We start from the raw sequence: 144,179 nt of genomic DNA, 5'->3' as shown, positions 1-144,179 counted from the left end.
TGGGCTTTACAATGATAAGGAATGTTCCCACTATCCCTATTTTTTCTCGTGTTTTGAGCATGAAGGGATACTGTATTTTATGGAATGCTTTTTCTGCATCTATCGAAATAATCATGTGATTTTTAACTTTAAGTCTATTGATATGGTGAATGACATTTATTGATTTCTGGATGTTGAACAAACCTTGCATCCCTGGGATAAACCCCACTTGATCATGGTGCACTATCTTTTTAATTTAGTTTTGTATGCAATTTGCTAAAATTTTGTTGAGAATTTTTGCGTCCATGTTCATTAAGGATATTGGTCTGAAATTTTCTTTCCTCGGTGTGTCTCTGTCTGGTTTAGGTATCAGGGTGATATTCGCTTCATAGAAGGAGTTTGCGAGGTTTCCCTCCTCTTCCATTTCATGGAATACTTTGAGGAGTATTGGAATGAGCTCCTCTTTAAAGGTTTTGTAGAACTCGGCTGAGAACCCATCTGGTCCCGGACTTTTCTTTGTTGGTAGGCTTTTGATGACCCCTTCTATTTCATTGCTTGAAATTTATTTATTTAAGTTGTGTATATCCTTCTAGTTCAGTTTAGGTAATTCATATGTCTCTAGAAACTTGTTGATGTCTTCGAGGTTTTCTGCTTTATTGGAGTACAGATTTTCAAAATAGCTTCTAATTATGTTTCGTATTTCACTCTTGTCTGTTGTGATAATTCCTTGTTCATTCCGAATTTTAGTAATTTGAGTTTTCTCCCTCTTTCTCTTTGTTAGTGTGGCTAAGGGTTTATCAATTTTGTTTATTTTTTCAAAGAACCAACTCTTTATTTTGTTAATTTTTCTGATTGTTTCTTTTGTTTCAATTTCATTGATTTCGGCTCTGATTTTAACTATTTCCTGTCTTCTAGTATTTATGGTGTTGGTCTGCTCTTCTTTTTCTAAGGCTTTGAGCTGTAGTGTTAAGTCGTTTATTTGTTGATTTCCACTTCTTTTGTTGAATGCGTCCCATGAAATAAATCTTGCTCTAAGAACTGCTTTCATAGTGTCCCACAGATTTTGATATGATGTGTCTTTGTTCTCCTTACTTCTAAGAATTTTTTTATTTCCCTCCTGATGTCTTCTGTTATCCATTCATGACATAATAGTGTATCATTTAATCTCCAGGTATTGGAGAAGTTTCTGTTTTTTATGCTGTCATTTATTTCTAATTTCAATCCATTATGATCTGATAGAGTGCAAGGTAGTATCTCTATCTTCTTGTATTTGCTAACAGTAGCTTTGTGGCATAAAGTATGGTCTATTTTAGAGAAGGACCCATGTGCTGCTGAGAAGAAAATGTATTTGTTCTTTGTTGGATGATATATTCTATATATGTCAGTTAAGTCTAAATTGTTGATTGTGTTATTGAGATCTATGGATTCTTTATTCAATTTTTGTTGGAGGATCTATCCAGTGGTGAGAGAGGGTGTGTTAAAATCGCCTAGTATTATTGTGTTGTGGTCTATTTGATTTCTGGAATTAAGAAGGATTTGTTTGACATACATGGATGAGCCAATGTTCGGGGCATAGATATTTATGATTGTTATGTCTTGCTGATTTATGCTTCCCTTAAGCAGTATGTAATTCCTTCTTTATCCCTTCTGACTAGTTTTGGCTTGAAGTCCACATTATCTGAAATGAGGATGGATACCCAGCTTCTTTGCTGTGTCCTTGTGCGTGGTATGTTTTTTCCCATCCTTTCACCTTCAGTCTGTGTGTATCTCTTTCTATGAGATGAGTCTCTTGCAGGCAGAATATTGTTGGATTTTTCTTTTTAATCCAATCTGCCAGTCTATGTCTTTTGATTGATGAGTTCAGGCCATTAACATTCAGGGTTATTATTGTGATATGATTTGTATTCCCAGTCATTTGACTCATTTTTATTTTTTGACATGATTTGGTTTCTCCTTTATTTGGCTATTCCCTTAGGCCAGTTTTTCCTGTTGCTGATTTTCCTCGTTCTTTTTCATCTCTTCCTCATGGAATATTTTGCTGAGAATGTTGTGTAATGCTGGCTTTCTTTTTGTGAATTCCTTTAGCTTTTGTTTATCATGGAAGGAACTTAATTTCGTCATCAAATCTGAAAGTAAGTTTTGCTGGGTATAAGATTCTTCGTTGGCGTCCGTTTTCTTTCAGGGCTTGGTAAATGTTGTTCCAGGCCCTTCTAGCTTTTAAGGTCTGGATTGAAAAATCTGCTGATATTCTTATTGGTTTCCCCCTGAATGTAATTTGATTCTTTTCTCTCGAAGCCTTTAAAATTCTTTCTTCATGTTGTATGTTAGGTATTTCATAATAATGTGCCTTGGTGTGGGTCTGTTGTAATTTTGTATATTTGGAGTCCTATAAGCCTCTTGTACTTCATTTTCCATTTCATTCTTCAGATTTGGAAAATATTCTGATATTATTTCATTGAATAGATTGTTCATTCCTTTGGTTTGTTTCTCTAAGCCTTCCTCAATCCTAATAATTCTTAAATTTGGCCTTCATGATATCCCATAATCCTTGTAGATTCTGTTCATGATTTCTTACCATCTTCTCTGCTTGGTAAACTTTGGTTTCAAGATTAAATATTTTGTCTTCAATGTCTGAGGTTCTGTCTTCCAGGTTTTCTATCCTATTGGTTATGCTTTCTATGGAGTTTTTAACTTGGTTTATTGTTTCCTTTATTTCAAGGATATCTGTTTGTTTGGTTTTTTTCAGTATCTCTAACTCTTTATTGAAATGATCTCTTGCTTCCTGTATTTTTTCTTTTAACTGTTGATTGGTGCGATCATTGAATGTCTGTATTTGCTCTTTCATCTCTTCCTTCAATGCCTGCATTTGCTCTTTCATCTCCTCCTTCAATGCCTGCATTTGCTCTTTCATCTCCTTGTTTTCTTCCCTGATTGTTTTAATTATGTACATTCTGAACTCCCTTTCTGGCATTTCTTCTGCTGTGCTGTTATTGGGTTTTATAGATACTATAATCTAGGTTTGTTTGGGACCTTTTCTTCCCTTGTTTTCTCATATTGGTCAGATATCAGTGGGACTCTGAAATATTTCAGGTTTCCTCTTTGGCTTATAGTGTCCTTGTAGATTTCCAGTATATCACCTCCCAGCCTTCAGTAGTCTAAAGTCTTGGAGGAACTTGATAATGCTGTGCTTCAGAAGAAAGCTGCCCCTAGCCCACTACTGGTTCCAGGGCTTGGAGCTGGTTCTGTGTGGAAAGAGTCTCACTGGGCAGTCTGCTCTGAGAATCTGGCCATGAAAGGTGCCTCCCGCCGGAGGGAGCAGGGCTGCTTGGGGAACTCCCTGGCTGCCCTGTCCTGGTCCCTGAAGCTCCCTGCAGGTGGGAGCTCCCCGCAGGCTGCAGGACATGGAGCTGGTTCTGTGCAAAAAGGCTCTCACTGGGGGACCTGCTCCGAGAAGCTGGCCTTGTGGAAGGAGCCCACCACAGAAGGGAGTAAGGCTACCTGGGGAAGACTCTAGCTGCCCTGCCCTGCTCTGAAAAGCCACCCCTGTCCGGGTCTGCTGCGCAGGCCAAGCTTCACCCAGTGAGGGAGACTCACTCAGTGGCTCTATTTTAGTCTGAGTCTCTCAATGCCTCCCCTTCTTGAATCCTTTGTTCTGGAGCAACAGGAGATGCAGTCACCCTCTAGTCCGCCATCTTGGATCACCCCGGGTGTTCCATTGTTGATGAAGTAAACATTTGTTTGTCATATCCTCTTGTTAAAGTGATTTCTTTCTTATTTGACTTTATCTGCCTCTTCATAAATTTTGACTTAAACTATTTTATTTAAGCATATCTACCAATGCTTTTGGTTTGCCATTTTCTTGAAATATCATATGCCATAAATTCACTTTTAGTCCACAGATGTCCTTACAGATGGAGAGGTATTCTGTAGGCAGTATATCAGGTCTTGCTTTTATCCATTAAGCCATTCTGTCTTTTAATTGGAGAATTTGCTCCATTGACATTCAAGGGAATACTGATGAGGGCTTAGTAGTGCCCTATGTCAATGTTTTATAGCTGTTTATTAGATTTCTTTCTACTTTGCTCCTATCTTCCTTTGTATATAAGTAATTTTCTCTCATAGTATGTTGGGTCCTTGCTTTTTTTACAAAAGTGCTTCTAATATAATTTTTTGTTTTGTGGTTGTCATGAGGCTTTTGAAAAGCACCTTATAGTTATAACAAGTTATGCTGATAGAAGCTTAAGTTCGATGATTTCCCCCAAAATAATCTGCACTTTAATCCCACAACCATTTATATTTTGATTTTTTTTATTTAAAATTTACATAATTTTATATTACATTTCCTTGTCAAATTATTGTAATTTTGATTATTGTAAATAGTTTGTACTTTAACCTTCAAACTAAAGATATAAGTGATTTTAGTCCACTACCATTATGCTGAGTATTCTGAATTTGACTACATATTTTTACTTGTAATTTTTGTACTTTTATGTGTTTTCACATTACACATTAGAGTCCTTTTCTTTCAATTTGGAGCAACTCTCATTAGCATTTCTTGTAGAATAGGTCAATGATGATGCATTCTTTCAACTTTTGTTTGTCTAGGAAAGTTTGGCTCTTCCCTTGATTTCAGATGAACAGTTTTGTGGGAACAGTACAGTATTCTTGGTTGGAAATATTATTTTCTTTTTCTTTTTTTTTTTTTTGTGATGTGCCTTATTTTGTTATTCAAGCAGCTCTCAAACTCTTGGGATCAAGTGAATCTCCTGCCTCAGTCTCTGAGCAACTGGGACTACAGGTACATGCCATCAGCCTACCTCCTTCAGTACTTTAATCCTCCCACTCTCAGCTGGCCTTAACATTTCTACTGAAACTTTATACCGATATACTCAGAAATATACTATAATGATGATAATTTAAATTTCACAGTATATTTTGTATATACAATTACATTTTCTTGTTGCTTTATAGATTTAACTTTGGCTTTTTTAATGATAGGACTGTTTTTACACTTTAGATTCGACAAGTTCTGTGCCTCTATAGAGTCCTATTCAGATTCCTGCTCTAGAAGCTGGCTCTCTGGGTAGATTTTCCTTTACTTTTGTGTTGAAAATAACATTTTTCACCTTGTAAAAATTCCTCCAATATCTGTTGGGTTATGATATACATTTTTTTGATATCCTCCTCCAAAAAATTATAAATTTTGTAATGGGAGGTACATGTTTTGTTCACTGATATGTTGCCAAAACTTAGACTATTTTCTGGCACTTAATATATTAATTTGTGGAATGAATAAAAAATGAGGTAATCACATATAAGAAACTTATAGTTAATATAAAACTAGCTAAAAAAAAATTTTATAATCCATGAGTACAATTTCTTGGTTATACTGCTACATACTTTTCTAGATACATATTTTCATTTCATTATATAACTACTAATCTTGTTAAAATTCTATTATAAAAATATCTCATATGTATTTAAAAAAACAAGGAAAATTCATAATACCACATCACCATCTAGGGACAGTAGTAGCTAATAAATATTGTACTTTTGCTTAGTGCCTTACTCTGTGCTAAGCATAACATATCATTAACCTGTTCTATACTCCAGACAATTATAAGTGTAGATTATTGTCATCATTTTAGATCAAATTTGGAAATTCAAATGTATAGTAATCTATTTCTGGCTTCATTCCCCCCTTTTGCTTTAGAACTCCTACTGCTGTAACGAAAAGGGGCTGTTTCAAAGCTGGAAGGGGGCAGCGAGGGGCAAGCGGTTTGGAGTTCCTTTTTAAAAATCGGTCAATCGAGGGGTCCAAGGTAGAAGTCTGGTTGGGGAAGAGTGTGTTGTAAAGTCATCTGGGGTGGGTGCTTCTATGAGAGAACAAAAAGACATGAATACTGAAATGAGATTAGTACAGAGTAAATGTTGCAGCATCTGGAACATGCCAATGAATATCATAAAGATGACAGAAGTCAATAATTCCTCACCAGGGGGTGGAAGAACTGAGAAGTTGTTCCCATAACAAGGCCTAGCAAAGGCTGAAGAGAACAAGGCCTTTATTTGGGAACTTTAACATTGTCCAGGTTATCAGGAATGTAAACCCAACATTTAGTAGAGATCTCTATACTTCTGTCACTTAGGGCTAGATAATCATATTAGCAAACATAGATTAAGTCTACCTGTGTCTGTAGACCTTAAACTGACTAAAAACTTCTGACTCTGACAATTTCTCTTGATGGTTATCAGGCACATTTGCCCAAGAATCTTTCATTTGTAGCTTCCAGTCTTTATTCTAGTGGGTTAACACAAGTGTATATCTTAAGTTATATTATTATTTCTTTTAAATGCCCAAGAATGGCTATATTTTGGTTTAACTGTTTTGCTGGGTGTCTATGATCAAGCTGGTCAAACTGACCTGTTCCTGTCTTGTTAAAGAGTCAGCTGAGTTCCCTCAGGGGTCACTTGTAGAGAACTTTAGAGCAGTTTCTTAGCTCCACCAGTGCCATGGGCTAGGCAGGGTCTCCTCGATAAGGTGGCTTCTTTGGAAGCATCAGGGGTGTCTCCCTTTTCCATGACCCTCCTCTGCAGCAGGTGCACTGACTTTTCATCCTCTAGTGGTCTCATTAATATCCTTGATCAGGAGGTTGTGTGGCCCAGAGTTGCAAAGCTCCTTAGAGAAGTCCTCTTATTCCCTGGGTTCAGGCTGACTTTGAGGGCAAGATACTGTTTTTCTTGGCCTCTATATTTAATCTCAATCTCTAGGTTTGATCTTAACCATCAAGCAAGTCAGTCTCACCAGTCACAAAGTAAGAGTACTGGGCTTTAACTTCAAAGTCTATGACTTTACAGTTATTTACCCCTTTTATCTAATTGGGGTTTACATGATCTGTATTAGTACTGGAAGTTACCACTATCTGTTCTATAGGTGATGGCTTATTATCACAAGTTACCTAGGTTGTGTGTCCTGGAAGTAGCTACTTCTGCAAAACATTAACAGGTAACAGTTTTACAAAATGAAATTAGCAAGAGTAAAACTATATATTCAGCTTGTATAATAGTTATCTTAAATTTAGGCTGATCTATACATTATATCCCCTGTTTGAGATCACAGTAATTTAACAACAAAAACAATTTTTTGACTATAACTTTAAATAAGCTGAAGTCTGACTTACTTTGGAGCCATTCTAATATGCAGTAAGGTGAGAGGCAGAGCCTAATCTCAGGTAAGGAGTGGCTCTTTACAAATCTTAAGTGTTCTAATTCTGATGTTGATCTTTGCTTCTTTCTTAAATGTCATTTTAAGAAGTTTACATATATCGATTCCTGAGTCTATATGAACACTAGTTAACACAATTTAACATTATATCTAAAACATGAATTAAAGAAAGGCTGAGAGAGCTTTTAACTTTCCTTTTGTGTGACAAAGTGGCAAAATGCTTTTATGTTTCACAATATTAACCTTTAAACAAATCAGGCTCTAATGTTTAGAAATACATTTACATTTAAAATTCTTTATCTCAGTGTAAAAAGTAACAAATTTTACATATACCCTATTGATAACAGGTCCTATAATAGAACATCAAATGATAGAAATAAATCCCCAATAAAATTTACTCTTTATAAATTTAAAATTATCATTACAGACAATTTGTAGAATAGCAGTTTGATAAATTTCCTGTTTTAAAAACTTGTATACCTGGAAAATATGAACACATTTAATATACAAAGAGTGACCATTTCACAATTTCCTTGACACTTATCTTACCAAATTTAGTTTTTAAAGAAAAATTTAGACTCTGTAACATAGTGCAATACTTTAACAGTTGTTTAACTGTAATTGTATACCCCAATTTTTGAGACTAATTGTTCTAAAGAATAAAACTTAATAGACACAAAGTTAAGAGTAAATTAGTGTTTCTAAGAAATCCTTGTCATTTTACCATATAGATTAAACTTTGGTTTATATTAGAACATTAGTATTTCACCTTAGGAAAAACCTTAAATAGCTTTAACTATTTCACATACGTACAACCAACTTAGTTACATGCAAACTTGTTGAAATTTGCCCTTTACTTTTGTAGACTTTCTTAGCACTTACTTAGACCCTCATGTATTTCATCACACAAGCACTTTCTTACCCAGAAACATTTCCTTTTCCCTTTTACTAAATATATTTCCATACCCCGAACCTTTTGTTTTCTCTTTCCTATCTGTTGACCCTTTTTTGTTCACATTCTGAAACAACGCTTATGAATTTTCTGATTAGATGTTACCCTATTTTAATAAGATTAAATATTTTGTTATTTATAGTACTCTAATTGAAACACAGTTGAAACTTTTGGGACCCTTTGTATATAGAATTGTATTTGTTAGGACATAACTCTTAGTAAACTTGTTTTTAGTTTAGTGAGGACACAAAGTAATTGTAAACCCTTTCTATTTACCAACCTATGAAAACAATAATGTTTAAGTATTTTACCCAATGGAATTTAAGGAGTTAAAAGTACTTGATGTTATTTAACAATTAGCATTTTAACTTTGTAAATTAATCAGATGTCTCTACAAACATTTGAGTAATCCCATACATGTCAACTCTAATTCACTTATTTTGTAAAAACCAAGTTATCAGACAAGTGTCCTGAACAGTATTTGCCATCTCTTTCCTGTTGAAGAAAAGTCCTAGAAACAAAAGATATTAGACATTTTATTAACATCAATATTTTATTAGTTTGACCACCTAGAGATTTGCAAATTATTTTTGAAGGCATTTTACTTTTATTACTTTACCCAATTTAAATTGAACCTTTTAAAATCACATGAATTAAAAGTATCTGGATCCATTTTTAAATTTTAATTTTAGATGCACTCAGTTTTGATACAGACAAAACATGATATCAGCACACGACATATAAATAACACAAAATCAAAGGCCTTGTAACTTTATAGGTGAATCTCCATTGCAATGTAACAGGTGTTCAAAAACTCTAGTTGAATAAAAAATAGAACTGATCAAAACATGAGCTCAAAAAAAATGTAGAATTCAAAAAAAAACAAGAGTCCTGGAAAAATAATATGGCTGTTAATTACTTAAGTAAAGCATCATAAAATTTACTTTTGCTGGAGTTCAGGTAAGTCTCTTTTTACTCTCCCTTTTTTTAATTTATTTTTCCCCTTTGGGTTTGAGACTGGTCTCCTACTGAGTCTTCAGGTTTCCTCTATTTACATTTCAATGTAAACCTTGACGGAGCTGACAGGTTTTAGCAGAAACTGGAAGCCTAGGGCATTTTAACCCTTATTCCTGGTTAGTAATCAACTCAGGTTTGGATGCAGAAAATTGTTAAACATTATCTCCCACTACTTGTGGGGACTGGGGCTACTATATCATACTCCTTACTAGGATATGCCACTGATGGTTGGGCTGGTTACTCCCTCCACACCAGCATATGTGGGACCTCATGGCAGGAGGACTAGGTGGGCTGGACTGGGGAATGGAGGCAGAAATAGCTGAGTTGAAGTTGGAGGAGGAGGAGGGATTAATAGGGGGAGAAGAAGGAAGCGTTGGAATTTGCAGGAAGAGCATAGAAGCGCAAGAAAGAAGACTTGAAGATAAGGAATCCTTTCCATCTGCCCACTCATTTACGGAAGCTGTGTGCCAATATCTTTGGTAGCCACAATCCACCTTCCCATGGAGCGATCTTTCATCCCTGCACAGGCCAATTTGTGATAGGTAGTCATTCCTTTCCAAACTAACATTTTAGCATTTACCGGGAAGGCCATACAGGGACGGGGGAGGTTAGAGTCAGTGAGTTCTTGCCCAGTATCATAAAATGGCCTCCGGGAAGATTTCCTACCAACCGGAGGCAGCGGCTCTTTGTGGGGAAACTTGGATCCCCCTTTGGGAGGTCCTGGAGAGAAGCAGGCCTTAATGGCGGATAATGTAGGGCAGACTCCCAATGGGGGACCCTCCCCTAAATTGATTTCCCTCTTCCTAAAAAGTTGTTCTACATGATCCCATGTGGACCAGTCAAAAGATTAGCGGCAGGAAGCCAAGGGGCCACCAGAGTAAAGGTGTCCCAGGCTTTTTCCACCTGTGTATGAGACCACTCAAAGCCCCTACTCTTCAGCATGAGTCTAAGAGCTGAGAGCGCAGGGTCACCATGTGTGGTGTGTGTTTGCCCATCTTTTCAGCGATGCCTTACCCCGAAACTCACTTGGCCTGATCTGCCGGTACTTTCGGTTTCGAAGCTGCCTCTTCGCTTTGGCTGTGGATCAGCCTTGAGGGGCCTGACGTTGGGCGCCAGATGTCGGGTCTTAAGCCCCCCTGCCCTCCTCCACCAGCGGCAAGGGAAGGGGACACTCCCCAACAAGGTCAGACCGGGATAGGTAGGGCTGACTGACCGCCTGCTCCCAGCCCTCCGAGTATCAGGGAGACCAGTCACAGCAGGAACTCATTTATTGAGGAAGTCACACAGCTTTTATGTAGGGTGGGGGCTAGGCGGGAACCAATCAGCTTAAAGGTCAGCAAGGCACGGAGGACTCACACAGGTGAGAGTCCCATAGGACTATATGGCAAGCACGAGCTGATCACTTTCACAGAACTGTTGTTAACCAATCCCTGACGGTGGTCCGATTTATCGTCATTAACCTTTGAAACTGCCTTTGAGGCCTTGATCTTGCTCACTCACGGGAGTAAGGAGTCAGCCTGAGTTAGTTAACATGTCATTAGTCCCCACTAAAATATAAGAATTTTAAAAGAGAAGCACGTCTATATGTATGACTCATTATTATCAATGTGTTTTGTAGAGGTAGAAAAAGATAAAATTACTTTTAAAATGGTTTCAGTGTTTATTTACTTTGAATTTAGGAATAGAATAGTAAATCAGGTTGTACCTTTTTAATACTTTCATTAACAATATTTAGATTTTTCTACTTACATGCTATACTCACTGTATTAGAATTGAAATACTTTCAGCAGTTTAATCTCTACCTATACTTGCAATCACTTTCTTTAACATTCCTTACATGATTTTGAATATGACTTACATGATTATGAAATTTATTTTGCATTTTTTTTACCCATGGAGTACACCATGATTTAACTTTGGGGAAAAAAGTATCACCATTACACAATATCATGGTTAGGAAAGGAATTTCTGGCTTTATTTTCCTAAGTACGATGGGAAGTTATTTGCTGTTTTAGAGCAAAACACACATGTACATTCTTACAGACTTCTATTATGTTGGGAAACTCACAGGGTGATTACAAAATAACCTTAAATTGGTAAATGAGTCAAGTGGGTGGCATTATCAGTTAGTGCATATTGTCAAATTGCAACGTGTTGGACTTTTACAATTGCACTTTAATTCTGCTTAAAGGAATTTTTTTTCTCCCAATTTGTAAACCCATGGTCTCCTTGAAAAATAAAACTGCACTTGACATTTCCAGATTCCCCTTATTCCCATTTCCATTAAAGACAAGTCTGACTTTGGGAGCACTAAGAATTTGAGAGAATTGAATTCCAGAGAGAAACTCCTGCTGGAATAAAGTCTGCCTATCCAAGAACACAGAGGACAGCTTTTTCTCACCCCTGCTAATGAAGAGCTAGACTAATGTCCCCTCTTGGGGTTTGCAGTAATACTCTCCTGGAACATTCATTTGCCAAAGCTGTTGAGTTAACTCCAAAGTCCCCCTTTCCCACAGCAAGTTGTCTACAAAGACAGTAAATTTAAGGGGTCATGATAATGGTGTCTCCCCAAGACACCGAGTAAAATGTTGCAAGTTCTCACACCCCCATTTCAAACTCTCCTATGGATTGTTGATGGCAGATGTGCTCATCTTGAAGAGGTCACCTCCAAGAAGTTTTCTGCAGAGTAGTTAATGTACAGACTAGATGGTTAAAAATTAAGCACTTTTCTGAGATTTCCTTTTTTGGTACAGTTAAAATAGAATGTTTTTAACCACACATTGCAATATAGAATCAAGGGTATAAGACCTCATGTTAAAGGTGAAGACTAATGAAGAGCTCGTACTAATGGTTTCATTTAACCCATTAGTCTCATTGTCCTATACAGAGTGAAAAACTTGGCACTTAACTGGAAAGAAATTAGCTTTCCTTAATATAATAGGGGCCTCTCATGGAAAGAAGGAAGGAAGCAAGTGAGAGAGGAAAAAGGGGAGGGCGAAAGAAAGGAAAGGAACGGGGGGCCCTACATTGCAGGCAATGCAATAAAAAAAAATATACAAAATGTTTTAGCTTTATTTATGTGTATTAGGCTTTATTTTCAGTTATTTGTGAATTTTCCTGAATTTTCTCCTAATAAATGTACCATGGGGCTAAACTGTAAAGCCAGAACCTGCATATGAGAGGAAATTGAACTGAAGCAATCTCTATTGTTTGCTGTGAAGGGTTTTTTGTTATTTTTTTGTTTCCTTCCCCAACTGAGTGGCTCTGTCATCAGCAGGAGGTCAATTTACCATCTCTTTAAGATGAATAATCCAATAGTTTTTCTTTCTTTCTGTTATATTTTTTAAACCTGCCTTAGAATAGTGAGAACAAACTTAATATATGGACTTCAAGAATGATTTTCTCTAAAGAGGATGCTTTATGCCCAGAAGTGGATCTCTCACTGATATTCATTTACTGGGGGACTAGTTTTGTGACTCTAAGTAACACTAGCTCTTTTAATAAGCCACAGGAAGAATTAGTTAAAAATTGACTTTGAATGTAATTCATTTGCTACAAAGTGGTCTTTCACCCCCTGCTCACAGTCACATTTTCGTTTCTAGTCCTTTGTTAAAAAATGAACTGCACAGCAAAAGCATGTGAGGATAAGGCTTTTCTGAATACCATCAGGCGCTCCATGGTGTTCCCTGCACTTAGCCATTAATGCAGTACTGCTGTCCTGTGCTAGATGAGGGATGAGAGTGAGTTAAGAGGAACAGCTACTAAGGAAGGTCCGGGGATGAGCTCCCACAGCCACTCACCTTTCAGCATGACCAGTCTCAGCTCTTCAGCAACATACACACAACTCCCTGGGATGGGTCTTGGTGCAGGCTGTGGCACTGACTTATGCCTCATCCACAAGCATGTAAAATTGAGAGAAAATGCTTTTCTTATTGATTTGCTCAAAGTAGAAATAGTTTGAAACAAATACATTTGCAGAGCTAAGTATGAGCAGCAGTTATACTGGGCCTCACTCCGTTTAACAAGTGAAAAATCTTGACAGCTTAACTACTTCTTAAAGTCTCCACCTCTTAAGATAATTAGCAACACCTGAATTTGGGCACAGACACATTCACACCCATAGAGCATTCTACCCCTTGGTCCCCAAACTCTATATCCTTCTCACACATATGTATTCCATCCCATATCCCCAAAAGTCAACTTGATTCAGTGTCAACTTTTAAGTCTAACTCCAAGTCTCATCTAAACATCATATGGGTGAGACTCAAGACAGAGTTCATCCCTATGGCAAATTCCCCATCAGCCATGACCCTGATGTCAAACAAGTTATGCGCTTCCAAAACACAGTGCTGGAATAGGAATAGTATAGACATCCCCATTCCAGAAAGGAGGTACAGGAGAAAATGAAGAAGAAAACAGGTCCCGTGCAATTCCAAAACAAACCCAACAAGGTGAACAAGCCAAATATTGGGAGTCTAAGAATCATCCTCCACTAATTCCATGTCCCAATTCCTGGGGCAGGGGTTGATCTGTCAAGACCTCAGGGAAATTTGCCCCCATGACTTTGCTGAGCAAAACCCACACACCTCAACTTTCACAGATTAAAGTCCTGTGGCTCTCCTAGGCTGGCATTCCTTGTTGATGACACTAGAGATGTAGTGTGTTAGGGGTAGCTCTGCCTTCAATGGTTTCTGAAAGCATTGTCCTTGTCAGGGCCCTCTGGGTGGCCTTCTCCTGCAGCAAGTCTTGTCTGGGTACACAGGCTGTCCTAGATATTCTTGAATCTAGGTGGAAGTAGCCTCCTCAGCTCTTACAACTCTTTCAGCCCTACAGAAATATCACTAAGCAGATGCGGTGAAGGTTTATAGTAGGTGCGTTCCACAGTACAGTCCAAGCATCACCTGAGCCACAACTGGTGGCCCAGGTGGGCCCAGGCGATGCTTGGACTATACTGTGGAAGGCAATCTGCTGTAACAGAGTGCCACACAAGAATGTGAGGAGAGACCTGAGGCAAATTTGAGTGGTTCTCTATCGCCCTATGTCCACAGGGGTGAGGGAAAAGGTTCATATAGAAGGGATGGGCTGGCTGTGAATAAAAGCAGGGGCATGACTGAGTCCTCCACAAGAGTCTGGCTCTAACAAAGAAAGAAAACTGTGCTTGGTTATTATAGCGGTGCAGATCAAAAGGGACTGGCAGGAGCTTCTTCCATGAAAAAACAGGATAAGGGGTGCAGTTTAGCAAGCTATTTGAATCCAGGACCTGATTTGAATCCCCAGGGTGAACTAACACAGGATAATACTTGACTCAGGCAGTCTCCATCGTTATGATAACTGAGAGTTCCTAAGACCAATTTTCCTGGTTAATGGTTCAGCTACACTCAATTCACATACAGGCCATGGGCGGCTTCCCACAATTCTTCTTCACCTTCCCTGGGAACTGGTAGAAGCTCAAGACTGTGGAACTCTGAACTGTGATGGGGCGTCAGTCAGGGGTTTCCTCAAAGATCTTAGATGCCTCTGCAGTCCGTTCTCCCATTGTCTGGATAAATAGCACCTTGCTTTTCTTCTCCAGTCTAATCTCTTTATGCTAAAAGAATTGGCTTGGGGCCACGAGCACCTTTGTGTTCTCTCTAAAACATGCCTTATTTTTTAAGTGATCGGCTTAAAAATTTTCCAAGTTTCATTTCTTTGCTTCCCTTATTAAATTACAAATTCCATCTTATAATATCATTCTCTGTGTGTCTCAAGAAACCATTGTAGCACCCTGAAAAACTATGCTGCTTAGAGATTTTCTTTGGTTTAATCACTCTTAGTTCTGTCTCCCACAACTTCTGGAAATACGTGACAGAGTTCAGGCAAAGCTCTTTGCCATTTTATATCAAGGATGAACTTTTTCTTCCAGTTTCCAACACCTTACAACTCAATTTCTAATAAAGACCTCATCAGAAGGGTTGTCACTGTCCATATTTCTACCAGTCATGATCATAAAATAATTTCTAAGAAGAATGAAGTTTCCACAGCTCTCCTTCTTCTGAGCCCTCTCCAAGTTGCTCTTAATGTTCCACCACAGCAGTATAAAGTTTTTCTAGCATACTCTTCAAACTCTTCCTGCCTCTGTCCATTACCCATTTCCAAAACTATTTTTAGTATTTGTTAATGCAACACCACTATATCTCCTGTTCTAGTTCTTTTGTGCTGCTATAACACAATACCACCTACTAGGTGATTTATTTCTCTCAGTTTGAAGACTGGGAAATCTAGATCCAGATGATGGCAGGTTTGTTTGTTGGCAAAGACATCTCTCAAGATAACATCTTATTGCTGCATCTTCAGAGGGAAGGGACACCATGTCCTCAACTGGCAGAAGCTTAGAAGGGTAAATCAGTGAATGGGCCTTAATCATACTTATAAGAGTGGTCTATTCACTTCTTAAAGGTCTCACCTCTTAATATTATCATATTAGTAACAAATTTTGGAACAGACATGTTCAGACTATTGCACTAGTGACAGAATTTTATTGAGGAAAGAAATTGTAACTTCATGTTTCTGATATTTACTTAAATACGAATGTGAAATATCGTCACTGTATGTACATGTATGATTACATGAATGGTATGAATCTACATTGTGTACAACCATAGAAACAAAATGATGTATCCCATTTTTGTACAATGAATCAAAATGCAGTCTTTAAAAAGTTAAAAGCTAAATAAAAATAATAATAAAAAAAGAAAAAAATCAATAAAAGCAAAATTCTAGTAATAACCAATTTAAAAGCATGGAAATTATTTTGTATGATCTCAGTTTTGTATTTATGGAAACCTAAATTCTATTATTGACTTGTTATAGTATGCATGATTAACACCTTGTTTCATACAAAATAATCTCAAATATAACCCACCCTTCATCATGTATTAATTATCTTAATAGCTTTTAACCTACTACACGAACTCAGTAAATAAAATACATCCTTGAGCAAAAAAGAAAACTTTAACACAGATTTTACCTGCAATAAGATTAATTTGCAGCTTTAGTCTCCTTATGGTTCTTCATATCTACATTTTAATTTTCTTCTGGGTTTCATAAATCAATATTCCATGTTATTCCTAACCAAAAAATGCATTCAGATAAAATTCAGCATTTTTTTTTCAAATTACCATTTTGGTTATTGTGATATGTTGAAAGATACAATATCACATTTATGGAATGTATTTCTGTATGTGTGTTGTGTGTGTGTATGTGTGTGTGTAAACAGAGATAGAGTCTACTCTTTACATAGTCCTATTACTTTCTTTTATTTATTTATTTTTTGGTACTGGGGATTGAACCCAGAGGCGCTTTACTGCTGAGACACATCCTAATATCTTTTTTTTGAGACAAATTCTTGCTAAGTTGTTTAGGTCCTTGCTAAGTTGCTAAGGCTGACTTTGACCTTGAGATCCTACTACCTCAGCCTTCGAAACTGCTTAGATTACAGGTGTGTGCCACTGTGCCTGGCCTATACTGGCTTTTAAAACTTATACAGATCCTCAGATGGATGAGATCTGAAATGCTGGTGAATATTCAAAGTGCAATTGTTGGAATACAAGAGATGGAATGGCTAATGTTACTGCACAAACACTCAGTCTGCTTGCTATATAATGGAAACTACTTACTCAAGAGGTAAGGTGATGGTAGAGAAAGAATTTTATTATGAGCCAGGTGATCAGAAACTGGTCATACTGCGGTCCTAATGACCATGGTAGTCAAAAACTGCAAGCAAAGAGCTTATATAGGAAATTTAAGGAATTGTATTTAGCCACAGGCATCTGGGCACTAGAATAAACATTAACCCTGTAGTGGTCCATTTATTTGATACACATTCTGATATTATTGAAGGTCATTAGATGTTTTGGGTTCTGTAACTCTAAAGAGAAACACCACCATTTGGGAGGTCTCTGATGTTTCTCTTGTTCCTTTCTCCTAGAATAGCTGACTCCAGTAGTTAATATCTTAATAATAATTTAGGTGAAGTTTTCTTCCAAATTAGAATGCCGGACAAAGGTAAAGAAAACAAAAGCAGGTTCACAAAGGACAATGTGTAAAGGACACGTTAATCCATTAGATGGCTTCACTAGGACCTCATCATTGGTTATGTCATTCGTAGTTTTTAGGTTACCAAACACGAAGATTAGAGAAAAAATCCTTAGGCAAGATTTTCAGGTCACCAAAGGAGGAGGAAGAAAGCTACAGAGACATGGTGAGAATGGTTACTTACACTCATAATACATGTAAGGAGTATAACACAAAATAAATTCTTAATAAATGTTAATCATTATTATTGTATCATTATGTAAAACAACAGAATTTTTAAGAGAGAGGTTTTCTTAATATATTAATACTTTCTAAGATATGTTCCAAGCAACTGACATGTCAATCATAGCTAATAACTACAGAATGAGAAGTTACTATATGAAAGAACTTACATAATCAAACTTGTCACAAATGTCCTAAAGAAAATCACCACTTAAACAAATCACAGTTGGTATAATTGGCCACATCAAGAATTCTTTAAGAACGTGGAGGCCTTGATGCTTTATTTTAAAATGGCATCTGGTTGAAAAATTTTAAAAGACTAAATTTTGCTATCTATCAATGATACTTATTATGGCAATGTTGTAATTAGGGACAGGAACTCCTTCTGGAAAAATCTCTCAGAGAAGATTCACTGTCTGCTTTAGACGATTGAATGAACCTTCAAAATTATGCAAGTTAAAATTATGCCAATTAAAAAGACAGAAATAAAGATTATTTGGATTGTAAGTCCATTTCTCTTTGGTAATTTTCCTGTCTTTTAACTTTGTCTATTTTTTAAACGGGCATCTGTTTACTATTCAGTGAAATAATGAAACTGCCTAAATAAGTAAAAGGAATATAGATACTATATGTAGGTAAGATAGGCTTCAAAATGATGGAGTTAAATGAAAAAGGATTTCAAAATACTTTTTTTCAGAAAGTCTGGTCTGAGGATGTTCCTCAGTGATACAGCACCTGACAAGTATTCCTACACCCTTATGTTTAATCCACAGCATGGAAAAAGTTAACTTGAGCAACATTAGAATATGATAAACATGAAATACTAAAGTAAACTCAGTATTTTATGGGTATAATTAACAGAAACAAGGTAAAACTATTTTTTTCCAAATGATAGTTTTTGTTTTTTTTTTTTTGTTTTTTTTTTTTTAGCTGTTTAAGTAAGATAAAATAAGAGAGGTATGGATTTTATTTTTATTTCATGCCAAAAGTAAAATGAAAATTAATGGGTAAAATTTATAGAATGATAGATTTACCTTAACCAAAAAAAAAAAAAAACAAAAACGTAAGTGATAATGTTTCAACATGGAATTTGAATGGTATCCAATTTATGAAGTAACAGATACTGAACATGCCATCCAGTTGTAATCAACTATAATGGAAAACTCTTGATACCACTATTTTAATTTATTGATTAGAATAAGTTGCAAAGGATAAAGGAGGCCTATGAATGCTGCAACTTTCTGCTTGTGATTACTAGGCCACTGGATTATCAATGTGTTGAGTGCTGGAAAAGGAAAGCTGGAGCCCTGACAAAAGAAGCAGCTGCTCGGAGAAAATGTTTGAAACATCTGCAAAATGGTCACCATGATTCTTTGCCTGAATGTTAAGTTGCATATATACAGAACAAGTCAAGAAAGCCAGGCGAAGAATAACTTTTGAGGAAATACAACTCTCACAATATATCCACTATAAAAAAGAAAACTTTCAGAACTCTCAAAGTGTTGGAGTTTAAGTTTAACCAGAGGGGACAGACTTCATGGAACACATGGGCAAGTCAGAGAGAATCCCAACACTCTAAAGGATCATAGCTAAACTAATAATAATGAAAAACTACTCAGACCTTACCAGGGATTCGTGGGGTCCTTTCATAATTGAGAGGGCAATTATTTGGCTGGGTAAAACAATGCTGAAAGTGTACACACTAGTACTATTAAGTTCATTATAATGCAACAATAAAGAACTACAAAAAATATATAGATCTACTCAGTGACAACTAATTATCATTGATTTCTGTGATTTTTCCCTCTTTTAGTACTTTATTCATAAGAGTACTGAAATAGAAATCAATAACAAGATATTTAGAAAAGACTTAATAATAACTGAATAAAATAATTTTATACAATTTATGTACTGAAGGTGAAATGGCAAGTGAAATTAGAAAGTTTGAACTTCATAATTTTAAAAATGGGACATTTAATGGGATCCTAATTTGAATAATTATATTCCATGTATGTTTAATATGTCAAAAAACACTCTGCTGTCAGGTATATCTAAAAAGAACAAAATTTTAAATTGAGACATTAAAATCTGTGGATGTAAACCTAACAGTGTTTGTATGAAATGTATACTTCTAAATTGTCATATTAGAAAATAGAGTGGTCTATGATGTGTGACATAAGTTTTTACATTAAGAAGTTAGAATAAGGATGAATTAAACACAAAGTAAAAGAAATAAAAGTAAATATAACATTAGAAATCAGTGAAATGGAAAACAATTAAATATAGAGAAAAACATCAATGCCCAAATGATTTTCTTTGAAAGAATCTCTCAAACTAATACAACACTAGCTAGAATGAAGGGAAAAGTAGACAAGAAAATTGTAGGGTACCTGTATCAGAATCGAAAACTAGAACATTTTAGCAGAGGTTACAGATGCTGAAATGACTATAAAGGACTATTCTGAAAAAAACAATTATTCCAACTAGTTCAATAACTTCAATGGGTCATTTTAAAACCTTTAAAATTGACATAAGAGGAAATAGAAAACTTGTATTGCCTTATATGCAGCAAATGATATATAATTATAAAGTTTAAAACCTTGTCACAGACATAAATATAAGAATGAAAAGATAATCTCCAGGACCAAATTCCTTTACTAGTGAAGACTACTAATAATTTAATAAATACATTGCAACTCTTATTCAAGACTTTGGAACATACAGGAGTAGAGAATATTTCCAAATTTAGACAAATATTTACTAGAATAAAAACACCAATATTCTATATTAACACTGGTAAACCTAAACAAAATATCAGCAAATCAAACTAGCATCATATATAATTAAAATACATCATCAACACATCAGTTTTATCTCAGGTATGTGCGGTCACTTTAATACTCAAAATCCATCAATATAATCCACTATAGACTGAATGTGCTTACATTCAACATTGCAATAGAAGTTCTTCTCAGTACCATTAACAGGGACGACAGAGATTCAAAGTATACATCAAAATTTTAAATGATCTGTGAATCATATTATTGTTAGTATAGTTTGAATTTGAAATGTCCCTGAAGGTTCATGTGTTAAAGGCTCGGTCCCAGCCTGTGGTATTATTGGGAGGCGATAGAATCTTTAAAAGGAAGTGCCTAGTTAGATGAGGTCAGGCCACAGGGGATGCACCATTGAAGGGGATATTAGGATTCTCTCCTCTTCCTCTATCTCTTTGCTTTCCAGCTGCCATGAGGTATGTAGCTTTATTCTATCATGTACACCCTGCCATGATGTTCTGCCTTACCATAGGCTCAAAGCAAGAAGTCAACCAACCATGGACTGAAACTTCTGAAATCATAAGACAAAATAAGCCTGCCTTCCTTTAAGTTGTCTATCTTAGGTATTTTCTCACAACAACAGAAAGCTGACTAACAAAATTGTGTACGTTAAAATCCTAAAATCTACCAATATGTAGGAAATTAATAAGTGAAATAACAAGTTCAAATAATACAAGGTAAGCACCATACAAATAAATTTTATTTCCAAGCAAAATAATTTAAAACCTGGAAGAAAATTTAAAACCATTTTAAGACTTTGAGAATATTATACTTAGATATGAATTTAATAAGGTATGTGCAAGTTTACACATTGAAAACAACAATTCTTACTGACAGATGAAAGAGAGTCTAAATGGGTGAAATTATATATGATGTTTACTCATGGGAAAAAAAAAAACAAATTAATTAAGGTGCCAATTCTCCCTGAACTGATGGATAGAGGCAATGAAATCACAAATTCCCATCAGGGTTTTATACAGAAATTGACAAACTAATTCTTAAAAATTACATGACAATGTTAACAATCTAGTCTCGTCCAACTAATCTTGAAGAAAAGAATATGTGAAGGACTTATACTTTTCTGATTTCAATATAAACTACAGTAATTCAGAGAGTGTGGTTTAGGGCTAGGGTATAGTTCAGTGATACAACACTTGCCAAGCATTTACAAAGTCTCTGAGTTTGATTCCCAGCACCACCTCCACCCACCAACACACACACAAACTGTGTGGTTTTGACGTACAATATATGAAGATCAATGGAATACAAAATGGATTGGGCAGATATAATCACACACAGACATGACTGTTGTGTTTCAACAAATGAACAAAGAAAATTCAGTAAGAAAAGGATAACTCTTACAACAAATGATGCTGGAAGCATATGAATATCTGGTTGAAAAACAAGTAAAACTTATTCATAAAAATTACGATGGCTGATGTTCAAAATATAAGAGCTAAAAATATACTAATCCTATACAAAAACAGAGAATTAAAAATCTGTACTTTGGGGTAGAAAAAGGTTTTGCATTGTGTATTCAATCAAAGGACCATGGCCAGATGACTAATAAACTTTCAATATTAGCAAAAGTCTTCTGGCATTGGAGGTGGGGCTTTAACCAAGCATTTCCATTTCTATAATAGTATTGATGATAGTTGTCTTTCTAGATAATGATCAGAAACCACTGTTCTGTCTGACCCAAGAGATCATTTCTGATTCCTCTAGGGTTCTCCACAGCATCAGGAGGACAGCAGCCTTGTCTCCCTCCTTCAGGACAACACATTTAGTCACTGTATATCCACCTGACCTCACATCACAAGGTTTGCGTTGAAAAACATGTTCTGTATTAGTTTTTCACTACTGCTATAACAACTACCACAAATTCAGCTGCTTAAAATAGCACACATTTATTACCCATCAGTTCTGCAGTTGGGGAGTTTGTGTATAGCACAGTTCATCTGGCTTGTCTGCTTGGAATTTTACAAGGCAGAAGTGAGATGTCTTTAGGAACATACTTTCTTCTGGCCCATTCAGGTTGTTGGCAAAATCAGTTCCATGCTGTTAGGACTAAGAACCCCACTTTCTGTTGGATGTCAGCTGGGTGTTGTTCTCTACTAGAAACTCTGGGTTGCTCCTCACTTTGTAGATCCGTTCATGTCCACCAATGGCAAGTTTTCTCTGGCGTCACCTTCTGCCTCATGTCTTCTGCCACAATCTCTAATACTCTTCTTACTTTTGCTTCTAAGGGATCACGTAAATACGCTGGGCACACTCGACCTTGGGTAAGCTCACTCATTTAAAGTTAGGCGATTAGTAACTTAATTCCATCTATAAAGACTGTCATGGAAGTACCTAGATTAGTGTTATGCTGAACAATCTAACAGAGGAGTCAATTTTAGAATGTTACCTTCTGTATTTGGGTTCATGATTTTTAAACCAGTTTCAAGTGCTCTCTGATCAGTAATCATCAACATTAACAAACATTTTTTCTCACTGTTTTTGCTGATAATTTTTAAGTTTTTTATTTGTTCTAATTTGTTGTATTGACAGTAGAATATATTTATACATTTTGATAGAGCATACATAAATGGAGTGTAATTTCTCATTTTTCTGATTACTATATTGTAGGATCATATTGGTCATACATTTGACCTCAAATTTTTCCTGAAATTCTTTTAGTAGACAGTAATTACTTAAAAATATATATATATAAACTACTACAATGTAAGTTCATAATCTAAAATCTGCCCTAAGGGTATGAACAGAAAGAGGAAATAGAGTGTATTATTTTTCGTCTTAACCACTCTTAGTTCTCGACACTCACACCTTTACCCATTTTTTATGTCATAAAGTCAATTCTGTGTATGAGAGAAAAAAAAACAATAACTAAGTGCTCTGTTTGAGTGCAATTTAATGTATAAGGCTATATTCATTAGGGATACATTACATTTTCTTTTAGTTTTCTAAGATCTTCAATAACTTCTTGCCACCAGTCCCACTAAGCCTTTTTTTTTTTTTTAACACAGAAAAATAATGGTTCAAAACAGTATGAAAAATGTCAAGTTTAAAAAGTTTTTAAGGCAAAAGTTTACCAAGTATTATGTGGCTGCCACACAGATATTAATAGGGGTGGGAGGACAGTTCTCTATGGGGAAATGGGGATCTAGCAGGGTTGAGCTCAGTCAGCTATATTATGGCAGGTCTCCCCCCTTAGCATTCACAGGTGAAAGGCACCAGATCCAAACCAAATGCAACAACATCAAAAGAAGTTTCTTATTTCTCATATCCCTGCCCATTACCATTCAACCATATGAGAAAGGAAAAGAAAAAAATAAAGAAGTAGATGAATAAAAGGAAGAAAGTAAAAAATCTCAGTACAGATGGGGCATCTCAGTACAAATTGGTCTTCATCGTTTACAATCCAATTTCACTATATCCTAATGGTACAGATATTGCTTTTTATGTCACTCGATATACTATTTCTCCTTTATTACCATAAGCTGTATATTTATGTAACATGTTAAAGATCATGCCAATTATAGCATGTCCCATTGAAGTGTTCATGACTCACCTTATAGGAAAAGCTTTAATGGTTTCCTCAAATTATTAGATATAAACATAAACTGCAAAGAAATCAGTATTTACTGGTCATCTTTAAAGTGAACTCATAATTTACTTATGTATAAATATAATAAGCTATTTTTCAATAACTAGTTATGTGACTAGATTATATCTATGTACATGAATTCAGCATATGCATTTTCTTATGTTTTCAAAGACTACAGACTATCTCCTTATCATGCTCAGCATCAAGTATCTAATAGAATACAATGCCTAAAGATGTGTTCCACAAAGTTAAAAATGATGTCCTGTGGCATGACATTCAAACTCCTATTAATCCTAAAAAAGTTTGGCATAATGAACTAAGAACTTGAATTTTAAAGTTAGATGATCCTAGTCCTAATTCTATTACTCTTTAACCTTAAGATAAGGGGTTTCGTTTTGTGTTGTGTGTATCTGCATAAAGTAATTTTCCAAGGACAAGTTAATAAAATATAATGATTCTCAGTCCAACATAAAGGAGTGCAGATATGTGAAACCAACTTGAGGTAGCACAATGGGTATCCTGATAAAGTAATTCTTAAAATTTAATTGTTCATTCAAGCACTTTTTTTTTTTTTTGAAACTTCAGAACGATAAAAAATGATCATAACTGGACAAATATATAGATGAAACAAAATTAGAAATGTCTGGAGTAGAGTTAGGTACTTGTAAAACTACATAAATTGCATTTGTACTCAAAATACTCTTGTATAAATTATTGACGTTTAAAAATAAAATGTAAGTTAAAGTTAACTTCTTTTCATATTATTTCAATTGTTACTAAGTTTCTCTCAGTCAGAAACTGTAGGCAGCTGAGACACCAGTGCGTACTCTAAAAAACCCTTTAGAATAAAACTGCTTTGTAACATGTAAAATATTATCATTTCATTTTCACCATTTGGCTTGGGATTACCTATCATTTTTGAATTGTCTTTCTTGCTTCCCAAAATCTCTCTGCTTCTGACAATAAGAATGTGTGATCCCCTGGGTAAAATTCAGACAGATCATGTGGCTTGACAATGTGAACCTGCTCTTTGCCTTTCAACTTCTCCTTCCACCTCTCTCTTTTTCCTAAAATCCCCAGGGATGCACAAATTTCACCTTCAGTATGTAAAGATGTGTTTGGGGAAAAGAGGAAAAAGTACTTTTCACATACACTTGAACATGACCAAATTATACCAGTGGAACCAGATGAGAAATGTTTTTTAAAAAAAGTTAAGAGATAAATCTTACCGTTTTATCTGTAAAAAAAATATATAGGGCTATAGATACAGTATGAAGCTTCCTACTATTTATCTGAGATTATTTTAGCAGCCTTAAAAATTAGTGTAGTTGTTGCAGAGGCTGAAATATCACTGTGCAAGAAAGTATTTCTCATCATCACTTGACTAGTATTCATCCCCTTTTTCATTAGAAGCAAATATAGTTGGAGTATCAGGGTTAATATTTCTTTCTGGCTCAAATAAGAGTCAGAGAATATTTATCACATAAGGTAAATAATGGTAATTCTCTAAGGCCTAGTTTGGGACTTGAACCTACAGCAGTTGTCTGTAAGCAAGAAAAATATGAAGTAGGTTTTATTATTTATCGCCATGATCATCACCACCATCATCATCATCATCACCATCGCCATCTGAGCACAGTTTAACACATTCTTTTCATTCCAGGTGCTGTTTCCAGTGGTCTCTGCATATTCTATTCCTTCATCTCAACATTACAATGTAAGCTTCTATGTGCTTGCTGACAGTCCCATCTTTTGTTTCTCTTCTTTGGCTTTATCACACAGCCCATGGATAAACTCATGATTTCCATAAACTTTTAGATTGTGTGTTTTAAATTCTAGCCCAGATGATGTTTATGAATTGGAATATTTTTACAAACTACCAACAAACTCTATGATTCTAAATTTTCTAAACAACCCTGTCCAAGGCACCTACAATTCATAATATTTCCCCTCCCTTGTTTTTGGTGTCCTGATCGCCTGGAGAGTATATATCAAGTCACCCAAACAGGGTTTATTTTTAGTCATTCTGCATGCCTCTTTTTTACATTTAATTTGAATCATTCTTAAGAATTGTCAGTGTATCTATAATCCCAGAGGCTTAAGATGGCTGAGACAGGAGGATTGAGAGTTCAAAACCAGCCTCAGCAAGGAGGAGGCACAAATCAGTAAGACCCTGTCTCCAAACAAAAAGTATAAAATAGGGCTGGGATGTGGCTCAGTGGCTGAGGGCCCCTGAGTTCAATCCCCAGTAACCCTCCCCACAAAAAAGGAATTCAAATTAAACAGTTCAAATTAACAGTATCTCTTGTTCATCCTTGTATTTCCATTCCCATTGGAAGTTTGTAATCAAATACTATCTTATTCGCCCTAGGAGCAACATTAAGAGTTCAAACGCTAGCTTCAAGTATATAAGGTCCAAGTCTCATTTTCACTGTTTCTAGCTGTATAAACTTGAACAAATGCCTAACTCTCCAAACAGGGGTAGAATAGATGAAGGAAAAACAAGAGAATTAACTTGATAATAAACAAGAATGAGAACATTTTTAAAAACATAGAAAATTAAATGTATTTATAAAAATGCAGAGATTATGAGACTATATTTTAAAATATCCATTTATATGTTACTTATAGGAAACATACCTAGAACAAAGTGAGACAAAATAATGTGAAAAATTAAATGAACCATGAAATGTCAACCATAGGAATATATCAATGTAGATACCATTATAGAATCCTAAATCCTAAGTAGAATTTAAAGCTTTATCTTTCCTTAGTTTTTATATTATAAATTCTGTAGCAGTCGTAGATATTTAATTGAAAATATTTTGTACAAAAGTCGTTGGCATATATGCTGGAAATTTCAGTCAGAGATTTGGCTTGGAAATGACTATATTCAGGGGATTAAATGCTGGGGTCGTTTCTCCATCTTTTTGGCTATAGTATCCTCTCATGTTGCTTTAATTCAGCAGATAGATTATCTCCACATGGCAGAAAGGATATCCACTGTCAGACCCATTTGCAATCTGCCAGCTTACCAATTGTAACAGGTATAAAGGCAAGGAGACTTCTCTCTTCCCATGCCCACACAACAACCTTGGGACAAACTCTGTTAGGACTTGCCAAGGGGAAGTCTATGGATTATTTCTGCCTGGGACACATGCCCAACTGTTTGACCATAAGGAGACGAAGCACTGTGACTGAGAACCACTTGGATTATGTGCTTTGTGTAGGTGGAGCTGTTCTCCAAAATGAGGAGTACTAAGCCAGAAAAAATAACTATACTATACCACTTTTTATTGACTACAGTTTAGTAGGGCAATAACAATAAAATGTCAATCCTAGAGTGTAAGTGAGTGAAGTTCAGTAAGAAGTTCTTTTTCAAAAATATGCCACAGGTCTGTGGAATAAAAAAGTACTCCTGTGCCATACCTAGGTCCAACCGTTAGATGTGAAATTTTAATTCATTTAGTATATGTTTTAGGCAGCTTTTTTTGCTGCTGTGACTAAATGATCTAACCAGCACAATTATAGAAGAGAAGTTTATTTGAGGGCTCATGGTTTCAGAGGTCTTAGTCCATACAAGGCCAGCTCCATTCCATGGGGCTCAAGGTGAGGCTGAACATCATGGTGGAAGAGGTGGGCAGAGAGAGGCAGCTTGCAAAATCAGGAACAGAGAGAGGCTGCGCTCACCTGATACAAAATATATACTCCGAAACCACACCCCAATTCCAATCTCCTCCAGCCACGCCCTATCACTTCAACTATCCCACCAGGGATTAATTCACTGATTGGGTTAAGACTCTTACAACCCAATCATTTCTCCTCTGAACCTTCCTGCATTTGTCTCACATGTGAGCTTTTGGGGACTTTCTCACATCCAAACCATAACAGCTTATCACTTCTGTAAGAAGTTTTTAGAATGCTGTAACAACAGTAGAGAGCTGACCTCTATCTTCTTGCTATCTTCTGTAAGGATTAGTGAATAAAACATATTTATTGAAAATGCAAAAAGTGTGAATTAATGATGTTTTAATTATTTTTTTCTGGCTTACAGACATTTTTCAGTATCATACAATAAGTCTTAAAACAGTATGCCACTTTTTTAAAGATTTTTTGAAGTGAGTTGGTGTGACTCTCTCCTTTTCTTTCTTTCTTTTTTTCTTTAACATTTCCCCCACACAATGACATTTATGGGCAAATGAAATTAGTCTTCAATGCCTTAGGTTCCAGTGATCAGATTACAGGGTATTTATTAATGCTGCATTTTTATTGACTCGGGTAAACCCTTTAGGCAAAGGTCACAAAGTTCTATAACTCTTAAGTGATAACAAGGAAGCCAAGGATACCTACAGTTACAGTAAAAAATGCTAGTATTCAGGGAAAGAAAAGTGAACATGGCAGAATTTGAAAGCCATGGGGATGAAGCACAAGAATTTTAATTTGTCATACTAAATGAATAAGTGTTCTGAGGATTACTGCCGCTCCCAGCCCGGGTTGCCTCCAAGCGGCTCCCCGCCGCTTCTTGCTCTTACAGCCGTACCCGCGGGACAAAAGACAGGTACTCTTCAGAAGTTCATGAAGCAGCTTCCTGTTTATTCAGATAACACCCTCAATATATAAGCAGTCTCATGCATAAGCAATTGTAACCAGGTATGTCCATCAATCCTGTTAAAGTAAAAGCGATAACGAGCTCAAGCATACATGTAAAGTATATCTGTCCACGGCTGACTAGCAGCTGAACTGATTATCAACTACAGCCAATTGTAAACACTTCCTGCCTTTCTCCAGGCATAATCAGGATGCCATTTGCTCTCTGCAGTCGCCATCTTTAGATGCACGTGGCGTAACCCTGGGCCCGGGTCTCCCCCGCCACAGTGTTCTGATGGGAAAAAATCTAAATACTTTAAGATTCTAAAAGATATTGACATCCCTAAGATGGTTTAATTATTCTAAATATCATCATACATTGGCTATGCTCATTTATTCTACATTTTTTAAACTTTTAAAGCAGGTTGCATAGTAATAGAAACTTCCAAATAAAGTGGAAATTAATAGTATAAACTTCTAAGTGATTGATTTACTTGAGATTTTTTGTATTCATTCTAATTAGTCCTCAGACACAGTGACCACCATGACCTTTGCTAGTGAAATGATAGTCTCCAAGCTGTGCTCACAAGAACACTAGAGTTCAGTAAGAGGTGATTCAGGATTTCCCTCACATGCAGACTTTAAAATATATCTGGAAAATGGCATAACATTAAGGAATCTTAGTGTATATAACCAAGCAACAGTAATTAAAACCCCAACAGTAAAGAAAATTTGCATCACATTAAAAAATAAATAAAACGGTAATAGGAAATTTTGATCCCAGTCTATTGAATACTTAGTACAGGACTAGCCCTTGTGCCACAACACAAAGCAAAACAAAATAAAGAAGAAAAACTCCAGGGAATTAAACCATATTGTCAAACTCTCTCACAGATACTGAACAGACAGAACAGGGGCTGAAATCACTGAAGAAAGAAACAAGTGGAGCATGTGCTACAAATGTCAGGCTTTCTTAGTGCAGGCACTTTCTAGACCAAAGTGCAGAGAAGGGATTCCAGAAGAAAATCTTTCTGAGATAAGGAAGGCTGAGATGGTTAGAGTTTTCAGGATAAATTGTCCAAGACAAAAGTGACTACAGAGAAGATATATCTAGAACTCTTAAAGAGGAGAATCCCTTTAAGCTCTGACTGAATAATGAGATAAATATGCAAGCTCATTCCTATGGAGACATGTTTGAGGTCCCAAGGGTTGAAAAACACCACATTGAATATCCAGGAAATTCAATGAATATTTCAGAAATGCCATGCTTTTGAACAAGGACTAAACTAACACTCCAGATGTACTACAAAAGCATAAAAACAAGTTTCAAAACGATTAAGGTGATTGGCAAGTAAATTACTGATCTGAAGAGCAAGGCCAAATACTACAGGAAGGCAGCAGGATACATACACTGAACAATATACAAAATGTTCAGGAACCAATTAGTAAATACTAATAGGCAAAACAGCAAAAAAAAAAAAAAAAAAAAAAAAAAAGACATAATCAGGAGAAAATTCAGGTAACAGAAACAGAATCAGAAATGATAGGGATAATTCAATTAGCAAAGACTTTAAAAGAGCTAAATCAAAATGTCTAAGTATTTTATTATTATTATTATTTAAGACCTTTATTAACAGGTGCTTGCAGTTTGTTGACTTTTGTTGAAACAAATGAGTTGTAAACTTTTATTACAAAGTAAAAATGAAGTTCTTAAAAATCTCAACTTGACCAGATATGAAACAATTTAAAAACCTTTGATGGTGTATTGAGAGAAACCCGACTTTTTTAAAAAACACATTTGTCATTAACAAAAAGAGACGTCTTTAGGTAAAGATAATAAAAACCCCACGCTGCAGAGATAATGCAGAGAGTTCTAGTAATCTGGTCAATGGGCAAAAAGCAAGCACCTAAGGTCTTCAGCTCCAATCTTTTGTTCATTTCTCATTGTTGGAATTAAAAATATGGAACGCTTCATCCTTGTGCAGGGGTCATGCTAATTTTCTCTGTATCAATAGTATATGCGCTGTCGAATTGAGTACTGTTTTAAGTATTTAAACAAGAGCATGACATGGAAATGAAAGAAATGTAAATTAGAAAGACTCAAATGGACCTTATAAACTTGATCTATCTGACATGGACAGACTTTGCAGGGCATCAGTTTTTCTCAAAGACATATAACCTCAAAACATGGCAACAGAAATTATACAAAGAAAAAATAAGGAGAAAAAATTAAAAGACTGAAAAAAAATTAGCAGTCTCAATGAGCTCTGCATAAGATTGAGGAACCTACACATATTGATAAGTTGAATCTTCTAAAGATGGGAAGGAGACAGATAAATATTTGAGGAAGAAATAGGTGAAAATTGTCCAATAAAAATATCAATCATGAAACACAAAAAAGTTAATGAAACTCCAATATCATTACACAAAGATACCTCATAATCAAACTGCTGAAAGTCATCAGTAAAGGAAAGATAACAAAGGGGGAGGGGAACATTACCTATAGGGAATAAATTTATATGACCACTGATAGGTAGAATTTAAGCCAGAGGCAATAAAAGGAAATTTTTAATTTACTGGAAAGATGCCTTATAAGAATTCTATACATCATGGATACCTTTGAAAATCTTTGTCAAAATGATGTTATATAAAAATATACCAAGGTTTGAATGTTTTTCCATAAGCAAAAACTAGACCAAAATTAGGAAAAAGTAAAAAGGGGATTCCCATGAAAACAGAAGAGAGATCAGTAGAGGAAAAGATTGAGGGGATGGCAGGAGGGATAAAAAATGGATGAAGAGTGGAACAGAATTGAACAAACTATCCTATGCACATAGATGAATATACTACAGTGAATGCCATTGTTTCACATATCTATAAACCACTAAATTAAAAAAAATCTATAAATAAATAGAAAACTAGTAGAGTGAAGGAAAGGGAACAGGGAGAGGAAGGAGAGGAGGGGGAAAACAAAATAATGGTGACTGGGTAGAACAAATTGTGTTACATGCTTATATACTTGTGTCAAAATGAACCCCAATATTATATATGACCACAGCATAAGGGTATGTGACAGGTAGAACATGTGCTTAGTGTGTACAAGGCTCTCATTTCAATTTCCAGCACCAAAAGAAAAAAAAGAAACAAACAAAAGTTGAAAGTACATAGTGATAGCTTCACTGAGATGAAGAAAATTTATGTTATACAAACTAGGAAGATTTCATTAGATATGCAAATAAAAATATTTTCAACCAAAAATAGATTTAATATATTCACTGGTATTTATCATATGTAGAAGTATAATAAATAGAAGTAGTAACACAAAAGTGAAGAAAAGAAAAATATGTAATATACTGCTATGTATGTAAATGATACAATATTTGAAAACTGTAGTAAATTCAAAATATATATTTTCAACACTGCAGTAATGAAACATACAGTAAAAAATGATTTAACAAAAACATCAATAGAGAAGATAAAATGAAATAATAAAGATTTTCAAGTAATCCCAAAGAGAAAGGAAAGATTAAAATCAAAACAAGATAGATAGGACAAATAGAAAAGAAATAGCAAGGGCAAGATATAGAATGAAAAACAATATCAATAATTAAATTAAATGTGAATGGAGTAAACATTCAAACCAAAAGGGAGAAATTATCATATTTCATTAAAAAATAAAATTCAATTATTTACCACTCACCAAAAAAGCATTTAAATATAAAAGCATTCAGCAATAAAAAGGCACAATCTACTGACACATGCAACAACTTGAATGAAGCTCAGAGGTATTTTTTAATGAAATATCCATATACAACTGAGAGCATACTGTATATTTTCACTGAAATGAAATTTCAGAATAAGGAAAACCCATCAGATCAGTAACTGGCTGTGGCAAATATAAAGTATGGAATTTACTGCAAAGGAGTTTGTGGAAACATTTTACATGACAAAAATGGATACCTGGATTCAATGGTGCTTGCTGTGGAACATATAAACACATCAAAATGTACACTTAAAATGGGTGTATTTCATTTTATGTAAATTTTATTTTGATGAAGCCCATGAATAAAAAGAAAAAAATTAACAACTATAAAAACTGCTCTACAGCAAGTAAACAATTTAACTACTGAATTATTTCTCAAATTCATCAAGACAGTTAATTTGGAAATCAAAATAATTTCCAAAGTGATTTGTGGCAACTGACCTAATATCCAATGTGTTGAGATTTAAAGTAATGAGAATTGGAAACTATTTTAATGACAAGAACTAATAGTTTACTCCATGGCTAAAATGCAAGTAAGACATGTCTACTAGTCATTTATGGATTCCACACAGTCCATGTTCTTCATTATATATAGCTTCATTTCCGAATGCCAGCAAGCATGCATTTTAATGCATGGCTCTCTGATTTCTCTGCAGCTGTTGTCTTCCAGTAATTATGAAACAAGAGATTTATTGTGTAAAGTTGTGTTCATGCCAAAGCAAAAGTTTCCATTGATTTCACATTCCTAGAGGCTGAAGAGCTTTAAGTAAGAAAGGTGATTTAAAATTGTAAAAATCTACAGTTGCTTAATTTCCAAGGTCCTGTGTTTTATAACAACCAATGAAATGTCTGTTATTTAGTCCTTCATTGCAATTCATAAAATTTTAACTGAGGAAGAACTGTCACATTTACACCAGTATGTTTTGCCTAATAGGGATGTGAAGAGTGAAAATCTATAAACATGATCTAAGACAGTTGATATTTTTCTGCACAGAATTAATTTTAAGGCTTAAAAAGCTATATCATAAAAAAGATGAAATAATCAACTTTCATAGAATATTTTAAATCTTATTACAAGAATGAAAATTATTAACAAGTAGAAAAAATAATGTAACACATATGAATTAGGAAAGAATGTGCAAAAAATCCACAATGAAACCAAAAGAACATAAAGAAGTAAAATTAAAGAGAAAAATGTAGCAAAGAAGTTTTTAAAGTTCAAATAGAATTAAGAATAAGGCCTATATAGATATTTAAAGAAACCCTATGAATATAGGAAATATAAGACAGAATTGTCTGATTAATTAATGTGGGGGAAAACAGTAGTTTACAAAATGCACCAACATATATATTGACAATTAAATATTTTACAGTTCAACTCAGTGGAATAATGATAATTTTATAAGATCTTGAGTGGTATGCAAATATTAAGGCACTATTCCAATATCCCAAATAAAAACTCCGGGTCCTTTTGAAGCAAAAGACAAAGGATTTATTCTGGCCAGGGCCAGGGAAGCAAAAAGCAGAGTAGTTCTGCAGTCTCCCACATCTGCATGGGGTTCTACAGCCCCTTAAAAGCTGGAAAACCACAAAGAAAGGGGAAGAGAAAGGGTGGCAGTTACATAAAACATATTTTCTCAGAAATCATGAGTACATGTTCAGAAGGGCAAGCTTACATCCTACAAGTCAAGGATATTGTGGTCAGGGTGCAAGTGGGTGAGGGTGGAGGTGTTAGCTTCTATGTGAGTGGGCTCATGAGGAAAAGGGGGGCTCATTTCACACAGGGTGAAATGTCTGAACAAAATGGGGTCACCTTGGCTTAATTTTTAAACCAGCCCATAACACAAACTATGCATGCATGGACTAACATTCCTTTGCAAATGAAATTTTCTGAAAAAACACCTATATTCATTCATCATTCATTTATATATTGTCTGTGGTCACTTTTGCACCTCAAGGATAGAGTTAATAAGAGTTACAGCAGAGATCATAAGGCCTGCAAATCTAAAATTTACTATCTGACCAATTAAAAAGAAATCTTGCTAACCCATGGTATAGAAAGCAAAAATAGATATAACGAGAAGCATTTATTCAACAATGACAATATTAAGTAGTTCTGTTAGAATTGTGGTTGCTTTCCGTGGTAGGATTAACTTACCTTTAATTTCTGCTGTTAGTGAAAAAGTAAGCAAGCTATAAAATATTCTTTGCTAGTGTTGGGAGGGTGAGGAAGAGAAGAAAAAAGCCAGGGAAAAAGAATCCGAGAAAGAAATTCTATTATTACTAATATAAACATCGACAAAGTTGTACTACTTGTTATTAATACATGAAATCTGGAGAGTTGTATATTTCTAGAATACTCTTTGACTTCCAGCTTTAACTTTTTATTTTTATTTGAAGACCATTGGATCATCCAGTGAATCTTTGGGAACTTTCCCTGAGAAAATGCACATAATCATATACAAATTTTGTTTCCGATTTGGTTCAGTATATGAACCCTACACCACTACTTCAGGAACCCTCCTACTGATGACATGTCAAGAATTCCCGAACTAAATTAAAGCATATTCATAATCCCAGTTCATCATGGGATGAAATATATTTCAGTCTTAATTCCTTCTTCTTTTGCATATCACAAATAAAGATGTTTCTTTAAAACCACAAGTAATTGTATATTGCTAAATAAAATTAAAGGAAGAGGTGATAGATTTTTAAGAATGATTAGTGTACTTAAAATAATCAATTATTAATTATCTAAAATAATTAAATATTTCATTTAAAATTAAAATTCTTGGGCTATATCCATCTTTGAGCTTGCAAAAAATATTTGCTGTTAGCACATAACTTTCATTTTAACCAAAACTTTCCTAAATATAGTATATTATCCAGGTTATCCAGAGAAACAGAATCAAGAGGTATGTGTACTGTGTGTTTGTGTCTGTGTTTGTGTGTAGACCTAGAGAGAGAGAGAGAGAGAGAGAGAGAGAGAGAGAAAGATAGAGATTGATTTTAAAGAATTGTTCAATGAGATCGTAAAGGCTGGCAGGTCGGAAATCTACAGAGCAGATATATAGGATAGAGAACCAGGAAAGAGTTGATGTTGCAGCTGTGTCCAAAAGTAGTCAGAATTCCTGGCAGAATTCCCTCTTCTTGAGAAGTCAATCTTTTTTCTATTAAGACCTTCAACTGATTAAATAAGTCCCTTCATTCTAACTTCCAAGATTAATACTCTCCTCACATGAACAATAGACTAGGTGGTTAAATTGTTGATTCTTAAGACTGTGATTCCTTGGAGAATCTTATTTACTACATCTAAAATAGGGTTCTGGGTATTTCTTTGAAATCCCTGGGTGCTTCACATGTTCAGTCAGAATCAAGAACCATGGGGTTAAGTAAAGTTTTATGACAAAACACTTTACATACTTTGAATTGCTAAAATGCATTTTGATACAGGCTCATAAGAGGATGTGTTTCATTTGCTGAATTTGTCAAATACATTTTATCAGTGAACCTTTCTTCTTGAACAGTCTTTTACCATTTAGGGAATCAATGTTTCTTGCAGTGGATTGGGATCTGCTGCTCTAATCCAACACTCATTTACCGAAGAGAAAATGAAAGGTCAAGTGTGTTAAGGCATTGCTCAGGTCACACATTTTAATATTAGCAGAAGCCAATCGAAAACAAAATCCTCAGTTTTTCTGATGCTCTTTGACTTCTTTAAGAAATAACTTAATATTATTCCTTATAACTCTCCATTCAAGTTTCAGCTATACCCAGATCATTGCAATCAAAACCATTGTGAATTTAGTTGGAGAATTCTTCATTGCTGTGGTGGATAGGTACGGAGTTTACTTGGAATGCACTGTGACAGGGGATAATTTATCCATCTCATAACCATCCCTCTAAAATATCACTTTAGTTGCCTGAATGTCGGCTTCCTAGTCAATGTTGACTGCTGAGGCTCTGACAGAATGACAGTCCTTAACTGGTTAATCAGAGGGTGTAAATGATGTAAAGGTGACAGTCACTACTCTATTAGCGGTCCCACAAGAAAGCTAAGAACATCTACCCATAGTTTTTGAAAGAGATTTATAAGAACTAGGACAATCTTCATCATGATTTCAGAATGAAGAATTTAAATAATTTGAAAATGCTGACTCTTCGTGACCTAAATGTTCTCCTCATAGCTGCTCAAAGATACCAATTCTCATGTGAGGTATGACAACATGATTGTTGTGCTTCTTTATGGGGTATTCAAAATAAGTTTCTAATAACATTTACATTGCCAGACTTTTCAAATAAATTACTTAAAAATAAATTTCATGTGATTCAAGTGTATTACAAAATTAATTATCCCTTTTTAATATTCCATTTTGAATTACAATCATGAATTATAATAACCTGATGCAGGCTAACTTGGTAAAGAATAGAGTTACTTAGCTCTTGGTTTTGGAGGTTCGCAGGCAGGCGCTGGACTTTGGCTCAGCTCTGGTGAAGACCCCTTGGCTGCACCTCATCATGGTAGCAGTGGATGGGTGAGGAAGAGAACATTGCCAGGTGTCCTACAATCCTTTCCACGGATGTGTCCCCAACAGACCGAAGGTAGAAGAGAAGGCCCCATGCTCCTCAAGAGGTACTTTTAAAAATCTTTCTTTCTTTCTTATGCCTTTGATAGCTACAGTTACCCAAAAATCTCATGCCTGCTTGAAGACATCTGCTTTGGCTGCAGTGGTACATCCTGGATATCTGAGTCCCGCAGCAAGACCCCCTACCAATGACTAAGCATAAAGTCAGTAGTTCTCTGGCAGGACGCAACATTACACATACGTGAGCTCGCCTCTTTTCTCTCTCCGGGTTTTTTTTTTTGTTGTTGTTGTTGTTTTTATAAACAGCTTGCTTTCTTCTACCCTTATTGGCAAAGTCTGAGTATTGTTTTCCTCTCGTGTTATAGCACAGGTCTACTAAAATTTCTTTCCAATGGTCTTAATTTTGCCCATGCATGGTCTCTATCTCAAGGAGAGCAGGCTGAGCTGCTTACACTTAGAGCTGGGAACACTAAGGCTGCTGGCACTGAGAATGGCCTGCAGCTATAGCTGGTGACACTGAAAGCAGCCAGAGAATTGTGGGAAGCAGGAGAGAGTTGCCTAAGCCGCTATTCCTGGCTGCTAGAAGAGTTTCCACTTGCAGGAGAACCGCAGAGGGCCTGAGTAAGAGCAAAAGGCCGTGGACATTCGAAGCTCTGAACTGCTAACAGTCAGGAAGCTTCACTAGGCCTATTCGTGATTTCTATCCAAACGGAACAAAAGAATCTTCAGTCAGTGGTCACATAAAGACCTCCCGCTAGGCCCCACCGCTTAAAGGTTCCACACCATCTTCTACTGCCACTTGGGATACCAAGCTTCCAACACATAAACTCTTGGGAGACATTCAAATTACATCCAAACCATAGCATTCCACTGTTGACCTCCCAAAGGTCACATCTGTCTCAGAGTACAAAATGCATTCATTCCATCCTCAAGAGTCTCAGTCTTAAAAGTTTCAGCATCATCTAAAAGTTCAGTCAAAAGTCTCCTATAAAACACAGCAAAGTATTTCAGTTGTGAGTCTCCATAAAATTAATAAATAAATTAATAACACACTTCCAAAATGCATTGATGGAACAGGGATATGATAAATATTCTGAGTTCCAAAGGGAAAATGGGGAAGTAGAAAGTAATAGAGCAAGGACCAAACCAAGATTGAAAAAGCAAAACCAAAACCAGCAGGGAAGACACTGAATCCTAAAAACTCCAAGTCCAGCATCTTGTCCTTATTGCTAAAGAGATGGGCCCACAAGGTCCAAGGCAGCTCTTCCCCTACTGAAGCTACCTAAAAGGTTAAACTTGTCCTTTGCAAATTTGCTTTTTTTTCCCGCCTCATCTTTACGTGGCATTCTAAATTCAAAAGGAAAGCTGCACCTACAGAAACAAACAAAACATCAGTAACCACCTAATCTTTCCTTAGCTTACAGAACCAGGATCATCTGGTGTCCTTCAGAGAACATCAGAATGTTTGTCAAAGTAATGTACCACAGCAGGATTAATGAGTATTCTAGCACTCATTAATTGACTTCCTTAAATTTCCATATAAACTCTTCACTTGTGGTTGTTAGCTAAGATGGTCCAGTCAGCTAAGTTATTGTAATGAAGTTCTTATTCTACCACTGCCTTGGCTCTCAAGTAATTGACTTTCCTCATGTGCAGGCAAAGGGAACTTTTTTGCCCTAACACTATGGATTTGCTGGCCTATGGGTCCTCTCATTGGCTGACATGACATGCAGTTTTTTTTTTTGTTTGTTTTGTTTTTCCTGTTTGTTTGTTTTTAGATATGCATGACAGTAGGGTGTATTTTGACATATTATACATGCAAGGGGCACAACCCATAGATGAGTCATCATGTCCCTGTTTATGGTAAATTCCATTACTATGACAACAACTGCCACTGAGGACTTATTGCCATGGCAACTCCTACCACAGGTTCTGTATTCTAATTAGGTAAAAATAAAGTAATCAATGGGTCATCAATTAGGTCAATGGGAAGAGGAATGAAGTACACACAGCTCTGCATATAAGACATCAGCACTGAAGACATTTTCTTCAGACATGGAACCATGGACTGGTGTCTGTCTGTCTCTGTCTCTCTCTCTCTAATGGCCTATTCTGCTCTACTTTACAGAGGGATATTTTCACTCTCAATACCTTTTTTTTTTTCTTTTTTGCGGTGCTGGGGATTGAACCCAGGGCCTTATGCTTGACAAGCAAGCCCTCTATGAGCTGAGCTATATCCACAGCCCCACTCTCAATACGTTTATACTCTGCCTATTACTCTGTATGTCTTGCTCAATTCTTTGGGACACCAAGTGTAAGAACCCAGAAACCACTCTGGATACAAGAACTCACGTAACAGAATTTATTAAGTGGACAGAGTGTCTCCCTGCAGGGTGAGAAAGAGAGTGTGTGTAAGAGAGAAAGAGTGAAAGCCAGGAGAAGAGAGAGAGCAAATGGCAGGGGAGCTATTCTTAAGCAGTGGAATTTCGTGGGCTAATAACAATCGACCAACGGTTGGCGAGGTGGTTCGTGGGCTAACAATTTGGACCAATTACTGCTAGGAAGTCGCAGGCTAATGATCTGGATTGTAAAGTAGTGTGGGGAGCAGAATAATGGCGGCGGCAAAATAGCAGATCTGATGCCAATACCAAGAACCTGGACACCATGGACACCCCACCAATATCACTCTCACTCACACTCAGTTCGCTTCCTTGAAAGAAAGAGATAAGAGCGGAGGTACAGTCATTTTCCAGGTAAGTACATAAGAGTTTTTTACACATGTGATTATCATTTTCTATGTGTACCTCTGGCAAAAGATGAAGAACTGGTGCAGAAAGGAGGTTCTAACATTTTCTTTCATTACACATTTTTTAACTATATTTACTTGTGAATTTTTACCTATATACACAGGCCACATAATCTAAAACTATAAATTGCCACCAGAATTTCTTCATCTCTGAAATATTTGAAATGCTACCCCCACATCTCCCCTTTGGCATAGTTTGTTTGTTTGTTTTTAATGCTGAATAAATCCACAAAGAAATTGAGATGACCAAAAAAGTATCCTGGATAAAAATCTCTCTCTCTTTCTCTCCATATATACATTTATATATATATATATATACATATATATGTATATATATATATATATACACATTTACGATATGCTTTGCTGTATTTTCACTAAGAGTTTAAGAGCTCCCCAGTGGGAAAATGGTTTGGGAGATGATGCTTTAAATTCTGATTTGGAACCAAGTTTATTGTTAAAGAGAAGTTCTGTTTTTCTTTCCTTAATTTAAAATATACATATTCTTTAATCTTGACTTAAGGGAAATTAAGGTCTGAAAAAGCCTGAATTGTTCCCTCATCATATGATTTTAAGGTCATAATTAAATTTAATGTAACCCATACAATGAAGTTTCGTCACTTTCCTAAGGATCTTCATCCTAAATATTGTTGAAGTCAGAAGCTTGTAGTTTCAAAGTCAGCTTATGTCTACAAAGGTGTTGATCTAAATCAGTTTGGTTTGATATTATCTTTCTTATGATATGGTTTAACTTTTTACCATAACAGATTTGCTCCAATCTGGAATATAGCCTATGTTCATATGTTTGAAAGGAGAAAATACTGAAGAAACTACTTGCACCTACAGGCAACACCTACACATAAAACTGACTGCACAGTCAGCTTGGGTGAAATTAGAGAGAAAACTGACCAAGCATGTCAAATGTTTAAGCTTTAAGACCCTGGGAGGAATGAAACAAAAGAGGACTGGATCCAGGGGTGCTTTAGCATAATCCAGCTGGCTCATGTCGCTGAAGGCACAGCTGGGATGGAGAGCTCACTGCTGTGAGGGAACTTGTAATTGTATTCCCATCCCACAGTCACCAGTGGACACATGTAGGGTGTGTGCTCTGTGTGTGTGTGTGTGTGTGTGTGTGTGTGTGTTTTAAATTTCCCTGATATAAAAGCATAGAAAGAACAATACTATAGAGAGGAGGCTGTTTCTCATTCCTTTCTTATAAATGTGCAGTATCTTTAGTGTCTCTCTGTTCCTCACCTCCTCAGTTTCACTTTCAACAATGATACATAAGTGCATGATGCCCAGCACTTTAACATCCTTTTATTCAATGAGAAATTCTATCAGAATGTGCCAAAAGTGTACTGGTATATAGTAATAAGATACATGAAATATATTAGTTTTTATGCAGTAGACACATGAACAGTAAAAATTTTTGTTTATGTTTAGTGTCTTCAGTAGTAGAAAGAAATATCATCTGGAAATACAATGCACTAGATTTAAGCCCAGGCATTAAGAAATCATCATCCCTATCTGTTTCCCTACATTCCATGCCTCTACTGTCATGGATTTTTAGTATGTTTCCATTTGTCAATTCAGTCATTTGATAAATTGACTGATGGTGAAGTCAGACCCATGAAACTAGGGACGGATGGTGCTTTCTAGAAATGAAACCTATTAATGTTATTCAATACCCAGTAAGTGATACATCACATATCTGTTTACCAGATACATTTATTTCTATTGCAGGGACAGAATCTAGAGCTGAATAGGTAGAGGGGGCATAAAGTGTATTTTATGCCTCCTCTATTGTAGCTGAATAGGTAGAGGGGGCATAATGTGTATTTTCACTTAAAGGAAAATACACATTATCCTAACTTCCTTCTAAAATTAAGCACAAGTGGGAACTTAACAAAAAACAAACCAAATTCATGTGAATATTCCTGCGGAGTATCACTATGCTATTGGTTTACTCTAACACATTTCTAACAAAACAGTGAAACCTTTCTAACATTTGTGAAAGGAGGTTACTTCAACTACCAAAGTCAGTTAGTATGTATTAGCTACTTTAAACTATATTTATACAATTAGATGAGTACTTTTCTGTGATTTTTCTAGTACATATCAGGGATATTCCATACTCCCCTAGACATACTGATATTTTGAGTCTTTGCCCAATGTCTGATATCTAATCATTACAACATTTATATAATTTCTAGTTTCCTTAAGGTTATTTTTATAACTTTCAAATAGCCAAGTTGCCCTTGACATTCTGCATGGAAGTCTTTGCACTGGAAAGATAGGTATAACATAAATATTTGTTTATATAATAATGCTGCATCTCTAGACATGGATTCATTCTACAAGTTTTATTATTATTAACTAGATATGAATTTAAAGTCTGATTCTAGGTTAAGTAGTTAGGAGAAGTTGGCAATTTTATTGAAACTTTCAGTATTTGAGTTTGGACATTAATACATACTGCCTTCTTATTAAAGTCATCATTCATAATTGAAAAACTGCAAGCCAACAATGAAAGTGAAAGCTACTAGCACAAGTATCAACTTTGTTTATAGAAGTCATTTTTATTTAGTGCTATTATGACACTGTTATAATTATTATGAGATACCTATTCTTCCAAATAAGTATTTAATTGGTTATTTAACCTCTATTCCATAATGTTTTCAATATCTACAAAATGTCCAGGATCTGGTAACCAGATCAAGCATACGTGTATATTATTTACTAACAGAGCAATACACGTAACTTTCCAATTGCCCCCAACTTTAAAAATTAGAATCTCAAGGATTTCTTCTGTGAAGTTTTGTATTAGATTGAATGAACTAACACTTGAGTTATTTCAACCCTTACGCATATTTAAAATCAATGAACCAGTTAATTATTATATTGCAGCCAAATCTACTAAGATTTTTTTCACATGACCAATTTAATGTTTGAATTTATTAATTAAAACATAATTAGAGAAGTATTTAGTTAAAATTAAAACCTCTCATATGCATTCAGATGCCCAAACCCAAAGCAGTAGAACCTGGGGATTGAACACACAGATTTTGATACCAAACAGACCTTGTTGAAATCACTACTCCATCACTTCTAAATTGGTGATTTTGAAAAAATTTTGTCATTTGGTTTCCTCTTCTGATAAGAGGGATAATGCATGTGACAACCTCATGAACTTTCTGTGAGAATTGCTTAGGTTTTCCTAGCTCATAATAACTATTCAATAAATATTGGTAATTGTTGCTATTGTTGCATGTGTGATACTATAACATGAAGTGTGGGTGCTAGGTGGGTTCTATACTACAAATTCAAAGAATGGAATCCATGGACACAAGGGTAAGAGCAAAGTAACAGGATCTATTAGAGTAATAAAAAGAAAGTAGAGCTTCCAAAGAGGGCGCAGTCCCAAGAGAGATGTTCATGGGTGTCTGTTGTCTAAGGGTTTTCATGGGCTTGATCTGTCTCTATAGGTGATTGATGGGATATAGGATTTAAAAAGGGACCAATCAATTATATTTTGTCTTCTTCAACAAATCTTGGGAGAGTAGTTTTCGAGCCTTTATTAACAAAAGGGTTGGGGTGAGAGTTTGTTGGTACAAGAGGTGCTCTAGAGAAAATTTTGTGGTTGACTATTCTAGGGGTGGGAGAAGGGGTAAAAGGATAAATAAAGAAGAGTCATTGTGGTTGAAGCTGTTAGGGGCATTGACAGGATGTTCCCCAGGCCCGATGTCTCTTTCTAGGATGGCCTGGTCCCATTCCCTCTTTCCCTTCTCTGATGCTATTATCCTATCTTCCTATGGGTGGTCTACCTTTTGCTTCATTCTCTCAATGTATCATCTACCTAAAGTTACATGAAAATGGAGGGATTACATTTGTAAGTTTGATTTCATAAATATATGTATATATTATATTTAAAGTTATTTTTATTTTGTTATTTTATATTTGCAAATTGGCATATAATATCCTAGGTATTTTATGAACAATATGTTTTAAATATTTAAACATTGTAGAATGATTTAACTGAATAACAAGTTTTCCTTATTTTACATAGTAATTAGTTTGTGGTGAGAACTCAATATCTACTTTTTGCATTCTTCAAGAATAAAATATTCCATCTTTAACTATACTTACCATTCTGTGTAGCAGATATATGGAATTTATTTCTTCTAATAAATGTAAATAAATATTCTTTAACCAATATCCCTCCATCTCTTCCTCCCTTTAACTAGTCCAACCTCTGGCAACCACTAAACTATTATCTACTTCTATGGAATTAGTGTTTTTAGGTTCTGTGTAAGAGTGAGATCATGCAATATTTTCTTTTTGTACATGGCTTATTTCACCGAACATAATGTCCTCTAATTCATTCACTGTGTTGAAAGTGACAGAACTTTCTCATTTTATGGCTAAATAGTATCCCATCAGGTCTTTATGCCACATTTTCTTTTCCCATTCATCCACTGATGAACAGAGTTGAGTTCATATTTGGTTATTGTGGATAGTGCTGCTTCACACCTGATAGGCAGAGGTTTCTTTAACAAGCTTCTTTAATGTCATCTGGTTATTTACTCAGTACTGGGACTGCTGGATCATATGCTTCTTCTATTTTTAATTCCTTGCCTAATTTCTCTGACAAGGATTTCCAGTACTATGTTGAATAGAAGGTTGAAAGTGAACATCCTTACCTTCTTTCAGATCTTACGGGAAAAGCTTTCACCATGTCCCCATTCAATATGATGTTAGCTATGGGTTTTTGTACATGGCATTTCTTGTGTTGAGATTTTTTTTTTCTATGACAGTTTGTTGGGATTTTTGTTTATCATGAAATGATGCTGAATTTTTTATACAGTTTGCTTACATCTGTTGAAATATCATATGGTTTTTGCTCTTTCTTTCGTTAATGAGTTGTGTCACATTTATTGAGCCATCTTTGTATCCTTGAGATGAATCACACTTGATGAATCATACTTAAAGCTTTTAATGTACTGGTGAATTCTGTTTGCTGGTAATTTATTTATTTATTTATTTTTTGGTGCTGAGGATTGAACCCAGGGCCTTGTGCATGCGAGGCAGGCTCTCTATCAACTGAGCTATATTCTCAGCCCTATTTGCTGGTAAGTTTTGAGGATTTTTTTGCATCGCATTCAATAGAAATGTGACTCATGGTTTTCATTTTTTGCTGTATTCTTTCTTGGCTTTTATATTAGAGTAATGCTGACTTCATAGAATGAGTCTGAACGTATTCTTTCTCTTCAACTGTTTTTGAATAATTTGAGAAGAAATGTTTTGAGTTCTTCAGAACTTTGGTAGAATTTAGCCATGTAACTCTCAGACACCAGGGTTCTCTTTGACAGGAGACATTTTATTACTGATTCACTCTTGTTGTTCATTATTGCTCTGTTTCAGATTTTCTGTCTCTCATGGTTGAATTTTAGTAGATTGTATGTGTCCAGGAATTTTTTCCATTCCTTCTTGATTTTTCAATTTCTTGGTGCACAGCTATTTATAACAGTTTCATATAACTATTGGTTTTTGTGATTGAATATCTCTTTGCTCATCTATGATTTTATTTACTGCTTCTTAACTATTCTACCTATTTATTTTATTTATTTTGTTTATATTTTCAAAAACAATCTGTTTGTTTCATCTTTTTATTCTTTTTCTAGCCTCCTTTTCCTTTATTTCTCCTCTAATCTTTATTATTATTTTCCTCCTTCCACTAAAAGTGAGTTGAAATTTTTCTTGTTTTTGTAGTTTCTTGAGGTACAATGTTAGGTTGATTATTGGACATCTTTCTATTTTTTGGTTTTGGCATCTGTTATGATAAGCTTCCTTCTTAGAAGTACTTTTGCTATATCCCATAAGTTTAAGTATATTGTGCTTCTATTTTTGTTTGTCTTATGAATTTTTAAAAATTTCAATGTATTCATAATTTGTGAAGCTTCTCTTGTTATAGGTTTCTAGTTTTTCAGCATCGTGATTAAAAAAAAAGATTTGATACCATAACTGATGTGATTTCAATCTTTTAAAATTTGCTAAGAGTTGCTTTATATTTAACATGTGATATTTCCTAAAGAATGTCTCACGTGCAGTTGAAAAGAATATTTATTCCACTGCTAATGAATAGAATATTATGTAAATTTTTATTACATCCAGTATTGCAGTGATATTTCTTTACTGGTTTTCTGTCTAAATGACCTGTTCATTGGTAAAAATGGGTCATTGAAGTTCCATAACATTATAGAATCAGGGTACGCCTCTATATAGATCTATTGGTTGTTCCATTGGTTTTTTTTTTATGTAAACAAATGGGATACATGTTGTTTCTCTGTTTGTACATGGAGTCAAGGCATACTATTTGTGTAATCATAAATTTACATAGGGTAATGTTGTTTGATTCATTCTTTTTTTTTCCTTCCCCCCCATCCCTCTCACCCCTCTTTCACTCTACACAGTCCTTCCTTCCTCCATTCTTACCCTGCTTAACCCTAACCCTAACACCTCCCACCCCCCATTGTATGTCTTCATCCACTTATCAGCGTGATCACTCATCCTTTAGTTTTTTGAGATTGGCTTATCTCACTTAGCATGATATTCTCCAATTTCATCCATTTGCTGCAAATGCCATAAGTTTATCATTCTTTATGGCAGAGTAATATTCAATTATACATATATGCCACAGTTACTTTATCCATTCATCAACTGAAGGACATCTAGGTTGGTTCCACAATCTGGCTATGGTGAATTGAGCAGCTATGAACATTGATGTGGCTGTACCTCTGTAGTATGCTAATTTTAAGTCCTTTGAGTATAGGCCAAGTAGTGGGATAGCTGAGTCAAATGGTGGTTCCATTCCAAGCTTTCTGAGGAATCTCCGTACTGCCTTCCAGAGTGGCTGCACTAATTTGCAACCCCACCACCAATGTATGAGTGTACCTTTTTCCCCACATCCTCGCCAACACCTGTTGTTGCTTGTGTTCTTGATAATCATCATTCTAATTGGGGTGAGATGGAATCTTAGAGTAGTTTTGATTTGCATTTCTCTTATTACTAGAGATGTTGAACATTTTTTCATATAGCTGTTGATTGCTTGTACATCTTCTTCTGTGAAGTGTCTGTTCATTTCCTTAGCCCATTTGTTGATTGGATTATTTGTATTCTTGGTGTAGAGTTTCTTGAGTTCTTTATAGATTCTGGAATTTAGCGCTCTATCTGAGGTATGAGTGGCAAAGATATTCTCCCACTCTGTAGGCTCTCTCTTCACATTACTGATAGATTACTTTGCTGATAGAAAGCTTTTTACTTTGAATCTATCCCAGTTGCTGATTCTTGCTTTTATTTCTTGTACTATGCGAGTCCTGTTAAGGAAGTCTGATTCTAAGCCAACAAGTTGAAGGTTTGGACCTACTTTTTCTTCTATAAGATGCAGGGTCTCTAGTCTGATTCCGAGGTCCTTGATCCATTTTGAGTTGAGTTTTGTGCAGCGTGAGAGATAGGGGTTTAATTTCATTCTGTTGCATATGGCTTCCCAGTTTTCCCAGCACCATTTGTTGAAGAGGCTATCTTTTCTCCATTGCATATTTTTGGCCCCTTTGTCTAGTACGAGAAAATTGTATTTATTTGGGTTTGTGTCCATGTCCTCTATTCTGTACCATTGATTTACCTGTCAATTTTGGTACCAATACCATGTGGTTTGTGTTACTATTGCTTTGTAATAGAGTTGAAGATCTGGTATTGCGATACCCCCAGCATCGCTGTTTCTACTGAGGATTGCTTTAGCTATTCTGTGTTTTTTATTCTTCCAGATGAATTTCATAATTGCTTGCTCTATTTCTGTAAGGTACATCATTGGGATTTTAATTGGAATTTCATTGAATCTGTATAGCACTTTAGGTAGTATGGCCATTTTGACAATATTAATTCTGCCTATCCAAGAACATGGGAGATCTTTCCATCTTCTAAGGTTTTCTTTAACTGCTTTCTTTAGTGTCCTGTAATTCTCATTGTAGAGGTCTTTCACCTCTTTTATGATATCAATTCCCAAGTATTTTATTTTATTTTTTTTTGAGGCTATTGTGAATGGGGTAGTTCTCCTAACTTCTCTTTCTGAAGATTCATCACTTATGTATGAAAATGCATTGGATTTTTGATCATCGATCTTGTTACCTGCTACGTTACTGAACTCACTTATGAGTTCTAAAAGTTTTCTGGTGGAATTTCCAGGTTCCTCTAAATATATATTCATGTCATCAGCGAACAGAGATAGTTTGATTTCTTCTTTTCCTATTCATATCCCTTAATTTCTTTGGTTTGTCTAATTGCTCTGGCTAGAGTTTCAAGGACAATGTTGAATAGAAGTGGTGAAAGAGGGCATCCCTGCCTTGTTCCAGTTTTTAGGGGGAATGCTTTCAGTTTTTCACCATTTAGAATGATATTAGCCATGGGCTTAGAGAAGATGGGCTTTACAATGATAAGGAATGTTCCCACTATCCCTATTTTTTCTCGTGTTTTGAGCATGAAGGGATGCTGTATTTTATGGAATGCTTTTTCTGCATCTATCGAAATAATCATGTGACTTTTAACTTTAAGTCTATTGATATGGTGAATGACATTTATTGATTTCTGGATGTTGAACAAACCTTGCATCCCTGGGATAAACCCCACTTGATCATGGTGCACTATCTTTTTAATTTAGTTTTGTACGCAATTTGCTAAAATTTTGTTGAGAATTTTTGCGTCAATGTTCATTAAGGATATTGGTCTGAAATTTTCTTTCCTCGATGTGTCTCTGTCTGGTTTAGGTATCAGGGTGATATTCGCTTCATAGAAGGAGTTTGCGAGGTTTCCCTCCTCTTCCATTTCATGGAATACTTTGAGGAGTATTGGAATGAGCTCCTCTTTAAAGGTTTTGTAGAACTCGGCTGAGAACCCATCTGGTCCCGGACTTTTCTTTGTTGGTAGGCTTTTGATGACCCCTTCTATTTCATTGCTTGAAATTGATTTATTTAAGTTGTGTATATACTTCTAGTTCAGTTTAGGTAATTCATATGTCTCTAGAAACTTGTTGATGTCTTCGAGGTTTTCTGCTTTATTGGAGTACAGATTTTCAAAATAGCTTCTAATTATGTTTTGTATTTCACTCTTGTCTGTTGTGATAATTCCTTGTTCATTCCGAATTTTAGTAATTTGAGTTTTCTCCCTCTTTCTCTTTGTTAGTGTGGCTAAGGGTTTATCAATTTTGTTTATTTTTTCAAAGAACCAACTCTTTATTTTGTTAATTTTTCTGATTGTTTCTTTTGTTTCAATTTCATTGATTTCGGCTCTGATTTTAACTATTTCCTGTCTTCTAGTATTTATGGTGTTGGTCTGCTCTTCTTTTTCTAAGGCTTTGAGCTGTAGTGTTAAGTCGTTTATTTGTTGATTTCTACTTCTTTTGTTGAATGCGTCCCATGAAATAAATCTTGCTCTAAGAACTGCTTTCATAGTGTCCCACAGATTTTGATATGATGTGTCTTTGTTCTCCTTTACTTCTAAGAATTTTTTTATTTTCCTCCTGATGTCTTCTGTTATCCATTCATGACATAATAGTGTATCATTTAATCTCCAGGTATTGGAGAAGTTTCTGTTTTTTATGCTGTCATTTATTTCTAATTCCAATCCATTATGATCTGATAGAGTACAAGGTAGTATCTCTATCTTCTTGTATTTGCTAACAGTAGCTTTGTGGCATAAAGTATGGTCTGTTTTAGAGAAGGACCCATGTGCTGCTGAGAAGAAAATGTATTTGTTCTTTGTTGGATGATATATTCTATATATGTCAGTTAAGTCTAAATTGTTGATTGTGTTATTGAGATCTATGGATTCTTTATTCAATTTTTGTTTGGAGGATCTATCCAGTGGTGAGAGAGGTGTGTTAAAATCGCCTAGTATTATTGTGTTGTGGTCTATTTGATTTCTGGAATTAAGAAGGATTTGTTTGACATACATGGATGAGCCAATGTTCGGGGCATAGATATTTATGATTGTTATGTCTTGCTGATTTATGCTTCCCTTAAGCAGTATGTAATTCCTTCTTTATCCCTTCTGACTAGTTTTGGCTTGAAGTCCACATTATCTGAAATGAGGATGGATACCCAGCTTCTTTGCTGTGTCCTTGTGCATGGTATGTTTTTTCCCATCCTTTCACCTTCAGTCTGTGTGTATCTCTTTCTATGAGATGAGTCTCTTGCAGGCAGAATATTGTTGGATTTTTCTTTTTAATCCAATCTGCCAGTCTATGTCTTTTGATTGATGAGTTCAGGCCATTAACATTCAGGGTTATTATTGTGATATGATTTGTATTCCCAGTCATTTGACTCATTTTTATTTTTTGACATGATTTGGTTTCTCCTTTATTTGGCTATTCCCTTAGGCCAGTTTTTCCTGTTGCTGATTTTCCTCGTTCTTTTTCATCTCTTCCTCATGGAATATTTTGCTGAGAATGTTGTGTAATGCTGGCTTTCTTTTTGTGAATTCCTTTAGCTTTTGTTTATCATGGAAGGAACTTAATTTCATCATCAAATCTGAAAGTAAGTTTTGCTGGGTATAAGATTCTTCGTTGGCATCTGTTTTCTTTCAGGGCTTGGTAAATGTTGTTCCAGGCCCTTCTAGCTTTTAAGGTCTGGATTGAAAAATCTGCTGATATTCTTATTGGTTTCCCCCTGAAAGTAATTTGATTCTTTTCTCTCGAAGACTTTAAAATTCTTTCTTCATGTTGTATGTTAGGTATTTTCATAATAATGTGCCTTGGTGTGGGTCTGTTGTAATTTTGTATATTTGGAGTCCTATAAGCCTCTTGTACTTCATTTTCCATTTCATTCTTCAGATTTGGAAAATATTCTGATATTATTTCATTGAATAGATTGTTCATTCCTTTGGTTTGTTTCTCTAAGCCTTCCTCAATCCCAATAATTCTTAAATTTGGCCTTCATGATATCCCATAATCCTTGTAGATTCTGTTCATGATTTCTTACCATCTTCTCTGCTTGGTAAACTTTGGTTTCAAGATTAAATATTTTGTCTTCAATGTCTGAGGTTCTGTCTTCCAGGTTTTCTATCCTATTGGTTATGCTTTCTATGGAGTTTTTAACTTGGTTTATTGTTTCCTTTATTTCAAGGATATCTGTTTGTTTGGTTTTTTTCAGTATCTCTGACTCTTTATTGAAATAATCTCTTGCTTCCTGTATTTTTTCTTTTAACTGTTGATTGGTGTGATCATTTAATGTCTGTATTTGCTCTTTCATCTCTTCCTTCAATGCTTGCATTTGCTCTTTCATCTCCTTGTTTTCTTCCCTGATTGTTTTAATTATGTACATTCTGAACTCCCTTTCTGACATTTCTTCTGCTGTGCTGTTATTGGGTTTTACAGATACTATAATCTAGGTTTGTTTGGGACCTTTTCTTCCCTTGTTTTCTCATATTGGTCAGATATCAGTGGGACTCTGAAATATTTCAGGTTTCCTCTTTGGCTTATAGTGTCCTTGTAGATTTCCAGTATATCACCTCCCAGCCTTCAGTAGTCTAAAGTCTTGGAGGAACTTGATAATGCTGTGCTTCAGAAGAAAGCTGCCCCTAGCCCACTACTGGTTCCAGGGCTTGGAGCTGGTTCTGTGTGGAAAGAGTCTCACTGGGCAGTCTGCTCTGAGAATCTGGCCATGAAAGGTGCCTCCCGCTGGAGGGAGCAGGGCTGCTTGGGGAACTCCCTGGAAGCTCCCTGCAGGTGGGAGCTCCCCGCAGGCTGCAGGACATGGAGCTGGTTCTGTGCAAAAAGGCTCTCACTGGGGGACCTGCTCCGAGAAGCTGGCCTTGTGGAAGGAGCCCACCACAGAAGGGAGTAAGGCTACCTGGGGAAGACTCTAGCTGCCCTGCCCTGCTCTGAAAAGCCACCCCTGTCCGGGTCTGCCGCGCAGGCCAAGCTTCACCCAGTGAGGGAGACTCACTCAGTGGCTCTATTTTAGTCTGAGTCTCTCAATGCCTCCCCTTCTTGAATCCTTTGTTCTGGAGCAACAGGAGATGCAGTCACCCTCTAGTCCGCCATCTTGGATCACCCGGGTGTTCCATTGTTGATGAAGTAAACATTTGTTTGTCATATCCTCTTGTTAAAGTGATTTCTTTCTTATTTGACTTTATCTGCCTCTTCATAAATTTTGACTTAAACTATTTTTATTTAAGCATATCTACCAATGCTTTTGGTTTGCCATTTTCTTGAAATATCATATGCCATAAATTCACTTTTAGTCCACAGATGTCCTTACAGATGGAGAGGATATCTTGTAGGCAGTATATCAGGTCTTGCTTTTTATCCATTAAGCCATTCTGTCTTTTAATTGGAGAATTTGCTCCATTGACATTCAAGGGAACTACTGATGAGGGCTTAGTAGTGCCCTATGTCAATGTTTTATAGCTGTTTATTAGATTTCTTTCTACTTTGCTCCTATCTTCCTTTGTATATAAGTAATTTTCTCTCATAGTATGTTTGGGTCCTTGCTTTTTTTACAAAAGTGCTTCTAATATAATTTTTTGTTTTGTGGTTGTCATGAGGCTTTTGAAAAGCACCTTATAGTTATAACAAGTTATGCTGATAAAAGCTTAAGTTCGATGATTTCCCCCAAAATAAGTCTGCACTTTAATCCCACAACCATTTATATTTTGATTTTTTTATTTAAAAATTTACATAATTTTATATTACATTTCCTTGTCAAATTATTGTAATTTTGATTATTGTAAATAGTTTGTACTTTAACCTTCAAACTAAAGATATAAGTGATTTAGTCACTACCATTATGCTGAGTATTCTGAATTTGACTACATATTTTTACTTGTAATTTTTGTACTTTTATGTGTTTTCACGTTACACATTAGAGTCCTTTTCTTTCAATTTGGAGCACTCTCATTAGCATTTCTTGTAGAATAGGTCAATGATGATGCATTCTTTCAACTTTTGTTTGTCTAGGAAAGTTTGGCTCTTCCCTTGATTTCAGATGAACAGTTTTGCTGGGAACAGTACAGTATTCTTGGTTGGAAATATTATTTTCTTTTTCTTTTTTTTTTTTTGTGATGGTGCCTTATTTTGTTATTCAAGCAGCTCTCAAACTCTTGGGATCAAGTGACTCTCTTGCCTCAGTCTCTTGAGCAACTGGGACTACAGGTACGTGCCATCAGGCCTACCTCCTTCAGTACTTTAATCCTCCCACTCTCAGCTGGCCTATAACATTTCTACTGAAACTTTATACCGATATACTCAGAAATATACTATAATGATGATGTAATTTAAATTTCACAGTATATTTTGTATATACAATTACATTTTCTTGTTGCTTTATAGATTTAACTTTGGCTTTTTTAATGATAGGACTGTTTTTACACTTTAGATTCGACAAGTTCTGTGCCTCTATAGAGTCCTATTCAGATTCCTGCTCTAGAAGCTGGCTCTCTGGGTAGATTTTCCTTTACTTTTGTGTTGAAAATAACTTATTTTTCACCTTGTAAAAATTCCTCCAATATCTGTTGGGTTATGATATACATTTTTTCTGATATCCTCCTCCAAAAAATTATAAATTTTGTAATGAGAGGTACATGTTTTGTTCACTGATATGTTGCCAAAACTTAGACTATTTTCTGGCACTTAATATATTAATTTGTGGAATGAATAAAAAAATGAGGTAATCACATATAAGAAACTTATAGTTAATATAAAACTAGCTAAAAAAACAATTTTATCCATGAGTACAATTTCTTGGTTATACTGCTACATTGACTTTTCAAAAGTAGATACATATTTTATTTCATGAATACTAAAAATAAGCTTGTTAAAATTCTATTATAAAAATATCTCATATGTATTTAAAAACAAGGAAAATATTCATAATACCACATCACCATCTAGGGACAGTAGTAGCTAATAAATATTGTACTTTTGCTTAGTGCCTTACTCTGTGCTAAGCATAACATATCATTAACCTGTTCTATACTCCAGACAATTATAAGTGTAGATTATTGTCATCATTTTAGATCAAATTTGGAAATTCAAATGATATGAGTAATCTATCAAAGATACATAAAATAGGAAAGCTGAATTTCTAACCTATTATATATAAAAATCTTAGCTTTTTACCTGATCCACAGTGTTAAAATGTTCTTGACTATTTTATGCATGTTCAGAGTGTTTCATGCAATTTATTTTAGAGGATATATAGTTTCTCATATTGTTTTGTAACACTGAGCATTCTGAGTATTATCTAATGCATTATATTTTCTTCAAATTTGCATTTTAAAATTGATAAATAATATCTATTTAATTATTCCCTTTTCTCTGGACAAAGATGATTTTTATTTCTAGCACAGGCTAGTTTATCAGTGCAGTATGATTGAAGTAAGACAGTTCAGTATATTAGAAAGGTAGAAAGATTCTTAAAATCTTGATTTATATTGCAAAAATATTTCAAATATATACTTTTCTTTCCAGAACTGTTATTCATAATGCCTAATTTTAGGTGATCTTGACAGTCTTTAGTATTAACATTTCCTTTATATTCCAATTTTTAAGGTGAAAAATAATGTCTCAATATTCTAACTTTTATGTTTTACATGATTTTTACATCTTTAATTACAGTTTTCAGTTATTCTTTTGTGAATTGCCTATTTATATCTTTTCCTAAGTCTTTTCTATTCACAATGGTCACTTATTTTCAACTTAATTTATTGCTGTAATATTTCTCTATCATAAAGATTAAGATAATTTGACCTAAGCCTAATTGTACCTTTTAATCTTGTTCATTATATTGTTGATATATATGGAAGGCTTGGTTCTTTTATTGTTTAATTCATGATTCTTTTCTGTTACTTTTTAATAATATTTCAATACTTGAAAATTCTTTCTTAGGACAAAACCCATTCTACTTTTATTTAGGTCTAATATATGTAATTATTCAATCATACAAAATCTGTTTTGAATAAATGTAAAATTATTATCATTGATTAACTAGTTGTAAAATAGCATGCATTGGGTTGTACTTCTATTATCCAATGAATTTTAATGACATCTTTTTAAAATGTATTCTTTCTGGTTTTAATTGACCCATAATAATGGTGCATATTTATGTGCATGGCATTTCACTACATGTATCCATTGTGTACGGATCATATAAGCGTAATTGGTATATCCATTCTTATAATTTCCTAGTGTTGTAAACACTCAGAATTTACTCTCCTACCTAATTCAAAGTATGCAAACAATGATTATCAATCACATTTATGCTACTGTACTATAGAATATTGGAAATTATTACTCCTGTAACTGTACCCCTTCACTTTTTTTTAACTGAGTTCTCTCCATCCCTCTGTTCTGTTGTATATTTCCTAGGCTCTGATAACCACTATTCTACTCTCCACTTTTTATGATCAACTTTTCAGTTTCCATCTATAAGTGAGAAGATGCAGGATTTACTTTACTGTGCCTTACATATTTCATTTTATACAATTTCCTCCATGTTGCCAAAAATGCAATAATTTATCATAGCTGAATAATATTCTATTCTATATGCATACTATATTATTCTATTCTATATACATACATTTTCTTTATCCTTTCATCTGTCAACTAATTTACATCTAGGTTAATTCCAAATCTTGGCTGTTGTGAATAGTGCTAGTATAATCATGGGCATGGAACTAGATATCTCTTAGACATACTGATTTTATTTTACTTGAATATATATCCAGTAGTAAGATTGCTGGATCATATGGTAGTTCTATTTCAAACATTTTTAGCCACCTCCATACTGTTTTCCATAATGTCTATACTAATTCATGTGAGAGTTTCCTCTTGTCAGTTCTTTGACCAGCATGTGTTATTTTTTGTCTACTTCGTAACAGGCCATGCTAAGTAGGGTGAGGCGTTATCTCATTACCATTTGCATTTACATTTCTTTGACAATGATGATACTGAGTACTTTTTCATATATTTGTTGGCCATTTCAATATCCTCTTTTGAGAAATGTCTTATTTTTCCATTTTGAATTTGAGAATTTGTTCCTATTATTTGAGTTCTTTATATATCCTGGATATTAGGCCCTTTTCAGATAACAGTTTAAAAATATATCTACCATTCCTTAGATGGTATCTTTACTCCCTTGATTACTTAATTTGCTTTACAGAGACTTTTTGACTTGCTGTCATCCATTCGTCAATTTATGCTTTTTGCTGCCTGTACTTTTGTGAGGATATCCAAAATATCTTTTCCAGGACTAATTTCCAGAAGGACTTCCTGCATATTTTCTTCTATTTTTCACATCTTACATTTAGCTCATTGATCTTTCTCAAGTTTACATTTGCATATGGTAAAAGATAGAGATCTAGTTTCACTCTTGTGCATTAGGATATCCTGTTTTCCCAGCACCATTTATTGAAGACACTGTCTCTTCTCCAATAGGTTTTTGATGACTGAGAAAAAAATTGTTGACTGTAAATATGTGACTTTATTTCCAGGTTCTCTATTGTGTCCTACTGGCCTATGTGTCTGTTGTAATACAAGGACCATGCTGTTAGGGTTACTATGGTTTGGTAATATATTTTGAAGTCAGTTATTGTCATACTTGCAGCCTTTTTCTTTTTGCTGTGATTTGGAGTCTTTTGAAGTTCCATATGAGTTGTAGAAGACTCCTGTGTTTTCTAAGTTTTATTGTATAGTTCTTTCACTTCCTTAGTTAACTTTAGTTCTAGACATTTCATTTTTAGCTAATGTTGTAAATGGCATTGCTTTTCAAATTTCCTTTTTGATGCTACCTACTTATATATAGACATGCTAGACATGCTACTGGTTTTTGTGTATTTATCTTGTATACTAAAATTTTACTGAATGTATTTTAAGAGTTTTAAGAGTTTTCAGGTGGAGTCTAGGTTTTTATGTACATAAGATCATGTCATCAGCAAGCATGTAAAGTTTGATTTCCTTCTTTCCAATTTAGATTCTCTTTATTCCTTTCTCTGGCCCAATTATCTGTCTAATATTCATGGTACTATTTTGATAAAGTGTGGTGAAAGTGGGCATCCTTGTTTTGTTCCATATTTTAAAGGAAATGTTTTCAAATTTTTACATTAAATATGAAGTGAGCTGTGGGAATGTCATATATAGCATCAATTGTGTTTTATTCCTTTTGTAAATAAGTTTTAAGACTTCTTAGTAAGAGGGGTTATTGTATTTTGTAAAATGTTTTCTGTGTGTGTAGTGATATCATCATGTAGTTTTTGTACTAAATTATATTTTGTGATGTATCACATTTATTGATTTATACTTATTAAGCCATTCTTGTATCTCTGGAATATATCACACTGAATCATAGTGTACAATCTTTTGAAATGATTTGGATTTGGTGTACTAGTATTTTGTTGAGTTTTGCGATAGGCTGATCAGGGCTATTGACCTATACTTTTTTTACTTTGTGTTTTTGTTTTGTTTTGTGTCTTTGATTGCTTTGGTATCAAGGTGATGGTGTGTTGGGACTAATGACACGTTAACTAACTCAGGCTGACTCCTTACTCCCTGGCGGGTGAGCAAGATCAAGGCCTCAAAGGCGGTTTCAAAGGTTAATGACGATAAATCGAACCACCATCAGGGATTGGTTAACAACAGTTCCGTGAACGTGATCAGCTCGTGCTTGCCATATAGTTCTATGGGACTCTCACCTATGTTAAACCCCCATGTCTTGCTGACCTTTAAGCTGATTGGTTCCCACCTAACCTCCACCCTACATAAAAGCTGTGTGACTTCCTCAATAAACAAGTTCCTGCTGTGACTGGTCTCCCTGACCATCTGATTGTCCTCCCAGGGGCTGGGTGCGGGTGGTCAGTCGGCCCTACCTATCCTGGTCTGACCTTGTTGGGGAGTGCTCCCTTCCCTTGCTGCTGGTCGAGAAGGGCAAGGGGGCTTAAGACCCCGACAATGGTGGTCTCACAGAATGAGCTTAGAAGTATATATCCTCCCTTTGAAATTTTTTTGGAATAGTGTGAGAAGTACTGTCAGTTTCACTTTGAAAATGTGTAGATTCCCAGTTCTTGTCCTAGACAGTTCAGCCCTTGGATTTTCTTTGTTGGGAGACTTTATTTATGGTTCAATTTTATTGCTCATTATTGATCCATTCAGGTTTTCTGTTTCTTCATGATTTAATTTTTGTTGGTTATTGTGACCAGGCACTTATCCATTTATTTTAGGTTTTCCAATATGTTGTCATGTAGTTATCCATAATACTCCCTATTGATTTCTGTGGTATCAGTAGTAATGTCTTGCTTTCTGTCTCTGGCATTCTTTGAATCTTCTTTTTTTTCTTAGTCTAGATAAAGTTTTGTCAATTTTATTTTTTAACAACCATTTTCTTTAATGTCTTTATTATTATTTTTGTCTCAATTTTGTTTATTTCTTCTCTAATCTTTATTATTTATTTTATTCTACCCATTTGGGGTTTGCTTTGCTCTTGCTTCTCTAGTTCCATTAGCTGGATTTTTAGGTTGCTTATTTGAAATTTCTACTCTTTTGATGCAGGTATTTATTGCTGCAAATTTCTCTTTTAGCATTGTTTTTGTCGTAAATCCTAGATTTTGGTATTTCATTATTTCTTCTCCATTTATTTAATTTTCTTTTTTTTTTTTTTTTAGTTTATACTATATTATCTTCTTTGACCCATTGGCTGATCATAAACATGCTTAATTTTCTTGTGTTTGTGCAATTGCCACATATCTTCTTGTTGATGATTTCTAATTTTCTTCCAATGTGGTCAGAGAAGGTACATGATAGGACTCCAGATTTTTACATATTTTGAGACTTGCTTGTGGATTAACATAGGGTCCTTCCAGGAAAATGTTCCATACCCTGCTGAGAAAAATGTGAATTCTGCAGTTTTGGAATGAAATATTCTGTAAATATCTTTTATGTCTACTCAGTCTATAGTGCAGTTTAACGCTAATGTTTCTTTGTTGGTTTTCTGTCTGAATGATCTATCATTGACAAACGCAGCATGTCATAGTCCCCATCTAATTGCATAGAGTTCAGAGCTCATCTCTTCTTTTATACCTAATAATAATTGCTTTATATATATGTCTGGCCTAGTATGACATATATATATATATATATATATAATATATGTCTAGTATGACATGTGTGTATATATATATATATATATATATATACACATACACACACACACATACACTTAAAATGTTTTGTCCTTTTTCTGACCTAATCCTTTTATCATTACATCATTACTTTCTTTTTTCTTTTTACCAATTTTAGCCTAAAATCTATTTTATCTGATATGAGTGTAGCTTGTCCTACTGTCATATGGTTTCCATTTGCATGGAATATCTTTTTTAAATCTCTTTACTCTCAATTTATATTTGTCTTTACCATATGGTTTCTTCTCAGCAGCATATAATGGGGTCACATTTTTCCTTTTCAATTTGGCCAGTCTATACCTTTAAATTGGTGAATTTAATCCACTTACATTCAAGGTGATTATTGATAGAAAACAATTTACTCCTGTTGCTTAGTTATCTTTCCCTGTTTGTTTTGCACAGCCTGCATTTTTTTTCTCCTCTCATATTTACTAGTAATTAGATTGGATTATTTCCACTTTCTCATTGGTGTATCTATTCTACTAGTATATTTTCTATTTTTGAATGCTTTGATAATATTTGTTATCATTCTTTCACTTCTAGATGTAGGGCTCCCTTAAGCAATTTGAGTAAGTCTGCCTAGTTGGTGATACATTCCCTCAGTTTTTGCTTGTCTAAGAAAGATTATATTTCAGCTCTTTTTCTCCAGGATAGCTTTGCTGGCTATTGGTTTCTTGCCTGTATTTCCTTTTTTTTTTTTTCCCCATTATATACTAGCCTGAAAGTTAATAAATGTTCTCATTGTCCCAAGAGGCTTTCTTTATACGTGACTTGATATTTTCTGTGTTTAGAATTCTCTCTTCAACTTTAATAAGTTGCATATAATACAATATGGAGAGGGTCTGGTTAGATTTTTTTTTTTCTTTTGAGCCTTATGAGTCTGGATATGCATATGCCTACTGAGGCTTAGAAAATTTTTTATTTATCGTTTTGCTAAATAAGCTTTCTGTGTCTTCTCCATTGTTTTTCTCTTTGGAACTCACATGATGTAAACATTTGTTGACTAATTGGCTAAGTGGTATACCATAGAACCTGTAGTATATCTTCACATTTTAATTCTTTTCTTCCCTTTGACTGGATTAATTAAAAGTATGTGTCTTCAGGACAAAAAGTTTTTATCCTGTTTTACCTAGTCTGTTGTTGTGCTTCTAGATTAGGTTTTGCATTCCATTCATTGAAGTCTTAAGTTGAAGAAATTGTTTGACTTTTTTATGGAATTTATTTCTTTGTTGAATTTGAATTTAGATCATGAAATGTGTTTTTCCCTAATTTTCTCCCTAATGTTTTTCTTTCAATTGCTGATAATATTTTGCATTGCACTGAACTTCTTCCAGATTATTATTTTGAATTCAAGTTCATTTTCAGGCATTTTGTAACTTTTTTTCCTTTAGTATCTGTTACTGAAGATATATTTATTCACCTAGGCTTCAAGTACTGTGACTGAAGTGATTTGACATGGTTTTATTTGGGGCACAGCACTGCCTGACTGGTTGTTGGATCAAATACACGCACCTGCAGGGGCTATGTACCAGTGTTTGCATGGTGGGCTGTCCAATGAGTGGAGCTATAATCTGGCTGGCTATTGGTTTGTATTCACATGAGCTCAGAGGTTGCATACTAGCTGGCTGTGCAATGATTTTACTTAACTAATGGAGCCAACTCTTTGGATGACTGTTGGGCTAAGTGTGTTTAGGCATGAGTGATATGGGCTGGCTAACTTTGCATTAGGCCATCTGGAAGGGTAGGAACACTGCCTTGCTGGATTTTCTGCTGGTCACAGGCACACGGGAGAATTTGGGTCAGCAGGTTGTGCAGTGGTCTCACTGGGGGGTGGGTTTGAATCCTAGCCTTGTCTGTTAGCTTTTCATTGCTGTAACCAAAGTACCAGACATGAACAACTTAAAGTAGGAAAAATTCATTTGATGTTCCTTATTTCAGAGGTCTCAGTATCTGGTCTACTGATTCCACCCTTCTGAACCAAAGGTGAGTCTTGAGAACCTGTGGAAGATTGTGGCAGAAGAAAGCTGCTCAGCTAATAACAGCCAGGAAGCAGAGAGTTAGACAGAAGCAGAGACAAGATAAAGTCCAAGGGCACACCACAGTGACCTGCTTCCTCTAACCATGACCCACTTATCCACAGTTTTCACCCAGTGGTCCATTCAAATTATCAATCCATCAAATAGATGAGGTTTCAGATCCGTGATCTGATCATTGACTAAAATCCCCATCTCTGAACCTTCCTATATTAGGGATTGTGCTCTCAAATCATGATATTATTGGGAGTCATTAAAGGTCCCAACCATAACACCTATATTTATTAGGATGCCCTTTAGCAAGTTATTTACTATTTGTACTTTAATTTTGCTCACCAATAAAAGTGGCAGACTAATAAAATTTATTCATAGAATCGTGATGAGGATTAATGAAATAATACTAGTAAAAAAAGTATGAAGTATAGTTAATGTCTGAAAAAAGTTTGGATATTACATAAAATTGGGTGTTTAAAAGAAAAGCAAGAGACTGAGAAGGATACCTTTCTTTTAAATCAAAATTCGAATCACTAAGCTAAGTAAATACATGTGCAGGTAACTATCAAAAAAGATTCCCCTATAAGCATCCTTTTGCAAACAGTTTTTTAAGAACACAACATGTATTTACATCAGTATGAAAAGAGAGCATGGAGGTTTCTGTACTGAAGAGTATTTTCTATTTATCTCTTTCTGTATAGACCTTAACTATTCAATTTAAGGCAGGAAGGACCTTAAATTATCAAAGCTCCAAATGGAAATATCTATGGCCATTTGAAGATTATAACTTAAAGTAGCCAATTTTCCCAGGCTTTGTCCAATTTTATAGATGAGGAGTGAAATCCTGGAATATGATTATCTGACCTTCTTGGATATATATATATATATATATATATATATATATATATATATCCCATTAAGATAATAAACTAAAATTAAATTTAAAAATTGAACATATAGCTATTCAACTTATTTATATGCATAACCATACTAGTACAACATACAAATAAGGACATAAATGTAAATACAGTTAAATTTTTTTATTTAGATGACTTTTAAATTGTTAGGCTACATGGCATTGTTAGTTAATAACATGGTAAAATATTTAGAGTGAGGTTCATTGTTAAATATAGGGGATCTAAATGTATATTCAAATATGCTTCCTCAAATTTATAAAAGAAATTATGTAAGGTTTTCTTTTTTAGAATCAGTTATTTTCTTCTTGTTTTTGTTTTTAATTTTTTAATGTAGGTGACAAGGGATTAACACTCAAAGTAGAAGCATGTCAGTTCTGCTATTGTGTTACCCTTCTCTTGTGCTTACATGTGTGGTATTATCTAATTTCTGTGCTTGCTTGTTAAGAGTTTTCCCCAGGCATGTTATGAAATTATTATTTTAAACTAGATACTGTAACCCACAAACTTAAGTGGTGGTCAATTGCAAAATGCTAAAAATTAGCAGAATAGAGGTGCCCTGATAACCATTCCTGCCCCGATGTGAGGCATGCCTACTCTTCCCTCAGGTGCTGTATATGGTGTTTGACATGCTAGCCAAATGAGATCTCCACTGGCATATATGCTAAGTATTAGCAATGCTAAATGTTTTTCTTATTTAATTAGTTAAAAATAATTTTAGCTAATGTTTTCCTATCTTCCATCCAAATCTTAATAAATCATTGCATATCTGACAATGCTAAATATTAGCAATTGTTTATTTACATGAGGCCATTCCCCATAAAGCAAAACCTTTCATTTTTCATAACTCACATTAAAATTTACAAATTAAGAAATTCTAGCTACTGGTGACAAACTTCCACTTTAGGATTCTCTGGGTCTGATGAGTGTAGGGAATGTGTGGCAGATGGGAGCAGAGATCCCACATTCTGCCCTTCTTCCAAACTCGTTCCTCACCTCCAACTCTTCTCTATTAAAGCATATTCAAACATAATTAGTGTAACATTAACATGGAGGAAATTTTGTAATTGCCAGTTGTTTTGTAGCCATGGTTACATCAAAGATTTATAGCAAGAAACTCCCGGCTGGGCACGAACAAGCAGTTAGCAGGAACCGAGGTAAGAAAATGTTTGTGTGCATGTGCAGGTGTGCTGACGTGAATGTTTGCCAAAAAGAAAAAAAGGAAAGAAGAAGAAGGAAGGAAAAAAAAAAAAAAGAAAGAGTGAATATTCGGTGACATTTAAGGTGCTAATATCTGGAAGTCAACCTTTAATTTGACAGCTTTTAGTGCTAGTTAATTTCATTCATCCAGGCGAGGTGTAGGAAATTTGCAGCACCTTTAAATTATCACGTTTTTCCACACTGCCTCAGGCCTATGTGGAATACCTGAACCATACTTTTCTTTTTTTTTCCCCCCTACCTTTTTTTTTTTTTTTCAGGTCAGTTGAAGTAAAACTTTCATTCCCTTTCTCAGACAATTAATCTTTAGCTAATTGAAGCAGGGATGCTGCAGGATGGGTTTCAGTGGGGCCTGTAAATCTCATTTAGCAAAGTGAATTCAAGGCACATGCTGCACCTAATGATGTGACAGGTGGACTGCACTGCAAGACAGCAGCCTCAGAAAAGTTGATTCTCATTAGACCCACAGAGTCCTGCAGTCAGTTTTCTGATGGCTGAAGAACACTAATCGCATCTGTTTGCTACTGGGGTGGGGTGGGGGGAGGCAGGGAAGTTGGAAGGGGGGTTGTAGAGGGAAGAAAAGAAGAGAAAGGGGCAACATTCTCTTCTCTTTTTCCACGAGTTAATATCCTTGACTCCTGCCCAAAAACCCAGCAGGTCTACCTCCCACCAAGCGATCAGCCTCCGTTCTGCTGACTCCAACAGGGTGCACCCTTTTTCTAATTAACTAAAATGGCTACGGAAAGCAAAGGAGGCCTTGTGTTGGGTGAACCAATTATTTTGAAGGGTATTAAGTCATCAGATTTACTTTTATCTTGATTGCATTGTGGAAATCGTGCATAATTAATGGTGGGAGCTTATTAGGAAAATGATTAGGCAAATTACACAGGTGTCGGATGCATTTTTTATGATAAATTTGCTAGAACAATCCTGCAATTCCATCTGTTCAGCTCACATCATAATGTCACTCTGAAGAAATTAATGGTGCAGAGTTATACAAAGTTACCAGTGGCTTTGGTTGCAGATTTAGGTAGGCTATGTATAAATATATTAAATATATAAATAATTACCTAGCAATTTACTAATGCATATTTGATGTTACAGTTCAATAAGTTCTTTATTTAATCTAGAAAGTTAATGATACTCAGATGGAAACAAAGAAGTAGAGCAAATGTAAACCTCGTCTCATCAGTTAGATGTGTATGTAAATAAAAATAATCACTAGCTATAATAACTCTTTGCCTTGCATTATGACTGCAGATGAGCAACCAGCTACCGAGAAGCATAAATTCTTGTTTTTGTTCCAAAATATCCAATCTTACCTGCAGCCATTCTCATTTCTAGTTTCCCTTCAATTTTAAATGTAATTACATTAACAGTCACACTTTAACAGTAGCTCTCTATAAGTACTTTATATACTATATTCATATAAATTAATTATTTACTATCTAAAGAACCAACTCCCTCCTTAAATACCAGAAGTAAGCCAAAGAGGAGAACTGATAATAGATTTCATTCTACCTGTTCTTTTATCAACTCAGATCAAATCCTGTTTGTTTTCATTTATTTGTATATGATCAAGCAATGTCCTATTTTAATGTTATCCAAACTTCCTGATACTATAAGCTGAAGCAAACTTCTGAAATATGAGCAAACATGTCAGACCTAATTCTGTTGTCTTATCACAAAAAGTAGTTAATTCTTAAGTAGCATTCTCAATATTTACCTACATCAAAGACATCAGAAAATGTTTGTAGTTTTAATTATTGAAAATACTACTCAAAAATAGCTAATCACTCTTGCTGTCATACATCATCATGAAGAGAACTATTATCTTCTTATGGTCTTGGAAGGTCTTCAAATTCCAAAGGAGGCCGGAAAAACAGTTATGAAATTTGGCATTGTAAATAGCCCAGATGTATCATTCACCAAAGCAGTACTTTTAAATTACAAAGAGAAGATATGAGGTGATTCAAGGAAGTAGAAAGATCCAACTTCCATATTCCATATCTGTAGGTTTGTTTTTTTTTTTTTGTTTTGTTTTGGCATATTCTCAACCAACTGATGTACAGTTATCTGATTTTTTTCCTACAGAACTCTCAAATTCAACAAGATAAAAACAGAACTCATTATTACTTCCAAGATAATACCCACACTTATACTATATATACAGAGCTTCAGCATATGCCATTATATCTCACCTGTTAACCAGGCTTGAAATCTAAAAACTATTTTTACCTTCCAATATCTTAACTCCAATGTCCAATTTACCACAAAGTCCTGTCATTCTAGCAAACTTTTCCCTACAATCACTGATACTCAGTTCAGAATTCCTTGTTTTCCAATTGTATTAATTTGATAATCTTCAAACATATTTTCAGCTACTTAAATTATTTTCTAAAACTCTACCTTTCAATATTCCACCTGGTCTATGAGATAATTACTTTTCTTTTTTGGAATAAAGATCATTACTGATTTGATGGTTCACTTACTGTTCTAGACTTATCTTTTGCCACTCCCCTATAATCACCACCTTAACTACCTGTGATTCCTTGAAAATACCATAAAGTTTAACATTTCTTTGCTTTTGCAAGTACTACTTCCTGTGTGAGGAATGCCTTTCCCAAATGTTCTGCTGCCTGAATAGTTCCTCACTTGTCCAGTGTCAGGATGCCACATCCTATGTGAAATCATCTCCAATCCTGTATTAAGTTTTCACATTTTCTGCTGTGCTAAGACAGTGCGTCATATTTGACTTAATATTATTTTTCTTACCATATCCATCTCTTCCATTTAGGTATGAGATCCTTGAATGCAGGGATCATGTCTCTCACATTACTTCAAAGCTGCCACCAAAGACATTTTCTGGAATATAGTACATAATAAATGATTGCTGAGTGAATGAATGTGTGAAAGTATATGTGGATCGTGACATGGATGAGTAGTACCATCCCAAATTGTTCCAGCTAGAAGAGATGGATTCATGGATAAATGACTTGTTGATTAATGAAGGTAAATTATTTTGTGCCATCACTTATCTTGGAAGACGAAAACCAAGGTAAATTATAATTTTCTCTTACTTGCATTCCTTATACACACAAGTGCACAAATGTGTGCATGTGCACATGCTCATGCACACACACACACACACACACACACACACACTTACTCACTCACCACAGGGTAGCTCAGAGAAAGGTATTCTCTGATAGCAGTAACAGAGCTGTGTTGAGTGTATAGATGATCTTGCTACTAGCAATGTCTACCAAGGCCAACAAGACTGGCATTTCCTTGTTAAAAATGTAGATTTTTGAGCCATCCCCAGATCTACTGAATCAATCTATATTTTAGAATACTACCAGGTGATGTATGGCATAAAATGTTTGAGAAGCACAACATTAGAAGACATCTATTCATATTCTCTAGAGATTTATGTAAAACTAAATAAGAGCACAAAAATAATAATAGATGCAATAGATCAATAGAGGGTAAATACTAAATCTGAATTTTAATCACTATTGATTAGATACTGAGAATTGTCTATATTGACTACAGGACCTCTTATTATACAAGGGAGTTATCTCTTCTTATAATTTTGTGAAGATGGATCATCATGAAGAAAAATAGTACATTCATTTTAGAATCCAGGAGGATAGAATATAAAGATCCAGACAGGATCATGCCACGAATATTAGCTACCTCCACTTTTTAAAGCTACTTTATTCAGGTTTAATCAACATATAAAAAGTGCCAATATTTAATGCAAGCAACTTGGTGAGTACCCATGGCAGTATCACCAAAATCAATGCCATAAATATAACCAACATCTTTAAAAGTTACTTCTTTATTTATGATTATTTTATGTGTGATAAGAATAATTAACATATGATCTAACCTCTAAGTAAAATTTAACTATATAATACCAGATCTTATGTTAATTGTTAATGATAGGCACTATGACGTACAATATATCACTGGGAATTATTCACCTATATAACAAATACTTTGTACCCTTTGAGTTATACATTCCCATTTTCTCTTTTTTCAGTCCCTGGAAACCACAACTGTGTTGTCACCTCTGTGAGTTTTAGTATTTTAGAGTGGTCCTGTAAATGGTGTGATGGTTAATCTGTATTGTCAACCTGATTTGATTGATACCGAGGATTCAGGGACTTTTTCATGTGTCTATGAGGATGTTTCCAGAGTGAGTGGTAGAAGGGACATTAAACTGAATGAGAAGACCCACCTTGAGTATGGGCAGAACATTCCAATAGGCCTGAGGCTTTGATGGAACCAAAAGGTGGAAGGAGGAAACAGAGCAGATACAAGCTGGATTCTTCTTGAATGATTGCTTTTGTTGCTGTTAGAATTGCTGAGGACATAAGATGCCATCTCCTTCTCTTTTCCAAAGCAGATCTGACCAGTAATTTTACAGGGGGACTTCAGGCCTTTAGTCTTAGACCAGGGCTACATCATTGGTCTCTTGCTGTGTGACTTCATATTCTTGGACTTAGTAGCTACTGGTTCCTCTGTGTCTCCAGCCTGCAGACAGCCACTGTGCTATTACTCAAGTTCTGGTCATGGAAGCCAATCTAATAAATCCCCTTTATATAATCACACAGATAAATATATATCCTCTTGATTCAGTCCCAAAAAAGAACTCTGATTAACATAAGTAAAATCAAGTATTATCTGTCCTTCTGGTCTGACTTATTACACTTAGTGCAATGTCTTCCAGGTTTCTTCCTCTTGGCACAAAGTATAAAATTTTCTTGCTTTGTAAGGCTGAAAAGTATAGATGGTCCCTGACTTAAGGTGGTTTTACTTATGGTATTCCAACTGCACAATGATGGAAAAGCTATACCTATTCAATAAAATTCATACTCTGAATGTTGAATTTTTATCTTCTCCTGGGCTAGTGATAACAGAACCATATGATTTTCACTATCTGTATAGTACTAAACTAATTAAATGAAATTAAATGACCTAATCACTGCTTTATTATAACATAAGCTGTGTTTTAATGATTTTGTATAACTTCAGCCTAACATAAGTGTTCTGTGCATATTTGAAGTAGGATAACCTATTATGTTTAAATAGGTGTGTTAAAATACACTCTAAACAGAATATTTTTAACTTCTGAAGAGTTGATGAGGACATAATCCCATCCTAAATCTAGAAGCATTTATATTCCATTGTATGTATTCCATTGTATGTACATACTATATTTTTTAGTCAGTAGATATTTAGATTGCTTCAAAGTACTGGTTATTGCAAATGATTCCATAATGAACATGGATCTCATGTACCTCCACAAAATCCTATTTAAAATATTTTGGGTCTACCCCATAGTGGGAATGCTGGATCATAGGGTAATACTACTCTTAATTTTTTCAAGAACCTCCATATTTTTTTCTGTAATGGCTGTATCAGTTCACATTCCTACCAACAGGGTAAAAGTGATATTTTTTCTCAACATCCTTTCCAACACCATTATATTTTTTTCTTTTAGATAATAGCCATCTGTTTTAATCAACCTTCTTTGCATTGTTGTTCCCTATAAGAACAACTTAGAGGAGGAATAGTTTATTTTGACTCAGTTTTAGAGGTTTAGTTCATGATTGACCAGGTCCATTGCTACGGGCTGAAGGAGAGGAGAGGGGAAAACTGCTCGCCTGAAGGCGGCTGGGAAGCATTTAGACAAACAGGAAGGGGCATAGGGAAGAGGCACCTTCCAGGGCATGGACCCAGTGACCCACCTACCTATAGTTAACACCCATTTAGCTCATTCAAACTAGGTAAACTGATTAAGTTACAATTCTGACAGTCCAATCATTTCACCTATATATATATTCCTGCATTAACATAAAAGTCTCTTGGAGACAATTCATATTCAAACCATAGTACCATCCTAACAAGTATTAACTGATAGCTCCTTGTGGCTATATTCTGCATTTTCCTCATTAGTGATATTGAATATCTTTTCAAAAACCTATTGGAAATTAATGTTTTTTTTTTTTTTTTTGAGAAATGCATGCTTAGTTCCTTTGCCCATTTTAAAATTGAATTATTTGCATATTTTACTAGTGAGTTTTAGGAGACCCTTATATGTTTTGGATATCAGTCCTTTATCAATACATACTTTGTAAATATTTTGTTCCATACAATAGGTTTGCCTTTTTATTTTATTGATGTGCAGAAGGTTTCTTGTTTGTCATCATCCCACAAACAAACGAAATCTTGTTTATTTTCTAATTTTGCTTATACTTTTGATGTCATATTCAAGAAATAATTGCCAAGACCATTATCCAGAAACATTTTCTGTGTTTGCTTCTTGGTATTCATGTTTTTAATTTGGAATGTGTCCACCAAATTAATGTTTTTAGAAATGCATAAAGATTCAGAGGTGGGGATTTTAGTCAATGATTGGATCATGATGACTCTAACTCGTAAGTACATTAATCCAATTAATAAGTTACTAGGAGGTGTTGAGCTTGTTTGAGAAAATTTATTACTGAGGGGATGGCCTGGAAGAGTTTATCTTCTTCCTAGCTCCCTCTTCTGACTGTCTTTATCTCTCTGCTTCCACACTACCATGAGCTGTGCCCTTCTTCTCCATCATGCCCTTCCACCATAATGTTCTCCCTCACCTCTCCCAGAGCAATGAAGTCAGCTGACATTGAACTGAGACTCCTGAAACCATGAGCCAAAACAAACTTTTCCTCCTCTACATTGTTCTTGCCAGGTATTTTGGCCACAACAAAAGAAAGCTGACTAACACAAGTTTATATGTTTATAAGTTTTTAATCTATTTCAAGTTGCTTTCATGTATGGTGAAAGATAAGGCTTCACTTCCATACTATTGTATGTGGATACACTTTCCCAGTATCATTCACTGAAAAGAGTATCTCCCATGTGTATTCTTGGCACCCTTGTCAAAGATTAGTTGATCCTGTATGAGTGGATTTATTTTGTGGCCTTCTATTGTGTTCCATTGGTGTATATGTTTATGCTTATGATAGTACCATGGTGTTTTTATTACTATTGCTATGTAATGTTTTTAAATCAAGGAATTTGATGACTTCAGCTTTGTTCTTGCTCAAAATTTCTCCATTTGTGATATACTGTGGTTTCACAAAAATTTCAGAATTTTGTCCTAGTTGTATAAAAATTTCCATTGGGATTTTAATAAGAATCAGATTCTTATTAAATTGTAGACTGTTTTATATAGTAAGAGTGTTTTAATAATATTAGTTCTTTTAATCCATGAACATGGGATGTCTTTAAATTTATTTGTGTCCATTTTGATTTCTTTCATCATTAAGTTAGAATTTTCGGTACACAAGTCTTTCACCTCCTTAGAGATTATTCCTAGGTATTTTATTCTTTGTAATACAGTGGGATTGTTTTCTTAATTTCCTTCAGAGTATATGTTGTTAGCATAAAGAAGTATAACTGATTCATATATGTTAATTTTGTATTGTGAAAACTTACTAAATTTATTACTCAGATGTATTTTTGGTAGAATCTTCAGAGTTTCCTGTATATAAATCCTGTCCTTTGAATACATAGATAATTTTACTTCTTCCTTTCCAATCTGGATTATTTTCATATCTCTTTCTTGTCTAATTACTCTGACTAGAACTTCTAGTAATTTGTTAAATAAAATAGCAAGAGTGAGCATCCTTCCCTAGTTCCTCATTTCAGAGGAAAGATTGTTTTTCAGTTTTTCACTATTAAGGATAGTGTTAGCTTATTGACTTCTTATATATGACTTTCATTATGCTGAGTTAATTTACTTTTATGCTTAATTTACTAAGAGTTTTATCATGAATTTGTGTTGAATTTTCTTATCTACAATTCTGCTTCTACTGAGATAATTTTTATTGATTCCTGTATGTTGATGATCTTTGCATCCCAGGAATAAGTCTCATTTGGTCATAGTTTATTTTTCTAATATGCTCCTGTACTCAGTGTCCTAGTATTTTGTTAAATACTTTCAATAATTGTTTATTAAGGATCTTGACCTACAGTTTTCTATAGTTGTGGTGCCTCTGGTTTCGGTGTCAGGGTAATGTTGGTCTTATATGATAATTAAGAAAGTGTTTGTTTTATATTTTTAAATAATTTAATGATTTAGTGTTAATTAAAAAAAGAGTTAATTATTTAAATTTTTGGTAGTATTTTGGTTTAAAATTATGTGGTTCTGTTTGTATTTTTGTTTGGATGGGTATTCTTATTGCTGATTTTACCTACTGATTTGATATTCTTCTATTTCTACCTTCCATTTCTTCTTTATATAGTCTTATATAGGTAATCTGTAGGAATTTATTCAGTTCTTTCATATTGTCCAATTAATTGGCATATAATTGTTTACTACTTTCTTATTATAATTGTTACACTGTCTCCTCTTCCATTTCTGATTATATCAATTTGATTCCTTTTTCTTTCTTTCCCTTCATCTCGCCTAGGGTATGTCAGATATAACATTTTAGGGAAAAAAATGGCTCCAAGTTTTATCGAAGTTTTCTATAGCTTATTTTATTTATTTCTGTCCCATTTTTTTGCAGTGGGGGGTACCAGAGATTGAACTCAGGGGCACTTGACCACTGAAGCACATCCCCAGACCTATTTTATATTTTATTTAGGGATAGGGTTTTACTGAGTTGCTTAGCACCTCGCTTTTGCTGATGCTGGCATTGAACTCTTGATCCTCCTGCCTCAGCCTCCTGAGCTGCTGGGATTCCAGGTGTGCACCACCACACCCAGCTCTTCCCAATTTTTATCATTTACTTTCTTCTGCTGAATTTGAACTTAATTTGTTCTTTTTCTCATTTCCTGAGATGAAAAGTTGAGTGACTTATTTGAGATTGCTATTCCCTTGTAATGTAGACACTAATCATTGCGTAGTATGCTGTATTTTCATTTGTGCTTCCAAGATGTTTTCATATTTCCCCTTTTGACTTCTTTTTTTTTTTTTCTTTGACTTGGTTCTTATGTTGTTGTTGTTCTAATTAGTTATACATGGCATTAGAACTCATTTTGATAAATCTGGTTGGACATGATGTAGAATCATACTGGCTGTGTAATCATATATGCACATGAGGTAATTCATTCTGCTATCCTTCTTAACCCAATACCCCCTTCCCTCCCTTCACTCCCCTCTGTCTATTCCAAAATACTTATATTCTTCCCAAGACCCACTCACCTTTACTGTGATTTAGCATCTGCATATCAGAGAAAACATTTGGACTTTGGTTTTTTGGGATTGGTTTATTTCACTTAGCATGATATTCTCCAATTCCATCCATTTACCTACAAATGCCATGAAACTTTATTCTTCTTTATGGCTGAAAAATATTCCATTGTGTGTATATACCACAGTTTCTTTATCCATTCATCTATTGAAGGTCATCTAGGTTGGTTCCACAATCTAGCTGTTGTGAATTGAGCTGCTATAAATATTAATGTGCCCACATCACTATAGTATGCTGATTTTAAGTCCTTGGTGTATAAACCAAGGAGTGAGACAGCTATGTCAAATGGTGTTTCCATTCCAAGTTTTCTGAGGAATCTCCATACTGCTTTCCATAATGATTGCATGAATTTGCAATCCTACCAGCAATGTATGAGTGCACCTTTCCCCCCTCATCCTTACCAACATTTATTGTTGTTTGTATTATTGATAATTGACAGTCTGACTAAAGTGAGATGACATCCTAGAGTAGTTTTGATTTGCATTTCTCTAATTGCTGGATATTTTGAACATTTAGGAAAAGAACTCAACCTATTACTATTTGCTGATGACATGATCATATATTTAGAAGATCCAAAAAATTCTACAAGAAAACTTCTAAAACTCATAAAGAATACAGCAAAATAGCAGTATATAAAATCTACACCCATAAATTAAATGCATTCTTATATAGCAGTGATAAATCTACTAAAAGAGAACTTAGGAAAATTACCCCATTCACAATAGCCTCAAAAAATAAAATAAAATACTTGAAAATCAATCTAACAAAGGAGGTGAAAGACCTCTACAGTGAAAACTACAGAACACTAAAGAAAGAAATTGAAGACCTTAGAAGATGGAAAGATCTCACATGCTCCTGGATAGGCAGAATTAATATTGTCAAAATGGCCATACCACCAAAAGCATTATATGGTTTTAAAGCTATTCGTATTAAAATTCCAATGACATTCTTCATAGAACTAGAAAAAGCAATCATGAAATTTATTTGGAAAAATAAAAGAGATCTAGAACAGTCAAAGCAATCTTACAAGAAGAGTGAAGCAGGAAGCACCACAATACCAGACCATAGACAATACTACAGAACCATAGTAACCAAAGCAGCATGGTATTGGCACCAAAACAGACACATAAGCCAGTGGTGCAGAATAGAGGATTCAGAGACACATAAATAGTTATCTCATACTAGACAAAGGCACCTAAATCATTCACTAGAGAAAAGTTAGCCTCTTCAACAAATGGTGCTGGCAAAATTGGAAATTCACATGCAACAATGTGAAATTAAGCCCTTATGTCTCACCCTACATGAAATTCAACTCAAAGTGGATCAAAGATGTAGGCACTAGAACAGAGACCTGTACCTAACAGAAGAAAAGTAGGCCCAAATCTTCACCATGTCAGTCTAGGATCTGACTTCCTTAACAAGATTCCTAAAGTGCAAGAAGTAAAATCAAGAATCAATAAATGGGATGGACTCAAACTAAAAAGCTTCTTCTCAGCAAAGGAAATAATAATTTGGAGAGAGAGCCTACAGAATGGGAGAAAATCTTTACCACATGCACCTCATGTGCTTATCTCCAGGATATATAAAGAACTCAAAAAACACCAGGAAAACAAAGAACCCAATCAATAAATGCTAAGGAATGGAGCAGACACTTCACGGAAGATGAAATACAATCAATCAACAAATATTTGATTTTTTTCATCTAATGTTTGTTCAAAAATGTTTTACGTTTTACATACTGCCAATTTTAAATTTTCTTCTGTTTTTGATTTCCAGTTTGTTACCATCATAGTTTAAAAAAATGCTAGAGATGATTTCAATCTTCTTAAATTTGTCATGATTTTTTTGACCTAACATGTAAGCTATCCTAGAAATTGTTCTGTAAGCTTCAGAAGAATGTGTATTATTCTGCTTTTCAGATGGAATGTTCTGCCTCTATTAGGTTCACTTGGATTATAGTTCTATATAAGTCTTCTATTTTTTTTTTTTTTTACTGATTTTCTATCTCAATGATCTGCTGATTATTGGAGTATTAAAGCTCCCTATTGTGTTACTATTTCTCTTTTCATATTTGTCAGTTTGCTTTGTTTATTTATATGTTCCAATATTGGGTGAATTTCTTTTGAGAAATTTCCTTTTCATTCTTTTGACCATTTATTAATTGGGTTATTGTGTTTCTGGTATCAAGTTTTTTGAATCCTTTACATATTCTGAATATTAATCCCTGTCAGAGGAGTAGCTGGCAAAGATAATTTTTGCCATTTTGTAGGCTCTCTCTCTTCACTCTCTTAATCATTTTCTTTGCTGTGCAGAAGCCTTTTAATTTGATGACATCTCACTTATTCATTCTTGGTTTTATTTTTTGTGCTTTAGGGATCCTTTTGAGGAAATCAGTGCCTGCACCTATGTATTATGGAGTATAGACCCTGTGTTTTCTTCTAGCAGTTGCAGTTTCTTCTAGTTTCTTCTTGCTAATTCCTTGATCCTTATACTTTGCTAAACTCATTTATCACCTCTAGAAATCTTCTGGTGGAACACAGTGGAAGCAAGGTAGGCATTTAATTACAATCTCCTCACAATAAAGAAGGCAGCAAAGGAAAAACAAAATAAATGCTCTAAGACTTGGTATTACCTAGTCTGAGACCTAAACAGACAGGAAGATCAATTACCAGAGTAGGAAAAAAAAAGAAAAAGAAAAACTCGAGTACCCTAACCCCAATTTTTAATCTATGGACGAGAACAAGGTAGGGGCACCAGAGACAACAGGCAAAGAAACTACAAATTTAACCAAAGGAAAGTTCCCTGCCATGGGACCTCCTAAAAATCTGACCATAAAGTACTTACAGAAAGACCACTACTAGTCAAAAAATGCTGAAATCCCCTCTCCCTCCCCCTCACCACAAACAAAGGGAACAAATGGGCTGGTGGGAACCTGTATTAGGAAGTACACCTTGCCCCACTAGGCACAATGTCTGCTTGCTCAACTCAAAATAGAACAACTAAGCAGCTTTGGTGCAGAAGAAAGGAAAGTGAATTCATTGGGCCCCAACCACTGGGAGAAGACACTATGGGAAGCCTCTGGACAATCTCTGGGATCACAGGGCCTTACCAGAGGGAAGCTACCTTAATATCCCGTGTCACAGAGACCTAGGGGGAAATTACCAGAAAAAAGACTGATCCCAGTCTTAATAGGTTCACAGCCTGAACCCTGATTACAGCTGGCAAATGATAGGGCATTGTTTGTATACTTGTGGAACCTTGTATCAGACTTAGTAAACAGAGGGAATCAACACATGCCATTCACAACCTGGGGCAGTGGAAACTAGAATACAAGTAACCACAAAAGACCCTTCACAATCATACGTCAGAAAATGGTGACGGCCAGGGAGATACTTCTGCATCACAGAATGCCCACAGAAAACTGACAACCAGAGTTCCTGAACTCACAGATATCAGGGTCTTCGCTACCACAAAAAGGATTCTGTATATGGAGACATATACATAGTGACCCACCTCACATACAGGGCACTTCAGAGCCTTCATCCTGAACTACCACACAAATAGGAACAGCCAACAGGCAACACTGCACCTGCCAAGCAGTCAACTGCAGGCACCTGAGCAGACTAACCAGAAGCTGCTTATAGGAGGTTCAGAGCAAGTACGAAATTGACTCCCATGCCCCTGCAATTTGGGAGAGAACCACAGTCAAAGACTGATGAACATCTGCTAAATGTCTAAATCTCAATAAAATCCAAACAGATTCAACCAGAATTTTGTCCACCTTGACATGGCATACCCTAATATTAATTTTGATCATATAAATAATTCCTGAACTTGAATAATAATTGTTAACCCAATAGCTAACCTTGTATCTTAAACCCATTTGAATGCATTTCATCTAATAATTTAAAGCATTAATTGGAATAAATCTTCCTATTTTTGTTTTCCTATGTTTAGTTTAAACCTGCTTTTCTTACCTCCTAGTCATCCTCTTGCATGATCTTCTACTACCTCAAATACTATTTTTCATTAGTTTCTTCTTTCTGCCTTGGTATAAACTATCTTTTCATAGTCTTCTTTCTTTCTTTCTTTTTTCTTTCCTTCTTTCTTTCTTCCCTTTTTTCCTCTCCTATTTGCCCAATATTTCTTCCTCCCCCCGCCCCCCTTAACTCTCACTTAAGGTTATAGTAAGCGAACAAAATTTAGCAACCAATATTTTGACGTATCCCAGTACTTTGTTATATACCTTCATTTGAGGAACCACAGAGAACAATTACAGCATGTTTTTATTTCTTGTATGTTTAAATAGAATGAGGCTGGGCTCAGCATAGATCACACATTGATTTAAAATATCACTATATGAATATTCACCTAACCCAATGCTGCTAAGAAAAGAAGCTCACAAAGTAGCCCTTCATTTAAAAGAAGTCAGAACCATATTGAAAGATGGGTAGACATACAAACAATATGAATAAGCAAGAAAGAAAACCATCCCAAGCAGACTGTAATGCTTTGACAACACTCTTCATTGACACCACAGTGGAGACAGTGCCATAGAAGGACTTCAGAAATTTAATAGTTAAATTGTTCTATTAGTTAAAAGAAGATATAAGGAGTGAAATCAGAGAGAAATTACAGGAAGTGTACAATCACTTTAATAAAGATACAGAGATTCTGAAAAAGAATGAAAAAAATTATCAAAAGAATCATTAAACCACACTAAAAATTCAATGGAAAGCATCACCAATCAAGAAAATAAAGTCAACCACAGAGACAATATGTTAAGAGGACATGAACAGAATATTCAAGAAATAAGGGATAACATTAAATCCCCCAATTTAAGATTCACTGCAATAGATGAAGGCTCTGAATAACAAACTATTGGAATGTACAGTTAGAAATTTTCCTAACCTTATAAATGACAAGAAGATTCAAATACGGGAAGCATCTAGGACTCCAAATATACAAAATCATAATAGATTCACTCCAAGATACATTATGAAAATACCTAACATACCAAATAGAATAGAATTTTTAAAACTGCAAGAGAAAAACTACTGGTCACATTTGAAGTAAACCAATCCAGATTTCAACTGATTTCTGAACCCAGATCCTAAAAGACAGAGGGTTTGGAATAATATATACAAACCTCTGAAAGAAAATGGATGCCAACCAAAAATACTGCATCCATGATAAAGCTAAAAGAATTCATAACTAGAAACACTACACTACAAAACATTATCAAAAAAATTTCATGAGGAAGAAATGAAAAATAAAAATGAAAACTAGCCTAGGTAGTAATTACACTGGAAGAATAGTAAATTAGAGGAGACTCAAGTTCAATTTAAATACTAGAAATTGATCAAAATGTCAGAAATTAAAAATAATTTCTCACCTTGAATGAAAATGGTTCAAACTCTTCAAACTTAGATTTGCAGATTAGATTTTAAAAAGGTCCAACAATATGTTGTTGACAAGAGACACACTTCACAGGCAAAGACGTCCACAAACTAAAGGTGAAAGGAAAGGAAAAAAATACCATTCACAAGGATCTCAAACAAGACAGGGTTACTATTTTCATATAAGATAAAAGTGGACCTCAAGCCAAAATTAATCAGAAGAGACAAAGAAAATAATTTAATAATGTTTAAGGAAATCATACTAAAATGATCACAAATATTTATGCCCCAAACAATGAACCTAAAAACCCAGGTCAATAGTATGAATCAAGTAGGCCACAACAATAATACTGGATGACTTTAACACACTTCTCTCATCACTGTATTGATCATCCAAACAAAAACTAACTAAAGATTCTACAAAACTAATAAAATACAATTAAATATTTTCTCCATCACAACTGAATTCACTTTCTTCACAGGAGAAGAACATGGAATATTTTCTAAAATATTCCTAAAATAGCCCATATTTTAGGTCACAAAGCAAATGTTAGCAAATATAAAAAAATACAGATAATGCCTTGCATTCTATCAGATAAGAATAGAATAAAATTAGAAATCAATGCTAAGATGAAAACCAGAAACCACTCTAACAATTGGAGATTAAATAATATATTTTTGAATAATAAATGGATATCAGAAGAAATCAGGGGAGAAATAAAAAATAATTAGGAGTAAATGAGAATGGGGGAGGGAAGAATAAAAGTTCATTGGACTAGACAAAGGGAAATAAAGGGATGGGAGTAGAGATGGAATAGATAAGACAACGGAATGAATTGGACATAACTTTCCTATGTTCATATATGAATGAACTCCAAATCATGCATAAATACAAGAATGGGATCCTAATTAGAATAAGTTATACTCCAGGTATGTATAATATGTTGGAATACATTCTATTATATATATCTAAAAGCAAATAAAAAATTAGAATAGAGATACTACATATAAAAATTTCTTGAATAGTATAAAGGTAGTTCTAAGAGGTAAGTTCATAGCATTGAGCTCTTACATTAAAAGAATAGAAATATATCAAGTAAATAATCTAACAATACATCTCAAGGCCCTAGAAAAAGAAGAACAAATCAACACCAAAATCAAGACAGAAAATAATTAAAATTAGAGCTAAAATCAATGACATTGAGATAAAAATACAAAATATCAAGAAAAAAGTAGTTAGCTTGTTAAAAGTATAAATGAATTGATAAACCATTAACCAAACTAAACAATAAAAGAGGAAAAAATCCCAAATTATCAAAATCCAAGATGAAAAAGGGAATATCACAACAGACTTCTGAAATCCAGAGGGTCATCAGAAACTAATTTGAAAACTTATGTTCCAGTAAACTAGAAAATCTTAAAGATATGGGTAAATTCCTAAACACAAATGATCTACCTAAATTGAACTAGGAGGCTATAGAAAATTTAAACATCAATTTCAAGTAATGAAATTGAAGCAAAAGGTTTCAACAATGAAAAGTGCAGGACCAGGTATGTTCTCAACTGAATTCTAACAGACCTTTGAAGAAGAATTAATACCAATCTTCCTCAAATTATTTCATAAAATATAAAAGGAGGGAACTCTCTCAAATTCATTCTACAAAGCCAACATCACCTACATACCAAAACCACACAAAGACACCTCAAGGAAGAAAACTTCAGATCAATATCCTTGATGAACATAGATGCAAATATTCTTAATAAAATATTGGCAAACCATATTCAGAGACACATTAAAAAAATAGTACACCATGTTCAAGTGAGTTTCATTCCAAGGATACAAAGTTGGTTCAACATATGGAAAACAATAAATGTAATTCTCCACATAAATAGACTTAAAGACAAAAATCACACTATGATATCAACAGTTAGATAAAATGCTTTTGACAAATACAGCACCCATTCATGATTAAAACAATAAAATTAGTGATGGACTTTACCTCAACATTGTGAAGACTATGTATGACAAACCCAAGGCCAACGTTATTCTGAATGGAGAAAAACTGAAAGCCTTTCCTCTAAAAACAGAAGCAAGACAAGGATGCCCATTGTCACCACTTCTATTCAAATAGTCCTTGCAACTCTAGTCAGATCAATTAGGCAAGAGAAGGAAATAAAAGGAATATGAATAAGAAAAGAAACTATCGATATAATCTGTTGCCAGTGACATGATTCTTCATTTAGAAGACCCAAAGAAACTCTACCAGAAAACTTCTAGAGCTCATAAATAAATTCAGCAAAGTAGCAGGATACAAAATCAGCAACCACAAATAAATAATGTTCCTATAATCCAATGACAAATCTGCTGAAGAAGATTTAGGAAGACTATCTCATTCATAATATCCTAAAAAAAAAAAAAAAAAAAAAAAAAAAACTTGGGAATCAATCTAACAGAAGTGGTGAAGGACCTCTAAGGTGAAAACTACAGAACACTAAAGAAAGAAATTGAAGATAACGTTGGAAGTTGGAAACACCCACAATGTTCTTGGATAAGCAGAATTAATATTTTCAAAATGACCATAGTACCAAAAGCACTTACAGATTCAGTGCAATTCCCATCAAAATTCCAATGACGTTCTTCCCAGAAATGGAAAAAACGGCACTGAAGTTCATTGGAAAAATAAGCCAAAGCAATCCTTAGTGAGAAAAGTAAAGCAGGAGACATCACATACCAGAACCTTAAATTATACTACAGAACTATAGTAAAAATAACAGTCTGGTGTTCTTCAGAAACTTCATGTCTGGTGTCAAAGCAGAAATGAAGACCAAGGGAACAGAATAGAATACAGAGACAAACCCACATAAATACAGTTATCTCATAATAGACAAAGGCACCATAAATGAACTCTGGAGAAATCATAGCCTTTTTAACAAATGGTGATGGGAAAACTGGAAATCCATATGTAGCAGCATGAAATTTAACCTCTATACCTAAGAATTAGATCTGAAACATTACTTCCACTAGAAGAAAATGTAGGCCCCAAATTCCAGTTCATTGGTTTAGGAATTGATTTCTTCAACAAGATTCCCAAAGCACAAGAAGTAAAATAAAAAATATATGGGATGGTATCAAATTATAAAGCTTCTAAACAACAAAGGAAACAACCAAGAAGAGAGACAATCTTTGTCACCTGTTCCTCAGTACATTAATATCAGGATATAAAAAGATCCAAAAAAATCTTAGCACCAAAAAATATATAACAATAATAATAAGCCAATCAATAAATAGGTGGAGGAACTAAACAGACATTTCTAAAAAGAACAAATATAAATGGTCAACAAGTATATGAAAGTTCAACAGCTCTAATTGCAATTAGAAAAATGCAATTAAAACTACACTGAGATTTCATCTCACTCCAGACAGAATGGCAATTATTGAGAATACAAGTAACATGTTTGTGAGGATGTGGGGAAAAGGGTACACTAATACACTGTTTTGGGGACTGAAAATTGGTGCAACCACTCTGGAAATAGGTATGGAGATTCCTCAAAAAACTAAAAATGGAACCATCAGATGGCACAGCTATACCATTCCTTAGTATATATCCAAAAGGCTTAAACTCCACTTACTACAGTGACACAACTACATCAATATTTATAGCTGCACAATTTACATTTGCCAAGTTATGGAGCCCACGTAGGAGACTTTCAGCAGATGAATGGCTAAAGAAAATGTGATTGATATATATATATATATATATATATATATATATATATGGCTGAATGGCTATATATATAAAAGAATTAGCCATTCAGCCATAAAGAAGAATGATTTATGGTGTTTACTGGTGAATGGATGGCACTAGAAATCATCATGCTACATGAAAATATGTGGATGCATATCCAAAATGGGAGGGGGGTGATAAAAAAAAAGAATAGAAGAAAGCTCAATGGAGTAGACAAATTTGAATGAAGGGAAGAGAGGAGGAATGGAATAGTGAAAGTAGAATGAAATCTGACCTAATTTTTATGTGCACATATATGAATACACCACAGTGAATCTCCCCATCCTTTATATGCACAGGACAAAATTTAAAAAAAAAATAAAAAATAAAAAAACAGAACAACAAAACCTGTAAGTAAACAATAGAAAGATGAGTAGAGCAGAGGAAAGGGAACAGGGGGAGGGAGGAAAAGAGAGGCAGGGGCAATACTAGAAATTAAATCAGTACAAATTATATTCTAAGCTTTCATAATTATGTCAAAATGAATCCTATTGTGATATATAACTAAAAAGAATCAATAAAAATTCAGAAAATAATTTCTGTATTCCATTTCTCAATTGTTTTTTACATGAATGTTGCTGTGTTTTATCAAAGTTCTTTTCTGTATCTATTGAGATAATCATATGATTCTTGTTCTTAATTTTATTCAAGTGGTGAATTACATTTATTTATTTGCATATGTTGATTCAATCTCACATTCCCGGAATAAAGTTTATTGATTATAATTAATAATCTTCTTAATATGTTTTTTTAAATGAAGTTTATTAACATTTACTTAAGGAAAGTTTGCATTTATCTTCATCTGGGATATTGGACTATAGTTTTTCTCTCCTAGATATGTCTTTGGTTTTGGTATTAGGGTAATACTGCCTTCAAAGAATATATTTGGGAATATTCCCTCACTTTCAATTTCATGGAATAATTTGAGAAATACTACTGTTACTGATTCTTTAAAGGTATGGTAGAACTCACCTGATAATCCATCTGGTCCTGGGATTTTCTTTGTCAGTAGGCTTTTAATTTCCATTTCAATTTCATTAATTAAATTTGGTCTAATTATGTTTTCTGTATCTCTCTGGTTTGATTTGGGCAGGTCATATGTGTCAAGAAGTTTTCCAGTATCTTCTAGTTTTGTAGTTTATTGGAGTATAAATTTTCAAAATAGTTTGTAATGATGCTCTGTTTTCAGAATTATCTGATAATATATTCCATCTCACAAATTTTGTCAATTTGTGCCTCTGTTTTTTTTCTTTGGTTAGTTTGGTTAAGGGTTTATCAGTCTTGTTTATCTTTCAAAGAATCAACACTTTGTTGCACTGACCCTGTGTATTTTTTTTATTCTCAGTTTGATTAATTAATCTTAATTATTTCCTGTCTTCTACTGATTGGGAATTAGTTTGTTCTTCCTTTTCTAAGGCCTCAAGGTGTAGTATGAAATTATTTATTTGGACTCTTTCTATTTTTTAAACTGTAGGCACTTAACATTAGGAATTTTCCTTTTAAAATTGCCTTCATACTGTCCCAGAGATTTTAATTTTGATTTTCATTCCTTCCTAAATTTTCTTGATTTCTCTTCTGATTTTTTCTATGATCCCCCTCTCATTTAAAAGAGTATCATTCTATGTTTATGTGTTAGTGTAGTTTCTATAATTTTTCTTGCTGTTGATTTCTAGTTTCATTCCATTGTGTTCTGGTAAAATACCCAGGATTTTATCAATTTTTTGCATTTGCTAAGGCTTACATCATGACCTAGAATATGTTCTGTTTTGGAAAAGTTTCCATGAGATGCTGAGAAATGAAATCAGCTGTTTTGGGGTGAAATATTCTCTAGATGTTTTTTAAGTCCACTTGATTTATAGTAGTATTTAGGTCTAACATATTTTGTTGATTTTATATTTAGATTACCTGTCTTTTGGTGATAGGAATGTTTTAAAATCACCTAGTATTGTTATATTGGGGTCAACTTGAGATTTATTCTCAAGAAGCATATTATTTTTTAGGTAATTAGGTACAGTGACATTTGGGGCATAAATATTTACTATCATTTTATCTTCTTGCTGTATTGTTCCCTTTACTAGTATGTAATGGCCTTCTTTGCCTCTTATGATTATTTTTTGCTTGAAATCTGCTTTGTCAGATATGAGAATAGGTACTCCTTCCTGTTTTCAGACTCCATTTGCATGGAAAAAATTTTCCATTCCTCCACTTTTAGTCTATGAGTCTTTGCTTATGAGATGAGTCTCTTGCAAACAGCATATACTTGTATTTTGTTTTTTGATGCATTCTGCCAATCTATTTTTTTAATTGAGGAATTGAGACCATTTATATTCAGTGTTATTGTGGATAGAATTTTTTTTATTTCCTGACATTTGATTTGTTTTGTATATTTAGTTTGGTCTTGATTTACATTTAGTTTGTGGCTCTTTTTTGAGCTTCATCTAATTGGGAGAATTGGGGGGGATTGAGTTCTTCTTTTTGAAGCATATCTTTAAGTATTCCTTGTATTGTTGACTCAGTGGTCATGAATTCTTTTAGTTTGTCCTTGTAATGAAAAATTTTTGCTTCTCCATGGACTATGAATATAGAAGCTGTGAATATTTCATTTCTTGGTTTAAAATTGTTTTCTTTTAGAGATTGGAATATTGGATTGGAATGTAATATTCCAAACCATCTTTGATTTTAGGTTCTAAATTGTCAAGCCAGAAGTGATCCTTATTGGTTTGACTCTAAATGTGACCTGACATTTGTCTCTTTTAGTTTGTGATATTCTTTACTTTTTTTTTTTTTTTTTTTGTATTAGGCATTTTGATTATGATGTCTTGGAGAGGTTCTGTTTCGATCTTGCGTACTTGGAGTTCTACATGAATCTTGTATGTGGATGTCTACTTCATTTCTAATGTGAGAAAAAAATTCTGCTATTATCTCACTGAAGTGGTTCTGAATCCGTTTAGCTTGTATGTTAATGCTCTGTTCTACCCAACTCTGTTCTGTGTCTGTCTCTTTTTTATATATTTTTAAAATATTGATGGATCTTTATTTTATTCATTTATTTATATGTGGTGCTAAGAATTGAACCTAGTGCCTCACACATGCTAGGAAAGTGCTCTACCACTGAGCCACCCTCCAAACAGATTTCATGTAAAATAGAACTTCAAGCCTTCAAGACAGAATTTCAGTTCTTGTCTGATCATGGCCTTTTATTTTAATTAATTTATTGCACACTGAGTATTTAATTTCATATACCCTGTCTTCATGAACTGAAGTTCTGTCTTGAAGGCTTGAAGTTCTATTTTATATGCAATTTGTTCTGAGGGTGGTATTTCAAGTGAATTTTTTTCTTTTAGATTAGTTTCTTTAGTAATACATAATATTAGGTTCATTTTGAGATATACAAGCATTAAATATGTTCTCTATTACAGTTCCAAGCATTTCCCCTTTCCTTATTCTTCTCTCCTCTTTCCCCTTCCCTTTTCTTTACTTATCTTTCTGCTATTTGTAGTTTTTTTAAAAAATTAGGGCCTTGTGGATATGCATGCAGGTGACATTCACTGTAGAATATTCGTACGTGTACACGGCCAAGTCAAGTGAATTTTTTAATTTGATTCATTGTGTCTTTCATTTCCAATACTTTTGATTATTATCTTTTCAATATCGCCATTTCTTTATTCAAATGATCTTTCACCTATTGTATTTGCTTTCTTAATTCATTAGCTCTTCTTTAGTTCACTGAACACTTTAGTAGTCAATTTTTATAGTATTTCTCTAGAATTTTATCTACTTCCAAATCTGTGGGTTCTTTGTAGGAAGATTATGAATTAGGAGAGTGTTGTCTCTTTCAACATGTTTTCAAAAGTCTTGGATTTGTGCATCTGTTGGGATGGTTTCCTTCTCCTCTTTTATACGTGTGTTCTTTGGTGTGTAGTTATCTTTTCCATTCTAGGGACTTCTCTCTGTTTTTGCTGTATGAGTAGACGTTCAGGAGTAATACCTAAGGATCCTCCTAGTTGTTCCTACTTGGGGTCTGGTTTTCAGTTTGGAGACTTTCTCTCACCTGTTGTATATGTTGAGGTATTGTTGAGAATCACATAGGGCTAGTTTGTGCATGGACTGAAGATTACTCTTATTTGTCTGAATTGTGAATGTTTCTCAGAAAAAGAATCTCTTCTCTGTGAACTTGAAGTGTCCCACTAACTTTCCAGCCTCTCTCAGATAAAGGGGGTGTATGGAATAGCAATAATGTTAGCAACAAATATACAGTCTTAAAAATAAATATGTGGTGTTTAATTTAGCATTTATAACACTAACTACCAACTTTAGAGGAATGGTCAGGGCAACATTTAACTTTATCACCAACAGTAAGCAATCAGGAACTTGATTAGGCTTTAAAATGAAGGTATCCACTATGTTGTCCACTGTATTAATAATCATAACAACATGAATGGACTAGGAATTACATAAGCTATATAATTCTATCAGATAATGGAATTACAGTTCCTCTAGTGAGGAGAAAATATTTTAGGAAGGCAAGAAAAGATTAAAATATTTTAAAAAATAAACATAGGAGAAATAGGAGGTAGGAAGCAGATGACAGCTATAAGGTGGAAGCATTCAAAAAGTGAAAGCTAATTAAATAAAGAGAAGAAAAGGGAACAGAAAAATTTGGTTATCAGTAGAGGAAAAGAGTAAAGATGGTATACTAAGGCAGATGCTGCTGCCCCGATGCCAGTGCTACTGTTGCCCTGAGGTCTTCTCTCCAGGAGTGGCTACTGCCTACTCTGCTGCCCCTGATGCCACTCCTACCGTCACCCAGTTTCCTGAGCAGTGCTATAACTGGTGCTGCTGTCACCAACCTGTACTCTGTGTGCTGCTGCCCATGACCCACCCACCTGCTGCTACTGACCCACCTGTTACTGCTCAGAGGACCACTGTCAGAGTGCCTGCAGGTTTGGTTACACATAGCCACCTCCATCTTGAGATAACATCCAGTGCCTAAGGGGCCAAAGGGCCTGCTACAGTCACCTCTGGGGACACCAGCTGGGACATGGAGGTTCAGTGTCAGAGTGCCTATAGGGTTGACTGTGCCTGGAGTCTTCCTGTTGGGAGTGCTGGTTACTGACATATTCTAGCTTATTTTCAGGGTCACTCCTCTGTGTGAGCACATCCCTGGTGATCTCTCTGCAAATTGGAACAGACTGAGATCTTGGGACTTCAACTTGACCAAGTCTGGGTTGTATGAACCAGATCTGTGTGATAGGGATCAGCTCTGTGGGGGCCAGTCTTGTCCAGGCAATCCCATGAAGAATCAGAGACAGAACTGAGAAAATTTTGAACTCTGAAGCAAACAGTTGTTCAGTTTTCCGTTGAGTTTGTTTTTTTTTTTTTAATTTTTTTTCTTCTGTACCATCTACTATTTTTGAAACTAGGCATTTTTCATGCACTGTTTGTTGAGGACAGTGATGTATGAATGATAGTTTGCAGTTTTGTTGTGAATTCTATATTTTTAATTTTTTAATTGTATATAGTTTCCTCTTGCTTGTCTGTTTTCCTGGATTCTCTATCTTTTGTCCTGCTAACGGTTAATCTCTATCAATTCCTCTTGCCCTCTTACTATAGTTTTTTTCTTCTGGCTTCTCTTCTCCTCCCTCATGAGCATCATGCCCATTTCTGTTCTTCTTTGTCCAACATTTGAAATTATAAATCCTTTAACAAACTTACTATAATATAATGTAGACAATAATTGAACTCATCATTTTTGTTTATTGCAAGAAAATTGTGGAAGTCTGAATAGGATCTAGTGGGTTTGGGGCTGTATATTGTTTGCATTGGGTGCTTTGATATTGGTCTTCCCCCTTAAAGGTCCCCCTGGAAACCTTCAGGGACACTATAAATCGGCAGGGTAGAATTTGTGCTTCCTTAGAACCATACTGCTAGATGGGAAAACACAGGAACAACATAAAAAACAAGGGAATAAAGCACCTGAAACAAATCTAGATGCTCCAATAACAGAATCCACTGACAACACATCCGAAGAAATGTCAGAGCAATTTAAAATGTACATAGTTAAACTGATTTGTGAAGTAAAGCTTAGTATAAGAAGTGAAATCAAAGAAAAATACAGGAAGTGAGAGATCACTTCAATAAAGTTAGAGATTGTTAAAAAAAAACAAAAACAAAAAGAAATCCCCATAATGAAAGAATCAATATGCCAAATTACAAATTCAATAGAAAGCAATCAACAGACTAGACCACTTGGAAGACAGAACCTTAGACAATGAAAAGATAATACATAATTTTGAAAATAGAGTTGATCATGCAGAGAGGAAGGTATGAATTCCTGAACAGAACTTCCAAGAATTATGGGATAACATGAAAAGACCAAATTTAAGAATTACTGGGATAGAGGAAGGAGCAGAGATACAAACCAAAGTAATGCACAATATTTTAAATGACAATTTTTCAGAAAATTACCCAAACCTAAAGAATGAAATGGAAAATAAAAAATAAGAGGTTTACAGAACCCTAAATGTACAAAATAACAGCAGACCCTAACCAAGACACATAATAAAAATGACTAACACACAGAATTAAGATAAAATCTTAAAGGTTGTAAGAGAAAAACAAAATCAAATTATGTATATGAGGAAACCAATTTGGATCTCAACTGATTTCTCAATCCAGACCCTCAAAGCTAGGAAGTCCTGGAATAATATATTTCAAGTTCTGAAAGAAAATTATGCCAACCAAGAATTTTATATCCAGCAATTTTAAGTTTATATTTGAAGATGAAATAAAAACCTTCCATGATAAACAAAAGTTAGAAGAATTTACAACTAGGAAGACTACATTAGAGAACATTCTCAATAAAACATTCCATGAGGATGAAGTGAGGAAAAAAAGTGAAAAACAGCAAAGAGAGAAACTATACTAAAGAAATAGACAATCAAATGAGAAACTAAGTCAAATTAAAAATGAGAAATAAGCAAAAATGACCAGGAACATAGATAATATCTCAATAATAACCTTGAATGTTAATAGCCTAAACTCATCAATTGAAAGAAACAGACTGGCAGATTGAATTAAAAAACAAGACCCAACAAGATGCTGTCTCCAAAAGACTCACCTCATAAGCAAAAACATTCACAGACTGAAGTGAAACAATGGGAAAAAGCATATCATTCACATGGATCAGGTAAACAAGGAGGGGTTTCTGTCCTCATATCAGATAAAGCAGACTTCAAGCCAAAGTTAATCAGAGGGAACAAAGGAAGTTTCATGCTGCTTAAGGGAATTACACATTGACAAAGCATAACAATCTTAAATATTTATGCCACAAACAATAGAACATCTATGTACATCAAAACCCTTCTCAACTTCAGGTATTAAATAGGCCACAACACAATAATACTGGGTGATTTTAACACACCTCTCTCACTACTGAATAGATCTTCCAAACAAAAACTAAGCAAAGAAACTCTAGATCTAAATAATACAATCAATAATTTAGATATAACAGACATATATAGAATATTTCATCCATCTTCTTAGCAGCACATGGAATCTTCTCTAAATAAACTACATCTTATGCCATAAAGCAACTCTTAACAAATATAAAAAAAAAAAACCACAGGAAATAATACCCTGCATCCTATGAGATCATAGTGGAAATTAGAAATTAATAATAGAATAAAAAATAGAAGCTACTATAACACCTGGAGATTAAATAATATACTATTGAATGATGAATGAATAGCACAAGAAATCATGGATGAAGTAAAAAAAAATACAGGTGACTGAGAATAGTAATAAAACATATCAAAATCTCTGGGACACCATCAAGGCAGTGCTAAGAGGAAAGTTCATTGCATTGAATTCATTCATTAAAAGAATAAAATGTTAGTCTCCATCCTCATATCAGATAAAGTGGACTTCAAACCTAAGTTAGTCAGAAGGGATAAAGAAGAACATTTCATAATGCTCCAGGGAACCACAAACCAGCAAGACATAATGATTTTACATATTTATGCCATAAACAATGGAGCGTCTATGTACATCAAACAAACCCTTCTCAATTTTAAGAATCAAATAGACCAAAACACAGTAATACTGGGTGACTTTAACATATCACTCTCACCATTGGATACATCCTCCAAACAAAAACAAAAAAAAGAAACTATAGAGCTAAATAATACAATCAATGATATAGACTTAACAGACATACATAGAGTATTTTATCCATCATTGAGTGAATATACTTTCTTCTCAGCAACTCATAGATCCTTTTCCAAAATAGACCATATACTATGCTACAAAGAACACATTAGTAAATACAAAAAACTAGAGATACTACCTCATATTCTATCAGACCATAATGAAATGCAATTAGAAATCAATGATAAAATAAAAAACAAGAACTGCTCCCACACCTGGAGACTAAATAATATGCTACCAAATGATGCAATTGTAACAAAAGACATCAGGGAAGAAATAAAAAAGTTCTTAGAGGTAAATGAAAGCAATGTCACAACATATCAAAATCTCTGGGACACTCTAAAAGCAGTACTAGGAGGAAAGTTCATTGCATTAAACTCATACATTAAAAAAACAAAAAGTCAACAATAAATGACCTAACATTATATCTCAAAGCCCTAGAAAAAGAAGAACAGATAAACACCCAAAATAGTAGAATACTGGAAACAATTAAATCAGAGCTAAAGTCAATGAAATTGAAACAAGAGAAACAACTCAAAAAATTGACCAAAAAATGTTGGTTCTTTGAAAAAGTAAACAAAATTGATAAACCCTTAGCCACACTAACAAAGAGAAAGAGAGAGAAAACTCAAATTATTAGAATTCATGATGAAAAAGGAAAGATCACGACAGACATCGAAATACATAAGATAATTAGATGCTACTTTGAAAATCTATATTCCAACAAAATAGAAAATATTGAAAACATTGACAAATTTTTACAGACATGTGATCCTCTCAAATGAAATCAAGAGGACGTACACAATTTAAACAGATCAATTTCAAGCACTGAAATAGAGGAAGCCATCAAAAGCCTACCAAACAAGAAAAGCCCAGGGCCATATGGATTCTCAGCCACATTCTATAAGACCTTTAAGAAGAACTAATACCAATACTCCTCAAAGTATTCCAGGAAATAGAAAAGGAGGAAACCCTTCCAAACTCATTCTATGAAGCTAGTACCACTCTGATACCAAAACCAGACAAAGATGTTTCAAGGAAAGAAAACTTTAGACCAATATCCCTGATGAACATAGATGCAAAAATCCTTGACAGGATTCTGGCAAATTGCATACAAAAGCATTTTTAAAAGATAGTGCAAGTGGGGTTTATCCCAGGGATGCAAGGTTGGTTTAACATCTGGAAATCAATAAATGTAATTCATCACATCAATAGACTTAAAGTTAAGAATCATATGATTGTTTCAATAGATGCTGAGAAAGCATTTGATAAAATACAGCGTCTCTTCATGCTTAAAACACTAGAAAAAATAGGGATAGTATGAACATACCTCAACATTGCAAAGGCTATCTATGCTAAGCCCACAGCCAACATCATTCTTAATGGAAAAAACTAAAAGTGTTCCCTCTAAAACCTGGAACAAGAGAGGGATGCCACTTCTATTCAACATCATCCTTGAAACTCTAGCCAGAGCAATTAGTCTGACCAAAGGAATTAAAGGGATACAAATAGGAAAATAAGAATTCAAGCAGTCACTATTTGCCAATGACATGATTTTATATTTAGAGGATTAAAAATCTCCGCTAGAAAACTTCTAGAACTAATAAATGAATTCAGCAAAGTAGCAGGATATAAAATCAATACATATAAATCTAATGCATTTCTATTCATAAATGATGAATCCTCTGAAAGAGAAATTAGGAAAACCACTCCATTCACAATAGCCTCAAAAAATAAAATAAATACTTGGAAATCAATCTAACAAAAGAGGTAAAAGACCTCTACAATGAAAACTACAGAACACTAAAGAAAGGAATTGAAGAAAACCTTAGGAAATGGAAAACTCTCCCATGTTCTGGGATAGGCAGAATTAATGTTGTCAAAATGGCCATTCTACCAAAGGCACTATACAGATTCAATAAAATTCCAATTAAAATTCCAATGACATTCCTCATAGAAATAGAGAAAGCAATCATGAACTTCATCTGGAAGAATAGGAGACCTCAAATAGCCAAAACAATCCCAAGTAGGAAGAGTGAGGCATGAAGTAGCAAAATAACAGAACTTAAACTATGCTATAGAGTAATAGTAACAAAAGCGGCATGGTATTGGTACCAAAATAGAAAGGCAGACCAATGGTACAGAATAGAAGACACAGAGACAAACCCACATAAATACAGTTACCTCATTCTAGACAAAGGTATCAAAAGCATACAATGGAGAAAAGATAGCCTGTTTAACAAATTGTGCTGGGAAAACTGGAAATCCATATGCAGTAAAATGAAATTAAACCTCTATCTCTGACCTGGCACAAAACTCAAATCAAAATGGATCAAGGACTTAGGAATTAGATCAGAGACCCTGCAACAAATAGAAGACAAAGTAGGCCTGAATCTTCAAGTTGGCTTAGGATCAGACTTCCTTAACAAGACTCTCAACGAAATCAAAGCAAGAATCAATAAATGGGATGGACTCAAACTAAAAAACTTTTTTCTCAGCAAAGGATACAATCAATAATGTGAAAAGAGAGCCTACAGAGAAGGAGAAAATCTTTTCCCCTTGCACTTCAGATATAGCGTTAATCTCCAGGATATATAAAGAACTCAAAAAACTTAACACCTAAGAAACCAAAGAACCTAATCAATAAATGGACTAAGGAACTGAACAGATACTTCACAATAGAAGAAATACAATTGATCAACAAACATATGAAAAATGTTCAACATCTCTAAGAATTAGAGAAATGAAAATCAAAACTACTCTAAAATTTCATCTCACCCTAGTCAGAATGGCAATTATCAAGAATAGAAATGATAAATGTTGGTGAGGATGTGGGGGAAAAGTTACACTCATTCATTGCTGGTGGGACTGCAAATTGGTGCAACTATTATGGAAAGTGGTATGGAGATTCCTTAGAAAACTTGGAATGGAACCGCTAGTTCATTCAGCTCTCCCACTTCTTCGTTTATACCCAAAGAACTTAAAATCAGCATACTATAGTGATGTAGCCACATCACTGTTTACAGCATCTCAATTCACAATAGCTATGCTATGGAACCAACCTAGGTGCTCTTCAGCAGATGAACAGATAAAAAAATGTTGTATGTATATTTACAATGGCATATTACTCAGCCTTACAGAATAAAATAATTACAGTTTTTTCTGGTAATTGAATGAACCTGGAGAAAATCAAGCTAAGCAAAATAAGCCAATTCCCAGAAAACAAAGGCTGAATGTTTTCTCTGATATGTGGATGCTAATTCACAATGGGTAGGGGAGGCTAGGGAGGAATAGAGTTACTTTAGGTAGAGTGAGGGGAGGGGAGGAGTCTTCAGGTAAGAAGGGTAGTAGAAAGAATCAGACATTATTACCCTATATACATACATACATATATATATATATATATATATATATATATATATATATGTACACACACCAGTGATGGGGTTGTACATCATGTACAACCAGAAGAATGGAAATTATACTCCATTATATATGATGTATCAAAGTGCATTCTGCTGTCATGTATAACTAATTAAAACAAATTGAAAAAGTTTTAAAAAAGGAAGGTATCATAAAGAGGACCTAAAATCAAAATACAAACAAATATAAAATCAAAACAAATCAAACCTGCACTGAATTTTACACCACAAATGTCAAACTAAGACTAATTAATAAATGGACAAAGAAGTGAGAAATTATAATGAAAGAAAAATAAAAATGCATTTTGAAAATGTATGTGTTTTATATATGTATATATACATATATTTTATATATGGATTTTGAATATATATATACAGATATATACATATATATATTGTTTTTTCAAACCTATCTGTGCAATGAGAACACATACACATATATACAATTACACAAAATGGAAAAAAGTAAAATAAAAATAAAAAATGGAATAAAACCAAATAAAATTAAAAATTAAAAAAATAAAATTTAAATTAAAAAGGAAAGGGGATAAGGAAAAAAAATCTTTATGAGAAATAAAGAACTTGTTTCAACGGAGATGGTCAAAACTGTAGGCAAGGATGGTTTGCTTATGTTATGCAATTCTTTGTTTATTTTGGGATTCTGTAACCCTTGGGACAAGGACCAGGGGTTGTTAATTACCAGGTCTTATGTTTCTCATAAATTGCCATTCAGAGCCATAAGACAAGCGGTCATAGTAGTTCTCAGTTTCCCATTTCCTAATATAGAATGAAATAGACTGGGGAGTACTGATAACAGGTGTATGCCTGTAGTGGATCTGATGCAGTTTTAAATTGGAAGATCCAGGAGCTGGTGCTGGGTCTTGAATGTACTTTGGAATTCTGCAGGTGGGTATTTGATATTTGCTCCACACCCCTGTTGCTGGAGAGATGCCTTTCTCTGCTGGATATCTGGACTTAGAGGCCCCTGGTTATTCCGCTTTTAGAGTGAGGAGTTTAAACCTCAAGGGTCTTTACATATTCTACCTCAATGAATGTGAATTACCCAGGATCAGACCTAGAATGCTGATTTCTCTGTCTGGATGGTTACTGCTGTCTTTTTAGTTTTTTGGGATGTCAACAACAAAGGAACTCTCCCTCCTCCATGTCCTGAGCCTGGATTGGACTGGGCATAATCATCTCTGCATGTGTTTTAGTCACACTGGTCCAGTCACACTCTGGACCCCTCAAAAAGATGACTGCAGGGTCCGCTGGAAACTTCCTATATAAATTTTCAATCTCTAGCCTCTGATTACTGCTACGGTCATGTAAAAATGGCTCCCACCATTGCAAATGATTCCCACCAACTTCTGCCTCTCAGACAAGTGATTTTAATGAGTTTTCACTCAATGACTTCCTGCACTATCTCTGGGTCTGTTAAGATCAGTCTCCCTCTCTATTCCACAGGTTCCAAAGTCAGATGTATTTGCCATGCTTTTCTCTGTCTGCTTTCTCCCTCTTCTCAGGAGTGGCCTGGTGGCATCAAGCTGGCGCATCTCTAACATATTATTTCCTATAATGTGTTCAAAGTTTCAACTTCCTGTGTCTCTATGAGTATTTTGCTGTCCAATGTTGAATTTCAGTGAGTACTCTGAGTCACCCATCTTGCTGAGGAATAATTTTACCACTTTTTAAATCTCTTGCTGGGAAATGCACCCTTTGTCTAAGCTACCATCTTCTCTTTTTTGAGATCTATTTGAATTGTAAAAGTTAACTGCCAGGTATAAAGGTTAAGGGGAGAGCAAATAAAGAGGCAAGCACACAGGATGGCATACAGCAAGAAAACCAGTGGGAAAACCAGTTCAGTTTTATTATCTACACCAGGGTTATATCAGGTTATATTAGTGTAGTTAGCTTTGCACATGTGGAGATCATTTAACTTGCTTTCTTCACCGAGTCCACTAGTACCAAATGTTTTTATAATAATGTCTCCAGGTCTCAAGGGACAGAGGAGTTACAGTATGTTTCTAAGCCAGACAAACGGAAGACCTTTATTGTCCTGAGGCATGTGCTCACTCAAGGACTTATGCTCCTCTCTACCTTCTCATGGCCTGAACCTTGACATTGAATATTAAACTTGTCTTTGTTTCCTGAAATATGTAAGTATGATTTGAAAGATGGGCAAAAATTCATGGAAATTCTTTTTCATTCATTTCAGAGATCTGTGAAGAATTTTTATTGTCAGTATTATTCAGTATATTGTTGTGTCTAATATAGAGTACAAAAATATTTCCTTGTAATTTTTCAACAATTTTAATATAAAAATTGTTTCGCTATTATATATTGTCCCATCCATATAGCCATGTTTTGAATTTAATTAGTATATTTTATTTAATAGTGATTATTACCATAACAATAATACATTTTATTTTATTTTTTTAATTTCTTTTTTAGTTGTAGATGGACACAATACCTTTATTTTATATTTGTGTGGTGTTGAGGTTCAAAACCAGGGTCTCATGCATGCTAGGCAAGCACTCTACCACTAAGCCACAACCCCAACCCCACAATTATACATTTTAATCTGTTTTAAAGATTTTGTATAAGCTATGAAAATATGAAGTAAATCTTTATAAAGTGAATCCTAAGTTCTTCATTGCTTTTTAAAAAGTATGCCAGATGAATAAAATGATAAGCAAGTTAAAATGTAAACTTATTTCCAACTATTCTTTTCCTGCCAATTATTTAACTTTTAAAAACCAAACATTCTTTCTACTCCAACTGTGAAAGTTCTGATCTCATGTTCACCTAAAAGAGCTCAATTGTTTTGCTTTATTACCAAGTAAAATTATACAAACAAATAAAAAAATGCAAACTGGAAAATACTATTTCTCTTTTCTTCAGGTGTTGGTGAATATATAATTTCTAATAATTGTTTTCTGTGTTTTGTTGTAACAATGAAGAATAATCTCTAAGGTAATTTGATTGCAAAGAATTAGTGCCTCCAGAGAAGGACTACAGAGACCAAAAAGCATATGTTCAATAGTTTGGGGAAAAATAAACCCCAAAACTCACAGGCTATTTATCCCATGAACATTTACTAAAGATCACCAAAACCTAAGAGGAGATAAAATTTTACAAAATTTTATGTTCTGAGTTAGTCTCTATGAAAACATGAAAACCACCTTATATTAATTCATTAAATTGTTTCAAAGGTTTAAAGAAGCATATAGTAGGGACTGTTTCCTTAATATAGACTGATGGGAAGAAGAAGTGCTTTCCTTGAATACTTTTTCTGGCAAAATGTCTTTCTATCTAGCAAATAAAAAATGAAGAGTTCAGCTGGTGTTCAACATTTTTTTGGAGATGTATCTTATGAAATTAATTTTTAAAACTTTTTTTAATGTAGGAAAATTTTTATTGGTTCATTATAATTAGAAATACGAGTGGAATTCATTATGACATTAAAAATGTGACAGTCAAACGTGCACATTATCTCACTCCCTAGTACCTTCTCTCCTCCTTCAATCATATGTATATATGATTGATTGTGGTATATTTGTACATGAACATAGCATAATTTGATAAATATTATTTCTCAGTTCTTTCCCAAATCCTCCCCTTCTCCCTCTCTCATGATCCCCTTTCTCTACTATATTGACTTAAGTCCTATTTTTTTTTTATTCCTTTTATTTCCCTCTCTCTCTCTCACTTCTGGATATGAGAAAAATATTTGACTTCTGATTTTCTGAGTGTGGTTTATTTTTTCATTTAGCACAATTTTCTCCAATTCCATCCATTTGCCAGCGCATGACATAATTTTGTTACTCTTTATGGCTGAGTAAGAACACCCATTTTTATAAATATGCCACATTTCCTTTACTTATCTGTTGACAACACTTAGACTGGTTTCATCACTTCGTTATTGTGAACTGTGCTGCTGTAAACATTGGCATGAATGTATCACCATAGTATGCTGATTTTAGTTCTTTTGTATGAATACTAAGGAGTGGAATAACTGGGTCATATTTTGGTTCCATTCCAAGATTTTTGAGGAATTTCCATACTGCTTTCCAAAATATTTATACTAATTTGAAGTCCCACCAACAATGTTTGAGTTTATCTTTTCCCAACATCCTTGCCAGAATTTTATTTTTGTATTCTTGATGATTGCCATTCAAACTGAAGTGAGATGAAATCTCAGAATAGTTTTGATTTTGATTTCCCCGATCGGTAAGGATGTTGAGTATTTTTTTCGTTTTTTGTTTTTTTTTTTTCCTTTTGAGAAATGTCTTTTTAGTACATTTGTCGTGTTATTGATTTGGTTATTTGGGTTTTTATTGGGTTAAGTTTTTGAGTTCTTTATATATTCTAGATATCAATCTCCTGTCGGAAGAGTAGATGGCAAAGATTTTTCACCCATTCTACAGACTCTTCACTTTCTTATTTTATTTGCTGTGCAGAAGCTTTTTAATTTTTTGTCATCCTACTTATTGATTCTTGCTTTTATTCTTTGAGCTTTAGGAGTTTACTAAGGATGTTGGTGTCTGTGAGTTCATATGGAAAAATAAAAGACCCAGAATAGCCAAAGCAGTGCTGAGCAATAAAAGTGACGCTGGAGGCATCACAATGCCTGATCTCAAATTACATTTCAGAACTATAGTTACAAAACCAGCTTTGTATTGGCATAAAAGCAGATATGAAGACCAGTAGAAGAGGACAGAATGCAGACAAATCCACATATTTAGCCGTCCTACTCCTTGACAAAGATGCCAAGAACATATGTTGGAGATAAAACAAGCTTTTAAACAAATGGTGCTGGAAAAACTGTATTTTCATATATAGAATTATGTATTTTGATTCCTATCTCTCACCCTGCACAAAAATCAATTCAAGGTAGATCAAAGACCTAAAAATTGAACCAGAGGCACTGTAACGTCCAGAAAAAAAAAAAAAAAAAACATAGGATAAACACTCCAAAATATTTAACATTTTGAAAGATGTCTACTGCCATTACAACTTATGTCAGATTGTCAAGACTAAGTTCTAGTTATTCCTTTTGCATGATAACCGCCCTCACCAATGTGTATCTCATTGTACAAGATAGTCTCATTCTGCTAGACACAGTTCTTAGTATCTGAAACATACATCACACAATGTGTCTTATAATATGCATTTAAGACTAAATATAAAATAATGCTCTATTTTGGTTACCTGAACTATTCAAAAAAACCAAGATAGAGGGGTAACTTCATTTGAAGATGAACCACTGACTCTATGAAACAAAATCACATACTCTTAATGACATTGGAAGTACTTATAGTTAACCTGCTACATAGACGTTTCCAGAAAAGATCATCTGTAAGTTTTTAGATTGGGTATAGATAGCGCAAGTGTTTCAAGTGTGATTTTCCCCATTGTTATCTCCCATAGACAATCCAGCCTTAACTCAATTCTTTATTGACTTTGTAACCTTGGAAAAGTTCCTTTTCTCAAACTTCTTCACCTGTGAAATGGGGAACCTACTCCTAAGTATTTTCTATAATTATCTGAGCAACAAATAGGATAATACATGTAAAGTACTTAATTCAATGCCATCACTATCACCGCTAAAGCAATGATTCACAGAAAATATCAGAATTGAGAAGAAATGAGGATACTCACCCAGTTGTCATATTCATTATTTTAATTGCTTCTTTATCATAAAGTCAGATTCCCTAGGAAAAATTAGCATTAACATTCTCTCACATTTTTCTATCCTCTATTTCTGTTAGTCCTAATGATATGAACTGATATTAGATGCTAGTATTAGATATGTTCCCATAGTTCTGAAAACCTAATTTCTGTGGGGTTTTATTAGCACTTGGCATCTATGTGACAATTGTCTGTGCCTTTTTTTCTTTGCTGCTGGAAATACCCATAGCTAGACATGGAAGTCAATGTTCATAGATCTTATAGAATTGGACAAACTTGGAAGCAATAATAGAATGTTAATAAAAAAATGAAAAATAAGTAAATTTAGGAAAGACAAAACAGAGAAGTCAACAATTTAAGGAAACTTGGTAAAGGATTTCAGTTATTATTAGGATATGTTCCAAAAAATAAAGGCCCCAGGGAACTTAGATTAATCCATCATTTATCTTACCCATGAGGTGGGTCTGTAAATGACTTCATTGATCTGCAGCTGTGTTCAGTATCTTACGCAACAGTAGATCAGGCAGAAATAAAATTGTGTGGGCAAAGGAGCATTAATAGAAAAGATTGAACCAGAATTAGTTTCTCAGATTCTTTGCTAGTGTGTCCTGACAGCTTCCACCTGTTTAGTTTTCAACTCAAAGGACATTTCTTTTTACATGATTATTATCATGAAGACTGAAGCAATTCCTTCCATTTTTTCACTGGTCAAATAAAAAGATTTCTATAGACTTACACTATCAAAAATGTTTTTAATCACTAATCTACAAAGCAGATATATATATACATATATATAGTTTACTGGCTATTTGTAGGGAAATTTAAAGCTACTCTGTAAAATAAAAATATGCTTTAATTATAAAAACAAAAAACTCAGTTCAGAAGCAGCTAACATTCCCAATGAGTAAATCCCAGGCAGGTCCCAGGTAGAAAGAGTCATACTTCACAGAGTTTATACAATCTTCCAGATACCATCTTATTACCCCTTCAAGAAGTGGAAAGGAAACACATTAGCATTATTCATTATCCTGGATGAAAGGGGTGAGTCTTAGACAAGTAGCTCTAGTAGCATAAGTTCCTACAAATCTATGACAATGCTGTCACCAGACCCATGTGGGTATGTAACTTCCAGAATAATACTGCTGATATGCATTTACAAAGATCACCCAAAACATTATTGAATGAGCATTTTGTCTATGTATTTCAAAGTGAATTCAATTCTGGTTCTGATATGTAACCCTGAAATCAACTCATGGAGAAATTTGCCTAATATCCCTTATTATTTATTTAGGCAAATTTTTATTGGAAAGCAGTCTGGTTCACAATAAACAAATTAGAGAGATAGAGTGAGATTTTTATTCTGTCACACAGGTGTACTTTCTCTCTTTTCCAAAGCAAGTCTACCCTTTATATCTTAATCAATGTGCTTTCAAGTTACTGCCCTTGCTTCTAAGAGAATTAGTGCATTACTCAAATATTGACAAGACATGTGCTGCTCTTACTACCAGGTGTGATTTGGGTTGCTCAGGGGAAATTTTATCTGTACAGCCACTCGTGGGGAACTTTCATTGTTATTAGCGCTCGCACCCTCTCTCTCTCTCTCTCTCTCTCTCTCTCTCTCTCTCTCTCTCTCTCTCTCTCTCTCTCTCTCTCTCTCTCTCCCTCCCTCTTTTATTAATTAGCAGAGATTACCTTTCTCTCCTGAATAACTTTGCCTAAATACATTGCTCTGAGAAATAAGAGTTATGTGTAGAAAGAAGGAAGAATAACATATCTACCATTTGAGCACCATTTAAAAATGTAGTATATGGGCAATGCATGCTTTCAAGAGTTGCGGGGAGGGGTTATACAGGTGCCTGGCAATGTTGTCCTGACGCTTTGCAACCCCACACCACTAAAAGCTTGCTATGCACATGTACTAGTGTGAGAAACTTGAGTGAAATTAAAATAAAAAGCTAAGAAAATGTACATGAAACCAAAGAGTCAGGCAAGATTTGATAAAAGAGATTAAAAGTGAACAAAAAGGATAGAGACTTTGAGGACATAAGTTAAAAATAATTGGCAAAAATCTTTGAGAAGACATGACACTGTCATAAGGGACCTCCAACTAATATTTTTTGAATTTCAGACAATATTATTTAAATCTAAGACAACATGGGTTAATATATGGCTATGTAATTTACACAATAAATAAGTACCTTTTTCTGAGTTGAGTATATTTGTCTTCAAAATGAGACTAAAATGATATAGAAATATTTGTTTAGTCTTTCATTATTTCATTTTGTCTGAAGATATTTGAAGTCAGGACTACTTTTAGTACAAATGTCAGAAAACAAACATGTAATAGCAGAAATATGAAACCAAATATATGGGTCTTTTAGTCTGATAAATTGAAGAGTTTTAAGATGCAATGGTTCAAATAATGCCATGTTTTTACTCTTTCATCTGCCATCTTTGGTTTATTTTGAAATGTGAGGATTTAGGAAATAGTGAATTCCTTGAAAATGGAATCGTGTATGACAAAACCAGATGGTCAAGATGTCAGACAGAGGATCATAGGCTGTAGATTGGGGGGTGTGGAATATTGGAAGAGACTAATGTCCTTCAAACCTCATCATTAACTGATGTTATTAATTTTTTTATCAAGAATCTGAAAATAGATACTTTTAAATTGTTCAGAACAGATTCTTACCAAAGTCACTTGAAATAAATGATAAATAATTCATGAAATTATAAAGGGAAATCACTTTTAAAAGTAAAATTCCAGTTCACACACAGATACTTAGGAATAATGTCAATATCTTAATTGACATGAATAATTTGGTTTTTTTTTTTTTAATTTTTGGGTGAGGGGTATGATATTCGGCTACAGTCAGGCAGGTATTTGTCCATTCATCCATAAACATATATTTAGCAGCAAGTATAAGTCAGTTCTTGTACTCATAGCATGAGATACACTGATGATCTTAACAGTCATGGTCCCTGCCTCCATGCAACTGTTATTCTGGTTGGGAAGACATACCAAAGCAAGTTAATATGTAAGTAATTTGGATGAAAATGGGGAGAATGTCAGGAAAAGCTTTTATGAAGAGCTGACGTTTAACTTAGGACTTGAAAGTTGAAGTATCAACTTTGTGAAAAGAAGGGGAAAGAATATTCCAGAGGTGGAAGCATTGACAAAAATCTCAAAGGTACGCCAGGTACAGTGGTGCTTGCCAAATCCTAGTGGCTCTGGAGGCTGAAGCAGGAAGATTGCAAGTCCAAAGCCAGCCTCAGCAAGTCAGAGAGGCCCTAAAGCAACTTAGTGAGACATTGTCTCAAAATAAAATAATAAACAAAAGGGCTGAGGATGTGGCTCAGTGGTTGAGTGCCCCCCTGAGTTCCATCCCAGAACCAAAAAAAAAAAAAAATAAATAATAATAATAGTAATATCAAAGGCAACAAAGAACTGGCCAAATCGCAGATATGAAAGTCTTTGTGGTTGAATTCAGAGAGAAGAGAATGACCTGAGATATACATGTGGAAGGAATCAAGTGCTTAATAATGTCTATAATCATATTAAATGAAACACGAAACAATTAAGTACTTTTATGTAGGAAAAAGCATGATCTTATTGTTTTTCAAAAGACTTAAAGAACAGATGGATAGAAAATAAATGAGAAAGAGTGAAGCAAGAAAGCAAGAGGAAGAAAATTAATGGAATTTTAAATATAATTTTAGGTGAAATTGATGCACTGATGAGTTGAAGAGCTGTCTAAAAGGCAATACTGAAATGAAACCATTTTGAAACTGCTACATCTCAACAGTAGTTTTTCATTATGTTTCTCATTCATTTTGATATATTACAAATGTGTGCAATAGTCCTTATTCCTGCTTTACAGATGAAATAACTGAGGATCACAAAGTTTAGATGACTTGCCTAACATTACAAAACTGAAAAGCCTCTGTTGAATTTAGATCCTCTGACTAAACCATTAACCCTTTCCAACATGTAACACTGACCTCTCAGTACAAATTGATCAGTTGAGCTTCATCTTCTGCTAAATAAGAATTTGTGGGAAGTGACTATATTAAGAATTGCTTAGAATACCATGATAGTAAGAATAGTCACAGAAAGGAAAAAGAAATTTAGCCTCTTTAGTCAAACCTTGGCCTTTCTGTTTAGACTGCAAATCCATGCTGATTGTGATAAAGGTTTCCATGGTGTAGGCACTAATCTCTCACGAACTGAACTTGCATCATCAACATTTAAAGCTGGAAGTCATTAGACAACAGCAACTTAGGGCACTGTTGTTATCATTATGAATTTATGCAGCACTTTTAATTTTGAAAGAGGTCAATGAAATGTGGACAGATTTGAGTGTTGCCTTAACAGACAAATCTGTCCTGGCATCTCAGTAACACAATAGCTTCATAATATAATTTTAATTATTTAGGATTTATGGCAGTATATAATATTTATTACATATTTATTACATAGTATAGAGTTTAAAACATAGAGAACCTTTACTCATACTGAAGCATAAAGCACCATTTTTTGAAAATTAATAGCTTTAACATTGTCTATTTCAGGACATCAACAAAGTTATGAGAGATCCAGTTTATTCCTTGGTCCCAGGTATATAGAAAAAATACATGCATATCAGACTTGCTTTTTATCAAAACAATTTAGCTTAGTTTGATAGTTATGTTCTATGTGAGAGAGGATGTAGCAGAAATTGAACTCAGGGGCACTTGACCACTGAGCCACATCCTCAGTTCTATTTTGTATTTTATTTAGAGACAGATCTCACTGAGTTGCTTAGGGCCTCTCTAAGTTGCTAAGGCTGGCTTTGAACTTGTGATCTTGCTGCCTCTGCCTCCTGAACCTCTGGGATTACAGACACGCACCACCACGCCTATTTATAGTTATAATCTTTTATTAATGTTTTTGGGGATATGTGCTGGGAATCAAACTCAGTGCCTCACTCATGCGTGCTAGGCAAATGTTCTATCAATGAGCTGTACTCTAAATCTCTAGCCTTGGAATTTATGAAGAACTTGCTCATATATTATTTCCCTGAGTTATTAGAACAATACTTGAAAACCTGGGTGATTTAATGAAGGAACTGGTGGTCAGAAAGGTTATATACTTTTCCAAGGTTACTTTTGGAAGCAAGTAGACTGTATCCTTTAGTTTTCCTGACGCTATACTGGTATTTATTATTAAACACTAACTGTTCAGACAAGTGTTCATGTGGGTTCTGGAGTACCAGTCTTGATAAAGAACAATAAAGAATATCTAATTCACAAGATGTTGCACATAAGACAATCCCATTAATACAGAACCCCCCTGTCACTTTCAAATAGTATTCTTATTATGGCCATTATAGCATAAATCTTTTTATAAAGCAGTCATTCTGACTAGTCTCTGTCCATCCATCTCTAATCCCTGAAATGTCTGAAAAAAAAATGCATAGTTTTCTGATTTTAAAGAGCAGAGAAGCAATATTAAAATGTAAAAATCACAAATTTAATATAAAATATTCCAAATTAACTCTCTCTGATTTTTATAGCATACAAATACATGAATTTAAATAAACATCTAAAAGTACCATAAAAGAACTTAGATATTTCCAATATCTCACTCAAGAATCACTATGCTAGAAATATATTACTTAACTGTATAATTAACTGTATCAAATATTCATTTTAATTACCAGTCAATACTTACTTGTACTTGTCAAAGTGCATTCTACTGACATAACTAATTAAAACAAATTTAAAAAGAGAGAAAAGAAATCATGCTGTATGATGAAAATGCAAAGTGGCGCAACTTTGGGTTGTGCCATAAAGTCAAAAATCCTGTAACTGAGAAATCCCCCTTCCATGCACATATCTAGAGGAATTCTTACATCTGTCCAACCATGAGTCGTGTGCAAGAATATTATGGAACTGTTTATAATAGTTAAATATTGGAAATAAACTAATTTCCATGCCAATAGGCAGGAAAATTGATAAATTATACTATGCTTTTACAATAAAATATAAAAGATTAAGAAGAATAGACTCTAACTGCAAACAATAGCATAGATGAATATCAAATAGGTGTTATTTAACAGAAAAAATATCAAGTCAGAAAAAAATCACACTTTATGATTTCATTCATCATAACTCAAAGCTGAATTATTTTTATTAGTTTCATACAATGTGATAAACTAAATAACTAAAACTTTGTTTTTTATACCAACCAAACCGAATGAGTTGAAAGCACCTAATTCCAAAGATAAAAATGTATTTATTAGTCTCACACCACTAAATATAGGTGCTACTTGACATTGCTAGTGCATTTTGCTAGTCCATAGTTTCATTGCTGAACCACTCTTCTTAAAAACTGTTTCATACTCTTTTCTATAATTGTTTCTCCAAATACACTCTTGGTATATAATCTTGCTTCCTATTTGAGTGATAATGTAAAAAAAAAAGAAAACAAACTGGAAGACAGAGATACCTACCACAGCAACTCCTCTATGCATGTCAACCTGAATCTGTGTTTTCTCCTGTCATAGATGACCTGTGGCCCATCATGCAACTATTTAATGTCAACTTGTCCACTTGTGTATTCTTTGGAACTCATTTCCCCTACTTGTTAAAAAAAAATCTCTCCAGAAACTTTACCCTCCCCTTCATCATTATTTCCTTTCTAGTAGATCATTCCAACTGCATAGAAACATGTAAGATTATCTTCCATAATGAAAAACTTATTTAATTACACCCACATGCTCATCCAACTAGTCTCCATTTTTCTATTTAGAATAAAAATTTCAGAAATGCATTACTTCCTTTAGTTTCTCTTTTCTCTTAGATCTCCACCAATTATTCCTTCTTCCATACCTTTGCATAAAACTGATTTCCAAGTCATAAACCACTAAATATTAAGGCAATGATTCATTGGAAACTCATCTTGCTTTACCTAATTGTTCATCACCTATTTTATGAAACAATTTATTCACTTGGTTTCCAGTATGCACTATTTCTTGATTCTAGTCCCACTTATACACTGTTCTATATCTACCTCATTTACTAGATCCTTATTATCTTGGATTTTTTAGGGATTTGTCCTTGGACCCTGCTCTTTTCAGTGGCATTTTCTCATAATTACATCAGATCTTGTGGGCTTTGATATTATCTACATAATGATGACTTCCAAAAATTTTTCTCCACCCCATACCAGAATTATGAACTCTGAATTTTCTTTCCCAACTATTCTCTTGCTATTCCCACTAGGATTTTGAATATCTTAACATGTGTCTATCTAAATTTCTAATTTTCTTTTTCAAATGTGATCCTTCTCTAGTCTTCTCTAGTTCAGTGAATGGTAATCTTCACCTTCAGTTGCTTCAGTTAAAATCTTGAAGTCATCTTTTATATCTCTTTCCCACTTCTCGTATTAGTTCTCTCCCACTTCACATAAGCAAATCCTCTTGAGTCTGATTTGAAATTATATAGAATATGCAATTTTATCACCTAACTTTTGCCACTATCATCATAACTGATATTATCGGGATTATTGCAATTGCTTTTTAACTTAGGGGCCTACAAACTACTGTCTTCAAGCAAAGTCATTTGTTTATATTGTTTGTTTATCTTTTACTTACCTATATGAAAGCAATATTCATATATTTAGGACATTAATTTTTTTTCAACTCTATATTTTGCAGTTATCATCCCCTAATCTTTAACTTACTTTTAAACATTATTTATGATGTCATTAATATGATAATTTTCATAGTTTTTATTACCAGCTAACTAAATTTTAAGATCCCTGATGGCATGGCCTTGTCTGATATAAGTTTAATATCCTATTCCTTCTAGCTCATCATGGGTGCTTAATGAACATTTGTTGATTGATTTATCCAAAACATTGCATTTCACTTGAGTTTCAAACTGCACACACAGGTAACAAAGTAATAAGATTCAGCAGTCTACACTAGCACTGACCTGTACCCTATCAGCAGTCAGAAATGAGCTTTGGAGGATAAGCTGGTTTCTCATGTTCCACTGTGTCAGAACTCAGGTACACAGGGCAAGAAGTAGGAGGCAGCGTATAAATGCACAGAGGATTCCAGACGGAATCTTAAAGTAGTAAATGCACTTTCAAAAATGAAAAGGTTTACTTCAAGGTCTTGGTTCCTTACACTGTTAGAAATATTATTCAGGAAAAGTCTTTTAAGAAAGCTCTGTTCACATAGTATGCAATTTCATACACACAGGGCAGTCAGGCTACTAGGGACTAGTTTTGTATTCTATAATTCATTTGCTACCTTCAACTGTTAGCATGTATGTATGTTTATGTAAGACTATATTTTACATTTATTACCAGATCAAATAATATATATGCAGCACCAAGAGAAAGTGTTCCTACTGCCCCTGAAATAATATCATTCACTGAAAATTTAAAGAAAACGAGAGATGCCAGTCTACCCAATGCACTTGTCTCTCCCTCTCTGTTTCTCTGTCTCTGTCTCCCTATGCCTCAAAAGAAATAACTACCTTGAAACTTCCCTGAGTTCATAAGTCTGCAGTAAGTTTTCTATTGGTATAAGGGGAGTCAGGAGGGACAAGATCTGAGCAAAACAAATCTGAGAGGAGAAGAAAGGAAATGGTGTACAATGCTACAAAAACTACGAATTCATTAACACCAGGCTCACACTTTATTTTTATGCATGGGTTTTCTTTGGCTATTGTATCTTTATACCTGATTACAAAAAAAAAAAAAATTTAAATCTTTACTGAATATATTTAAGTATAGTGAAAAAAAATACCCCTCACATAGAAAGAGCATAACATAGGAGATGAGTTGAGTGGCAGATATAAAACAAATACTAGACAGACATTAGGAAGTACATACAAGAGAGAAAAAGGGAAAGAGGAACAGAAGGGTACAGCAACAGGAGCTAAGGAGATATCCAGTTATAAAATGAAGGCTAAGAGACTAATATTCTCCTATCAACTGATCTATATCCAGGGTAATTTTGAAGTCTTTCACTATACTATGAAATAAGAGCTGATATTCTCAAACATGTATGGTTATAAAATAGTTACTCCCTTTGTGATTCAGGATGGTAACAGGGTGTTACTTTTTAAATTTATGTTTAAATTCCCTTGTTTATTCATACACATATTTTTGTCTCTAGGTATGTTCTTAGGTTCAGGAGGTTATTCTGTTTTCCAGACACATTTCAAAACTCCTACAAATTTAATCGTACACTAAAAATCCTGGTAGAAAGACGTCTTTATTCTCTCTGACTCCCTAGCTTTCTTTTGTAGGTTAAAGAAGAACAGATCATAATGAATGATTTCAGATCCAGCATTAATGCGTGAGATTTAGGAGAAAAACTCTTCATCCGTATTGATGAAGGGGCCAGGATCTAAAGCTCTATCACATGGGCATACCCAACATGCTGCTTTCTCTGTTCCCTCCAATCAAGGTTTCTTTGATCCTTTTGATAACAGTTTTCATAACTAACTTGGGTGAGGTTTAGATTTACGTGGAGAAATGATCCCAAGAATTTCTCTCAAAACAGTTTACTAACTTACAGCCTTGCAAAATCTTAGGTGTGATTCTTATCTATAAAGTAGATAATACTTATCCACCTCAATGTTTTACAAGGATATTTAAAAATAATGTATATGTATGATTTATTTGTAAACTGGTGTAGAACATTATTTATATAGTTAGCTAAAAGTAGAATTTTGCTTTGATTGCAGATAGGCACTTGTCTGAAACTTTTTACCAAATGTGTCTAATAGACATGCAGAATATTCCATATAACAGTGAAGAATATGCATTCTTATCAATCTCCAAGATATGTAAGGCCACAAAACAGGTCTTAACAAATTTAAGAAGACTAAAATAATATCAAATGTCTTTTCTGAACACAATGAAGTAAACAACAGGAAGAATTTTGACAAACCATCAAATGTGTGAATATTAATATACACTCCAGAAGAATCAATGAGTCAAATAAAAAATCAAAAGGGAAGTCAAATCATATCATGAGATAAACAGAAACAGAAACACAATATACCAAAACCTATGAGATACAGCTAAAGCAGTAATAATTGGTCATATAACAGTAACCCCTTATCCACATGGATAAGTCATATTCCATGACTACCTGAAAGAAGATGACCGAAACCACAGATAATACCACATTCTATATATACTCTGTATGCCTGTGACAAAGATAATACCATACCCTTCATGCACATTAATATCTATGATAAAGTTTAATTTATATATATGCACAATGAGTGGTTAATCATAACTAATGATAAAACAGAACAAAACCCAAAAAACCAAAGGCCAAATATTTTCTTTGATATGCTGATTCTAATTCACTAAGGTGGGAGTGCTAGGGAAGAATAGAGTTACTTTATATCAGGTAGAGGGGAGTGAAGGAAAAGGAAGGATCATGGGGAAAGGAAGGATAGTAGAGTGAAAAAGACTTTATTACCTCATGTACATATATGACTGCATGACCCATGTGATCCTAGAATATGTACAATCAGAAAAATGAGAAATTATACTCCATTTATGTATAATTTATCAAAATGTGTAAATGCATTCTACTGTCATGTATAACAAATGATCTACTGTAATGTATAACTAATTAGAACAAATAAAAAATATATACTATACTGAAAGTTACATGAATGTAGTCTTTTTCTCTTAGAAGAATCAATACAAATATTAATATTTTTAACTCCTGGTTAACTGTTGGTAACTAAAACTACAGAATGTAAAAATGTAGTAAGAAGACTACTCTATATAATGATTAATGACTATCTTTAAAATAAAAATAAAAGATCTCAAATAAAGAACCTGCTCAAAGTGTACAAATTTTCTTATATGATGAATAAGTTCAAGGAATCTAGTGTACAGCATAATGACTATAGGCAAGAATACTCCATTGCTTACTCGGAATTTTATAATAAAGCAGAATTTAAATGTTCTTCCCACATAAAAATATATTTGGTAATTATAAGTTTCATGGATATGTTAATTAATTCAATTGTGATAACCAATACAACAATGTATACATATTGAAATTAGCATGTTTTACACCTTAAATACATACAAGTTATAATTGTTAATTTAATATTTTAAAATAAAAATAAATAATCCAAGATAGGTCAATAGGAAATACAGAAGTATATCATCAGGGTTAAAAATAATGGTTAAAATTGAACATAGCACAAGAAATATCTGAGCAAAAGCCTAATTTTAACCTTCATATAATTGACATTCAGTAAAAAGAAGATATTAAAGATGAAGAAAGAATAACTAAGAATTTTCTACAACTTCTGAAAGACATCGATCCACACACTCAAGATCTCAGAAACAAAACAGGAAAAAACACACAGAAACATAAAAAGGAAAGAAGAAAAAAAAAAAAAAGAGAGAGGGAGAGAATGAAGGAATACAAGAAAAACGAGCATGAGCTGGGCACTATGGCACATTCCTGTAATTCCAGGGGCTCAGGAGGCTGAGGCAGGAGGATGGAGAGTTCAAAGTCAGCCTCAGCAACTTAGGGAGGCCCTAAGCAACTCAGCAATACCCTGTCTCTAAATAAAATGTAATAAAGGGCTGGGTATATGGCTCAGTGGTTAAGCTACTCTAGATTCAAACCCAGGCACAAAAATAAATCAATAAATAAAAATTAATGCCAAAACACAAAATAGCAAATTGTTTAAAACCAAAGAAGGGGAAAATAAAACATAAAGCAGCCCATGGAAGTGGAAAAACATTACAAATGTTAACTTCAAAGGTACAGCAGTAAAACTAAGTTTTGTACAGGGGTGAGGAAAACCAGAAGACACAGTTAAAAGAGAATCTTAGAAGTGCTGAATGGGGCGGCATCCAAGATGGCAGACAAGAAGGGGACTACAGTCCTTGTCATGCAGTAGCTCGGGATTCAAGCAGACTGCCTCTCTGTGAAGCAACCCTTGCTGCCCACCTATTCCCTGCTGTTCACCCCATTCATGTACCACAATCACCTGCTGTCTGCCAGAATATCACCTGCTTTTTGAGTGCAGATCACTCACTGACTGCTGCCTATCATCTGCCATTTGCCCATTTGCCTGCCTCTTGGCTGCCCATTGCCCACCTATTGCCCACTGCCCATTGTCCACCCACCAATCATTCACTGTTAGCCTGCAGACCGCCTGCAGACTGCCAGCAGATGGCTGTTGCCCACTGTTGCCTGGAAGTTCATGGTCATAGTACCTGCAGTTATGGTTACATGTGGTTGCCACCATTTTAAGACAACAGTCAGAACCTGCAAATTTGCCCCTGCCGCTGCTGCCACCATGATCTCAGGGCATGGTCAACTTAGTCTGGGGACTCAGGTCAGGACCTGGAGATATATTGGGGTACCTGCAGATCTGGTTGCACCTGAGGTCTTTCTGTTTGGTGCTGTAGTGGCTGCCAACTGGCTGCCTCTTTGCAGGGTTGTTCCTTTGTGTGAGTGCACTCCCGGTGGTCTCTGTGCAATTGAAAGGGCATTGAGATGGTGGGACTGCAGGAAGACAGTGTCTGGGGAAGCTGAAACCCAAGTCCATGAGATTGCAGCTGGGTTTGCGTGGGCCAGTCTGGGTCAGGAAAGCCAGAGACCAGCGTCAGTTCCCTGAGGAGAGCACAGCTTGAAGAAACTGGAGAAAACTGGGTTCTTTACAGCTCAGTGAGTCCCGAAGTGTGCAGGGAAAGAAGGGCCCAGCTAAAATGAGTGGGAAGACTGTAAGAGGGTGTGAGGGCATCTTGCTATAGGCTCATCCACCAACAGGTTTTTCCAGTACCTCCTGGACTAGAGCTGACATCAAACTTCAGACAACCCCACCTATCCATGGAAAAGGGAAGCTGAGAAAATTTTTGAAAGTCAACAGAAGCAATAGTTCAATTTTCCATTGAGACTTTACTCCTTTTTTTTTTCTTTTTTCACCCCATGTCTTACACCTCAAGCATCTTTGAATCTAAAAGTTTTCATGCATCAATTTACTGAGGAATGAAATGTCTGAATAGTATATGACAGTTTTGTTGCATATTCCTATATTTTTTTTAAAAATCTGTACCTATTTTTTCTCTCAACTACTTGTCTCCCTAGATTCTCTTTCTCACTTCTTTCATATAGTCAACCTCTATTAATTACTCCCTTGCTCTTATTATAAATTTTTACCTCTATTTTCTCTCCCTCTCCTTCACAAACATCACATCTTACACTACTTCTGTTCCCTCCAGAAGGTTGGGAAAAAAACATACCACTCACATGGATGGGATTCCATCCTCATATCAGACAAAGTGGACTTTAAACCAAACTTAGAAGGGATAAAGAAGGAAATCTCATACTGCTTAAGGGAATCATACACCAACAAGACATAACAATTATAAATATATATGCCTCAAACAATGGAGTATTTACATACATCAAAAAACCCTTCTCAATTTCAAGAATCAAATAAACCACAATACAATAATACTGGGTGACTTTAACACACCTCTCACCACTGGATAGATCTTCCAAACAAAAACTAAACAAAGAAGCTATAGAACTAAATGATACAATCAATGATTTAGACTTAACAAACATGTATAGAATGTTTCATTCATCATCCAGCAAACACACCATCTTCTCAGTAGCCCATGAATCCTTCTCTAAAATAGACCATATGTTATGTCACAAAGCAACTCTCAGCAAATACAAAAATAATAGAAATCCTACCCTGCATTCTATCAGATCATAATGCAATGAAACTAGAAATCAATGATAAAATAAAAAATAGAACCTACTCAAACATCTGGAGACTAAATAGCATGCTATTGAATGATGAATGGAGAAAATAAAATATACTTAGAGGTAAATGAGAACACTGATACATTATATCAAAATTTCTGGGATGCTACAAAGGCAATGGTCAGAGGACAGTTCATTGCATTGAGCTCATACATTAAAAGAATAGAAAGTCAACAAATAAATGACCTAGCATTATAGCTCAAAGCCCTAGAAGAAGAAGAACAGATCAACACTAAAACTAATAGAAGACAGGAAATAATTAAAATCAGAGCTGAAAACGATGAAATTGAAACAAAAGAAATTTCAAAAAATTGACAAAACAAAAAGATGGTTCTTTGAAAAAACAAATAAAATCAATAAACTCTTAACATACCAACGAAGAGAAAGAGAAAACTCAAATTACTAAAATTTGGGATGAAAAAGGAAATATCATGACAGATACTACTGAAATACAGAAGAGAATTAGAAACTATTTTGAAAACTTATACTCAAATAAAATAGAAAATATTGAAGACATTAACAAATTTCTAGAGACATATGATCTACCCAAATCAATGCAGGAGGAAATACATAATTTAAACAGATCAATTTTAAGCAATGAAATAGAAGTCACCATTAAAAGCCTACCAACCAAGAAAAGCTGAAGACCAGATGAATTCTTACCCAAGTTCTACAGGACCTTCAAAGAAGAATGAATGCCAATACTCCTCAAATTATTCCATGAAATAAAAAAGGAGGCAACCCTTCCAAACTCATTCTATGAAACTAATATCACCCTTATAAAAAAAAACAGGCAAAGCTACAACAAGGAAAGAAAACTTTAGACCAATACCCCTCATGAACATAGACATAAAAATTCTCAATAAAATTCTGGCAAATCTTATAGAAAAATATATTAAAAAGATAGTGCACCATGATCAAGTGGGGTTCATCCTTGGAATGCAAGGTTGGTTCAACATACAGAAATCAATAAACATAATACATCACATCAATAGACTTAAAGACAAGAATCATATGATTATCTCAACAGACACAGGGAAAGTATTTGACAAAATACAGCACCTCTTCATGTTCAAAACACTAGAAAAACTAGGGAAAGGAGGAACATACCTCAACATCATAAAAGCTATCTATGCTAAGCCCATAGCCAACACATCATTCTAAATGGAGAAAAAAGGAAAGCTTTTCCTCTAAAAACTGAAAAAAGAAAGGGATGCTCTCTTTCACCACTTCTATTCAACATCATCCTTGAAAACCTAGCCAGAGCAATGAGACAGAAGAAAGAAATTAAAGGGATACAAATAGGAAAAGAAGAAATCAAACTATCACTATTTTCCAATGACAAGATTCTATCTTTAGAAGGTCCAAAATATTCCACCAGAAAATTTCAAGAACTCATAAATGAATTCAGTTAAGTAACAGGATATAAAATCAATATGCATAAATCAAATGCATATCTACACATATCTACACATAATTTCTCTTGCATATCCACTGCAAGAGAAATTAGGATAACTACCCCATTCACAATAGCAGCAAAATTAATTAATTAATTAATTAATAAAATAAAATACTTGGGAATCAATCTAACAAAAGAGGTGAAAAACCTCTATGATGAAAGTTATAGGACACTAAAGAAAGGATCTTAAGAAGACCTCAGAAGATGAAAAAAAATCTCCCATGCTCTTGGATAGAAAGAATTAATATTGTCAAAATGGTCATACTACCAAAAGTGTTATACAGATTCAATGCAATTCCAATTAAAATCCCAAAGACATTCTTCATAGAAATAGAAAAAGCAATCATGAAATTCATTTGGAAAAATAAGAGACCCCAAATAGCCAAGGCAATCCTTAGCAAGAAGAGTGAAGCAGGAAGCGTCACAGTACCAGACCTTAAACTATACTACAGAGCAATAGTAACAGAAACAGCATGGTATTGGCACCAAAACAGACATGTAGACCAATGGTACAAAATAGAAGACACAGAGACAAACACACATAAATACAGTTATCTCATGCTAGACAAAAGTGCCAAAAACATGTATTGGAGAAAAGAGCCTATTCAACAAATGGTGCTTAAAAACTGGAAATCCATCTGTAACATGTGTATCTTTCACCCTGCACAAAAATCAACTCAAAATGAATCAAAGACTTCAGCACTAAAACGGAGAAACTGCACCTCATAGAAGAAAAATAGGCCCAAATCATCATCATGCTGGTTTAAGACCTGACTTCCTTAACAAGACTTCTAAAGGACAAAAAATAAAATTAACAATCAATAAATGGGACGGATTCAAACTAAAAGCTTCTTCTCAGCAAAGGAAACATAACGTGAAGATAGTGACTAGAGAATGGGAAAAAATCTTTACCACACTCACTTCAGATAGAGCACTAATCTCCAAGATATATAAAGAGCTCAAAAAAACACCAAAAAAACAAATAACCCAATCAATAAATGGGTTAAGAAACTGAACAGAAGAAATACAATCAATCAACAAACACATGAAAAAAAACCTTCATCATCTCTTGCAATTAGAGAAATACAAATCGAAACTGCTCTAAGACTTCATCTCCCTCCAGTCAGAAAGGCAATTATGATAAACACCAGCAAAAATTAAGTTTTGACAAGGATATAGAGAAAAAAGTACATTATATATTGTTGGTGGGACTGTATATTGGTGCAACTACTTTGGAAAGCAGTATGGAGATTCCTCAGAAAACTTGGAATGGACCCATCATTTGATCCAGCTATCCCTCTCCTCAGTTTATACCCAAAGGACTTAAAATCAGCATATTACAGTGATGCAGCCACATCAATGTTTATAGCAGCTTAATTCATGATAGCAAAACTATGTAACCAACTTAGATGTCCTTCAACAGATGAATGGATAAAGAAAATGTGGTAAGTATACACAATGGAATATTATTCAACCTTAAGAATGAACTTATGGCATTTGCAAGTAAATGGATGGAACTAAAGAATATCAGGCTAAGTGAAATAAGTCAATGCCAAGAAACCAAAGACCAAATGTTTTCTCTAATAAGTAGATGCTGGTACATAGTGGGAGGCTGGTAGGGAAGAATGAAGGAACTTTGGATGATTCAGAGGGGAGTTAGTGGAGGGGTGGGGTGGGTGGGAATGGGAAGTACAGTAGGTTGAGACAGACATTATTACTCTACATACATGTATATATAGAGTAAAAAATTTAAAAATTTTCTAAAACTATTATCACTGTCAAGATAAGATAATGAAAAACACAAATGAATAAAAGTAAAAATAAAAATAAATTGGAAAAAAAAAAGAAGTACTGAATGGGAGCTGAGAAAGAAAAAGTCTGCCAACCTAATCCTATACCCATCAGCAATAAGGATGCAGCCAAGGCCTTTGTTCAGACAAGGACTCAGGCAACTTCCAGCTTCCCTGCATTGACACATAGGTAGGGGGAGAGAGAGAAGAAAAGTGGTCTTAAAGCAAAGAAAATATGTGAAGCAATTAATACCTGAAATAGTAAGAATATAAATTAATATAAATTAATACTCAGCATACAATACCATAATTGCAATGTCTTCTGAAATCTCATGTATAGAAGTAAAATGATTTGACAATAATAGTACATCAGGAAGGTAGGCTATATAAAATTTCAGTTTTTAATTTCTTTCATTATCAAGAAAATGGTAAAATAATATTTTATATTATTAAATAATTTGATAAGAATGTAGGTTGTAGTTTCCAGAATGATCACTAAAATAAGATTAAAATAAAGTGCTAGAAGGTGAAATGACAGAATAATAATAAATGGAAAAATAATAGGATAATATAAGCACCTGGTTATTTTTATGAGGGAAAAAAATCCAGAAGAACAAAAAGAAATGGAACCATAGATTACATCAGTAACTAAACCAAATTTAGATAGAATACATACCCAAATAAGAACCCAAGAATGTTGGACACTAGTAAAGAAGAAAACAGTATTAAACAATTCTGTTCTTTTTAGAAGGGATAAATTTTAAATAGAAGGACAAGGATAGGTTAAAAGTAATATGATGAAAAAATATACAAAGAAACAATAAACATTGAAAAGCTTATATATCCATACCATTTTTAAACAATTTCTTTAAAGTAAGATGATTTTAAGGAGATAAACAAGGTATATGATAAAAGAGACTAGTCAATAGGAAAATGTAAACAGTTATCAATTCAAATGCACAGTAAAATAATTTCCAAAATAAAACAAGAATCTATAGTACTAACAGGAAACTTATACAAATATTAATCGAACTAAAAGACTGTAGGACATTCTTTTCATATGACACTTTGAATGATATGATTAACCAATTTTAACTAACTGAGGTGTATAGAACATCAACATCAACACAAACAGAATTTTTATTACTTAAGAGCACATTAAGCACATGTTGAAGAAAGTTTGTTCTCTCACCAAATTTGAAATTAAGTCAATAATGTTGACATAAAATGCTTTTCTTAAAACTATATGTCACAGAAGAAAGGAAAACAAAAATTTGATAATATTTTGAAATGGAAAAAAATGAACATATTACCAGTTAACAAGTTGAGGAATGTTGGTGAGAAGTGCTTAGAGGAAATGGATATATTGAAAAATCATACTGCTGTAAAAAAGGCTTACAATTAATATTCAAACTTCTGTCTCAAGAACATTAAAATAAAAATTGCAAATTGAAACTAAGGAATGAATTCTAAAAGCAATAAAAATAAAATAAAAATTTGTACTATAAAAATCAAAAGGTTTAAATTTATCTGAACATTTAAAAAATTAATAAAGTCCTAGTAATATAATCAAGACAAAAGAAGGAAAACATAAATTATAGTTCTTAGGAAATAAAATAGGAGGAAGACAAATTAATACTCTTAACCTAAAAACAAGAGGATATTTTATGGTATGTTAATAAATTCAGCATTATAGTTTCAAAATAGAGACTTAAAAAATACTACTTGTTGAAGATGATAGAGCACAATGATTGTGTAAGTTCTCCAGAACTTGAATCTTTTCTTTCGCAAAGAAATTTCATATCCCAAAAAGCTTATATTAAGGGAGAATAATACACCTATTTACAAATTTTTCCAAAATATACACAAAAGTGATATTTAAAAATTCTTGAGGCCTTGCTTCTAAACCATGGAAACATCACAAAAAAACTGCCAACCAATCTCTCAAATCAAATGCAGAATATTTTAAGAGAATAATGTATTAAAATGAAAATGGATTTATTCTAGAAATGAAAGGCTGACCTAAATATTTTAAAAATCTATATAATTCATCATATTAACTGAAAAATAAATACTATGATCATACTGATAGAGTCAAGTATTTAGAAAAATCTAATCCTTATTAATGGTTTTTAACAGATTTTAAACTGGGAAAATGAAAGACATTCCTTAAAGTAAAAATTAAAAAATATGACAGACTTAGAGAATGTCTTTTTAAGACTTTAACTGAAATCTTTGAAATTTCAAAATTGTAGGGATGGTGTTATAGCTCAGTGGTAGAGTGTGAAGCATTGGGTCCAATCCTCAGCATCACACAAAAATAAAATAAATGAAATAAAGATATTGTTTCCATGTATGACTAAAAATAAAAAAGTAAATTTCAAAATTGTAAGAAGTTCAATTAAACACCACACACTTTTGGGGATTGGGTTGCTAGACAGTTTTCTGGACTATCAACTGTCATTGACAAACCTTTAGATACTCCTGAAAAAGGAAGATAAAACAACATTCCTTTTCTGTTAAAAAAAAAAAAAAATAGTCACCCTACTTATATACATCACAGCAGCAGGAATGATCTCAATCTTTGAGGCAGAGGATCTTGGTTCTGTTTTGTCATGTGTAAAATCAATATGGCATCACTTGCCCAAAAAATGATATAAAGAGGCAATTGGAAAAGTGTGAAAACATTTATATTTGCCAAAGTGTAAAGTGGAATATAAAAAAAAAAAATTAATATGTTTGTTTTTACTTTAAATTTTTGAGATAATTGTAGATCCAAATGAAGTTAGGTGAAAAAAATGCTAGAGATCCCATGCACCCTTGCAGACCTATAAGTACACTGTCTCTACCAAGACATTTGTTATAATGTAAAATGAAAATTCTAGCCACTTTTAGGGTCCAGGTTAGTGGTGTTAAGGGTATTCACATTGTTGCCAAAGAAATCTCCACTACTTTTTCCTTGTGTAAATCTTACTGGTGTAAAACTCTTTACCTGTGAAGTAAGTCCTCTTTTCCACTGCTTCCTGCTCTATACCCTCATAAGTACTGTTCTGTTTTCTGTTTCTCTGAGATTAGCTACTTCAGATTCTTCATAAAAGTGGAATAACACAGTAATTTCTTTTGTGGCTTTCTTAATTTAGCTACTATACTATCCTGAAGGTTTATCCTTGTTGCACCTTGTGACAGAATTTCCTTCCTAGTTAAGGTTGAATTATATTCCATTGTCTGTATATGGACATTTGGTTGCTTCTACTTCTTGTCTACTGTGAATATTGCCACTAGGACCATGGGTGTGAGAATATCTCTTCAAGCCTCTCCTCTTAATTTTTTTGAGTGCATACCCAGAGGTGAAGGTTCTGGATCATATTAAACATTCTACTTTTAACTTTTAAATAATGCTCCACATTATTTTCCATAGCATTGGTATCATTAGACAATGCCACTCAAAGTGTACAAGGTTCCAATTTTTTCTCATCCTCACCACCTTGTGTTATTGTCTAGGTCTGGGTGATTTTTTCTGGTTTTGTTTTGGATTTTTGCTGTTGGATTGTATATTTGTTTGTTGAGACTCTTTCATGATTGGTGCATCTCCAGTTTTGAATGATCATCATTTCATTGGTACATGATTCTAGGTGCATTAATACATTAATACCTTAAATGTTTACTACATTAAATGTATTTCTTTATTAAATTATATATTCCACTGCCCTATCTTCTTTCTTATTTGGTTCCTAAAGAGAAGCCTTATACAATTTTCTACTTTTTCTCTTTAGGTAAGGTGCTTTCCTCCTCCAGTTTCTTTCAAGATTGTCTGTGGTTTCTGTAGGTGTCAGTTTTTGTTTGTTTGTTTTGTTAATATATATTCTTGCTTGATATTTGCTTCCTGGATCTATGTAGTTTGTTGTCATTCATTAATTTCAGAAAGTTCTTAGCAGTTGTTTCTTCAAATATTTCTTATGCTTCTCTTTTCTCATTCTGGTGTTTCCATTACATGTTTATCACACTCTTTGTAATTATCACACAATTATTTGATATTTGGTTCCATTTTACTCATTCTTTTTTTTTTAATTGTAAACAAATGGCATACAACTTGTTTCTCTGGTTGTACATGAAGTAGAGGTATACCATTTGTGTAATCATACATTTACATAAGGTAATGAAGTTTGATTCATTCTGTTATTTTTTCCTTCCCCCCACTCCTCCCACCCCTCTTTTCCCTCTATAAAGTCCCTCCTTCCTCCCTTCTTGCCTCCCTCCCACCCCTCATTATGTATCATCATCCGCTTATCAGCGAGATCATTTGTCCTTTGGTTTATTGGGATTGGCTTATCTCACTTAGCATGATATTCTCCAACTCATCCATTTGCCTACAAATGCCATAATTTTATTATTCTTTATGGCTGAGTAATATTCCATTATATATATATATATATATATATATATATGTCACAGTTTCTTTATCCATTCATCAATTGAAGGGCATTTTTTATCTCAGTAATATGAGAAGTTTGTACTGACAGATTTTTAAGCCCATTGGTTCTTTCCATGGTCATTACCAGTCTGATGAATCCATCTAAGGTGCTCTTTGTAACATTTTCTTCTAGCACTTCCTTTTGATTCATTCTCAAGTTTTTACCTTTCTGTTTACATTTCCCAGTCATTTTTCAATATTGTCTAGTTTTTATATTAAAGCCTTAACATATTGTTTATAGCCATTTTAATTTCGTTCTGATAATTCCACACTCCATGTCATATATGATTCTGCTTTGTGTCTACATATTCTACTTTTACCATACCTTTTAACTTTTTGTTGAATGCTAGTGATGATGTGATGCATGTGGGAATAAGAACATTAAGATGTTTCCTACTTGTTACTGGCTCTAATGACTTCCACTGCTAGTGAACTGATTTCAGAGATTCTTGATTTTGACATGGTTTGAGCATATTCCACAGAGATTCACATGTTGGAATCTTGGTCCTCATGGTGGCAGTATTGGAAGGTAATATGGAACCTATAAAAAGCAGGGCTTAGTGGGATGTTCTTAGATCTAGTGTCGGCATTTCTTTGAAAGGCATTGTGGACTCCCATCTCTCACTGGTTTTCTATCTGGCCCTGTTGTCTCTCCTTCACCCATGCTCTTGCTGCTGAAATGATATCTGCCATGGGGTTCTCAACAAAGCCAAGTTGATAGTGGGACTATAACCATGAATTGTCAAAACTGTGAGCCAAATAAATTTATACAACCTCAGCTATTAAGTTATAGTCATAGGAAATTGAATAACACAAGTCATATTTTTCTGAAACTCTAGTTTTAAAAATAGTAGTTTGTACTATTACCTCAAATTTCTAAGAAAAACCATTGAAAATAAAATAGTTCAAGATTTTTTCTTACTGTGAATGTAGGAATAATGACTTCTAAACTCTTTATATGTTGGAACTGAAACTCAAATTCCTACATGTTGTAAATGCTGTTTTCATCTTGAACAGAGACATTTAGCCTTTCTGCAGACACCTATACATACATTCACACACATACCTTTTTATTTGAAAAAATAATAGACTATAAATGAATTGTTCAAAAATAATTGCATTCCTTTTTATCTGTATTATATAAAATAAGAAGTAAAAATTTCTAGCTCTTTGACACTCCATTCAGGGATAATTATTATTTTGTATTTGGTGTATTTTCTTCTGATTTTTACCTAATGATATAAAATGAGCTCACATACTTTTTGAACAAAAGTTTAGTTTTGTTTTACTTATTGTGCTCTAGTCTCAAGACACTTAACTCCACACAGGTCACACAGGAATTAAAATAATAGGATCAAGGTGCATTGTTACAACTAACTCCACTGCAGGTTTTCTTGGCTACTTTTGTAAAGCTCATTAACAGTAAGCATTGGTTGAACATTTTAGGTTCTCTGATATGTACTAGAATATTTTTTTTTTCCTCCAAGCAGTGATGACCAGGTCAGAGGAATAGCTTGCACTGGAATGAGCTAAATCTGCAATAGGTATCTACTACCGTTCCTTGAATGCAACAGGCATGCAACATCTATTGGTGTCTTGAGGAAGCAAAGCTTACATATCTGAATCTTGTACTAGCAATTAAAGTGAATATAACATTAACAAAGAATTCACCCAAATTTATAACTGCTTTAAGTTCACTGAAGGGATGTATCACTATGTTGTACAATAGAAATGTTTTCATTTGGTTAGGACCTGGAGTGGGATAATATAGGAGAAAGCTTGGGCCAATAAATTGATAAAAGGTTTTAAAAGTTACATATATTGAGTATTTTTTGTGTCTATTCTAGAACTTTTAACATTAATTAACACATTTAGTATTCAACAATCCTATGAGATGAGCACTATTATTTTTTTCCCATTTAACTCTGAGGAATCTGAATTTTAGACAAATTACAAGCCCAAATTCATAAGGTGATGCCTAGAGCCAATGCTTTTCACACTGCTATATCCAGAAAGATAATGGTAGAATCCTATAGAGCTTCACTTTGAAAGCTTCTGAATGCCAAGCAAAATATTTTGAATATTTTTTTCTGTAAGCAATGTGGAGTCAATGAAGACTAGACGAGAGGAATAGCATCTATAAAGAGGAATAGCATCTACAAAGGCGTATTTTCAGATAAATAATTTAATAACACTATACTGAATGAACTGAATCTGAAATAGATAAAAAAGAATAATTATTGAGAAGTCTGTTTCAATAGTTAAATAGTGAAGGAATGAGTGCTTATTTCAAGGTAATAGCAAGAAATAACAAAATCAAAGGCAGTCATTATAATCACATTCTTTCATTTTTTTACTATTATCACTCCAAAAAGAAAAAAAAAAAAAAGCTCTATTGAGTTTATAGTCTTAGATGCCAAGCCTAATAGATCTTGCCTCTTAATCCATCCAAATACCAAAATGGACAGACAGAAAAAAATTCTATTGTAACTGAATGCATTGACCAATAGTTAGCATTTCTTAAAAAGCATTTCATAACATAAAATTTTAAAATCATATAGAAATATATTTTTGAAAAATTAAAAGATAAAGATATTTATAATGGGGTCAAAATAATATGTTAATATGATATATATATTATATTTAGTAAAATATATATTATCTTTAGTAAAAAATTATATATTATCTTTATATATATATAAAATATATATATATTATCTTTAGTAAAATATATATATTATCTTTAGTAAAAGAATCAATCTCAAGAGGAAAGCAGAAAAAAATCTTTTAACTGAGGTAGCACAAATCAAAAAAGACTTACCCATGCATAAGTACCTGAGAAAATGAAGTACACAAAAATAAAAGCAAGAACTGAAAACAGACATTTTCAGTCTGAGAGCAGAACGTTCAATATAATAATATGAGAAGGCATTATAATAGAAAAAGGAGAAGGCATAAACACCTCTAGTATACAGACAAAAATAATAATTGTTTTTAGAAACCAGGAGATGGGCTCCAATTTCCATAACTTAATAAATAGACACTTTACATGCAAAAGAGCCCTAGAAAAGATTAGAGGCTGAATGACCTAAAATAATGCTTTAGAATTGCCCTCTTTTTTCCCTCAAATCTCATATTATTCAATATAATAATATATACAAAAAAAGTAATCTAGCAACAAATTAATTTTAGATGCCTGAATATAACAGAGAAGGACATGTGCAAATAAACTCAGCAGGTAGCTAATAGCTGGTTTCTCCCAAGAACTTATTGTCATCTTTACATCTGAAAAAAAAAAAAATCAAGGTTCTGCCTTTGGGAATATCTCTAACATATTTATACTGGCGATTTACCTTTCTAGTTAATAGACATCAATATCCTGGCACCAAAATAGAAGCACTGAAAAGAGATGAAAATGAGCTCAAAGGAAACATTTTCCTTTAAGAAAAATACCATGAAAATATAGTAGATTGCAATTTCTTGAGCATAAATTGTCATGTGTACAAACTTCATTAAAAATGAGCTTAATATAAAAAAAACTATTCTTTGGTACTCCACTGATGTAATGTGTTTATCCGCCCCCCCCCCCACACACACACACTTCCATAGCAGCACAGCTTAGCTAATAAGTTAAATGTTTTTAAAAAATAAGAGTGCAAAGGAAATCAGGCCAAGAGCTATTAGGAGTGGCTTAATGATCAGGATTAGAGTACCTAAATTTCCTGGAAAGACATCTAAATCCAAATCCCAGTAGCAATTCCACCTTCTATTCGTGAAAGATAAATGAACTATGTTCCTAATAACTCACTTTGTAAAGGTGCTTTAGGCAGGACTTTGAACACAGTGCAGTGTCTTAGAAACTAAGGACATAAAAACACCTGTTTTAATTTGAAAAACTTCACATTCAAAAGATATTTTAAAGTTAAAATTGGCACTTTGTACCCTTGTCCTCCCTTTTCAGGGTTACTGTATGATGTCAACTTAAAGTACAGAATTTTATGATTCTATCAATCAGGAGTTTTTGAAATATATATCTAGACGTACTGAACTGCACCCTGCTAAAGCCTCACCACGTTCTCTCCCATCTGTGCTTGATTAGCTCATCTGACTGTGGATTGCTGTCCACATGATTGCCACTCATCACATGTCATCAAAACAGTCCCAGACTCATGATGAACATGGTTCCCTGTGCCCTGAGAAGTGCAAATACTATACTGTCTTAGACAAGTTAGGTAAGTTCTCTGGACTGCGTTTTGCTCATACAAAATGAAGAACTTGAACTTGATTGACCCTTTAGATGCCATTCAGTTCTGGGTTTCTACATTGTCATGCCTTCACCAGTATTTCCAGATTCTGAACTGACAAGACTGTCAAATGTGATGAACTGAGTGTTTTGCCAGAGTTCACTCACTGAAATTCAATTAGATGTCACTAGGACAAAGTAATCCATAGTCAAGTTTTTTTCAGCATATGGCTTTCATGTCTCAAAGTGCCCAGAAGTTTGTTTTTCACATGGAAAATATGCTTTACTATATTCTTGAGAATCAAAGTCAACTAACATTTGTTGAACAAAATCTGTGTGCAAGGTACTGTGCTGACTCCTGTCACTTAAATTATTTAGTTTAATCCTAATAAAAATTACTAAATTGTTTTTGCCATTATGCCCATTTTAGAGTTTCAAAAAACTAATGCTGTAAAGAGGTTAAAAAGAAAGAAATTTTAAACTCCAATCTTTTAGTTCATATACTTAAGGAACTGGATGGATGTGTTTGTTTGTGTGTGTGTGTGTGTGTGTGTGTGTGTGTGTGTGTGTGTAGCGTTTATGTATATACCATTACTGAATCCTTTGATTGACCATACATTATGCTACATAAGAGATGTGTATATATTGCAAGGTCTGTATTAATAAATAGATAAAGCATAGTGATTTATTACATTATCCAAGATGGCAAAGTTTTCCTGTGGTAGGACCAGGATTCAAACTCAGATTAGTTTGATTTTAGAGCTCATACTCTTAGCCACCTCAATATACTGCTGCTGACAGGATGCTGTTTTTCATCTGCAATTTTTATTTCACTTCAATCAATACTGGACCACAACTCAGAGCTGCTAAAAAGTTATTTGGATCCTATACAATAAAAGGGAGGGTAAACTTGAATATTTTCTGTGATCATCTTCTGAAGTCTCCCATTTTCTCTCAGATTATCAAGATAAAATGTAAAGAAGATAGTCCTTTTTATTGTTATTTTTAAAAATTGAATTAAGAGATTTGCATGTATACGAATTGACCGTTCAGGGAAGTACAGGGGCTGTTGAACTAACTTCTGTTGTAGGGATTATGAAGACTTCATGAACATTCTGCTCTTAGATTTTGTTCCATCTATACTTTAAGTGAGGTGAAAGAGAGGACACATATGTGGTTGTGCTGTACCGTAATGGAGCTTCCAACCACCACCTGGAAATGGCCCGCAGAAATAGCACTCTGCTTAAATACATTCATCATAATCTCTTGGATGACCAGCCACATGTAGGTGCATGGTTTTGCTCTCACCGATATACTCAGCTGCAATTGTAATCTACCTTTAAGTACCACATTTTCCCTCTTGGAAAAAAAAAAAAATTCACCTTTGAAAACTTAGCCTCATTTTCCAAAACAAAGTTTATCAATTTCCCTTGTGTTTTTCGTAGCAACAATGAAAAGACACAATTTCTTAAATGGAGAATTGACAAGTGACAGTGATTAATGACATTTTTGTTTATTGGCTTGGCTGAAGACCAAGTATGAACAGTGCTTTTCTAGACCCCTTGTTGGTAAAATTGCAGCAAAAAACAGGTGCAAAAACATTACACATAATGTAGCAGAAGAGGGCTTACATCCAAGAAACTACCCATTTTAGTTTATATATTTTGTACTTTGCTAAAGGAGAAATGTGGATCAAATTTCTTCCAACACAGTTGGATGCTGTATTTTCTTTTTCAGTCTTACATATTGTTCAAAAAACCAATCAAGATAAATATAAAAAGTTTATGTTAATTTCTATTTTATAGTTATTTGCATTTTTGATGGGTTTTACTTTTTTAATTCCTCTTTTAGATTGCTCTCGTCTTCATAAGAAATATACTAATAATCAAACCAAAGAGTATTTATCAAACAGTAACTTTACTTTCCTGTCTTTATTTGCTGCAGGACACAGTCTCTGTCCTTGAAAAGCTTCCATTCCCATAAGGAAAACCAAGCTTCTAGCATCAGCCTCTCTCTTCCCTAACTAGACAATAGCTCTGCAGCTCTATTAACATCCAACTTGCTTCACTTACACTATTTATTTTTCTTTCCACCATCTCATCACTGAGATCCTGGATTTGCAATATTTATGCATCAAATGTTCTCATTAAAGTTATTGACTGTGATGTCCCCACAGGAGAGAGAGAAAAGTCAACTCAGGCACTCAGTCCACAGACACAGATAAAAAGAAGTAAAAGACAAGGAACACACAGTGACTCATTTTTACTGAGGGAGAAATAAAGTGGAGAACTTCTGATAGAAAGAAAGCCCATAATATGTAAGTACTCAAACATGTATATTGGATAAATAAAAATTATTTTGTAAGCCAAAATAGGCTTATAAAGAAAAGGAAACAACTGTAATTTTAAAAATGTATGTCTATTTTATTTGAAATCAGACATCTTGGGGCCACATCAAATGTTCCCCGACATTTTAAAAAATCATTCATGTGCTCTAAAAGTTTATTTGAATGTCTTCTGACATACTCTCTGGATTCGAATATTATTAAAGCATTTATTCCTATCAATTAAATGAATATATCTCTAGTAAAACTAATACCTAGACTCTGGTTTGCAACCCCCAACTGTATACTGATATTGTGAAAAACAAATAAACTTATATTAGCAATAACTTTAATATGTTGAAATTTTGTTATGATTTTGAAAGTCTTTTTTCCTTAAACCATTTGAGCACCACAAAAAAAAAAAAAAAAATGAAAAGAGAATTCGAAACACAGCCATAATCTAAAACTAACTGTTTTAAGTGTAGTTCAGTCAAACATATCCAGACCATCAATTCCCATTTCATTGTCAAATTGCCCCATAATCAAACCTTAGCTGAGTGAGCGGCTTCTAGATTCAGGATATTCAATCCATTAGAGGCATTTGAAAGTGATCAGGAATATTTTAAGTTATTGAGCAAAATGAAGAATCTTTCCATCAAATATACCAGTGGCACCCCTACTGAAAATAACTGCTTGAACCTTTTTTCTAGAGGGAAAAATAAATAAAAATATCCTATATGAGCTAATGTCAATCCTAGTTGTGTGGGCTCTCTAGGGTGTTCCAAGTATCTCAAAGAGACTAAGGACATTTGTTCAAAACTTCTCATAGGGATTTTTAGAACCTATTTGAAAAGAAAATACTGTTGCCTTTTATGTTGAGATCTTGTGATCAAGCTAGATAAAAACTTCCAGTTAAAGAGTCTGTTTTATTACCTTACAACCCAACTAAACCAGGCATTTAGCACCAAAACTAGGATATTGTAAATCATTCATAGCTGACGCAATAGCAACTGGAAGAACTAGATAAATGGATACATATTTTGAAAGAGGCAAACTGTTACAGAGGATACTGAAAGGAACCAGGTATTTTTCATGTTCATGTTTAGTTTATATTGAATTATGAGCAAATAAGTAACTATTTTACATACCTGAATTCCTTTAGTCAGTTTTGCATGGCTGTGACCAAAATACTTGACAAGAACAATCTAAAGGAGGAAAAGTTATTTGTCTCACAGTTTCAGAAATTTAGCCCATGCTCAGCAGATTCTATACTTCTGGGCCTGTGGTGTGGTCATGGCAAAAGGACATGGTGGAAGAAAGCAGTTCAGGACATGAAAACTAGAAATAAGAGACAGATCTGCTCACCAGGGACAAAATATAAACCCCCAAAGCACACCCCCAGTGACCTACTTCTTCCAACCCTACCGTGCCTTTTTACTGTTACCACTCAGTTAATCCATATCAGTGGATTAATTCACTGATTAGATTAAGGCTCTGGTAGCCCAATCATTTCACCTCTGAACATGCTTGTATTGTCTCACACATGAGCCTTTGAGGGACACCTCATATCTAAATCACAATATGAATGGAATAAGTACTTTAGAATACAGAATGCAATCCTATGAAAGATTTTCCTTGAGAATTCTGAGAGTCACCCAGGTAGTAAGGTGATAAGTTGGTCACTCAGAATAAGAATTTCTAGGAAATTTATTGTATTTTCCATCTGTGTATTAAACAGTGAATTAAAGTATGCTGACCCAGGAAGTTATGGTATTGATTGTTAGTTTTCTATTTTGAAAATTTTAAACTCATATTTATACTTTATCCTTGGAAATTTATTAAGAAATATTTCTATTTTCTCATTCTCTCATTCATTCATTCATTCATTCATTCATTCATTCATTCATTCATCAGTAAATAAGCTTCCGATACGAAACTCCTATAGGCAATACCATGGTTCAAACAATTTGAGAGAAAACAAAGTTTACCAAAAAAAAAAAAAATCTACTAAGAGTTTGCAATTGTCAGGTCCTCTTTGACAAAATAAATAATAAAAGCCTCTTCAATTATGTTGATATGCCTTTGACAACAAAGAAATTATTGTTGATATATTAAGATGGGTCACTACTATACACCTCAAGCCTAAAAATGCCATTAAATAGAGTAACATAAATGTTCAAATTACCATGTCCCACCCCATCCTAAGTGCTCTCATAAAACCACAAATTAGTCGAAAATAGCCTGATCATCTCTCTATTCACCAAAAAGTGGTGGCACCAACTTTGCATTGCCTTAGATAAGTGTTCATAAATTGCCATCTTTATTCCAATCTGAGTTTTCAAATAGGCATTTCAATCCAACATAATGATAAAAAAGAAACACTGCAATATTAGAATGATTGACATTTTTATGGTATCTTCATCAGACATATTCAGTGAAATACTTTTCTATATGTCTTATTTTAGTTTTCTACTATTATTCTGTCAGTCATCTCTTAGATATGAACTTCAAAATATAATGATGGTCATAAAAAATTTCTTAGTCCTCTCTTTCTTCTATTTTATTTTGTTGTTGTTGTTGTTTAAAATATTTTTTAGTTGTCATAGACCCCTTTATTTTACTTATTTATATGTGGTGCTGAGAGTCAAACCCAGTGCATTGCACAAGCCAGGCAAGTGCTCTCCCACTGAGCTACAACTCTAGCTCTTTGGTTTTGTTTTTTGATGCCAGGGATTGAACCCAGGGACTGCTTAAATACTAAGTGACATTACCAAACCTTTAAAAAATTCTTTTTTTGAAACAGGCTCTCCCTAAGTTGCTTAGGGCCTCGCTAAGTTGCCGATGCTGCCTTTGAACTTGAATTTCTCCTGCCTGAACCTCCTGAACTGTGGAGATTACAGGCATGCACCACTGGCTCTTCTCTCTTATATATATGTACCCTACATATATTACACAGGTGTATATTTAGAGGCTGATAATAGAAGATAGCTAGTTAGATAATATATTATCTAATTCAGCAAATTTATTAGTTTGACACTATTTATAATATTATAAGATGAAGGGAGGAAAAAAGGAAAGAAGGAATGGCCAGAGGAAAGAAAGTTATCTTTACTATATTCTGATATGTAGGTCCAAATTTCGCAACTTTATTTTAGGTAATTTCAATCCCAAGAAAGGACAACCATGGTCCTTTTTAAAATACCTTAAACCATGGACACCATTTTTCAGAGACTAGTGATCCAAACTGTGAATAATTTAGGCCTTTGGATATTTCTTCTTCTTGCCATCGGTCTCTAGACAATTGCGTAGATTAGTACATCAATCAAAGAATAGAAAAACACATTAAAGATTAAATTAAAATCTTTAAATTCATTTTGTGCATATCTCTTGTAGGAGCTTTGGTAAGTGAAAAATTAAAAATGACTACTGCCTTGTTTAATTTGAGTTTGTTTCATTTTAACAGAGACCAACCTAAACAAACACACCAAAACTGACTCCCCTTCAAACGGTAACTCATCTTCTGTCTCTCTCTTTAAATCACATTATCTGAAATCTCTGCCTTTTCCCAGAGACTGCCTTACTAATTCACTGACCCTCTGCCTGTACCCTGTCATTCTGTGAAAATTCCTTTCTCAGTAGCCATCTTCAGAATGTTCTTCATCAAATCCAATGGTCTCTTCTCAGTTCTCTCCTTGTTTTATTTTTCTACTGAAATTTGCATTCTAGACCGTTTACTCTGAGGAACACTATTCTCTCCTGGACTTGGTAAGATGTCTTGTGGCTGTCTCATCCTGTAATCACTCTGAATGCTCCACGTTCTTCCATCCATTCAGTAAGTCTTCCTTGCAGGCACAGGACTCAGAGTCAGATTTTCAAGGGTGAGCAGTCATGGGTCATAGGACATCTGAGGAAGCCTTACATACCAAATAAAGAGCCAAAAGCTTATGAAATTAAGTAGGATATATTTGAGATAATCCAGTGTATTGGGGGAAAAAAGCAACAACAAAATCTTTGTTTTCTTAGGATATTTTTTCTGAACTAACTCTTCTAAGCCTATTCTTTATTCTGTGTAGTCAATGAAGTCTGAGCTTAGTTCAGTGGTCAGCTAAGGATTGGATGGAAATTTCCTCAATTACTTGGGACCAATCTTGCAGTTTTGCCAAGATGATTTCTACATCAGTTGGGGCACATATTTGACAGTCTGCCAGGAAGTTTGCAATTCTGCCGTAGCTCTCACTTTCTTCTTGCACAACAACTCTATGTTAGCCAGAGGTAAAACCACAGGGTTCCTACTCTTTCCTGAACACACATGTAGCTCTGGGCATGCACTTCTGAGTGTGTGCACTGTCTTCTAGAATCCCAGAGACACAACTACAATTCCAAGTTCCTTTAGATATGTCATTCTCCATATTTTCCTTTTAGCTGTTTTGTTAACCTTTTTTTTTGCCCAGGCTTTTATACAGCTACTCAGGGAATCATGGTGTTGAATGATCTTCAGTGCATGAGGCCTTCAGTGATATTTGACTTTTGCTAATACATCACTCTAATAATAACTAAAGTTATTATTAGTAAATACTTAGAGAATTAATAAATGAAGAAAAACTTCATTAATTTTTCATACTTTATTGGGAGCCACTCTGACTGTTCTTTCCTCTCATTCAGAAATTCCCAGTGCAGAGGCTATTTTCCCAAGAGAGCCCCCATTAAGGTTCTGGATTAACCTCAGACAATGCTTAAATGCTGCTATAGATCCTAGAATCTTATTCAGGGAACTTATCATAGTGTATATTTCTGAATGTTTGCAAAATGATCTGATTACTACTGTAGGCCTAGATATGCTGTAAGTTCCACTACCAGAGTAAGAACTGTATGTGTACCTCTCACCTCTTTATCTTACTTCCAACCCACTTGCCATCATCACAAGGTAAAAATGTTAAGAATGTGTTGAATAATGATAGCTCTGTGTTCTAACTATGCAGAACTTATTTAAGTTTGTCATTTTATTTCTCCTATACATCCAGAATCCCAATAGTTTCCAGAGATCCATAGACTGAGTTTCCATGAACATCTGTAATGGTTCACTAGCAACCCAAAGCAATGTAAGTATCTTCCTCTTCAAATATGCTTTTCCTTTTTTCTTAATGCCAGTGTATCACATCACTTCTACTGAGACTAGATACTTAACCTGCTTCTACTCTTACTTTTCTCCCATTCCCTTATCTATTTTGAAGAAGTCATATTTACTATCTATGGCACTAAAATGACATCTGGTGTTACAGATGTTTTCCTAATGCAAATTCGGTTATACAAGTGGAAAAAAGTCAAAATTTCTAAAACTGGTATTTTAACCTTCCATGGCTTGTAATTCCAATCTTTTAGAAAATCTTAACCCTTAACTGTAATTCTATTCCTACTCCTTTGTGCATCATTCATACAATTATTACCCCAGATTATTAATTCCTGAATATTTGTCTCTAAACCTAAGCACCCACTTTTTTTACATTTCGAATTGTTAAATTGCTCCTGCCTGTATTCAAAATATAACCAACTACACATGATTTATGAATTCTCAGATTCTTAATCTAAATTTAAATTTCCCATTTTTTAAAACTAATTATACATACATATATGCACACACATTATATCATACATATATGAGGACCTACTTACATATAGGAGCTAAAAATTTCTTCTATGTGTGCAGTTACCACCATACTTAGAAGAGCATAGTGGCTATTCTCTGTAGGCTAATAAGTTTAAAATTACCTAATAAAAGACCACATTTTCCTCAAATTTTGATAATTAATATTATTCATTATTTATATAATGATGAATCAGTGAAAAGCTATCAAGTTAGTTGTCATTGTCTATAAAAATGACATGGAAGGGTGCTATTTTAGTAATCTGATAAGTCATGAGAATTGGTGTTAGAGTATAAAGCAGGAAATCTGATACTATAGTGTGAATTAAAAGGTTGACTATATTTTATTTGTTTAATTATATCATGAATTGGTTACATATAAAGATGTATTTGTTAAACAAATATGTATGCACTTATATAAGTTTTACTGTCACTTTAATTCTATGTATATTTAAACTATTATAATGATAAATACACACACATGTTTAATCAATCAGATAGAAAAAAAAGTATTCAATTGCTAACATTTTCTCATGTTTTCATTTTGTGAGCTATCACAGGCATACATACGTGAAGGATGGAAACCAGTTTCCTGATGACCACCTATATCAACCACATTCAACCCTCCTGGACTATTTTTGGAGAGAGAAAACAACCTGCTTAAAAAAAAAACAAAAAAAAACAAAAAAAAAAAAAAACAGTGTTTTGAGATCTTGTTATGATTACAGTTTAGCTTATGTAATAACTAAGACTAAAATAGGCATAAAATTTTATACTTATTAAGTTAAATGAAATAGGGTCATTGATGCAGTGATAGTCAGAAAATGGACATTGCAGATTCAAAAAGATGAGTCTTGTCATGGCCAAATATTTAAAATTGTCACATGCAAGACCTTAGAAGTCAGATCATATGCCTTAAAAAGAACGTAACTTTGGGACTTGAACATGAAAAGAGGATTTTGCAATGTGTTGAGTGCTTCTTAATGTTTTTAGAAAGACGTTATAAGAAAGAGAAGAACCCATCCAAAAACTGATAAAATTCCAATCCAAAAATGAAATAGACTAGAATTCCAGAAAGGATATCTTATTTGCCTTTTGCCTCAAGTAGACAGTCTAGTAATTATTAGTGGACCAGGTTGGAAAAGTCAACTGCTTGTTTAATTCACACAAAATATAATACTCCAGAAATCTTTTTTGAATTGTTCAGTGTTTTTTTAAATTTTTTTTTATTATTTTGATTGTACACAAATGGGGTACAACTTTTATTTTGCTGGGTGCACATGAAGTAGTCCATTGTTTGTGTAATCATAACTATACATAGGGTAATGATGTTTATTTCATTCTATTATCTTTCCTTCCCCTCACCCTCTCCCCAACCATCATTTTCCTCTATATAATCCATCCTTCCTCCATTCTTGCCTCTCCCACATTATGTATCATCATCCACTTATCAGAGGAATCATTCGACCTTTAGTTTTTTGGGATTGGCTTATTTCACTTAGCATTATGTATTCCAACTCCATTCATTTTCCTGCAAATATCATAATTTTATTCTTCTCTATGACTGAATAATATTCTATTGTATATATGTACCACAGTTTCTTTATCCATTCATCTATTGAAGGGCATCAAGGTTGATTCCACAATCTAGCTACTGTGAATTGAGCTGCTATGAACATTGAGGTGACTGTCACTGTAGTATGCTGATTTTAAGTTCTTTGGATATAGGCCAAGGAATGGGATAGCGTTTCAAATGGTGGTTCCATTCCAAGTTTTCTGAGGACTCTCCACACTGCTTTCCAGAGTGGTTGCACCAATTTGCAACCCCACCAGCAATGTATGAGTGTACCTTTTCCCCCACATCCTCACCAACACCTGTTGTTGCTTGTATTCTTGATAATAGACATTCTAATTGGGGTGAGATGAAATCTTAGGGTAGTTTTGATTTGCATTTCTTTTTACTAGAGATGTTTTAACATTTTTTCATATATCTGTTGATTGCTTGTAGATCTTCTTCTGTGAAGTGTCTACTCATTTCCTTAGCCCATTTATTGATTGGGTTATTTGTATTCTTGGTGTAAAGTTTTGAGAGTTATTTAAAAATCTGGAGATTAGTGCTCTATCTGAAGTGCTGTGGCAGAGATTTTCTCCCACTCTATAAGCTCTCTCTTCTCATTGTTGATTATTTCCTTTGCTGAGAAAAAGCTTTTTAGTTTGAATCTATCCCATTTATTAATTCCTGCTTTGATTTCTTGTGATTTGGGAGTCATGTTAAGGAACTCTGGTCCTAAGCCAATATGATGAACATTTGGACCTATATTTTCTTCTATTAGGTGCAGCGTTCTGGTCTTATTCCTAGGTCCTTGATCCATTGACTTGAGTTTTGTGCAGTTTGAAAGATAGGGGTTTAGTTTCATTTTGCTACAAATGGATTTCCAATTTTCCCAGCACCATTTGTTGAAGAGGCTATGTTTTCTCCATTTTATATTTTTGCACCTTTGTCTAGTATGAGATAACTGTATTTATGTGGATTTGTCTCTTTGTGTCCTCTGTTCTGTACTGTTGGTCTACCTCTCTATTTTGGTACCAATACCATGCCTTTTTTGTTATTGCTCTATAGTATAGTTTAACACCTGGTGTTGTAACACCTCCTGTTTTGCTCTTCCTGCTAAGGATTGCTTTGGCTATTCTGGGTCTCTTATTCTTCCAAATCAATTTCAGAATTATTCTCTGTATTTCTATGAGATATGTTATTGGGATTTAATTGGAATTGCATTGGTATTGTGATACCACCTGCTTCACTCTTCCTGCTCAGGATTGTTTTGGCTACTCGAGGTCTCTTATTCTTCCAGATGAAGTTCATGATTACTTTCTCTATTTCTTTGAGGAATGTCATGGGATTATAATTGGAGTTCCAATGAATCTGTATAGTGCCTTTGGTAGAATGACCATTTTGACAATATTAATTTTGCCTATCCAAGAACATGGGAGATTTGTCCATCTTCTAAGGTTTTCTTCAATTCCTTTCTTTAATGTTCTGTAGTTTTCATTGTAGAGGTCTTTCACTTCTTTAGTTAGATTGATTCCCAAGTTTTTTTTTTTTTTTTTTTTTTTTTGAGGCTATTGTGAATGGAGTGGTTTTCTTAATTTCCTTTTGTTTTAGAGGTTTCATCACTTATGAATAGAAATGCATTAGATTTATAAGTATTGATTTTATATCCTGCTACTTTGCTAAATTCATTTATTAGTTCTAGAAGTTTTCTAGTGGAGTTTTTTGGATCCTCTAAATATAGAATCATGTCATTGGCACATAGTGATGGCTTGAGTTTTTCTTTTCCTATTTGTATCCCTTTAATTTCTTTGGTCTGTCTAATTGCTCTGGCTTATGCTTCAAGGACGATGTTGAATAGAAGTGGTGAAAGAGGACATCCCTCTCTTGTTCCAGGTTTTAGAGGGAATATTTTCAGTTTTTCTCTATTAAGAATGATGTTGTCTGTGGGCTTAGCATAGATAGCCTTTACAATGTTGAGGTATGTTCCTCCTATCCCTATTTTTTCTAGTGTTTTAAGCACGAAGGGGTGCTCTATTTTATCAAATGCTTTCTCAGAATCTATTGAAATAATCATATGATTCTTTTATTGATGTGATGAATTACATTTATTGATTTCCAGATGTTGAACCAACCTTGCATCCCTGGGATAAACTCCACTTGATCATGGTTTACTCTCTTTTAAAAAATGGTTTTGTATGCTACTTGCTAAAATTTTGTTAAGAATTTTTGCATCTATGTTTATTAGGGATATTGGTCTGAAGTTTTCTTTCCTCAATGTGTCTTTGTCTGGTTTTATTATAAGGGTGATACTAGTTTCATAGAATGAATTTGGAAGGGTTCCCTCCTTTTCTATTTCATGGAATACTTTGAGAAGTATTGGAATGAGTTCTTCTTTGAAGGTCTTATAGAACATGGCTGAGAATCCATCTGGTCCTGGACTTTTCTTGTTCGGTAGGCTTTTGATTGCTTTTTCTATTTTAGTGCTTGAAATTGATCTGTTTTAATTGTGTATGTCCTCCAAATTCAGTTTGGGTGGATCATATGTCTCTAGAAACCTGTTGATGTCTTCAGGATTTTCTATTTTATCGAAGTATAGGTTTTCAAAATAGTTCTAATTATGTTTTGTATTTCAGTAATGTCTGTTGTGGTATTTCCTTTTTCATCATGAATTTTAGTAATTTGAGTTTTCTGTCTCCTCTTTGTTAGTGTGGCTAAGGGTATATCAATTTTGTTTATTTTTTCAAAGAATCAACTTTTTGTTTAGTCAATTTTTTATATTGTTTCTTCTGTTTCAATTTCATTGATTTCAGCTCTGATTTTAACTATATCCTATCTTCTACTACTTTTGGTGTTCTTTTTCTAGGGCTTTCAGCTATAAGGTTAGGTTGTTTATTTGTAGACTTTTTCTTCTTTTATTGAATGTTCTCCATGTAATAAATTTTTCACTTAGTACTGCTTTCATAGCATCCAAGAGATTTTGACATGTTGTATTGTTGTTCTTGTTTATGTCTAAGAATTTCTTAAAATCCTCCCTAATGTGTTTTTCTATCCATGCATCATTCAATAGCATATTATTTAGTCTCCAAGTATTGGAGTAATTTGTTTTTTATTTTATTATTGATTTCTAACTTCATTCTATTATGATCTGATAGAATACAAGGTAAAATCTCTATTTTTTTGTATTTACTAAGAGTAGCTTTGTGGCCTAACATATATATGGTCTATTTTAGAGAAGGATTCACGTGCTTCTGAGAAGAAAGGGTATTCACTGATTGATGGATGGAATATTCTATGTACATCTGTTAAGTCTAAATTATTGATTGTGTTATTGAGTTCTATGATTTTTTTGTTCACTTTTTGTTTGGAAGATCTATCCAATGGTGAGAGAGGTGTGTTAAACTCACCGAGTATTATTGTATCATGGGCGGTCTGTTTGGTTCCTGGAATTGACAAGGATTTGTTTGCTGTACATGGATGCGCCAGTGTTTGGGGCATAAATATTTATGATTGTTATGTCTTGCTGATTTATGCTTCCCTTAAACAGTATAAAATGTCCTTCTTTATCCCTTTTAACTTTGGCTTGAAGTCCACTTTATCTGATATGAGAATTGACAACCTCAATTTTTTACTAAGTCTGTGTCCATGGTATATTTTTCCCATCCTTTCACCTTTAGTCTATGGGTACCTTTTTCTATGAGATGAGTCTCTTGAAGGCAGCATATTGTTGGGTCTTTCTTTTTAATCCAATCTGCCAGTCTATGTCTTTTGATTAATGAGTTTAGGCCATTAACATTCAGGGTTATTATTGAGATATGATTTGTATTCCTGGTCATTTTGGCTTATTTTTGGTTTTCAACTTGACTTTGTTTCTTCTTTAATTGGCTTTTCCTTTAGGATAGTTCCTCCCTTTGCTGACTTACTTTGCTGTTTTTTGTTTCTTCCTTATGAAAACTTCTGCTGAGAATGTTTTGTAGTGCAGGCCTTCTATTTGTAAATTCTTTTATCTTCCATGATAAATGTTTGTTTATCATGGAAGAATTTTATTTCATCACCAAATATGAAGGTAAATTTTGCTGGGTATAAGATTCTTGGTTGGCATCCATTTTCTTTCAGAGCTTGAAATATGTTGTTCCAGTCCCTTCTAACTTTTAGAGTCTGGATTGAGAAATCTGCTAATATCCATATTGGTTTCCCTCCGAATGTAATCTGATTTTTTTTTTCTCACAGCCTTTAAAATTCTATATTTTGTATGTTAGGTATTTTTATTATAAAGTGCCTTGGTGTAGAATTGTTGTAATTTTGTAAATTTGGTGTCCTGTAAGCCTCTTGCATTTGATTTTCCATTTCATTATTCATATTTGAGAAATTTTCTGTTACTATTTCATTGCATAGCCTATTCATTCCTTTGTTTTGTATCTCTGTGCCTTTCTCAATCCAAATAATTCATAAATTTGGTCTTTTGATGATATCCCATAATTCTTGGAGGTTCATTTGTGATTTCTTACCATCTTTTCTGTTTGGTCAACTTTGTTTGCAAGACTAAATATTTTGTCTTCATTGTCTGAAGTTCTGTCTTCCAAGTGATCTAGTCTGTTGGTTATGCTTTCTATTGAGTGTTTAATTTGGTTTATTGTTTCCTTCATTTCAAGGATTTCTGTTTGTTTGTTTGTTTTTTTCAGAATCTCCATCTTTTTATCAAAATGATATTTTGCTTCCTGCATTTTCTTTTTGATATGCTTATTGGTGCAATCATTAATTGCCTGTATTTGCTCTCTTATCTCATTCTTTGCTTCTCAGATCATTTTAATTATGTACATTCTGAACTCTTTTTCTGACAATACTTCTACCATGCTGTCATTGGATTCTATTGATATAGCGTCTAGGTTTGTTTGGGACACGTTCTTCCCTCGTTTTTCATGTTGTTCGTGTATCTTACCCTTTCGCAGTATGAATCTAAAGTATTGTAGTTAACCACCTATAGGCTTGTAGTGTCCCTGCAGGTTTCCAATACTTTACGTTAAAGTGGGAGATCAATATTAGCCGCACACAATACAAACGATAGTCCCTACTAAGATATTAACAGAATTGCCTTAATCAACAGAGATGATGAGTTTGATTATTATCTACAGCATAAACAATAGGTTTGCAATAAGGTCCACAATTTCTAATGGTAGAAAAAGAGGATGGGGAGGGGTGTAGGATGCAATCTTAATGAGATAAGAAGTGAGTCTATAGAGGTACTATGTCATTGGAATAGTGAAAGTGGAATCAAAAGAAACTGGTTGTTAGCATGAGAAAAGGGAGAAAGAGTCAACAAGGAAACAGATAGGTAAGAGGAAAATAAGAGAGTGAGAAAAATAATTTAAAAAGTAGGAATAATAGTAATAATGTCTCTAATAAAAAAAAATTCTACAATAAAACTATACTGCATTTTTCAAACCTCCTAGTCTTCAGTAGCCTGATGTCTGAGAGGTACTTGATAATGTGGTGCTCCAAGAAGGAAGTGGCCCCACTAGTGATAGTGGCCTCCAGGTTGGGAATAATCCAGAGGTAACCCTATTCGTTACTAGATGCCAGTCGAAGGTCAGGTACTAGACTGTGTGTGGGGCCGGCTGGGCCTGGGTGTCACTGGAGACTGTGGGCACTGGACCTGAATGCCTTTGGAGTTGCACATGGGTGGTGGGCCTGGATTGGGTCCCAGAAATTTCTTGACATCTATTATTATGACTTCTCAACCAGATGAACAGAACCTAGTCTACTGGTACTGAAAATATTAAGAGAATATCTTTCCTATTAGCCTGTTTTCTCATGTTGTAATCCTTAAAACAAAGGAGGAGGAGGAGGATTCTAGAGTAGAAAGTCAGGAGTCACAGACAATAATTGAAGTTGTCCCTTTGCAGAAACAAAACTGATGTCTAATGAAGAAATCTGTTGTGCCAGAAGGACAGAATTTTTATAATTTCTATTCAGCAGGATTTTACTGTGGATATCAACCTGTCACAGTCCTGTCTTTTATTTCTCCCTTTTCCAAATGGAAAGTTATTTTGTGTATTTATAATGTACTACCATCCCTTAGTGAATGTGATCTCATGAAAAAAGAAAAGTGATCTCTTTATGACCAAAAGAGATCAGAAAGTAAAAAAAGGGCAAAGAATTCTCTTTTTGATGAAAACAAGTGAAAAGAAGCTTATATGTAGAGCATGTCTTGGAGGAGGTTTTATTTTTCTGTTTGTTTTAGATAATCCAAGAGCTTAATGATGCTATTTGAAAACAGAGAAGTTTGCTTTGAGAACAATTTTTCTGACAAAATTGTCCAGAGTACAGAAATTATAAGGGCAATTCTTAATGTGTTTGAGAGAAGGTGGATAGAAGTTCAGTGAACAGAATGGCCTGGGACAAAAGCTAGAAGTGGGTTTCTATAGTTTTAGAATTACATTGGGTAGGAGGAAAGCCTTAAATAGGGTTAGGGAATAAATCTTTCTAAAACAACTCTTTCAGGGTATATGTTTTGAAATTTGAAGATACGCTTGAATCATTTCAGCATTTAGAGGAAATAAAGTCTCTTCCACATGTAAATATATTGATGGCTAGTCAAGAAATATGCCTTTTTTCCAAAGTTTTCCAAAGCTAAAGGTGAGATAAATGTTTTGTCATATTCATTTACTAGCATGCTAATATTTTTACTTTCAAATTGTCCATAACTTAGGTGGACAAATCTAGTCTCAACTGAATATTAAGAAGAAACAGTGTGTGCTCCAGCATGGGCCCAAGCACTAAGACACAGGAAGAGGTAGTTCTTGCCAAGAGCCAGAGCAGTGAGGAAGTGAAATAAAGCATTAGGGGTATTGAATGAATAAATTGAAGCCTGTGGTTTCCTATCAATGTGGAAATTCTCTAGAGTTTATCAATAGAAAATTTATGGATTATATTCCTTTGAAAGAACATGTTTTCTTACCATACATAGCCTTCTACACAACCTTATGATTCTAACTTTTGATTCTGGATTGTTTATTTGTCCTGGCTTTCATAAGCAGAATCTAGTAGCAATTCAGTAGAACCTGAATGCAAAGAACTTGGATTTACTTTTTTAAAGTTCTTTTTAATATTTTTCTAAGTCCATTATAATTCTACATTATAGTGAAGTTCATTGTGACATATTCATTAGTGCACATAACTCACTCCAATTCTATCCTCAGTACTTTCTCTTTTCTTCTCCTCCTCCATACCCATGTTCCCCTTTCTCTACTTTTCTCCAAATACAACTCTTTGAAAAGTCACATGGTATTTCTTTTTCCACTCTATTTTATACAAAAATCAAAGAGCATAATTTCATCCTAAAAGAGAAATGCCCCTAATCTTTCAAGATGAGAATTATAATAAAAATTTCAAAAATAGAATTACTTTGATATAGATAATCCCTAACTATTTTGAAATTAAACTACACTGTTCTAACCTACTCATAGGGAAGGAAAAAAAAATGAGACAATACCTAAAATACAATTAAAACTTGTGAGATATAAACTAAACTAGCAAATTTGAATTAGGAATATATAACGAATTTGTATTAGGAAATATATAGTAAAAATTCCCAACTTAAGAAAGAAACTAGAAAATAAAATGAATTAAATTTTAAGTAAGTGGAAGGAAAGAAATAATAAGGAGCATAAATTAGTTAAATGAAAACCATAAACCAAATAGGGGCAAATCAGTGAAAAAAAGTTTCAGTTACATTAAAAAATCAGAAAAGTTGATAAATCTCTTGAGATAGGAAAAAGAGAAAAGACACAAATTACCAATGCCAAGAATTAAGAAGATATCTTTACAGATTTATAACATTAACAAATAACAGAATATTACAAAAAGTATATGCTGATAAATGTGACACATAGGTAAAACACCATCGACCAAATTCACTTAAAAAGATCTGAAATCTAATTGATAGTTCAAATGTGTTCCTATGCAAAATATCTCTGAGACAGCTGGCTTAACTGGCAACTTTTAGCAAATCTTTAAGGAATGATACAAATTTTGCACAAAACTTTTAGAAATATAGAGAAGAAAATATTTCTAAACTCATTTTATAAACCCAATATTAACCTGTTGCCATCACCAGACATAGACATTGCAAAAGTAATAAATAAAATCCCTCATAAATATTGGTCAAAACAATGTTAACAAAAAGTTAAATCAAATAAACTATATGTAAACAATACATAATGAAGAAATGGTATTCATTTGAAGAATGTAAGATTATTTCAACATTTAAAAATAAATAGTGGTGGCTAATTTGGTTGTCAGCTTAATTAGGATATACTCACATAGTTGTTAAAATATTATTTATTCTCAGTGCTTCAGTCAGCACTAAGTGCACCCCTATTCTAAAAAGAAAACCCAGGAGGTTCTGTTTATCTGAAGACCTCTGAATAAAACAAGTCAATGCAATTGACCATATAAACACATTGAAGGATAAAAAGAAAAAAAATAGGCAAAATTCAATTTTCATTCATGATAAGAAAACTTCTCAGTGCACTAAGGATATAAGAAAACTCCTTTATTCTAATAAAAGACATCAGTAACAAACCTAACATTAATATATGATACCATACTTAACAGTAAAAGATAGAATGTATTATTCCTAAGATCAGAAAGAAAAGATGTCTTCTCTTAATTCTTTTGTTCAGTATTGTTCTAGATATTCTAGCAAAAATAAATAAATAAATAAATAAATAAATAAATAAAATTTTAAAGACCCTATGAATTTAATTTTGAAATTGATATAGGACTATGTAGTTTTTAGTCCTTTGATCAAGTTCAATAGGATGTGTCTTTCAAGAATGTCCATCACAACTAAATTAATAAGAAAAAATAAAAATCATACCAATTAAAATAAAACTATGTCTATATATTTCTTGATTGTCTAAATTGATGATTCCAAGAAATATTGAAAATATACTGGCACCAGTGATAGCATTTAGCAAGGTCACAGGGAATAAGCCCCTACTAAAAATCAATTACATTCCTACATAGCAGCAAGAAACAAATTGAAATTAAAAATTACATATTATTTAAAAAACACAAAGTTATTATTTACAAATTTAACACTACATGAATAATACTGATACACTGAAAATCACTGAATATTGTTAGAAGAAATTGAAGAACTAAATAAGTGCAGAGATGTATGGTGCTTATTGATAGTTAAGTTTTTGGTCCTTCTCAAATTAATCTGTAGTTTCAAGGAGAACCTTCATCACTATGCCAGAGGGATTTTTGTTAGTATTGTTTACTTGTTCTTATTGTTGAAATGAGAAAAAACAAAGACTTAATTGAAGCCATTGATTAAATTTAAATATACAACTAACTTTACAGAGGAAAATAATTAAAGAATGCCATCGCCAAGAGAATGGAGATAGCTAGCCATGACTACAAGGGGCTTAAGGGCGTATTAAAGAAGATATAGCAACACACAGGAGCAAAAAATCACTATCAACACTGAAAGGATCTCTGATGTCATCAGAATATGCAAGGTCACAGAATAGCTAGAAACAAAGGCAAAAGACATGAGCTATTACTATTAGCCATGTGGAAGATACCAGGGTTCCCCAAGGGTCTCTGCACAGAGGACACAGTGTTTTCTGATCAGTCATTTCTTCTGTTGATCTCCAGAAAGAGAGACATGACTATACACCCCACCCACAAAGAGAAGCCACTGCTGAGTACTGGGCTACTTCAGAAAAGGTGTCATTGCTTATTTTATTCAGCTTTTTTGCTACCGTGACTTAAACAACTGATGTGAACAATTTTAAGGAGGAAAAGTTTATTTTGTGGCTCACGGTTTGAGAGGTCTCAGTTCAGAGACAGCTGTCTCCATTCCTTGAGAGCTTGAGGTGAGGTAGAATATCATGTGGAAGGGTGAGGTGGAGGAAAGTGGCTCAAGACATCACACTGGAAAGCAGAGAGGCACTCCACTGGCCAGATACAAAATATACACCCCAAAGGCACACCCCAAAGACCTACATCTCCAGCCACACTCTACCAGCCTACAATTACTACTGAGTTAATCCCTATCAGGGGATAAATT

The 144,179-nt window shown here is 34.1% G+C and overlaps 1 long non-coding RNA gene across 1 annotated transcript; it reads left to right on the top strand.

Annotated features, from left to right (window-relative positions):
- Positions 1 to 52,594: 52,594 nt before the first annotated feature.
- On the top strand, positions 52,595 to 132,150 carry LOC306662033. The gene is made up of 3 exons (XR_013764044.1): positions 52,595 to 52,849; positions 126,759 to 126,899; positions 131,927 to 132,150. It is a non-coding gene; the product is annotated as an uncharacterized lncRNA (long non-coding RNA).
- The last annotated feature ends 12,029 nt before the right edge of the window (positions 132,151 to 144,179 follow it).

Source organism: Sciurus vulgaris (genome assembly GCF_902686455.1).
Source record: "Sciurus vulgaris genome assembly, chromosome: 5".
NCBI lineage: Eukaryota > Metazoa > Chordata > Mammalia > Rodentia > Sciuridae > Sciurus > Sciurus vulgaris.
Note: the sequence above shows the minus strand (reverse complement) of the source record. Positions and strands in the feature narration are given on the sequence as shown.